General features: G+C 47.2%; 1 protein-coding gene and 1 long non-coding RNA gene across 6 annotated transcripts; one reads left to right on the top strand and one right to left on the bottom strand.

The window, feature by feature from the left end:
* The first annotated feature begins 72,867 nt into the window (after positions 1–72,867).
* LOC111846704 (semaphorin-6D-like) lies at positions 72,868–143,457 on the top strand. Of its 5 annotated transcripts, none has more exons than XM_023817164.2 (19): positions 72,868–73,130; positions 132,461–132,621; positions 132,953–133,064; positions 133,202–133,262; positions 134,098–134,160; positions 134,269–134,370; positions 134,479–134,569; positions 134,756–134,875; positions 135,326–135,414; positions 135,952–136,169; positions 136,278–136,409; positions 136,663–136,818; positions 136,929–137,102; positions 137,316–137,456; positions 137,766–137,843; positions 137,951–138,009; positions 138,302–138,358; positions 138,919–139,086; positions 140,027–143,457. In XM_023817164.2, the coding sequence occupies exons 2-19, from the start codon at positions 132,510–132,512 to the stop codon at positions 141,334–141,336; spliced, it is 3,243 nt and encodes a 1,080-aa protein (XP_023672932.1). In that variant the 5' UTR covers positions 72,868–73,130; positions 132,461–132,509; the 3' UTR covers positions 141,337–143,457. The 5 variants fall into 5 exon arrangements, with proteins under 5 accessions (XP_023672932.1, XP_023672933.1, XP_023672931.1 ...); XM_023817165.2 differs by lacking the exon at positions 72,868–73,130 and adding an exon at positions 127,022–127,040; XM_023817163.2 differs by lacking the exon at positions 72,868–73,130 and adding an exon at positions 127,894–128,147.
* On the bottom strand, positions 75,881–115,312 carry LOC140578189 (uncharacterized). The gene is made up of 3 exons (XR_011982246.1): positions 115,059–115,312; positions 76,410–76,501; positions 75,881–76,165 (listed from the first exon to the last, which is right to left on the bottom strand). It is a non-coding gene; the product is annotated as an uncharacterized lncRNA (long non-coding RNA).
* Positions 143,458–144,179: the final 722 nt, after the last annotated feature.

Genomic DNA, 144,179 nt, shown 5'->3' with positions numbered 1-144,179 from the left:
ATTACATCATTTAATCACAGGACACACATACACACATGGCATCTTAGAGACAATTTATCGACAGTAGCTGTATTTTCTTGGGGTGTGTGAGGAATAACTATTGGGAGGACACACACACACACACACATGTTGGGTAAACATATCTTTATGGGGACCGCTCATTCATTTCTATGGGGAAAATGCTAACGCTAACTATGTCAACCTTAACCCCTACCCAGCCCTAACCATAACCATAAGCAACCAAGCAAAATACAAGAGTTTTTGCCTTTTTAGTTTTTTCATTTGCAGTCACAAATTTTTATGAAATTGAGAAAAAAAATGGGTATTCATCACATTGTGGGGACATTGTGTTCCCATAAGGTAAGGTATACCCGCTCACACACACACACACACACACACACACACACATTTGAACCCTAAACCCTTGAGGTTGGGGTCATACTGCTACCTGCAGAACCACCAAGTCATTCTATTCATATTCTTTACACGCTGTGCTTAATTTCACTGAATTGTACTGTATGATTAACAGCAATGAGACAAATGTGTTCTGACGCATAGAACATAATATAAGTCCAAAATTGCACTAACTATCATGATTAGGATAACAGAAGAGAAAAAGGGTATCTATTGTTGATTAAAGTTGTAGAGATGTTCAGCAGCTGGTAACAGTTTGTGGCAGCATGAGTGTATGTATTAAAAACATCTGTCAGAGGACTGGACACAGGAGCAACAGCAAACTTACACACACTGTCCAAAGAATCATCTCCTGTTTCCCGGCAAAGATCCAGTCGTCAGCGTGAGTCATGCGGAGGAGCAGGCAGAGGGAACAGCCTCCCGTACTGCAGCTACGTCACAGAGCAGCAGTAAAAGGTGAAGCACTTTAATGCACAGGCTTACCCAGGCTGAAGCCCAGGGGCCTCCACTAAAAAGGAGCCACCACCCCTCCCCCCTCGGACGACAATGACGACATCACAGAAAGCAGTAAGGGGATCTCTGACAGCTCAAACAGCACAGGGAGCTCTGATCACTTATAAGATTTGTTCTGGTCGGTACACCTGTCTGTCTATCTATCTATATGGTGGTCAGTGGTTTGAATCCCATCCTAGCCAGATCTCCACTGGGCCCTTTAGCGAGGCCCTTAGGGCCCCGAAATGCTCCAGGGGTGAAACATAAATGGCTGACTCTGTGCTTGGACCCCCGGCTTTGCTTTCAGCTGTGCGTGTGTGTGTGTGTGTCTCTCAAAGGACAGCATGATGGGATATGTAATAAGCATTCCAATGAACCTGTACGGCAAATAAAACATCATTTCATTTCTATCTAACTGAATGTGATAACGGTCTAACAAGATGTCAGGTCTACAGACAGTGACTCAAGGTCTTGGCAGTGAGAAAGATTATAAATGCATCTTCCAGCTGCTTACCCAGTACCGGGTCCTGGGGGGAGATGGGGGAGGGACATACTGTACAGAGTCTGTTTTATATTATTAGAAACTGGCTACAGGTGAATGAAGCTGCTTGTCACAAGACTTCGCCCTGTGCTGAGACGTCAGTGTCTTACACACACGGGAAAAAGATGCACAAGACGCAGGCAGAGCCACCAGGAGGATAATCCCACGTGAACACCAGAGTGACTAAGCGTGAGCAGAATACAGTATGAACATAAATGCTGCACACTACACCTGCACAGCACAGATAACCCTAACCCGAACCCGAACCCTAACGGGTAAGAGCAGACCTCCGAAGACACAGGGGCAACCTTTCTGACTCCACACGCAGCTCGAACCTGTCAGTGAGCTGTCATGTTTCATTTATTTTTTTTGCGTAATCTGTGTCGTCCGCATTAATCCAGCGTGAGGGTCTGGCTAATTCCCTCCACAGCCAGGAAGGGTACGGCCAGGAATGTAACCCGCAGGCCCTGGTACACTTACCCTGCACAGCTGTGCATGGAATTCATTTGTGGGAAATAACCACTACTGGAAAAAACACATAAATACAACGTATCTTTTAATATTCTTAAAAGATGTTTTTCATTTATTCTGCTGAGTGTATTTTAAATGTACGACTAAGCAGCAAAGCAGCAGGGTTGCTTGCTGGAAAGCACTGCGACTGCAAGCATCTGCAGACGGCCTGCCCCTGCGGTCGGGCTCCAGGCTCTCCCCAGACCTGGCTAACAGACCAAAGATGAACAGAAGATGAAAAGATGGAGGCTGAAGGATATGATAAGGGGAGAAAGGAGAGAGGTCTGCAGTGGACTTGCTCCGCCTCGCAGGATCTCCAGACCAGAAGCTGGCTCACCAAGCCTTCTTCGAGAGTCCATTCCAGGTCCATCTGTGCCATACCAAAAAGGCGCGGCAGGGCGTTACTTGGCCTTCGGGTGACCTTTGCCTTTTTCATGCAGGCTTTGACTGTCCAGTTGCTGGTATTCCTCCCTTCTGGCCTTTGGTTAGACCTCGTGCAGCCAGTGTCATGCCAGTCACTGCCTCTGCCAGTTCCAGTGCAGACAGTGAGACGTGAACCCCTTTGGTTTGAGCCAGACATAGCTCAGTCTGCTAGCTCTCTGCCTGTCGGCCGTCCTCCTTCTGCTCTGCTGCGGATGTCAGCAGACCGGGGTGATTACCGGGACTTATTAGCTATTAAGCAGCCTGACCATGTCCACTTGACCTTTTCTGCATTCCTGACATCAGCATTTGCTGCCATCACCATTTGTCCCTGGCACATCCTCTGCACGTCCCCTGCACACCCCCTGCACATCCCCTCCACGTCCTTGCAAGCCTTCTTACTATTAACAAGCTGTCAATGGACTGAATTGAGTCGCATTAAACCGAAATGAGGGTAAATGCGCCACATGCAGCCTCTCCTGGAGACGCCTGCCACCTGCTTTACCCCATCCGTGTGTGACCCCCCCAGCCGGCCCCCCCTGGGCGATAAGGCACTGGATGGCCTCAGCCCCTAATTAAAAGGTTTATCGGGCATGTGCAGGAAAGTGATCTGTGCAGGGAGACAAGCAAGACGGAGGACGCCATTAAATCGGAGCGGCCCTATCAGAGCGGGAGCATGCAGCTGACTGTCACCTCTCACAGCCCACGGTGGGGAAATGCCATCTGCACTGCACATTATAAGACAGACATTTCAGTGAAAGAAACATTTAAACAAAACATTAAAAAAGCACAGCACTTTCTATGAATGCCATGTCTATAAGAATTTATGAACATTATGCATTCATAAAGCATTATAAACACGGCTATAAATATTTATAAGAAGGCATAACACATTATAGACATGTGTATTATGCATTATGAATGCTTTATGAAGCTCTCATCTACAATGCACTATACATACCTTCATAATGCAATACAAAGCATCCTTAATTCTTATAGCAACCATTATAATGTATTACGAAAGTATCTATAGTGCATTATAGATGAGAGCTTCATTGGAGCTTATGAAGTATTATAATCACCACTATAATGCCTTATGACTGTTAATAGAAGATGCTGTAATGCTTTATTAATTCTTATACCGATCATTATAATGGATTGTGAAGGTATCAATAATGCATTACAGAAAAAAGCTTCAATTAAAGTGTTATCGAGACACCTAACTTCATATCCTATGTATATAATGCATTATGAAGGTACAGTATCTTTGCATTATAGATGATAGCTTTATGTAAAGTGTTACCACGCTGGAGTCCTTTAGATATACTGTAGGTCAAGGAGCTGTTTTTACAGAAGATATAGTACCACTGTGGCCTGGGGTGGAGGAGGACAAAGTCAAAAGGCTGAATTAGGTGACTGTTAAGGTTCACTCACATTTCCTTCCCTGACATACACTGATGTGCTCCTACATGTGCACCGATGTGTTATTGCACGAGCACCGGTGTGTTCCTGCACGTGCATCAGCGTGCTCCTGAACATGCACTGGTATGCTTCTGCACATGCACTGGTGTGTTCCTTTTTTCCACCCACCACTGGACATGACCGGACCCTGATGCCTGACCAGTGTTCCCTGTATTTCCCTGCTGTTTATGGCGAAATGGCTGCCTTTTGTGTTTGTCCCTCCCGACTCTGCTCCCATCCCAAAATAAACCAGGCGCTTCACCCTGCAGCTGCCAAGTGACTCTATTGTACCAGCCACCTGCTGAGAGTGTAACACAGCCATAGCTGGTTAAAGCCGGCTTGGGTTCGCTTTTCCAGACAGGCCCAGTTTTAGCACCAGTCTGTGGAAATACATGGAAGCTTGTCAGCACAGGTCCGGCCGCTGCTTCCCCCCCATTCTCCCCTCCTCTATCCCTCTCTCCCTTTCTGTCCCTCTTCCTCTATCCCTCTCTCCCCCTCTCTCTCCCTTCCCCCCCCCCCCCCCCCGCCTTCTCTCTTCCCCACCATCTCCAGTGGTCTTAGAGCCAAAATCGGAGAGGCACTAAAATGGGGGACTGTGCTCTCACCCAGGTTCTCTGATGTTACGCCTCTTAGTCCTTCTCCAGGAGATGTTATGGGAAACGGAAATGGAACCATGCCGGCTGGAAACATCTGCAGGGGATTGACACTGGGCTTGTGCGAACTTCTCTCTTCTCAGGCTCAGTCACCCTGCTTGATCTTTCCCCTACAACCACACCAGGTACAAAATATAAGCCCTTTTTACCAGTAATACCTGAATATTCACAGCATCCATCCATACAGACAAACCATTATTTTTCAAATAATTAATATAATAAAAATATGTCCATCTATCTTCCAAGCACATGGTCATGAAGAAGAACAATATTGTGAGTAATATTTACAGAGTGAATTTTAGCTCTTTACTAGGAAATCTCTTACATATTCAGTGTGACAGAGGCCTCTCAATGATGATGCATGATAATTTGGTAATGCACAAAGCAACACCTGCTTTTCGTAGTAAAGTTACACTGTTCTCAACACTTCACTACCGTTGCTCTGATTGAGAGATTTTGGCATTTTTTAATATAAAGGGCGTTCTACCTGCCAATCAAATCACCGTTAATGAGTGCTTTATATAACTCCACTGTCTAATTTGTCAAATTTTCAGCTAATCAGCCACATTAGACGGAGTCATATGTAAGCCAGAGGACCCGGAAAGGGAAAACACTTCACTCATAGCAGCCTGTCCTCGCAGGAGTGAAAATCATTTCACAGCGTGACGGGGAGTCAGCAGCGGGAATTACGAAACCCTCTCAGGTGGCGTCATGAGGCTCCGTGGAAAGCTGCCAAATTAGTGCCCAAAGGAAAACGAAAAGGCATGGAGATACAATCCTTCACGGAAGGGCTCGTCCTCCTCTGAGCGATGTGCACGACCTCCGCCGATAGGAGGCCGAGGGCGGGACAGTTCCCCAAATCTGAGCTACGCCTTTAATTAGACTTCCCTTTGAGTTATGTGGCTTCTGAAGTTCATCACAGCTGACGGCAGCCTTTCGGTGAGGCTTAACAGACAAAGTTGGCCCATTCGTTTGATTGGGGCTTCAGGCTTCTCCTCCTCCTCCACAAACAGGCTACACAGTGGCACCCATTCCAAGGTTAAGGCCACCATAATATATTTGACTCTGGGTTCAAAGTAGCTGGGTGTGATAAAAGGGTGCAGGTTGTGTCATTCTGTGGACCAACACACTTTGTTACCCCCCCACCACCACCACCACCACCTTACCCATCAAGCTTTCAGCTGCACAGAGGTCATCTACATTTTACACCTCATTGAAGCCACTGGATGAAGATACCTGGACTCTAGCACATGACGTGTTTGTAATGACACCATTCTTCAAGAAAAATAATTCAGTATTTCAATTTCATAATTCATAATTGAACTATAATTTTTAGCAATTTGAACATAATCCTTTGGAGCAGGTAGCTTCCGATTGTGAGAAGCCCAGACTGGGAGGGCTCTCACCAAGGAGCAACAGTACGACAGTATGAAGGAAAAATACGCCGTCGTCCAATGGATTCATTACTGGGAGAGAGGCTGCACTGAAGTGGGCCCCGGGAGAGCAGAAGAGGGGTCGTGGACCCAAAGCTTCAATTCAAAAATTCATTTTCAGCAGACTGACTGACAAAAGAGGAAGCTCAGTTCCATTATCAACGGCAAGATCATGTGTGTGCAATCTGGGAACACCGTGAAAACAACCCAGACTTCTTGCAGCGGTTTTTGTCAAGTCTCTAGCAGGATTTTACTCAAAGCACTTATATTTCAAACAATTTTCTTATCTGTGATGTAGGAAGGGTTTATGTGAATTCCAAGCATGTCTACACATCCTGTAGTTCACCACAGGGAAATCTGAAATTAAACCCAATTTAATAAAGTGTTAGATTACTACACAGACATTCCACAATCTGTTTTCCTGAACAAACAAAAGAAATAAATAAATAATGAGAAATATTTATGAGACAATGCAGACGTGAAGTATTATTGTAATTGACTCAGGAAATCAGAAAAATCTGTGGCGGATGAGGGGGCCGGAGCTTATCTGGGGTTCGGATCTGCATCCTCCCAATTGGTGGGACCACAGCAGGTGCCTTGTGAGCAATGCTGACGTAAAGCAGAGCAAGATTACCGTAGAGCAGTTTTTCCAAACCAAGTCCTCGGAACCCGCAGACAGTCCACATTTTTGCTGCCTCCCAGCTCCCAACGCACCTGTACTGGTAAATCAGAGTTCTTGATTGGCTGGAAGCTGGGAGGGAGCAAAAATGTGAACTGTCTGGGGGCCCCCAATGACTAAGACAGAAACCACTGCTATAGAATATTTGTGGAAGTTTAGTGGTGAAAGTGGACCAGTCCTGTACATTAATGTAATGCCATGTGACCAGTAAAGTTTACATTATTAAAGAGTTTAAAGTGATCTTAGCTCTAACATCAAATGCATTTATGTTTAACCAGCCCTTAACAGCCTAATCAGTCAGAAGATGAGAATTTATTCCTTGTTATGTAAAGCTCAGGGTTCAGCACACAAACCAGACTGTTAGAGATATTCTTGCTGTCAGCAGTAAGTGTCTTTATCAGAGTGGTCTTGCTTTTCATTTCCTGCAGCCTACACGAATCTGGGTTTAAACACAAGCTTCTGGACAAAACTTGTGCAAATCACCGCTGCGGAAAATGAGACACTGGAGACAAACTCCATCTCTGATATTACCCTGCCAGTAATAACACCCCTTAAATTTCTCCTTCATAAGTAGTACACAGTAATGATGGATTGTGCATTATTGAAGGCTAATATCTTCAGCGTGATTAAAGAAGAACTTGAGCTCTCTTTAATAAAATGTAGGCATTGTGGTAATGCGGAACAACTAGAGCGTTAATTACACTCCGCCAACCACAGATTATCAGAAATAAATTGTGCGTGACTAGCGTAAAAGCTTGGATTGGAGCCCAATGTATGAACACAGTCAAGGCTTTCAAAATATATATGAGGCGTCTCAGTGAGCCGAAGACATTGCATTAAGTTGCCTTTGAACATTCAGGTCATTAATCAAAATGCAATAATGAAAAAAGGAACAAGCAACTGATCTGATGAAATCATCTCAGAACAAAAACTACACTAAATAAAGTCTCCACAGCAGTGCCACCCCAACCTGGTCCTCAGGGACCCACAGACAGTCCACGTTTTTGCCCCCTCCCAACCCCCTAGCAAAAATGTGGACTGTCTGGCAGGGAACTGGGAGAGAGCAAAAACATGGACCGTCTGGAGGTCCCTGAGGATCGGGTTAGGAAACACTGCTTCAGAGCATCATGGCAGGACCCACACCTCTTGTCTTGAGTAATGAGGCACATTGATGATGATTATGCAGAGCTACATGCTAGGGTGCAGCGGGAAAACCTGTGGCTGGCAGATAGTAAGGGACGGAGGTTGGAGCTCAGGCGGAGAAGATGAGGTGGCGGGCTACTTAACCCCAGCCTTCTGGCACGTGCACACGCCCTGTAAGCCTCACACTAAGTAGCGACGTAGCAGTAAAAACAAGTTTGTAATGAAATGTTCCTGGTACAGGTTTCCAGAGGAGCTAGCTTGTACCCGTGTGCATGTTAGTTACTCGTGAGAAAAAATCCAGACATGTTTGGTAAGATTTTTGGCAGGAAGTCAGCAGAGCCACATATTAATTTAAACAGAATACAGAGACCCATATTAGGAAGAGAATGGTATACTTTGAGCTAGAAGTTGAGGTATTTTTTCTTGCTTCCAGATTGCTGCCTGCTTGAACTCCTTGTGAAGGTGACCAGGGGTGAGCAGAAAGATCCCTAAGTGAGGACAGGAGCAGCAAATGAGCTGCATTGTGGGAGACAGTGGATTTAGCAGGTGGCTGAACTCGACTCGAAATGCAAAAACGTCCTGATGGGCAGAATCCACACTAACCCACATTGGGGGCTGGTGAGTGGCCCGGGGGAGCTAAATCTCTCTGCCTGTGATTGGAAGGTTGCCAGATCAGGCCCCAGCCTCAGCAGAATATCCACATGTCCGTGGGCCCTTGATTAAATCCCTTAACGCTCCGCCCAGCTCCAGGGGCACCACACATTGGCTGAGCAATGTGTGAAACACAGGCCTCACAGCCAGTCATGCAGCAGACAGGGAAGGCCAGTCTTACACAGGGCAGCATAGTGACGCAGAAGCAGAGACGACCTCGTGTCCTTTCAGCTTTACAAGGACTTGTATTATTTAATTAGTTACATATGCTAATGTCCTATGCAGGGGTCTCAGACTGCTAAACGCGAATGTGCAGGTGGTCAGCTATTGGTAAAACAGTAAGAACTCTTAATTAGACAAGCAAAAATTTCTACTTTATAGCTAATTACATAATTCTGTAATTATTAAGGAGAGCAGGATTACACGGTGTCCGCTGTCGTTGGGTGACACTTCCGGGGAGTTTGGCTCCACCCCCGTACCCCTCAGTGGGTTGCCTAGGTTTTTTTCTGGTTACCTACAACGATTCATAGACATACAGCTCCAGTAAAATGGCGATTCTAACTCATCAGGAAGCTCAACTATAACCAGCCAAAGCCCACGATAACTATAAATAACTAGGGAGCATTTCTCAGTGGCGAGTAAGAACAGCGAGCACGCATCATGAGGCAGAACCTACCAAAAGCTATTTCCAGGCAGGCCTTTGTAAGGGAGGCAAATTCTCTTATATCCAGGCGGACATTTTTACAGACCACTGATGGCAAAAACATACAGGCTGTGGTGGCCATGCGACCACAACGGGGAACTACACGGCAATACAGTATGTGAATTACTGTGATTCATACTTAGAGTTAAAAAGACAAGAATTGTATCATTAAACACAAAATCAGTGGCTTAAATTTTCCTGTACTGGACAAGAAGAAAATACATCATTAAAAGAATAAAACAAGTGCATTCTGAGGTAAAATTCAGACCTTACATTGGCTATGTACATGAACATGTCGCAGTTCCTGGTGGAGAGCAGAGGTCTCTCAGCGGCCTAGTGAGGAACCCTTTGGAACGTGACCATGTTCTATCATGAAGGCACTCTTGCTCAAAGTGTGGCCAAGAATGGGGGGCAGAGGTGGCATATGTGAAGGTGTGGGCAGGGGTCGCATGGTGAGGAGATAAACTGCCATCAGAATTTGTGATGCTGCTGCCTTGATACCTTAAATCAGTGCTTCCCAATCCGCTCCTCTAGGACCTGCAGACGGCCCACATTTTTGCTCCCTCCCAGCTCCCAGTAAAACATGGACTGTCTGCGGGTCCCGAGGAACCAGATTGGGAAACACTGCCTTAAATCATCGCTCAATTTTGATCAATAGAGAAAATTATTTCCAGCTCAGCCAGGTCGTCTGGAAGCCTTGAAATCTCAGGGCGTCTGACCCAGAAATTGAGCTACTGTAACCCGAAAGCAAAAAGAGAACAACTGTAATTTCAGGACCGTTTGTCTGGAGCAGCACCACAGCTTTCTGGGGTCATTTTGTTCCACTTAGACTTCTGCACTAAGATAGAAGGTGACAGGGTGCCTGAGATGATGTGTAAAGAGACCTCTGTCTTTTTTCTACATCTTAGCTCCACATACCAGTAGCTGCCTCTCCCCAGCCAGTCCCCCTTATCTACCTGACCCCGATATTATGCCGTTACACCGGGAGCCACACTTACAGCACCAGCTGTACTCCATGTTCTGAGGAACATAAACACCCTACCTACCGGCGTCACCCCCCCTTCCCCAAAGCTCTCCAGGGGCAGCTGATTGGCACATTCCTCAGAGGTAAGAGCTTGGAACCAGCCGGAAGATCACCGCAACCAGCAGTGTGAGTGATGCTCAAGGCTCAGATCTCAGTCAAGTCAGAATGTACTGTAGGAAGTTGTACTTCATCAAAAATCTAAAGAGATGGAAGAAAAGAAGGAGGGCAGAGGGAGACAGGAGGCCCGATTGTTTTTCGGGCTGAGAGTCTGTGGTTCTGAATTCCGGGTTTGCTGAACAGCATTGGTTTGGGGGTGGTAACTTTTTGGTGAGCTGAGTGGCCCAGTAAAGATGGACAGAATGCATGTTTGGATGACAGGCCCAGGGCGTCGCTGCAAGGACAACCAGCCACACTCCAATTCCCGTGTTTTGGCTCGGATTTAATGAGAGACTATAGCAAGTGGGTCAATTTTTAGCCCAGCAATCAATGTGATGGTGAGTCGTGCCACATTTCCTATGAATTGTAGGTTCTATAAAGCCCATTCTCATAGTATTACTGCCCTGAAAAATCCCACTCCTACACTCGGGGGGGGGGATGCTACCACTCACGGGTCTGTTTACATTCCATGCCTCCTACCTCATATACAAACAGACAAATACACAAATTAAACACAAAAGACTTTGTATGGCAATAAAAAAGGCAATTTGTCAGGCAAGTTTAACCACTGAAACAGTACTTTATTGTTTGTCCGAGATAAAATTGCTGGTAATATATTAACTTCTTTGAAAGATCGAGAATAATGTACTGACTAGAGATTAACTGAAAAAACTCGAACAAAGCCAGTGACGTACGTCATATAAATTCTCATTTTTTAGTGCTCAAGGTTACTGATTAAAAAGGTCTGTTCTTCAGAAAGGATGAGCAAAAGCACATTCACTAATCCATGAAATTGATCCTACTCAGAAGGATAATGAAAGCTATTGTCTAATTACACAAGAAAAGAATTTTAATCCTCCCTGTTGATTGTGGGAAACTTGGAGTTAAAATGAAGCAGGATGGGTTGATCAAGGGTATGATACACTTGGATTTGTGTGATGCTTTGCGGTACCATCACTGGGGTCTTGGGGCAGCTCAGCATGAGCCTTAACAAGAAGCAAAAACGGGGCCTGAACGCAAAGAAAGAATGGAGGCTCTTCAGCTGAAGCCCCTTCCATCACTGATGCCCATAAATATTCCACAAGATGCAGGATTAAAATCTGGTTGGGCAGATCAGCTGCCATGGGTTCTTACCTTTCATTTCCTGAAGCTAGTTCTTTCTTTCTTTTTTTTCGTTCCCAGACGTAAGGACAATAGCTGACAAAGACAAGTCACCTGGTCCAGGCTCCAAGGAGACGGCATCAGTCGCACGAGTCGTATTGGAAATGGACGACCTTGCAGCTCAGTGCTTTTCCATCCTGTGGAAAAACGGCAGGGAATTTTTCCAGGCAAGATGTCATGGTGTGTATTCATTTGCACAAAAAGAAAACAGAAAGTTACTGTATGACTCTGAAGTCAAACTGCTTCCATTACATCATTAGCGACGAGTTACATTTTAATGACTTGCACTGGACTGGTAATTTGATTGCTGTCACAAAAACAAAGAATTTGCCTGTGTTTACATCTACTCGTCTGGCACCACAAAATGTTCTTCATTAGATTATTAAATGCTGCCACTCTGAAAATAAGCAAGGGCCAAGTTCTTTGTGCTTGTCTTTCTGGCGCACGTTTCCAAAGCACCAAAAGTCTTTGAGAGAGAACAGGAACGCGGCTAAAAACGTCTTGATTTTTGGTGCCAACTGGGTTTGAAAGGGAGCGAAATCGCTGCCTGGGGTCACTGCCAGAAGATGGAAATGCGGCCAAGAGGCGCCCAAAGTACTAGCTGTATTCGTTCCAAGAGAAGCACCGACTGCTTAGGCGAGCGATGGAATGAGACGGCACCCCTCGTCCATCCAAAGTGCCCAGACGCTAGACGGAGATGCACAACTGCCATTCTGGCAACGGCCATGACTTACGGAGCTTGTGGGGGGTCTTATCCTAAGGACATCAGCGACGGTCTTCGCCCAGCAGACAGGGTCTGTTATTTTCCAGAAGACACCCTATTGTCAACTGGACCTCTATCCTACCTCATTTTTATTAGAGAGGTTGAAGAGTTTAATATTTTCTAAGTACACTAGTGAAATCGAAGTCCTTCCATCTGTCGCTCAGTTAAAGTGGAAAGGAGACAATGTTATTTTTGAGAGCACATGAGTTTCAGCGCAGGGCCTCTGTATTGCAGCACAGGGGCAGATGATTTAAAGGAAAATAAAGGCTTGTCAGTAACCTTTAATTAACATTCTGGCATAAACGCATTTTCATTTGCAAGTACTTTTGTCAATGGCAAATACAATGACACCGCTGCGGTACTTCACCTGAAATACTATTTATTTACCAGAGTTACTAGGGAATTTTTATGTATTTGTACATGAGGATGTTTTTAGCTTATTTTCAGCAGTTACACATGACAGTCTTCAGAACTGTCACTGATGCTGGGTTCAACTGTATATCTACTCTTACCTTCTGCCGTCTGTCATCCAGTGCTAATGCAGTGATAACCATAACCTTATGTCAGAGTTTTTCCTGTAGCATTGAGTGTAGAATTCCCTGTGACCCAGTGCTGGATAAAGAGCTATGGATGGATGGATGAATGGATGGATGGATGGATAGATGGATGAGTAGGTAGGTAGACAGATGGATGGATGGACAATAGCTGTGTATTGTAATTAGTACACGTGCTGCCTGATGAGCCATTTGCAGCTGGGCATACAGTGAGGCTCTCTCAGCGTCCCTGAGAAAGCTGGGCCCCTAATCCTGACTGAATGCCCATCGCCCAGGTGCAGCTCCACATTTTCCCAGAGCCTTGGCAGGGCCCGATCGGGCGGTCGCCCAAGGCGCACCCGGCACAGGCGGGATGGTGCCCCTTCACTGGTTGTGTGGGCGGGAGGAAGCCCATCCAAAGCAGTGCCACGTCGCCGGCCTCCCGGGGCCAGCGCATCCAGCCTGGGCGCCAAAAGCTGGCACCAGCCAACCGCCATTAAAGCAACATTTGAAAAGGAGAAAAGTCATTAAAGAGTCATTAGCAGCGAGAAAAAGAAAAGACTGGACTTCATCCAGCGCAACACAATACAAAATCCGTAGCACAAATCAGCACTGTTTTAATATTAGTCACAACAGACTAAGAACTGTGAATTATTTACAATATTTCCATGATTTGTCTTTTGTATCCTACTGCGCTAGGGTGTTGAAATATTAAAAATGAAAAATGAATGACTGAATTCATGAATATAAATCCACACAAAGTACTTACTTAGCGTGGAACCAGAAGCAGGCAAAGAGAGGAGCTCCATTGCCTGAAAGTTTACTTTTGATTCCTTTATTATAATACTATTAACATTTGCAATCATTCCGGTAGGAGCAAGTCAAGGCATATGTGTTTTTATTATTGCGTTAATGTGCTAATGTGCAATAAAGAAGATGTATGATTCACTTCAGAGTGGCTAATTACACCGTGGAAGCACAAAGGCTTGTGGGATACTGTTGTTTCTCATATTGTCAGAAGGCTTCGGGATGCCTGCTTCAGCGCAAAGTGAAGATCTCATCACTCCCTTTTTAATTACAAACCTCACTCACTGGAAAGCAATAAGGACACAGCGATAACTCACTCCGAAAGTACGAGCCGCTCTGCTCCTCCCTGCTCTGCGTTTCTCTCTCTTCAGACACGCACAGGAGGGTAACACCAGCAACGCAAATCAGACATTATGGTTTCTGTAAAGGGATGAAACTCTCCACTGTCATCAGAGGCATTACAAATTTATATCGACATTACCTATTTATACAGCGTACACTTATAAATCCAGGGGGCACTCTATTAGGTACACCTGCTTATTAACACATACAAACACAGCCGGCCTGCGCCTAGAAACAGCGAATGAATACACGAAGCACACAGACAGGGTCAAAAGTGCAGCTAAGCATTACGACAACTAAGACAAGCGATCTAAGCGATTTCCGGCCCTGTAAGTGGCTCTGGAGCTCCTGCCTGGCGCTATGCAGCGGTAGCTAATGAAGTGCTTACTGGGTGCATATGCTCATGTATGGAAATTAGCTCCAGTTATACGTTACAGAAGTGCTAGACAGCCATTTTATATAGATATAGAGAGATCAAGGATATAAAAATGTTTTTCACAAACTAATTGCTGGGATTTTTTTTTTTCTCTTTTTTTTTTTTGTACTTTAGCTTTGCAATTCACCAACATTTCTAAAGATGATCCATATGTATAAACTTTTTTGCCATGTGACTGGCAGTGAGGCTGAGGTGGCTTTTATGATTTTAAGCATTTCTATGCAGCGTGGCTGTTTATCAGGAAGGGCACAGACTGCTGATGTCAGCGCTGCAGAACAGGAGTGATTTTCCCACAATGCAACAGGGAGCAGCAGACTGGCCCAGTGATGTGGGCATGGAGTGATGCAGGTAAAATGGGGCCGGCAGCAAGCAAACTGTAATTTATCAGGAACAAACTGTACTTTAATAGGAACATATACACACTATAACAAAACATATTTTTCCTCATAGAAATATTTGGTAACACTTTACTTAAAGTAGTCATCATAATTCATTGTAGATACCTTCATAATGAATTATAATGCATTCATAAAGTATTATAAACATGGCTACCATTATAATGCAGTACATCCTTAATTCTTATACTCGCCATTATCATGCATTATGTAACTATCTATAGTGCATTATAGATGGCAGCTTCATAAAGCATTCATAATGCATAATACACATGGCTATAATGTGTTATGCCTTTTTATAGTTATATCTGTTTATAAAACTTTATGAATGCATTATAATGTATTATGAATGTATCTATAATGCATTATACATGACTGCTTTAAGTAAAGTATGACCAAATATTTTGAACCATCAAGAAAAAAGCATTCCTCCCCACCCCCTCAGCTTCATTTCATTGGCCGATTGCATTTCCTAAAGTATTTTTAATGCGGCACATGTGTGTAGTCAATGGAGGTGTTTTCGCTTTTCTTTCGAAACCCACATACAATTTCTCTTTGCACCTCCGCTGTTTCCTGCTCAAGCAGTGAGGTGACGGCGATGGAACTGAAGGCCCGGCCCATTCTGGAGCCGGAGCACGCGGAGAAGGGTCAACGCTGCCTCCAGGGATGGAGAGGAGGCCAAGACTCATCACTCATCTGCTGAGGGAGGCAGGAGTGGAGGCACCAGCCCGGAGATGGATCAGGGGTGGACGGCCAAAATTCATACAACACAGGAGATTATGGCTGAAAACTCCCGCATCAGTAAGAGCCCTTGACAGTAATTACTACTGAGTGTAATTGTTCATATCCTCTCTGTATACTGAGGGAACGGCTAATTGTTATGCTGTTGCTGTTGTCTTTGGACCTTCCATGGCAGTGGTTAACTGACTGAGAGCGTTTATCGATGCCATTCACTAACCAACAATAAACGCAACAATAAATATACTGTTCTATCTGCGCCAGTGTAGCGGTCAGGAAACGCAAACGAGTGTGAAACGTAAAGGTTTTTCGATCAAATTCCTGGGAGAGCGTAACCAGAATTGGCTTTACTAATATATGCAGCTGTAGTGATGAGTAAAAGGCGTGAGTAATTTTGGATAAATCTGGCAGGTAACCAAAACAACTATAATAATGATTCTGTGGTTTGCAGTGCAGTAGCGAGTGTGAGTGGACAAGAAAGCATTAGGACAAACAGGAGCAGAGCCAGGCAGCTACAGTACTGATGGCACAAAGACCCAGGCAAACACAGCAAGGATGAGGCAAACTGACAAACAGTGCCAAGGCTAAACCCCAGGCAGGGCTGCTCCGAGGCCGGCGACTCCCTGCAGCCTCTACATGCTGTAAAATATTATTGATAAAAACAAGCAATAAAAACAAGCAATATGATGCCTCTCTTCTGCTGGAGAATTCTCTTAGAGGTAAAACTTTTATATTACATCAGGAGCAAGTAGACAGACAATCTCTGGTTGTTTTTTTATTGCAAACCTGAGAGAAACAAATCTGGCCACCCACCTAGGGCTGTTCCCCTTGGGCTGTTCCCCTTGGGCTGCTCCCCTTGCTTTGGGCTGTTCGCCTTGGGCTGCTCCCCTTGTTTTGAGCTGTTCCCTGTGCCTGGGGCTGCTCTCCTTGCTTTGGGCTGTTCCCTGTGCCTGGGGCTGTCCCCCTTAGGCTGCTCCCCTTGCTTTGGGCTGTTCCCCTTGGGCTGTTCCCCTCAGGCTGTTCCCCGTGCCTGGGGCTGTTCCCCTTGGGCTGTTCCCCGTGCCTGTGGCTGTTCCCCTTGGGCTGCCACAAAGATTTGACCCCACTAACCCCTGTGGATTATTTTTACAACTCGACCATGCCCCTAATATACAGTCTAGCTGAAAAGTCAAGCTTATGCAAGAGAGGGTCACCGTGAACCTGCAGGCCAAACCGTAAATGACGAGATTACAAGACGGGAGAACATGCAAACACCGCAGGCACAGAGTCAGGGTGCCGACTGCACCTCCCACCGCTGGAGGTGTCAGGCTCCACTACCCAGCCAGCCAGCGCTTCATTCAGTTTTAATAATCAAGTTTAATAATCAGCATTAAACTGATGAGCCATGATTCGCAGGAGACGATACTGTTTCTTCCCTCGGGGTAGATTGCGGCTTCACACAAAGTGAGCTATTCATACAGCAGCCGTAACGGCAGGTGTTTCCGAGCTCCACAGCCGCCCAGGACACGTTCAAGAGGGAGCCAAGGGCAAACGGGGAGGCGGAGTCAAGCGGGGGCAAACGTACCCGGCCCTGTCAGCACCAACACCTGTCAACAGCGCCGCACAATTCTTATTTTCTTATTCTGTTTTTTCGTTGGTGCCTTTGCCTTGCGGAAGCAGGGATGCGCCCGGTATTCAGGCAGATGCAAATCCCTGCTCACATATAAACAGAGTCCTAAACGCCTCAGATCCCGGGATCCGGCAGACAGTCTGTCTGAAAGCCCCCAGCAAGGCTGATTTCCTCAGGCCCACAGTGAGAAGCTGCAGCCTGCCCACACATCTACAGCTTTCCGGAATGTCCCTCTCATTTACTCAGAGCTGTAAGCTACAGCTTTTTACCGCTAAAACTTAGCTTAATATCACCTGTTCCTCCTAACAGCATACAAATCAAAACCAAAAAGCCCCATATTGAGTCATATACTTTATATCTTCTCTAACCCTTTTAACAAACTTAGCTCAGGATCCATACTACACCTTAATGATTATTTGATGACATAAGACAAAATATTTGTAGGGAATAAGATCATAAGCGGCAGACATTGCAGTTTTTACTATCCATACATGAATAAAATGGTTAAAATCTGAGAAGGGACAGTACTTAAGGTAATTAACCGGGATTAAGCTATTAAACCTTATTAGAAGTGCAGTGATTTTAATCTTCTGGCGTTCACTTCTATATGAAAGCATAGGTCAGCAAATACGTGATGAAAAATAATTACCAGTGAACTTTCAAGACATGAGGGAGACTAATAAGGCTGCCTAGGAAGATGTAAGACAAACACAAAAACCTCCCACTATTCTGTATTATATCTCTTAATCTCTCTACCTTGATTCTTGCTTACTATTGTCAGAAGAATGACTGAGTAGGCTGTACACAATGTTATAGTAAATAATGTTGTGGTGGAATTAAATCCCTTGAATCACCAGCAGTGTTTCTGGCGCTTGCATGTGGTGTAGTACACACCCAGAGACCTATGAACACATGCCTTCTACCCCCCCACCCCCTGTTCCTCCACGCCACGATATTCCTCTCCGAGTCCCAGATTCTGAAGCCTGGCGGCTCCAGGGGGGACGGTGTGACCTTGTCGATTGAAGGGGGGGGGGGGGGGCGGCAAGCTGTTCTCAAACTGCCATGCTAGGGTGTTACAGTAATAACCATTATTGGCCCCTCGATCTGCATCTGCATTAGAGTGTTCCGGGTGGGGATGGGTTGTGAGTATTTTTGTATATTGCAATGGGCTTAAAGTGGTGGGGGTCAAGTCACATGAAACAACTAGCAGAGTTTTTGAAAATAAGAAAATATTAGATATTTGAGACAATAATTATTCAGCATTAATTGTTACCCAACAGTTACCCAAGGATGAAATTCTACTTTCAACAGCTAAGGGCGTTTGACGAGACATGTCTCTCCAGAAATCTAGGATTTATAGCCGAGCTGCTGAACATTAAATCTGACCTGTTTGCTTCACACACAGCGGGGCACCCTGTCGGCCAATCAGCCATCACCTCCAGTTCCTCACGTAAACACTACAACCAAGAACCAGGTTCCCAAGCATGTTTTCTTCCTTCCCGTTGCGAGTAAAGTAATTCATTCTGGTGTGAGCCTTTCAAATGTAATCCCTTATTCGCTACTGAATATTTATTGAACATTAATATTTAATAGGCTAAAATGCCTGGGGAAAAACACCCTTCCTGCAAGGGACGAAATGATTTTGTTCAATAACATGCCGTCATTAGTGAGTAAACTGACGGGCAAGGCTGGGGGCGGCCTGGGAAAAAGACGACAAGTCCATCCACCGCCAGTGACAGACAGATCCCAGCGGAGGGCGCCCTTCCAGAGGTAAAAGGCTGTGGGGCAGCCCCCCCCGGTCTGACATGCCACCCGGGTTCAATGATGAACTTTGATTCCGAGAAGCATTTACTGTGTGTTGCTCTCACACTGAAGAAACTGAAACTGATTAATGCCTAAATAAATGGATAGCAAGTGGCACTGAAATAAATATGGCAAAGAGACATATAAACATACAGAAAGAGTAGCATGTTTATAACCACAATTAAAAGAAAAACCTTGATCTTCCCCAGCCTTGTACCCTAAGCTGCTTGAGACAGGAACCAAGTTAACCCAGCCGTGTTCAACGGGTGAATGGAAGACAGAACAAAGATGGATGGATGGATGGAAAGAAGGAAGGAAAGAATTTTGGCTGACTCTTGGTTCCAACCTCAGATTTGATATGAGAGCTAAAGGCCTCATAATGGCCTCATAATGACCCCACAGGGCAGTCAGGCTGATGATGAGGTATCAAGATGTAGGGGACTTTATACCAAAATAGCAGTAAACAGGAACTCGCACATCTGGGTAAGGTTTAAATTATTAACTTTTATTGTACCTTCTACTGAGCGCATAACCAAAAAAAGGAGGTGAAATGAAGAAACTGGTGTGCAATACACTCTGCGCTATCCTTGCCTGGCGTGATGGCAACAGTGGTATCCAATAGCAACGGAGATGCTGGCCAGAGGGGGTTTCATTTAGAGGTGTTCCTATGGACCTCCATCATGACCAGCAATAGGACACCCAGGAATTCCACACTCACCGTGATAAAAAAAGGACTCATTAACCGGCCGCCTTTCTCGGGCGGCCGCCGCTGTCACAGTGAGGTTCTCCACACGCGGCCCCGCTGCCTTCAGAGGTAATTACACCTCCACACACCAGCCAGGTCAGGGGTTATCGCGCCGTCTGGCGCGTCCTTATCCGATGCCCGATGTTAATTGGATCCTTCCCTTCTCCCCTCCTCCCTTCTGATACGTTAAAGGGTCATCCTGGGCACCCCCGCTGACGCTGTAGGATAGTGCTCCGCAGGCGTGTGGCCCCCGCTGGCCAGTCTGACGGGCGGCGGCGAGACAGACTGCGGGGGTCACATGCCAAAATCATATTGAATGCAATCTCAGGGCACAGTCCTGTCTTCATTTCATTCTGTTTCTCCAAAGCACTTATGCTCCCCTTGGGCTGTGTCGTTATTTTAGAATATATTTTCTTTCTAAAGCGCTTGCATAAGGTTAAAGTCGCCGGGTTCCTCTCACTGACTGGGTCTCACCGGACTCCCTGTGCACTCAAACCAAGTGGACAGGATGAACTGGGGGACCACAGGTGTGGTCCAGGCTTGGTTGCCATGGTAACACTTGGCCAGAATGTACCTCCTCTCTGGCCAAAAACAAGGGACATGGATCATGAGCCAACATGTGCTGGACGTGAGCAGAAAGGCTCGCCCATCCCAGGTTTGGGGGGAAAATGGCTTCCTGCCCTCCCGGCCGGCCCAGCCTCCACCCTCCCTCTAAGGGGCTCTCACTTGTGGGCGGGGGGACTCGTTCTGCGCTCTCACATGATCTTTTGGCCACTGTTCATCAGCAGAGCGGAAGCACAAGCAGGCCTGGATGCAGGTGAACCTGGGCACATGCCCAGCTCTCATTTCCTGTCCTCTGAGCTGTGGAGAGCACCCGGGAGCAGTGAGAAGCAGTCCACGCCGGGAACAGTGAGGAGCAGCCCACACCGGGAAGAGTGAGGAGCAGCCCACGCCGGGAATAGTGAGGAACAGTCCCGCCGGGAAAAGTGAGGAGCAGCCCACGCCGGGAAAAGTGAGGAGCAGCCCACGCCGGGAACAGTGAGGAGCAGCCCACGCCGGGAAAAGTGAGGAGCAGCCCACGCCGGGAACAGTGAGGAGCAGCCCCCGCCGGGAACAGTGAGGAGCAGCCCCCGCCGGGAACAGTGAGGAGCAGCCCCCGCCGGGAACAGTGAGGAGCAGCCCACGCCGGGAAAAGTGAGGAGCAGCCCACGCCGGGAAAAGTGAGGAGCAGCCATCCCAACTCACAGCTGCCCTAGAAAAACACTGCAGCCCCCAGTTCCCCCCTTTTAATTATAACAAGAATATGCAAAAATGTGATCCTTCTGGGTGCCATCAAACTTAGTGAGAAATTAAGCCAATATGTATTATTAAGATGTAAGCAGCAAGTATTAGGCAAATTAGATATAAAGTGTGTCTATTGATTTGATAATAATTCTCTGCAATGTCCATCTCCTCGCAGGGCAGCGCGAGTTAAGCATTTCAGTCCTGATGCATTGTGGCTCATGAGAAGCAGTCAGACGCAGGGAGGCCCAATGGCTGGCAGACAGGCCTGGAGAGTGAAGCAACAGCAGCCTTGGAGATGTCCTCAAGCCAACAGAGGGTGTGTGCATCAGAGGCAGGCAGCTGGAGGAACAAGGGCAGCCAGCTTGGCTGCAGCCCCCTCTGCCGCATCCAGTTACGCAGATCCAGTGACCAGGTGCCTGCTTTCCCAAAGCCACATGGGCCAGCACTCGTCACCATGTGATCTCAGTGGTGCCATTTTCACAGAGTGACCACAGAGGAAACACAAACACACAAACAAGCAGGGACTGCTGGTCAAACCCATTTTTTGGGGGGGGGGGGGGGGGTGGGGGTTGATCCTGTGCAGCAATGTTTGCCGTGTCAGATGGCAGCACCTGGACAGGACTTCAGACCATATGCGACATCCCCAAATATACTGAACGCGTCCAGTGGACAGCTGCATTTTTCTGGGATCTCCGACAAAAACACCGTGTTCATATTTCATTCTGAGTTCTCTTTTTATTTTTAACAGAACCTGCAAAGAGACAGCAGCATCGCAAAGATGGCCACATAGTCATAGTGTCAAGGAGCACTGAACATTATTATATCACATAATGCTTGACTACTTAACATGGTGTGTTAAGGAGCAACGGACATTATTACATCACATAACACTTGGCTATTTGCCATGGCCTGTCAAGCAGCAGCAGACATCATTACATAAAATTTTGCGGATTAATGGTTTATATGCAGACAAATCGCGCTTTTTGAGGAACCCTTAATTTTGATTTGCCGCAAGACTGGAGAGCTAATGCATTAATTGCATTAAAATAACAATGATTTGTAAGTCCGTGCCAAGCTTTGCTAAAACCCAGCTCAGCAGTTCCTGGATCAGATAACCATTTACCGCGTACACAATTCAGAGTGATTTCCCTTGTATGCAAAAATGCATGGATATTTTTGTAGAAATGAGAACAATCCAGCGTGGTTTCACTTAAAATATAATCTATACCATTCACAATGCTATCTACAGTCATTCAGTGTAATTCTGTAACATATAACACAAGTTGTTTATAGTTATTTGATATTATTTCAGTCGTATAATCAAATAAAGGTGAGGAATCTGGTTTAGTTACATACTACTAATAAACTTGTGTAGAACCAATGAGATCCATCAATCTTTCACAGCCGTCCAATCACAGGGCAGACGTTCAGTTATTAAAGGGCCATATAAAGACATTAAGCCACTTACACTGTGTATTTGGGACTGTGGGATGGATGAATGTTTTCAAGCTCACAGGATAGGAGTCTAACCCACAACCCACCAGCTCTGAAATCACCAAACTACCCAAGATCCATCCATCCTTTCATCAGCAGCACCATGGTTATTATTATTAACGATAACTTAAACCATAAGGTATTGAAATAAAATAAGATAGATAAAAATAAAATTAGAAAAACTAAATGAAAACAAGAAATATATACTTTTCAAAAACTTACTGAAAAAATAAGAAACAAATACTTTGTTATTTCAAATGCTATTTAGCTAAAGTTATTATTTGTTTATCTTTCATTAGCATTAATACCACCCAGAACACATTCTGCCATTTTCAGGACATTAGTACTTAATGTGCAGTGTATTCATGAAGGATTCTCTAAAGATCAGGCACATAAAACAGCTCTACAACGTTCAGTCTATCCTGAGAAATAAAATTACTAAAACAAAAATACAGAAATATATCAAAATAAAAACGAATAAAATCTACACTAAGGACACTGAACTAAGTAAAACTAAACTGGATTTCAAATGAAAAAATGGAAATTAATATAAAAATATAAACTAAATTTAAAAAATCAACACTATAACAACACTGCAGAATACCTGAGTGGCCCTCAGCCTTTCCCAGTATCGTCCTTCCATGCCAGCACTGAATCTGGAGTGTTTTTGATTTGCTGATGCACAGAGGAATATCATTTGCACAGCGTTCCCCACTTTTTAATTACAGTGACCTTGCTCTGTTTGCATTCCAATAAAGGCCTGTTAATCCACCCCCCTCCCCACCCGACTCACACCCCAGATCCTTCAGAGGACTGGGAATACCTCATGGGATAAAGAATGGGAAGCGGGGGGGGGAAAAAAATGAAGGGAAAAAGGTGTGAATCTGGAGGCCTTCTGCTAGGCTGTGAGGCATCGCTACAGTACATGGCAGCAGCTAAGAGAGAATAACCAATAAAATCTAAATGGAATACATTGAAATGGAGTGCAAATGTAGACACAAAGCAGGAAGGGACTCTTGAAATACGCATATTTCCACTTCTCAGTTGAGCATGTTTAGTGATCACACCCTACTTTCAAGGTGAGTCAACAAAGCCATAGAGCAGTGTTTGCCAATCCAGTCCTCAGGGACCCACAGACAGTCCATGTTTTTGCTTCCCTCACCAGGAGGTGTGTCCCTGAGGGCCGGGTGGGGGACACTGTCACAGGCGACACAAGGAGCAAGCATCCAGAAACTCAAAGTGCGAGTAAAAGTGGGACGCCAGCCTCTTTAAGTGGCCATATCAAGGACAGTTGCATGTTAAGCAGATGGCTAGATCCTACGGCCATTGCAGTGAAGTTTAGCTGCTGCAGGCTTTATTATTATTGGTCAGGAGCATACTGTAAGTGACGTAATGCAACTCATGACCTATAAGCAGCACCCGCCGCAAATAATGACCATTAAACTGCATCCTCTAGACATGATGGCAAATCAGGCAAACATGAGGACAAATCCATCAACATTTGTGCTGAAGACGTGGCACATGAAGGAACACTTGGAGGAACTAATTTACAAATAGGGGCAACTGTAAATCTTCCGATAGAACAGTGGTTCTCAAAGTGTGTGCCAAATAATTGGGAGGAGTCACAAAATTAAATTGATTTTCTGAATGTGGAAAAAAAAATTAACCTGACATTTCTTTATCGGTTACATGATTAATTATTCAGCAGATGCTCAAGTTAAAATATTTTAATTGGAACATGGAGAAACTGGGTGTATCGACAAATACAGAGACCATATATTTTAACACCCATTATACTTATAAAATACACACCTAAGCTTTTGTTTTCCATTTTGTCAGTGAGTAACGTGCAAGGGAGGTGCAGTGACAGTGTGCTGTTAAATAAGTGCATGAGAAACGTTATTCGTCACTCCACAGAACACGTTTCCACTGCTCCAGAGTCCTGTGCTTTACACCACTCCATCTGACGCTTGGCATTGTGCTTGGTGATGTGAGGCTTGCATGCAGCTGCTTGGCCATGGAAGCCCATTCCATGAAGCTCCCGGCACACAGTTTTTATGCTGGAGTTCATGCCAGAGGAAGTTTGGAAATCAGCAGTTACTGAGTCAGCTGAGCGTTGGTGACTTTACACACTATGCGCCTCAGCACTCAGCGACCAGCTCTGTTAGTTTACATGATCTGCCGCTTCATGGCTGAGTTTCTGTTCCTAAATGCTTCCACTTTGCAATAATACCACTTACCCTTGATCATGGAATATCCAGCAGGGAAGGAACTTCACGAACAGACTTTTTGCAATGGTGGCATCCTATGACCACGGTTGAATTCACTGACCTCTTCCAAACGACCCATTCCTGTAAACCTGACTGCATGGCTTGATTGACTGACTGCAAGTGCTTGATTTTATACACCTGTGGCAATGGGTCTGAATAAAACACCTGAATTCAATGATTAAGAGGCGAGTCCCAATACTTTTGCCCATGTACCCAGAAGAGTTTTTAAGATTTATCCTTAGATGTTGTTAGTTTGATACAGGAATCTCACTCAGCACAGAGTCACCTATAGAGGTAAAGTCTCTGGAATAATGGCAGCTAATTAATCATTCCTTTGCAATGAGCAAATCTTTTGGAGGGAAATCCCAGGATTTCAGTTGTCAACTGGCTTGTTTACATGAGGTAGGGGGACAGGCTATAGGTCATCACAATTAATTCCAGGCCACAATAATCAGAAAAAGGGACTGATCAGAATCCTCGTCACTGGAAACCTTGTCAGAATGACCAGGGTGAAAGACAAGTGTGCTGCCCTTAGGAGGGTCTCTGCGGCTCCAGTGAGGAACCTAATTACTGCAATACAGAGCTTCACATTGCAGGTGGAAGCTACTCTGTTACCATTTTAGACTCACTCATAAATTTAATTACAACAGTAATGATAGTGAAAGAAGTAATGCAGAACCTGTATTATTGAGAGACACAATAATTACTGATGCAGAAAGCGAAGGGGGGGGTATCCTGGTTTCACAGTAAAACTAGAGTGAATTAGAGAGCATTGTGACATTGTGAAACAAAGCCATTATCACAGGAGGTGCCGACAATCACCCCTTTCGGCTCTCTTCTTGTGAATGAGGAGGCTTCTCTGTTTCATGGTGTAAATGAAGGTCTTGGGGTTCAGCAGAGAACAGCTGGTACATCAGGTTCCACTCGAGACTTCGGTGGCTATTGATGGCTTCAATTACTCCCGCAGACCCTGAGGAGCAAATGTCATTCTTCTGCACCCCAGGACTTTTGTGTGCGAGGGAGAACTGTGGGAAGGAAATAGGTTGTGCAATCACGTTCAAAGATTTTACAAACTCCTATCCACCCTTACAAACAGAGTGTACCCATCTTCACATACTCATCGTCTCCAAAGTGGATCCTGAAGCTTCAAAGGAGACAGTTGACCTGCATTTTGCATCAGCCCAGAGCGGCTGTTGGTGCTCTCAGAGCTAAAGACCTGCATTTCTTAGGTTTTCACCTTCAAAAGCAAAATATTCATCCTCTTTTCATCGCCTGCAGCATGGTGCTGTGATCTAAGTGCCTGAGACTTGGGCTCCCATAACCTTGAACGGTTAATGAGACTCAGCATCACAGATCATTTACCTCAGGAAAGATGGAACCTCAATGATATTATTTCCTACCTCACATTTGGTGATTTCATTGTTCCTAATTATTTCTCAATGATTAGTCTTGCCATTAATGTCTCTGAAATAATACATACTTTAAAAGTTGCTTAAACTAAGATCAGCAATTTGGATGGATCATGAATTTACATGCAGAGATTAAATTAGCAAAGAATTCCCATTTGCACAGGACAACACTTTTTCCTTATAGGGGTCAGCATTGTATATTATAATTTACTGCAATATATTACTTCACCTATGCCGCTTCCTAGCATATTATTATCATTGTTATTTTCTGAGAAATGAGAATAATGCTAATCTATTTGTGGAAAAAAAATCCAAGTATTTCCATTCAGCATAGATCTTGTTCCCTTGAACAGGATAAATTTAGACTATTTAGTTGCCAAGCAGATGCTTTTAGGCAGAGCCTTTAGCTTACACTCACACATGTTTACCCTTTATAAACACAGATACGCACTGAAGTAATTCTACTTAAGTGGCTTTTCTTAAATACCCTGCAAGAATTTGCCCACAACTTCAAAGTCTTACAGTAAATGCTGTCTTTCACAGTCCTCAACCCGCACAAAAAAAACAGCTAACCCAGTTACTGTACTGGTTTATTGTGTTCAAAATATTGTTTTCAGGCTTTCAGGTACAGAGACTGTAGTCCTGGAAATCTCTTTCCCAGAAAGACGAGCAGAACCACACACCCCAGTCGTAATTATTTATGAGAAAATTCCAGTGTGTGGCTAATTAATAGACAGATGAACAAGATTGCCGAGAGGAATGATTATTATGGACGTCTCCTAATTTTGAATTTTAATCAATAATTTATTTTGATTTTGGCACTTTATTCAAATCAGTCTGTAAATAATGTTGGGGAAAATAACAAGAAAACGGCATTATGCAAGGACAGAAATGGTGAGAAAGTGCTCTTTTTTCTTGAGAGAAATGTTTTATTTGCGTCATGCTTAGAAAATCAGTCCTCCTTTAGTCTTGCCTGCCGCCACTCTTCCTGGTTTCATTAGGGCCCTTTTGGAGTCAGGCATCCCAAACCAATCAGCGAATTTTCAGAGACCGTGATGGAGTTACACAGCGATGCTGGCAGGCTGTATTTGACGCTCCCCGACCGTCACACGTCTAGACTTATACGTTACGCTGAATATCCAAAAGGTAAACAGAAGGATGTTAACTCCATTGAGATGGGAGGGGCCTTTGTGGCATTTGACGAAAAGTCGTAAGCGAATATGTCTTCAAATGTTCCTACAGCGTGAGCTGAAGGAGAACGTGCAGATGGGTAACAGCATTTTGCTTCATATTAATCACTTCCCTATCACTCCTCAGTCTCGAAACACCCTGTCGACGTGGAATGCCAAAGCTTCCACAGCTGTCCATGAATTAGAGACAAAACGTTGTGCGTTTGCCTAACAGGAATCCATGCAGGAAGACGAACATTGCACTTTTCAACCTGTACAATTTGGCTGGTGCACAATAGGCACTATTACATTACCAGGTAATCCCTGCAGTGACTAGCCGATTCCTCTGAGGCCTGCGTGATCCACAGGGCTGCCTCTGAACATGAATGAGTATGACTGACTAGATCCGTGCAATAGCTCCGTTAACCTTTGACCTTTATCACTGACGAAACATTCAGCAGAGCAGGATTGAGAGAAATCAACACCATGCAACACAAGTGTTTCAGAATGGGAAAGTTTTATGCTGGAATTCCCTTTTCAAGGACAGGTAGAGAAAACATGAAAGAACATAAAAAGACATAAAAAAGAGTAAATAAATAATAAATAAATAATAAGTAAAAGTAAACAGTAATTTCAACCAGATGGGAAAGTCTCCGCATGCAATGGTGTCAAAGCAAAGACGTCCAACATGAAGGGGTGGGGGGGTAGCTTTGGATTGTGATCAAAACGAAAAGAGAACAACCTGGGAAGAAGGAACAGGTGGAACAAATCGGCACAAAAAATTTGAGTCACCTGACCTCCTCGCCTGAGACAGATGGTGGTCTCACCGGCCCAATTCTCACTTTAGAGGTATGTCTGCCCTGCCGGTGGCGAAGAGGTGCTTCTCAGGAAATCCAATTCCAGCATCCGCAGGAGACAGGACAGGCTGTGCCATACGCAGCTGCTAAGCTACCTTTGAAGCTCCAGTCTCTGAACCCGAAGAAATTGACGCCTGGCGCCCTCCCCGGAACGTTCTGGGGGAACATGCATACCAATAGCTATCAATTTGCAATGATGGAAAACTGAAAACTAGAAGTAATTCAAACATGCATTTAGGAGTGAGATCTCAGCCTGCCTATTCCAACACGTTAAGCATGCATTATGTAGGAGGGACTTGTAGTTGTAGTTCCCATAGGCGGCCACTAGGTGGAAAAGTAACAGAGGAACTGGACAGGCAGAGTAGGCCTCCACTGTGCCAGTAATCCACCCAAGCAAAGAAATGGGTTAAAGAGCAGAAAGAACATACAGGTGTCTGCTCCATAACCATGTAACATCAGGGAGACTTTAGGGCTCTTCTGCCATCCACATATGGCACAGTGAGCTCCACAGTAACCTGCCATATTCATGAATATTCAACAACACTGCCATTTACGTAAATATATCAGCCTGTCCTGTGACACGGGGGTGGTCAGCAATGCAGCCAATGGGAGCGAGGGAAGGCCAGCTATTTAGCAGAGGGGCAGAATGAAAATGGGTGTCTATCGATCGCTATGGCCCTCCCACCCCAGTGGCCTCATTAAGTTCCCATCAACTCGGAATGACTGAGCATGTCTGACATTTAACCCCCCACCTGCCCCCTCCCCCCATCGACAGGCCACTCCACCCATGCCTGAGGACCTGGGTGAGATATATCGATAAACGATTTTAGAAAATGATTTCAGAATGATTTTCAGAAGGGTTCTTCCCAGAGAAATATATACCACCTGTGTGGTAAAATCGATTTGTATTAAGGATTACTGCGCACTTTCTTACGTCGTCTCAAAACGTGTATTTGTCAGTGAATGGCGCCGTGCCCCATTGCCTAAATTATGAGTGAATAACTTCATTTACCTAATGAATAACTGCAGTGAATAATGCATGGTTCTTGGGCAGAATCCCTCGGGGAGACAGACTCTGGTGTTTGGTTTGATTTTCACACCATACTCCTCTGCGTTATATGCCTACTACGCCGAGCACCTTGTCTTTCTCGGTGAAACCCCAGCGACTCTCCCTCAGGCTGCCAAAGCGATGACCTCATCTTCCACAACATCTCGAATCTGGCGCGAGCTGCCAAAAAAACTGCCAGGGGGTTTTGTCAGCCTGCCGCCTCATCACAGCCTGCTCTTTGTCTGCTTGACCTCGCTCCTCCATGTTTTGGGAGGTGCAACTTCTGCATAAAAGGGATCTGGATTTCAGTCTGCATATTAAGTGTTTGGTGTAATCCGGAATTGGATTCATCGGGTGCCACTGAATCATCCTTCCCCTTCAGAACATAGAAATGGAGATTAAGGACATGGCTGGTCCAGCAGTCCGAGATCCACATGCCCATCCTGACCTCCCATGATCGTCCATTTGCTTTAAAAATATTTTCATATTGCATTTATTATTTATTACTTACTCAGAGTTATTTCCAGCTCAATGATTTCCCATCCTCCAGGAAGCCAAAGGATTTGATTCAGGCCATTACTGTTTTCACTTTACAAAATGCTAAGACAAATATATTTAGCAATTAATTTTCTGTTTATATTTTATATACTATTTTATTAACAGCAGTAGCAAACGCAAAGTCTTTTCTTCTGGTTAATAAGAAAATACCCACAAATGTATATTTTTTTTCCCCGTAAACCGAGAAAACTAGATCACAAGTTCCACAGAAGTGACCTTTCGCAGACGTGAGGTGATTTTATTTGGTTCTTGCCAGAAGATGAATAGCCGTAATCACCATTCTTAATATGTCACTCTACCTCTTTCACCAAAATCAGCAGGATTTTCTGAAGCAAATTCATAAGCTGCACATGAAATAAGCAGACAGGCATTTAGTAAATGTTACGGAGCACTTAGCAATGATTTAAGGCGTAACTGATTAGTATATTTTTGGTGCTACTGTAGTTACAAAGGAAAGAAATTAGACAAAAAAAAAAGTAAAAAAAAAATAATAATAAAAATTACAACATTGGGTAGCAGTGTTGCCTGCAGGGTTGTGGGTTCGAATCTGTGTGACTGGAGTTCTGCCAGTGTTACATGGGTTTCCTTTGGTACTCTGCTATCCTCCCACAGTCCATAAACATGCAGTTAGGCTACATACATATGATATTTTTCTATTTATAAAGAGTGCAGCATCGATGGGTGAGAATGTGCCCTGACGCGGGCGGGTGCCGTTTCCCGCAGCGTCGCCCTCCGCGCAGCCACCTTTTTTAGCGATGTGACTTCACGGCGCCGGCTGGCTGCTGATCGCGGCTTCCTGCCCCCCAGCCCTTGGGAGGCATGCCAGCGTGAGGCTCCATGCTACACTGGGCGTGCCCCACACCTCTCACTCAAGGTGGCGCCAGAGAAGAAGGAAGCGAGTCACAGAGCCGTAGCCCAGCGGCCCGAAGCGGCTCGTGTGCAGACAGGCAGCTGCAGGCCCCACCGAGAGCCATGATCTTGGCACCACGAGGTCACGCTTCACTGTGAAACGGCGGCCTTGGGGTGCCACTGAACACCATTAGAACAACTCAGACATTCACATGCCGCCGTACTCAGTGAGCATTATGTGGTGAACCCACCCCCCAGCCATATTCACATAACTAAAAAGCAGATTTTTATGTCAGTCTGAAAGTAACGCCTTAAAATATTAATATCGATCAAAAAGGTATTATTTTACTGGCTCTCAATGATGCTTATTTAACCAAAACAAATGGAACTTGTTTAATTTCCTTAAGTTCACAGTACAATGGTGTGATGACAATGAAATATTAAACCCTTAGAAATTTATACTGCCAGTCAAGGATCTCTTTCAGCTACTGGAAATTTCCGGAAATTACTCAATGCGGCTTATTTCAATTTGAATGCAGTCTACCAGCGGAACATTCAACACCACCTTGACATGGAAGAGATGAACCTTAAAGTTCTAGAGATTGTACAAATAAACCAGTTAAGTGCTGGAGGAAATGAGGGCTGTTTTTTTAGGGACATGCTGTGTGACTGACAGTTTACACATGCAGACAGATACTGTAAACGGAAGTTACACCCGACAGTCGAACGTAAGAGCAACAAAATGCAAGTGACACAGAGGGCGGCCATGCAGTTTGCCTGCTCCGAGAGCCTCGTTTCGATTATACAGATACACACTGCTCTGTCACAGAGGGGCTGGCAGAGACAGACCCGCCCGCCAGCCGACAGCTGGGTCCATCATGGACTCATAAGCTGAGGAGGGCGCTTTTCAGCCGGGGCCCCGAAACAGCCTTCATCACACACCAGTGGGTCAACCAACCTGCCTGCAGTCACCTGGATGTAATCAAACAAAAGACCATTATGTGCAGCCTAATGTTCCCGAACAAAACAGTGGCATGGCAGATGTTTTACAGCGCATTTTTTTTTTGCGTCTCGTCCGATTGCCGTAACATCTAATGGTTTTAAGTGTCCTCTGAAGAGCACCCCCCCCCCTCTCAAACTCCCCCTGAGGTACTCTCAGGTCAACCCGAGCTGCATCCTGCGAGCCATTTCACAAACAGCAGCGCAACCAAAATGCAACCATTTCCACTGAGGGCGTTTGATGGGAGGCAGGTGGCCGTTCCGGGAAGAAATGCCTCCGGGGAATAAATCGTTTCCCTGATTGTCTCCTCGTGCCCCTGGATGGAAGCCCAAGCTCATTATGCAGCCATACTGATCTCGTTAATGATTAAGCAAACTATGTCAGCCGACAGCTGACAGCCCGGTGACGATGCCACATCGCTTTCTCCAGTGGCTAATTAGGAAGCTTTATGCACATTTGTTTAGCAATGTGGGAACCAACAACCTACTGGTCATAGGTTCAGAAAATTAAATGATATAATCTTTTAAAAGGCATGTTACACACATTCCCTATGTAGCTGGATAATAATTCAGACGCAGTACCCAGTTAAATGGTACAAAAGCCGTTCCACTGTAGGAAATTGAATGACCAGCACAGGGGTCACAGGAATGACCTCCCCGCCCCTCCCCAACCATCCTGAAGCCCAGCCTGCCACCTGAAAATAAAGGTCACACCTGCAGTCCTGCATCTGAATCACAGGAAAGTGAGACGAAAAGAGCCGTGAGCTCAGGCCGAGCTGGAAAACACTGATGTATGGAAGGAGAAGCGTCCTCTTCCCACTCTGAAGCTCCTCTGTGTCACATGACCCCGTTTTCATCTTACTGGGAGTTAAATATCTCCTGCCTTTTCTACTGTTTATAGTTGGGATAAATGAAAGATGTTACATAACAAAAGAAAAATGTAAGCCCACAGTCTGAAAAAGTGCTATATGTTGTTTCGTCTTTCAGAGCTTGGTTAGAGATCATGCCGGTCTAGAGTGACGTGACCTGAGGCTTTTCTGCACTGCACTCATTTAACTTCCGCTTTTAACTGGATTCTCAATTAAAGTGACGTGAAGAGGAGGCGGAAGTCAAGCATCCCTACATCTGCTTTGGGGGGTGCTACTGGGTGATCTCAGACTCACTCAGGCTGGCGCGAATCCCCCAAAGACTTCACGACCGCAGGCCGGGATATACTCAAGGGCAGGCACCTCGGGTCCATCTTCACTCACTGTTTAATAAACAGACGGGTTGCCTATATTTGTTCTTAATCAAGGCGGAGTGAAGCGGAACTTCAGGAAGCTGCCTGACAGCGACGCTTCAGCGAAGTGTGTCTTCAAGTGCAGGGGAAAGGAACCAGAGTGATAATTAGACCTTCCATCACATTTTGTTGTTCCCATCCAATTTAAATTACATAAGATCCTCTTCCGTCCCCGTCTGCGGCTATATAAACAATAGACGTAATTTCTGTCAAAGTCATTTTCGTAGCTTCCTCCGCCTCCTGAATGATTATTTAAGTCACCCGGTAATTTTACTCCTTCCGCTCAGTATAAATGATGGTTAACTGGCTATAAGAGTGTGAATGTGATTCGATTATGACGAAGGATAAAGCACAGCCTGATTCATTATGATGACAAGGTGCCAGTTACCATGTGTTACACAACAACCTCACGCCCCCCGAAGCCGCGTTTGGCCATTCAGTCCCACACGATAACGTTGACGGTGTTCAGCATATGTGTTAGATCTAAGAAAAGGCGGCGGCTGTTTGTAGCAGAGATGTAAGGCGACCTCTCTCCTGGTGGCGCAGAGTGGAGGCGAGCGGAAACTGCTCGGTTGATGAAGCGCTTCACACACAAGCTATTCAATTAGCGTCCTTAGGAACTCAATTTAAAAAAGAGAGAAGATGCTGACTATTGCCACATGGAGGGAACCCCTATGGCGCCTTTCCTGCAAGACGTCACCCTGTCCCCCTCCCCTTAATAAAGGTACACTGTCATTGGACAGCCTCGCTCCCAGGCAGGAGAAAGGCCAGAGAACCAGGAGTGACATTACAACTGAACTGTGAACACCTGTGAGTGTCACAGCCCAGTGTCGCACTTCTGTATCCACAGCACTGACAAAATTGTGTTGTGCAGAACTGACATGGTACAAGCACTGCATGGCAGGTTAAAGGCACCGGTCTGCCCTGCACGTCTCCTTCCATGAATAGATGTCCACGCCGGGCTGCTGACAGCACCTTCCCTGAGGCTGCAAACCTCCTGAAGGCTTTTAGAAGGCTCCTCTGATTCCACAACATAACAAACAAACAAGTACAGCAGATGATCAAATAAAAGTGGCGGACGAACAAAACAAAGAACAAACGAAACAGCAATGGCCCAGGCAACAGGATTTACGTCCTGATTGATGAGGGGAGTCCGTGAGCCGTCAGCCGAGCTCGTTCAGGTCCAAAGGAAGCCGGAGACCTCGCCAGGCTCCCCGGCCAAATGATTCTGTTTACGGCTCTCGGAAAATGGTTTTGGAGAGTGGGGGTATGTGGGCCGACTTCCTCGGTGCGGGGAAATGGATGTCAATACAGTGGCTCAGGGGGAGAGAGGGAAAGGAAAAATCTGCTGATGTCGCAGAGGATGGATCCTCGCGGACACGCCTCAGTGCCTCCGATTATTACTGAGCGGCAAATAAAAATGATACTCCACCCATTAACGGCGGCAACATTCAATTAAAATAAGTTTTGAATCAAGTGCAGCCAGTCATGCAGATTCAGCAGTTAGGGCCCTGCGGCTCAAAGAGGCGCCGTTGGAATGGAGGCACTGAAGTGGCTGCTGAGGCACATTTCCGGTGAGCCGGAGGTACAGGAATGGGGTCGCTGTTGACCTGGCAGGGAGCCCCGGGGAGCCACAGGGAGGGCTCTGAGGCTGCCTCGGTCTGCCTGACTCCTGAACGCTTCAGGTGCTTTATTCTGCTGATCAGAGTGAAAGCAGCACTGATTGGGAGATGCCATGGGAACAGTCCCCGCCCACTGAAAGCATTATGCTAACTTAGGGAAACATAACCAGCTATTACATAAGCATAGTGCTGCTGTGCAGAGAACCACTACTAAGAACCCCCATCGAGCTGAGCTAAGCACGCCAGGTCAGCTGAACGGGCCAGACCCAGGCTGGGGGGCCCCCGTCACCTTCAGATAATCTCATGGGCGTCCTACACACGGACCATCAGGGCGCGCTCTGTGGGAATGCTGTAAGGGGGAATTCTGGCGAGAAAATAAATGGCATCACTTACAGAATAGTTTGCGTCCCTCTCTGTACCATTGCTCAGTTGATGTGCTTCTCTAAAGGTTCCTTCAGAATTGCCGCTATTGCTGCTGCTTCTTAAGGAGAAAACGGGAGATGTTTGAGAGCAGAAAGGGGAGGTTCATACCTCCAGGGGTCGCCTGAATTTGTCTGGTGCGGCTAAACCTGCCCCTCTAACAGACAGCCCCCCCCCCCCCCCATTCCTGGGGCGTGGCAGTGGCTATGCTCATTGCATTGTTGCTGAGTTCTGTTTCTGCTTTTTTTTTCCCCAGCAAAGTGCAAGACACGTGAACGCCCTCAGCGGCGCCCCCTGGGCTCTGAGTTCTGAATGACGTGTGGAGGGGGCACCGGGTCTACCTGTTAGAATTCCCTTACCTGTCAGATGTCGGCAGATAGAAGACGCCCAGTTGGAGGCCAGCTCCCTTCCCAGTGTGACACCTGCTGTCCCTCCATTAGGAGCTGGAGAAGGATGGATGTTACTCCGCCTTTGTCTGCTTAACCCCGATTTCTGTTCTGTTCAGCTTTTGTAAAATCACACCATTCAGTCATTATCTGCCTGTGTTTCCTTGACGCTCATGTCGCTCTCATCCACGGGGGACGCCCTGTGTATTTGGAGAGTGAAGAGAGAAGAGGCGTACAGAGACCAGCAGTTGTTCCAGATGTTTCTGTTCGCCCTGTTCGCTCACTCATGTTGTTGTCTAGGGGCCGTTTCCAGGGTAAAACGTGGCCAAGCGCAGAGCTGATGGTGAGTTGGAGCTGACGGCCACCCCTCTCCAGAGCTGCTTTTAACTTTAACTTTCTTCTGGTGCTTTGCAGGTCTTTTTCACACAAAGGAGTGCAAGTCCTACCATCATTTCTGCCGCATTGCATTTTAAAGCCATTCTCGCTTTTCTTAATATTTTCCTGCACTAATTCATTTTTTAATATCACTTATCACACTTACTGCCACTGATGTATTAAAGCAACGGCCCTAAAAAAGAAAAGCAGAAAACTAAAAGCCAGTATCACCACACGCCATTGTGTTCACAGACCCACGGAGCAGAGCTTCAGTGGATTCCCAGCATGCACCCCTCCAGTGTCTTCGTTGCCATGCAGAAGCGGCTGCTGGTGGGACCGCTGCCCCCGCCGACTCTCGGAGGAGGCTCGGGATTCGTCAACGCCTGTGACGGGGGCGCGACAACCCTCGGCGCTGTCAGGCGAATATGTGAGGCCGAGGCTGACAGCTCGGCGACGCAGCGTCGGCGTCTGGCACCGGGAGACGTACAGCGTCTGCCGGCCCGCGCTCCTGCCCCGCTCGCTTCCACATCATGCCTGTCGAGGAGAAGCTCCCCCACAATACTCTCCGAGCCCCCGCTCCGGCAAGGAGTAAAACCGGAGGCGACTGCAACAGTTCTGCTGTTTTCTCATATCAGAGTCTGACCTTTATCCACCGACAACATCTTAGATGCTTTGGTCTCGGATGCTGCTGGAATGTCAGGCTGCAGCGGCGATTTGCTGACCTGGACCATCAGGTGTGTCATTCCTGAAACCCATTCCCCTCAAACGAGACGCCAATCCGCTTGGATCTTAGACAAATGTGCCTGGTCTTTGCACACAGCGGCGTGTTACTGCTCCGAACACGAAGCTGCACGGACGAGAGCCTGTGCTGTGACCTCTACCAGACTGTACCTCTGCTGCTGTCAGCAATAATATTCATTAAACTGGCAAATAGCACCAGATGTCCACCAACAACTGGCCCCTCCGGCTCTTCTGTAGGATTATCTTCCAGCAATGAATTAATCCTGAGCATTGCTCCCTTGGCACTGGCTTTTGTTCCTGTTTTAACCCCCCACCCCGCTTCACCATCAGCAATTCTCAGTGTAGGATGTGGCTGGAAGACCCTGCCTGATTCAGCACACTTTCATGTCCACCAGGGTTGAAGCTGGAGGTGGGCGTGTCCCTCCTGCTTGGTCTGTAGCATCACATTAACTGAATCGTGGTCAAACAATGGAATCGGTTTGGCCACCCTTTGTTGTTAATTATGCAGACCATTATGACACTGGAATGGAGAGAAGCTGCTGGAATGGGACCTGCTAATATAAGCAAAGCCAGGCTCCTCCAGTCAAAACAAGGCTCTGCTTTTTGATGCTAGCGCCACCTGTGTTTGATGCGTAGCGGTGCGGCGACAGACATGCATCCCAGCAGGGTCACCTGTGCTTGTTTTCATCCCCTGCATCCCAGAATCGATTTTCTGGGCAGAGCGACCCCGAGGTATCGTCTGCACTATCGCACATAAATTATTCAGCGAGTCGGAGAGGTTCGACGCGTCTTATGAGGACTGTGTCCAGCCTCTCGGCTTCAAGGTTCTCCGTATCAAAGGAAACGGGACTCCAGCAAGCGAAACACATATTGCTGTGCAACACGGACAGTCCCATCCATTATTAACAACTGGGACAATACACAGATCAGACTGTGACGCTTCTGTGGAACGCGACAACAGGTGTGGACACGATAATTAGTTTCCCGCGTTGACGGAGTTCATTGCCCACCATCAAGCTCCAGTGAGTTGGAGTTACGGAGGGGCTGCTCCCTCTCCAGCAGTGCGAGACGGCCAGTCCCGCAGGCATTCGATTACCGTTGTCTGTCATATCGCTGCTATCGTCCTTGGAAGGTACGTTTTTTTTGAGGGGGCATTTTTGAGCCATTAATCATTCCATCATTGTGCCCACACCTTTAAAGCTTGTGCGCCCCCCCCTTAGTTGGAAAAATGGCACATCCGGGGTCTGGGCTCGATAGTGAATTCAGGCAGCAGACATGACCACCGCTGGCACCTGAAACACCGGGCTGTGGACCCATGTGTCAGACTTCAGCTCTCGAGTTTGACAACTGCGAACTGCTCAGCTCTTAATCCTCACACAAAGGCAAAAAATAAACAGCTCAACCAGTTTAAAGCGGCTCTCCACCAATGTCGCGTGGATCAAACAGCACCAGACCTTATAAACACTACAGCAAACTTCTGGTTTCTTTTTTACACAGAAAATCTTTCAGCCAGTGCCTGGGGTTAGCTGACAGACTGAACTGTTCGAAAACATCTCTAAAGGGAATATCACCAGATTTCTTGGGGGTGGGGGGCCTGAAAACGATTCTGCATATCGTTACCCCTGAGAACGCCAGTGTTTTCACATAGTTAAAGAGATGGACCTCCTTCAGGGAGCACCATAATAGGGAATAAATGGGATCAGAAGCGGAAACGGGGTGCAGAACTTTATTATCCAGATTCCAATTCCAGTTTTTTTATGATTCTGAATTCTGATTGGAGCTGAGTCTGTATAGGTTATAAATGTTCTTTGGTCACCCTGGCATGTCTAGCTATTATTATTCTTGATTTCCTACTAGTATCTCTCAAGAGAGCAGCGTTTCCCTCCGTTAAAGTCTGCCGAGCCCGAAGCGGGAGACTACGAGGCAGAGCGGAGCATCAGCCCTCAGACAGACCTACACATGACACCCAGCAAGCGTCGCTTTGCCATCAGACACACTGAACAGAAACAGGTCATGGCGGGACACGGCCCAGCATGGCCAGTATGAGGGGTCAACATAAAAATTTATGGTCATCTGTAGTCAGACAAGAATCCGCGGGAGGAGGAAGCTCATTCGCCGGAACACTGGGAACCGTTTACGACACACACACTATATCATCGCTTCTCAGAGCCCCTCTGTGCTTAATTGTGTGTCTGTGTGTGTATATATATATATATATAAAATACCACAGCATAGTTCAAACTAATAAGAATATTAATTTTATTGCAATGATGATGTCCTCATCTGGCAGAATCATTAGCGCTTTTACGCTGTGCATTATGAATTTGCTTTGCCAAAACGTTTGGATTTGCAAGATAAACACCTCCATACCCCTGTCAACTTCATATTATATAACACTTAAAAAACATTTTCGGATGACTGAACTTGAAGTGATAATGTATATTTTTTTGCACCTCAAGCGTTCAGCCAGCTGTCAGTGGTCTAACAGGAGAACGCGGATAGTGCTGACTTCAACAAGAGCGAAGACAGAGTTGGACACAGAAACACTTCAATTTTGCTCTAGTAGTGAACATCAAGCGTTACAATAAGTTCTAACAGCACGCGGTTTGTTGTGACGATAGAGCAGTGCTATTCCATTAATAATGAGGCTGAACAACACTGTTTCGTTCGCTGTTGTTGTTTTGCATTATTTGCTCTGTGATTGGCTGAAACAGAACAAACCTCACATATAAGGAAAAGAAGTGGCTTAATGAGGCGAGAGTTTCCACCAAGACGACAAGCAGCGTTGCATAATGAGCAGGATGCGGGGGGGGCTGCCCACAGGAATACTGCCACCCAGAACCTTCCCTTGGCAGCTTGACACATGTCGTTCTCAGAGTGACGCTGCAAAAGAGCTGTCATGTCATGCACAAGAAACGAAACATCAGACAGCGAGTCACAGTCAGCACCGTCCTTCCTGGCGCTGTTATTCCGCGGGCTTGAAAAGCTGCCTTCTTCGGGCGTGGGGGGGCCCACACCATGGTTTTCAGAATTCTCCCACGTCGTCTGTTGTGCTTTCAGCCATAATTATGTTTTATCAAACGCACAAAAAAAATCCGTTAACAAAAAGCAGATACTGGGTGGGCAGATTTGCTTTTGTGAGCTGGATCAGTGGCCCAGTCATGGGGCCTGTTTCCCCCATGAGAACCACAGCTATGACGGCCTCAGCCCCCCCCCGCCCCAATACTGGTTCATGGCCTCTCTTAGCTTCCCCACTCATGTAATTGTGGTCACCCTTCACACCAAACTAAACACCTACAGCCAAAACAGGCGCTTTATACTGTGATACAGTGAATCAAACGATCGTGCTCTTCATCTCTGCGGCCGTAGACGGTATAAAAGCCTAAAAGCAACTTCATCCTGGGCTGTGTGGGTGTGGGGGGGTAAAAGAAGAAGAAGAAAAACACGCTTTTAAATGATTTCATTCTGCTTCAGGTGTTGTTTTCAATGAACAGAGAATCAAAATCCATCCTAAAAATCACAGTCAAAAGTTCCCCAAAACACTGGTCTTTCTCTATCCATTGGTGACCCAAGGTCAATGATGTACCCAAAGTCAGTGATGGCACTGGTAGATGAAAGAGCTCACTCCCACTGGTAACTATCCAGAATGAATGGATGCGAGTAGATTAATGCATGTGCACCAAGTAAGCGACATTTGTAAGGATACAGTATGCCGGTGGTTTCTATTTGAAGTATATCATTAAAAAGTTTACCATTATCCTTTGCTAACATATTTAGAATTACAGTAATAATGTTTAAACAGGATGGACCGGTACATGACAAAAGCTGGTTAAAACCTACACTAACCCTCGAATCTGCCGAAATCTCGTACAAATTCCCCGTTGTTATGATTGAAACACTGGGCCCAGGTGAAACCTGCGCAATATATAATTACAATTATGTGTTGTAATTATATATTATAATCAATGGAAACTTTTTATATATTTAAAATAATGAAAAAAGAATGTAGTTGTAGTGACTGAGAACATGGAATTGAATATAACCAAGTGCCAGCTGGAATTCAGATGCTTCAGTGTGCAGCAGTTCTGGTTCTCTGGCATGGAGGTCCCGTAAAAAGGGTCACTGCAGTTACACTGCAGTCACTGCAGTTACACTCTGCTTTCCATGAACTGGGAAACCAAGCACAAGCTTTTCCTCCAGCAGAAACGCAGCTTCTCTGCTGGTTCTCTTGCACCTCAGGAATTAATGTCAAGCGAGCCAGCGGGGACCTGAACCAACAACGGCGTGGGATCAGGACAGGAGGCCGGGTCTTTCTGTTGTTCTTGAGTGGAGAGGCAGATGCTGCCGTTGTTTTTAACATAGATGCTGAACTCAGCATAACCCCCCCGCCACCCCCCCTCCACATCCAGTACAAAGAAAGCAGGAGAAAACACTAAGGTACAGATGTACCTGATATCAGCAGAATGTCGCCGGCTCGCTTCCCATATTTATACTGCAGTGCTTCGCTGGGCTCAGACGCGGCCGGCGGAGAACATGTTTTCAGGGAAAGCACTCATATTCCTGAAGGATGGCGGAATTCAGGCAATGGGATGGATGTCACTTTGATTTGACTGTTTCTGAAGTAGCGCTGTAGCCCTGAAGGACCTCGCAGAAGCGGCCTCAGCATGCTGCGTTCAAGCAACAGTGGCACCATTGCCAGAGGAAACAGGAACTGCAACTTTTTATTTTTTATTTTTTATAAAAAGTGGTTAGGCTAGAGCACTGCGCCTTAGACAGGCCCTAATGCGCTCCGCTCCTCGCTAATTGCAGGGTCAGACGATCAATTATTGCCGGAGCCAAAGACAGCGGATGAAGCAGACCGTGTCAGGGTCTGATCCGTCTGTCCCCTGACATCGGCCGTCCCTGTCAGCGCCACGCAGATCGATGACGGCGTGCCCTTGGAACCGGACCCCTGAGGTCAGACACCTGCTGACGTGCATGAGAGGGGGGTGGCCGGCCTACAGCGAGTGAGCCTAACGGTTAGGAGTTCAGCGCCTACACGGCTACGCTTCAAGAAGTGCCCCTCCCCCGTCTCTCACACAATGCCACCAGGAGCACCAATCATGAGTGACTTAACTCACACATCAGTGTTACATGGAAAAGTCTATACTGACATTCAAGCGGCTGTACAGGTGAGGAATTCATAAGTATAATTCTGGTTCTCTGTTTTAAACCTTTTGATTATCCATACATCCATTTTCCAGCTACGTATCCATTGTACAGTCATGGGGGGGGGGTGGGGGGGGGGTGCTGGAGTTTATCCCAGGCAGCAAAAGACTTGGGACGCCCTATAAGAAAGTCCTGTCCATCACAGGCTGTGCACATACACACTATAGGCAAGAGACACTAATTACGCTAACGCCGTGTCTTCAGACTGCAGGAACAAGCACGCAAGACACAGCAGGGACAGGCAGGCCACGTGTGTGCAGTGAGCAGGGCTGGATCTCCAGCCCCCGGCTCCGGAGGTGTGAGGTGACAGCGCCCCCCACTGGGCCACAGCCCCACGCGTCACGTAAACACCACACGCGCATCATGTATAAAGCAGCCCTTTATGAGAAGAGGCAAGACAGAGGTGCAAGAAGGGCGTAGGATTTGGGTGAAGGACTGCGGGAGGACTTAATGCACTCTGCATTCGCTGTCTGCAATGCCACATGAGGAAATCTGAAATCAGTCCAGGATTATGCTTAAATTTTTCACATGAATCACTGCGATGCTGGGAAACACATTTAAATGTCATTACGTGGAAACGACTTGCCCTGCAATGTCTTATAAGGGACATGATTATAACTCAGATGATGACTTAAAAGAAAATCATAATTTTGCATTATTTAATATCTTTACATTTTTTAAATGAATAATGATTCTTTTTATTAAAATAATGGGATGCCAGGTAGGGGGCGCCCTAGATGGGATTCCAGGCCACAGCAGGGTGCCTGACATCACCGATTGGAAAAGGGGACATGTGGACAGATGCTGAGCCTCAGTTTGCTGCTGAAAGGTTGGCGTAGGACCCTGGACCCCATGCGACGAAGGGCCAATGTGATTAGTCGTCATTGTTAATGCACAAAAACAACATGTGTCTTCTGCATTTAACCCATCGTGACCTAGCAGGGAGCAGCTAATTCAGCACCAGAAGAGCAGCACCTCGCCCAGGGCACCTCAGCGCTACTTTGCTGGTCAGGGATTCAAACCAGCAATCTTTCAACTACAAGGGCACGTCTCTCACCGCTAGACGACCTCTGCCACCATCATGCTCAGGGGGTGGCTTCCAAAGCTGGTTGGTGGGTCGTTTCATTCACACTGTACCAGGACGGACATCCTCAGTGTTACCCCACAGAAACAGGTTGAGTCTTTTAGCCCAGCTTACCCCCCCACCCCCCCACCCTGCACGGCCAGCAAGTCTGTGGCGTTACACGGGACTAACCAACAGTAACAATAGTCCCCTGAACCTCCTTCTAAAGCAGGTGATGAAGCCCTTTCAAGATGGATGATATCTGAGTCCAAACACAGACCCATCCCTCTGATGTGCAGCGCCGGCCAACAGGAAGGGAAAAAATAAACCTAAAAATCGTGTTAATTCAACAAAAGCATTGTAATTGTGGACATCTGAGCCTCACTAAAATAAAAGCGCAGCATCGCACAGCAGGCAGTGTTTGTTTTTGTACATTTAGGTGCACGCATTATTTACAAGGTCAGACGTATAAAAATACACGGTCTTCAGAAGAAGAAAAAAACAATGTAGGAACAGCTCTAACTAGATATGAGCCTGTTCCCCCCTCTCAGCTGTGCGGCCAGCAGGCAGGCTGTACAGAAAAGCACAACTCACGGACTTCCTGTCACATGACCTGCACGAAGCCTCCAAACCAAAGGCATAACCTAGCTGTGCCTTTAACAGCAGAGACTGCGATTGGCTTTCCCTCCATGTGGGGGGGAGGGGAGGGCATAGCTCAGCCATTCTGTAAGTCGGTGTTCTTCAGGGCCAGTGTGTCACCACTGAGGCGTCCCATACAGCCAACTTTACAGCGACTGGCATCTATGGTGCCGGTAACAGCGAGCGTCTATGGTGTTGCGCAGCCGGTGCTGCTCGACATGCGCGCACTCCTGCAGTTTACCCTGGATAATCAAACCGCCTCGCTTGCACGCTCGCCCACCAGCCAGGACGGCGATAAGCCCGACTGTCAGCATGCCCAAGCTGGGAGCAGAAATCGCCACGGAAAAACAGGCTGAATAGCATGAATGTCAAAGGATATGGTGCTATGCTGGAGCACGGCTCACGCTCATTAAATCCACATTCATAGAAATGTTACATAGAACCTATTTACGTTTTTCTAAAGGTGGCCCATCATCTGATGAGAGTTCCTTTAAAGAGACTTACAGTAATCTCATTACGGATTAAATGAACAGCTAGATGCCCTGTGAGTTCTGTGATGAATGCATTAATAGAGCTATTTAAAACAACCTGCTGGCTCTTCCTGGACGTTTGGGAATCTTGTGTGGATGGTATTGCACGGAAGCCGTGACACAACTTATTTTTACTGCCCCAAGTTCTTAGTTCACCTACCTTAAGCGGCTGGCATTATTTGGCCGCAAGCAAATTAGACACTAATTAGGATGGTATTTAAAATACGAAGTTGCTGACCTGACAAATATCCTTCATAGACAAAATATTTGCAGACAGATAATGCTGCCTTTACTGATACCATCTTTCTGGAGCTAAAATGTCTAGGTGCTGACTGCAAGTCATCCGTGGGGCCCCACAGACCCCACGCAGCTCTATGTAACCACAGCTAAAGGTCGACCTAGCGAGGTGAGGGAGGACACTATGATGGTTCTTCTCAGATTCCTCCAGTCACAGCGAACAAGAAGTTATGATGGAGTCTTTATGTGGTGTAAAGTGCACCCCCTGCACTAAACCCTATAGAAGGACAAGCTCCACCCCCTGCACTACACCCTATGGAAGGACAAGCTCCACCCCTTGCACTACACCCTATGGAAGGACAAGCTCCACCCCTTGCACTACACCCTATGGAAGGACAAGCTCCACCCCCTGCACTACACCCTATGGAAGGACAAGCTCCACCCCCTGCACTACACCCTATGGAAGGACAAGCTCCACCCCCTGCACTACACCCTATGGAAGGACAAGCTCCACCCCCTGCACTACACCCTATGGAAGGACAAGCTCCACCTCCTGCACTACACCCTATGGAAGGACAAGCTCCACCCCCTGCACTACACCCTATGGAAGGACAAGCTCCACCCCCTGCACTACACCCTATGGAAGGACAAGCTCCACCCCTTGCACTATACTCTGTAACAGTGCACCCCTTCGCAATCAAGCCATGGCAAAGCATTCCATTCCTTCTCAATACGTCCATTAACACTGGGGGCAATGCGGCACCCCTTCCCTCCACTGCACCCCCCCACGCGCTCTTCGGTGCTACAACAGATTTATTTTCCTTCCAATAACCATCTGCTCCTAGTCATCCCGCTTGCAGTTATCACATTTTTTCAGTTGGTCTTCAACACAAATCGGCATCAGCAATCTGCTTGCTTACCACACAGAGGGAAAAAAACATCCAATTCACTAACAAATTTTGGGAACGGAGTCAGCGACGTGTCATCGTGTCATTCCGGTCTCCCCTGGCTATATAAATAAACAAATAAATGCATTCCTCGTTATGCGTGTTTGCCCTGCACAGCCCAGCAGGGGGACTGTTCCTTTGGGACCGAAGAACTTCACTTTATTTCCTGTTTTATTGTGTTTCTATATTTGCTGCTTTAGTCACGTGTTCAGTTGCCATGCACTCAACACAGAATGAGGCAGAGTCGCTGAACAGCCATACTCCCTCCCCTGAACTAAACATACCGACCCAACACAGCTGAAGAGAAATATGATGTTAAATGTAATAATAATCTGGAAGAGGGTAGCTGGGCAGCCATTTTGGTTTTTTTGAAGCAAAATTGTGACCTAGATTCAAATTACAAAAAGCATATTGTGAAATGCATACTGTTTTGATATTTCTTGCTTTTGGTCATAGTGGCTTTTCAGCACCACATCCAGCGAAGCTCATTGGTGCCTGTGTTTGGCCAATGGTGAATGTTCATATAAAATAAAGGCAACCTTCTTCACTGCCTCGGAAAAGAATAAGAGCATGAAGAGTGTATGAAGATGATTACCTTGGAAAATGCATTTTCATATGGCAGCAGGACACCAGGAGCCTTGGGCGGAAAATGGTACACTGAGTCAAAACACGTGTTAAAAGCATCAGGCTCCGTCGGGCTCCGTCGGGCCTAGCTTCAGAGAGGACAGGCGGCCGCGCTCCCCCAGCTCCCTGACCAGAACTTTCCAGCCCACCCCCCTCATGACACTGTCATTTTACTTCACGGAGAGGCCCGGCACACCTGCAATGGAGCGTGTCGGCCTTCCTCAGGGTCCAGGCTGCCGTTATTATCGCAGCCTTCCACGGGGGAGGGGGCAGGGTAGCTGGATCAGGTTCCAGTCTTCTCCAGGTTATCAACCCCGTCAAGATCCATTTCCTGGTACGCAGCCCCCCGCCCCCCACCCTGAAGTACTGTGGAGGCTCCGTCAAGGAGCCAGTGTAGGTTAATCCACTGGGGGGTGAGGGGTTCCTCAGTAGGGGATCTGCCAAAACGAAACCCCCCGCCCCCCCATCTCTGGTGAGACCATCAGTCAACACCTGGAACCGTGCCCCTCCAAGCTGCTGTTAATCCCAACTGGACCAGTAAATATCTTGCAGTGTAAATGCGCAAAGGCTCCCAGTTTCAGTCTGATTTCATGGTGTCACCTGTGATCTGCAAGTCGAAAGGGCCAAAATCGGAGCAGAGAGGAGCCTGATCAACAGTTTTTACTCCATGCAAAGAACAACAGCAAAAAAAGTATTAATATCTGACACCTTTGCTTAAATGGGGCATATTTTATGACACCAACGCTTGAGAAACCTAAATATGAACAGGTTGTGAAATAAATGGCGGCTGAATGGATAATAAACAAACATATAAATAAACAGAGGCTTTAAAAAGAAAAAAAATATCACATCCTTGATGGGAGATTTATGCTCCAAATATGAGCAGAGGAACAAACGTCTTTGGAGACTTTGACAGAGTGTGTTCATTACACAATCTGAAGGGCACTCGTCACTCATCTGCCGACTCCCCGAGTCAGATAACAGTACAGAAGCTTGGAGTTCAACTGGGGGGCTTTTAATCTGGGGAGTTCTGTTCCTACTCCACTGTCGAGTCACGTCGCCGACCGCTAGGCCGACGGATGAAGAGGAATCGTCTTTCCTAGTGATGAACAAGATATTCCTATTGTTTATTTTTGGCTTTCTGTGACGTCGATGGGAAATCAGGTCACGACAAATGCAAATTTTCCAGGGGAAAAAAAATGCAATTAGACCTGTACAATTACTTCTGTTGTAATCATAATTTTCCCAAGTGTTCAATTATATTGAATGCCGAAGAACAGCAAGAACAAAGAAAAAACTTAAAATAACATCTAGGTCAAAATAAATCAGCAGATAGCCAAGGAGGGGTAAATCCCTTATTGACAAGGAATGTTTCAGAATTGAGGCTTATGGGATAATGGCCTTCCAAATTATGGCTTCTCAGGGATAATCATTCTCCTGGTTGGTGTGAAAGCTTGGACATTATACCAAGGAGCATGATGGGAAATGAAGTCAGAATGACATGTAACAGCACCCAGTGTTACTCATAACCAGTGTTTTTTTTGTGACCATACAGATTATTTTGAATTTCAACACTTCCAAAATGAAAATAGTTTTCTTTTGGTTTCGGTTTTACACAGAGAGCCACAGTTTATCAGTAGTTTGTAGTATGATGCATGTAAACAATTCACAATGTTTGCATTTGTAATGTAAGGGACATTTGAAATCAATTACTGATTATTGAAATATCTTAATATTTAGCGTAGCCGAAGCATAACACATCGGTCCAAAAATGACCGATTTCAATCAAATAAGTGACTTGCATAAAGTCTGTCCAGGGACTGCAGATTTAAATCTATATAGTGCAATGTACACTATGTATCTATGGAAATATTACCCTTTGGGGGTCAATGAGAGCCAAGATATATACTGGGAGGGGTGGGGCTGTTAACATATGCATGTAAACTGTAAGAAAATTGAGTCATAAAAGTAGCGTGAAACCTGCATCAGGGGATTTGAGAAACTGGGCTGAGAATATCACGCAGAAACGTTCCTGGCCGTAGAAAGCTGTCACATGCAAACAGGAAACTGAAACAAAGCTCTGCAGTCAGGAAGACGCAGGTGCTGATTATCAACATTAGAGTCGTTAATGTAACGTTATCAGGTGACCTGCTGACAGAGGCCTGTCCCGATTCTCACACATTCACAGTGACAGGTAAACATACTCGCCCCCAACCACACGCTACGCACGGATACACAGAGGTTCCTTTATAAGCTGAGAGTGTGTATGATATGTGTCCCTGTCAGACACGGAATAGCGCCTCCTAAGCCAAACCCTAAGCCTAACCCTAACCCTAAGCCTAAGCCTAACCCCCATCACTACGACACTGTGATGCCAAAAAAGGCCATGTACAGCTCCACAGCCTTTCCTTTTTTTTCCAAGAGACAATATTTTTAAGGATCTTCTGCGACTTCAGGAGCATGGAAACCCAGAAATGTGGACATGCATTACTTCACGTGGCCACTATGTTTGATGGGCTTACGTGCCGTGTAGATTTACCACTGTGATCTCCTGACGTTCCCGTAACGTGAGGGAAGTAGCGATGCCCCTCCTGCCACCGATGGGCCCCAGTGCCGTCCGTCAGAGCCCTCCAGGGGGCGCCGGAGAGCGGCAGAGAAAAGCGCTTCGCATTCACCCCTCGTCATACATGACGTCTTATTTCTGCCACCTCTCTCCCCGATTAGGTGTACCGCGGGTGAGGAGTGGCATGTGTGGTGACACCAGGCCGCACGCCGCTCGCGGTATGCACGACTGTGCCAGCAGGGGGCTGAGCAGGAACCCCGACTGAGCCTCACACGCGCGTGAGGCAGGCGGGCGGGTGCCTCGGAGACAGGTGTCCCCGGGCTAATTGGACGACACACCACTTCCTCGCTGAACTTTTACCATCCATCACAAACTCGGGAGCTGAGACTAACAAGGCAGTTTTAATGCCGCGGGATTACATCACTCATTAATTAGACGCTACCTCTGACGCAGACCCCAGCTGCCTCTCCCAAGCCGTCCCTGCCCCTGCACCCGCCGACGATCAGGTCCCATCACCCCGCTGTGCATGCAGGCGGTGTCTGACGCAGCCCACACCTGCTGTGCCAGAGCCCACACACACTGTCACGCACACACAAACATCCACACACACAAACACAGAGTGACGCACACACATACACACACACACACACATATCTTTGTGTCATATATTTGTGGGGACTCTCCATTCATTTCTATTAGAAAAACCCTAATCCCAATGATGAATATTTTAACCCCTACCCAACCCTAACCTTGACCAAAAGCTACTAAACAAAAAACAAGGCATTTTTAGTTTTTGGATTGCAGTCAGAGATTTTTATAACATTGAGAATATCTTTGTGGGGACCAAAAAATTTTTTGAATCACGTTGTGGGGAAATCTGGGTATAATGCAATGCAATAATTACAAAAACTCAGCACACGCACACACACGGTTCCATGTGCACACACACATACACATACACAGTTATACACACATACATGGTTGCATGCATGCACACACACAGTCACACAAATACAGTTTCTGCATGAAAGCGCACACACAGATTCACACACACAGTCACGAATGGGCGCGGACACACACACACAGTCATAAATGCGCACGCACACACATGGTTGCATGCATGCAAACACACATACACGGTTGCATGCATGCACACACACAGTCAAACATACACGGTTGCATGCACACACACACGGTTGCATGCATGCACACACTCACAAAGTCACACACACACGGTTTCATGCTTGCTCGCACGCAGTTGCATGCATGCACACACAGAGATACACAGTTGCATGCATGCACACACAGTCACACAGGCATAAACGGTTGCATGCATGCACACACACATACACTGTTGCATGCATGCATGTATGCACACAGTCACACACACACACATACAGTTGCATGCATCCACGCACATGCGCGCACGCACACACACAGTCACACATGCATAAATGGTTGCATGCATGCACACACACATACATTGTTGCATGCATGCATGTATGCACACACAGTCACACACACACATACACAGTTGCATGCATCCACGCACATGCGCGCACACACACACACACAGGAGTCCACAGCCAGCCAAGAGCATCTCTTTCTTGACACGAAGTACACAGCAGACAGCAGTGGGGGGAAAAAATAGAGTGGACTCAGCATCCCTCCCCCCCTCCAAACATGATATCACCAGCATCAAAGCCATATGGGCACACAGAGTGACCTGACTGGCTGCTTTTATTTCCCACTTTCTTATGTACTACATGCTGAAGTCGCGGCTTTGTCCCGCTTACTCTGGGGTTACTGACCAACAGCCTCCACACAGATCAGTATAGGTCTGTGTCTTTTCCTGCACATGCCCACTGTCCCTGTCACTGCTCGCACCTCCCCCCCCACAGCTCCTGTCAGCATGTCACACCCCAGAGCTCCACCCACATCGGTCCAGACCTTCCCCAGTTCATAGATATTATTACCCTGTTTAATGATAAAACCACATACTTAAGCCTGACTGAAAGCACTCACACAATGGATGGGGCACACTGCTCACCCCCAGCGATCAACCTAAAGAAGCAGAAGACATTTTAACTAACTCTCATGGGGCTTCTTCCTTATGAGCAAACAAAGGCAGATTAATCCCCTGCGCAATGTGGGGTACAAACCAAATAAGAGTCCTGTCACTCCGCCCATTAACTTTCATTACCCAGACCCTACTTTTGCCTGTGGGGGGGCCAAGTCAACTCCAGGTGGTGTTAATAAAATACCGTGGGGCCCCTCCGGCCAGGAGGAAAAGAGTAACAAAAGCCATACTGGGAGTTACAGAGCGGGGCCAACTCTTAACACTGGATTAGCTTAGACAATAAAAAAAAACCCTGTACATTGTTATGGCTCCCAGAATTCCACTGTCCTCTGTTACCAGTGCCTGGACAAACTCACATCGCTCGGAGGGAAAGGGGCTTTAAAATTACATTTGCAGTGGATCCCGGCAAAGACACAGGGCACTTCAGAGTTGCGCGGTCTGAATTAGGAAAAGGATTTCTAACCTTCACATAAATCCAAGAGGAGAGTTTCACTTAAATGGAATAAATGCGTTGAGCAGAGAGCAAAGCAGTAAAAGAAAGAAAGTAAATAAATCCAAGAAAGACCTTTTATACTGGACCTCCACAAAAAGAAAAACAATGAACCCTTCCTTGGTTTATTACAGCCAACTCCGACATGGATGACCGTACTGTAGAGGAGGCTGGTTCTGACCATGAAGAAACACCTGACAGTCACTGTGATCCCCACAGATCAGCACGCACCATGAACCAGCCTCAGCACCAGACATCTGGACAAGGAGGGGAGTGAGTGAGCGATGACAGCTTCCTGTCACCTTATATGTGGCTGGAATTTACAGCGAGAGATGAGGGGAAGGAAAAAGCAACAACAACAACAACAGAGGCGCCCGACTGACGGAAATTCTGAAAAACATGTACACATGCATTCTTTATTTGGGGGGCAGCTTGGGAAATACAGGGAAACTAGAAGTCATGCCAGTTTTGGGTTTGGGAGAAAAAAGAAAACGGAGGATTTGTGGAAATGAGCAGGAACGACGTTTTGGCTGGTGGTTGAGTACATGTGGGCAGATTCGCTGGGAGTGGTTGGCGCAGGGATGAGAAACTCGCTTCCTCGGAACCCTGATGACTGGGGGGCAGCACAAGCATGTGCATGCAGAACGATGACAAGCCAAGGTCAGCCTGCCAGCTGAAACGCTGCTGCGGCAGGCGTAACGGCTCCAGACCAGGCCTTTGTGTGTCAGTAACACAGCACAACAACGGGGAAAACCTTTGAATGCCACCGGCAAAGGGTAGTGAGTGGTATGAGGGATACAGAGGCAGAGCTGCGACCAAAAGATTACATGTCAGACCAGGAGACTGCCGTTGTGCATTAGGCAAAGTGTTACATTTAACGGCTTCAATAAATAATATCTAAGAGCCATAAAGGAATAAAATTCATACTAGGCTGCTGTAGAGAAAGCCACTTGGGAGGTAAATAATTATACTGACAACACTGAAGTGGCTGGTGTCCTCCTGAGCAGATGTGGTGGGTGGTGTGGTGAGACGCCCCCCCCCCCCCGAGCTGGGGACCCTTGAGGCTTGGAGCTGCTGCAGGCGCCTCCCCAGCACTCACAGGTCAGAGGTCAGCGTGCATGACGATAGTAGTGGTGTGCAAAAATGGAGGCAGTGTTAGCAGACCAGGGCTCCTTATTTAGCCTGGGGGGGCTCCTGACTGTCGACCAGGCAGAGCAGAGTGCTGCGTGATGGGTCACCCTAAGCCAGCTTTTCGTCATCCATCAGCTTTACGGCGCATAACTCCAAGCTCCCCCCCCCATACCCCCCTTGCCAAGCAGACGGGATCATCCATCAGGGGTGGATAACATCTCTCCCTTCCTAATGGAGGTGTACATCTCATACGCTCCTCTCGTACACCACAACATCATCCCCAGGAGTGGGTGAGGATTTCTTCGTCCTGTGCTGTCAAATTGTGAGTGTGGGGCTGCCTCGCAGCATGAGAGGTGCAGGCAGATCGCAACTTAAACACGGCTGCGACATAGCAAAGTTTTTCTGCCTTTTGGAGGGCGAAGCCGACCACACATATATTTCTCCATGATATAGAACATTTTCCACTTGAAAGAAACATAATGAAAAACCTAAGGCGGAGTTTTCCATTATATGTTTTAGAGGAGGTAGAGAAAAAGGGAATCGAGTAGCGAGTGGAGAAGACAGACATGCATTACATTGACTTTCCTGAAAATGTATATATTTTTGTACAAAACCGTGTGACAATTGTCAGTCAACACTGACCAGAGTCCAGTGGGAGAGGGAGACAGGACCTTGGAAAACTGCAAAAGAAAGAAAGAAAATGCGAGAAAATGTCACAACTTTGGGTTCAGCTTCTATGCACAAAGCTGTGCTCAGAGGAGAAAGTAGCTGCTCAGTTTCCCAGCGATCTTCACCCGTCCCCCCGTCCCCCACACCCCCACCTCCCACCCCCACCCCTGCTGGGCTGCGGAGTCGCTCCTCTGTGGGTGACGGAAGAAGTCTCTAACTGTCATTATAAGAACGGAAGATGGCGACGAGTTCATTAGCTGGGACCAAAGGGGCTGTTGGGGGGGGGGGGGGGTGCAGGTGGAGGCAGGGGGTGTCCGGGGGCAACACTTCCCCGAAGCCCCCTGTTGCTGCTCTCATGGCAATGGGGCGAATCGACTGCATCGTTAGTAGCATCTTAATACTTTTCTTAATTAGGCTTAATTTGGCGCCATGGGAGGCAGACCTCGGAAAGTGCGGAAGCGAGCGCCGGTCTCCAGGCACGTGGAATAGAGGACCGGGGGGGGTTACGGTCTCTCTCTGAGCCGACAGATCACAAATGGTCGGTGGCTGTGGTTAGTGCCACACTACTCCAACCCCCCAATGCAGTTCCTGTTACCTAAAGCCAAGGTCGTGCAGATATTTTGTCTGGAAAGTGGAAACTCAAATCAACAGTTTGGTGCTTCTCCCAGTCTAAGCAGGCCATGCAGACATCGTGCAAAAAAACAAGAAAACAAATTTCTCCTCAAATAAAAGGGACTCTGGGAACTGTGTAGAATGACAGTCACACTGGTGTCTCCCGTCACTGTTCCAATTCCCCACTGGCACGGAGAAAACCCACAGCAATGTGGGTGAGGCATGCAGCTGAATCCGTCCCATGTTCCTGTGGGAATGGAAACCAGGTCAGGGATCAGAGAAGATACACAAGGCAGCACATACAGGGCCTGCCCGAGCAGCTCTCCGCCTGGGGCCCGGTCCAGCTGAAGCGTTTACCGTTTGCGTGTCATGGAGGCTGGAGCACGCTAGCATGAACACGCAAGAGAGGCTCTGTTCCAGCAACAAAAACAAAAACTAACAGCACCGGTTTGGGCCTATCAGACGGCTTCTAAAAAGGCAGCTGTCATTAAAATGCCAGCACATTGCTGTGAGTGCCTCTGCTAAAGCAAGGCATGGGTCATTTCTTCAATTCAGATTAAAGGAATAACCAGTACCTACTTTAAGAGGGACTGAAAAAAGAAATCTGCACTTCAGTTTTGTAATTATAACACAAAACATCACCAACAATCAGACAAAACTACATAGTTAAGTTTTATATTCATAACTAGAGAACGCTGATTTCAGATTCACACCTGCACTGCGTCTTTAAATCTCTGTGATACTGCAGCAGAGTGGGAGTGGGGAGAAGATCATTGATCAACCTTAAAAAGATCAGCTGGCAATTTCACACGCGCTCTGTCCTGGCTAGTGGTGGGGTTACAGGGCTCAGCCAGTGTCCTTACAGGCTGAGCGAGAAAGCGGATTGACGGGGCATGAATCATGCTTATTGGCAGGCATGAGTGGCTGGGAATGAGTGGGACAGGGACTTTCTAGAACATTTTACTCCTTGATCTGTGCATCACATTCCCCCTGAAAACCCCCGATTACCTCACAGAGGCCTGTTTTAGGGAAGAGTCTGCAGACTCAATTAAAAAATAAAATGCCGTCTTGTAGTAAATCAGTAAGACAGTGCTGGAAACATGACAACACATGTTCTGCAGACACTGAAAAAGCGTCCAGCCTGTGATCCGTACGGCACAAACGCTAATTCTGCTGTGCTTTAAGCACCAATGAGTTAACATTAACTGTTAAAGAGTTCAGGTGTTCTTCAGCCTTTCCTCTAACTTCATCTTCATAAATATACTGATTTGCCATTGCATTGCCTCAAGAGTCATACTGCATATTATAATTTGTTGGGAAAAAACAGCAGTGTTACATAGAGTTCACATGGTGAAATTTACCTGCAGCACCTGATCTTCATAAAATCTATCTTAGGGGGGAAAATCTGCAGGGAATCTGTAAAAATGGAAACAGCCGTGACATGAAATTCAATCGGTCCATATTTAAGTTCTTCCTGAAGCACTTTTTTCATATTGTTTCCTTCCATTGGCATAACATTGCAACTTTACCATAAACAATCATTCATGTTCATGAAACGCTGCAATATGACATTTCCATTACACTGCAGAGATTTGATACTGGGAACGGGGGGGATAAATGAGAAATAAGGGCACAAGTTTATGAACAAATAAATGCGTACATAAAAGCAGTTGTTTGAGGCCGTAAACGTGGGTCAGCATGGATTGTACATGGTGTCTGACGTGTCCATATTCATCATACCTGACATAGAGTCAGCAGCTGGAGGTCAGGGACCGTGGGGGAGACACAGGAGCTCTGTCTCAGTGTGTCCCACAGAGCAAACCATGCATACCCCCCCTGGGGTGGAGGGAGCCATCCCGAAAGCGACAAGGCGGCCACACAGGGACCCAGACAAAGCCAGCCCCAAGCCATGGAGAGCAGCAGGTGCCTGCTGTTTTCCAAACATTGCCGACGTGTGTAGGGGTCCAGCACAGAAACACCTAGTCCAGGACTAGCAGACTCTGTCTGAGCTTCTTGTACAGTGCCCCAGAGCTCCCGATCATCACCATCGTCAACACTCGATAGCAGTAATTCGCATACTACCAATGCACTGGAATACTCTGGAGCCTGTGGTTAATTACCATAACTATTATTAGGCAATGAACAAAATTTAGTGGCTTATTATTCTACTGTATTCTGTTTAGGGCTATATTTCGGATATAAACTACATTATATTAAAAGGGCAGGGCTGATGATAACAGAATAGGTCAGAGAAAATAGAGAATATATGAGAATGACACAAACCCTGGAAAATGTGAGCAAGAGGATTTCTTACAGCAAAACCTGGGGCATACTCTCAGGGAACACTGTGATATACTCTCAATGAACACTGAGGTATACTCTCAAAGAAGACAGATATATTGTCAAAGATGACTGAAGAACACTCTCAAAAACACTGAAGCATACTTTAAAAAAGACTGAGTTATACTATCAGCAAATACTGATGTATACTCTCAAAGAAGACTGGGGTATACTCTCAAAGAAGACAGATATATTCTCAAAGATGATTGAGGTGTACTATAAAAGATAACTGAGGTACACTCAGCAAACACTGACATACAGTATACTCTCAAAGAAGACTGAAGAACACTCTTAAGAAAATACTGAAGTATACTCTAAAAGAAGACTGAGGTACACTCTGAACAAAGAGTACCGTACATTTTCCATCTGCTCTTCATGATCCACCTCACTGCCCCTCCACCTGTTCTTTCATCCAGGTAACCATTGCATCAGCACGTATCTAGACCAAACCAGGTCTCTTGCTCAGTCTGCCCTACTGTACATGACGAGGTCTGGCAGCTCCCCTGGAAATGGGGTAAACAAGGTCCATATTTAGAACAGCTCGGAGAACACCAGTCTGTGCTCAGGAAGCACAGGCGGCGTCAACGGGTCTTCCGGGGAAGATCATTTAACACCAGCTGATCACTTGGGTATGCATATAAATTACCTATACACCAATACATCCCAAAACTCTGAAACACTTTAAATAAATACTGGTAAAATTAAGGCAGTAATTACTTATCTGTGCTTGCTGTCCGCCCCTGTAAACAGACGTGAGACCATACATTGGTCTGAGGGTCATTTTTGTTATTGTTCTTAATTTTAAACCAGTGGCACAAACCAGGGTGATTTTATTGATGTGTGTCCATCTCCCCTGTCTTGAGGGAGATGTACACCAGAGAGTCTTGAGGGAGATGTACACCAGAGATTCTTGAGGGAGATGTACACCAGAGATTCTTGAGGGAGATGTACACCAGAGAGTCCTGAGGGAGATGTACACCAGAGATTCTTGAGGGAGATGTACACCAGAGAGTCCTGAGGGAGATGTACACCAGAGAGTCCTGAGGGAGATGTACACCAGAGAGTCCTGAGGGAGATGTACACCAGAGATTCTTGAGGGAGATGTACACCAGAGATTCTTGAGGGAGATGTACACCAGAGAGTCTTGAGGGAGATGTACACCAGAGAGCGATTCCTCAGGAGGAGTTTGAGGGCCGGTAACGTAGGGGTTCAATGTGCTCTTATACATTTTTTTATTTTATTTTTATCCATCCATAGAGTTGAATTTTTTCTGAAGCTATTCAAGGTACCCCCGACTTGGGAACCTCACTGGGTGATTTAACACAGTAACTACAAAGTCAGGGGGGGTTATTTTACTGCTGGAGTCCTGAAACCAGCTATTTTAACACCTCTAAAAAGTGTAAAAATATCCCATCAGTAGCTAACCATAGGGTAGGACGACACCTTGGTGAGTCCACCTCAGACGAGAAGGTGTTTGCAATGTGCCTTATGTCTAGCCATACAATAGTTTCCCTTGACAGACCCCACTGAAAGGTCACGGCCACCCAGTCCAGATCCCACCTTTGCCCATGCCAGTATGCTGCTCCAGACTTCTCCCAGTTATTCTCCATTACTCCATCAGTATACGACGCACTTGAGCTCGTGCTCTAGTGGTGCTGTTGTGCAGTGATGCTGCCTCCACCACAATGTGTCACACATGGAGCAATGGGACTTGGGGCTCCTTGCTCTCCGGCACAAAACCACTCCGTTTGATCCAGAACATGCCTGTTCACGGTGCATGTGGAACTGGGCCGCTGCTGTCGGGAACAAAAAAATCCATGAAAACCACTTCTCTGCTATTTGTGGAAATGTTATTTCCTGGACTAATTTACCAAAGCTGTTGTACTCTAATTAATGTGGCTCGATATTGACTGGTAATCTCATGCTGTGATAAATAACACTCCACTTATCTAAAACCCATTTTTACCTAATTGAATCAACACAGGATCAGAAAAAAACTTTTTTCGAAACCCCCTGTTTTTAAGTTTCACCATAAAATAGCTGAGTGGAATAAAACAGAGATATCATGAAGGACACGGCCACTTCGATCGAACCACCTGATTGGCCAGGCTACAATGCGTGTCAGTTTTCTAGACTCCTGTTTGGGTCGTGCGGTGCCCCTGCTGATCTATAGATCACTTTACTGGTACCAACGTAATTGACTTGTTTTCTAACAATTCACTGCATCTCCAGTGCTGATAGGTAGAGAGCTGCTCCCCTTACGTAGAGGTCACATTTTACTGTGTTCCCAACAAACCAGTGCTACCGGTAGGGTATTCACTTTAACACAGAAAGCTGTGATCATGAGATAGTGAGTGATAAGCTGCCTTGATTATGGGTGAGCTCCTCTGAGGCCATACGTGGAATTGAGGTGGGGGGGGGGGGCACGCTATATCAGTAATTCATCAGGAGAGGAATTCCCCTAACGCACCCGACCCCCCGTGACTAAACACAGACGTTGCATGCGGAACAATCAAATCACACCTGCGCACCTCTGCAGCAGCTTTGCAGCACAGATCCCTGATTGCCTCTTGTGATTTACTACCTATGAATCCACGCGTCACGCCAAGCTGATCACAATCTTACACTTCACGCCCGAGCCAACAGCTTGATTTGTCAAGAGACGAGCTCCGCAGCCTGCCAATAACACCAATTCCTACTGAGGAACAGAAATAATGAAGCCAGCATCAAGTTGATGTTCCTACTGTTTTCTGAGATTAACAGTAAAGATTGGGCCCTTTTAATAGGAAAAGAGACAACGAGAGACCACCTTCAGATGACCCCTACCTTCCATTCACTATAGATCGTCCTCATCATTGCTTTACGAGAAGCCGGCTGTATATGTGTGGGGGCAGGTTGTCTAATGTCTGCAACTCTGAAGAATAATGGTATGAGTTATATTTACTCTCGACACACAATTAGTGGCATTTTTTTTTTGTGGGTACCATGTGGAGGATGAATCAGCAATGTAACGGCAGGCTACAAAGAGTGGAAAGGGTCCTCTTGCAATGGAAGCAACAATGTCCACCATAGCCTAAAATACTCCTGCATATCTACAGCTGTCTGGCTACAGATCAAAGCACCGCGTGTAGGTGGTTGGTGGAGATTTGATTATCCATAATTCCTTACATGGCCAGAAGAAGAATCTAGATGCTGGTGAAGACAGAGAGATCCTGAAAAAGATCCAGATGTATACTTATGGTGGATAGTCACTTCCTGTCTCTATTGACCAGTTTTACTAAATTCATTGTGGTTCTTTAAAAATGTACCACAGTGTAGTGACAAAGGGAATGCAATAAACTGCACTGTGGTGTCCCTGTAAACAACACTGGGCCATAGTGGGTAACAAGACGTTAGACTATGGTCGCATCCAAGGTGCCGCATGAGACCCATCTATGAGGAGAGATTATTGACTGGCATATTGACTCGTATTGACTGGATGACCAACACTGACTTGCAGAGACAAGGAGGAGACATGGAGGAGCCTAAGGTCCTACGATGCTGAAGGAGCACCCCCCCCCCCCTCTACCACCACCCCTTTCACACGGTCACTCATGATCGAGGAGTCAGAATGCAGAAGCCGCGGTCTGATAGCAGACAAAGGAGAGCGATGAACTTCACGGCTTTGTGCTTTCCTTCAGTTTCTTGTGCTTTCCGGCAGATTCACCTGTGCCAGCCGCTCACCTTGTACCAGGAGCACTAAGGAAATGAGCTGTGAAATGAGGATGTATGCAGCCTTTCCCTCAAAGGTACCGGGATGCCGATTCCATAACACTTCAGCGGCTCTGGGCCGCAAGGGAGCCGTGCGATCAAACGGAAACTTCTGTTTGAGCGTCTGAGCCGGAGTTCTTTCCTGGCGCTCGTGAGGAAGAACAGAATCTGCGTCGCGTCCCGCACTCATCTCGAGATGTTATGGGGCGTCAAGGAGAACAGTCGATAGCAAAATAGGGGCACATTAAGTAAAGTTAATTCACAACATCACATGGAGTATTTTTGCTGAAGTGGGACCAACTGAAATAAGGATTAAAGTGCCAGGGGCTGCTTCCCAGAGATGCTCTCTTGTCCACTGGTTAAATAACATCATCATTGGAGTCAAAAGGAGGAACCCAGAGAGACTCCTCTAAGCATTTCATAAAGTGCTGATTGCATCTCTTTGACTTTGGGAGGGATTATAATTGATCCTTTGCTCTTGTTCATGCACACAGAACCTCAGGGGAACAGGTACGCCACTCTCCTTATGATTTATCATCAACAGCTACATCATAAAAACACAGCACTGCATAATGAAAGCATATCCTTAGCTTAACAGTATTGCTTTCCAGGCCTGGGACAGGAAGGTTTATACATCATTGACTTTTTTGTTATTGTTCTTAAGATTTGATACAGGAAAATGCAAGGAAATTCGTTTAAAAGGACAAAAAAAAAAAAACAACTTGTAGGACAAATCTTATTACTTCAGATCCATGCCTAGGAAACCAAATGAGTTTGTTCCTACCTGTCTAAAAACAACATTAAATAAACTAAAACAATTTATTCTAAAAGAAAAAAAACAGTCTTACTTTAAGGTCAAGAACCCATTAGCAAAGATAAATATATTTTAAACAAAAAAGTGCATGAGATGATTTGTACAAGAAAATGTATTTCCCGCACAAGGAGAACCTATTGAGATGTCACTGGGAAAGGCGGAGGCGTGCACAGAATGGCAATTAGGCAAATACGGCTTTTAAAGGAGACATAAAACAATTCAAACTCCCACAATACCAAGTCGGCAAAGGGGGATGAATTCCTCATGCATGTGGAATACGATGTCGAATTGATAGTATGCCTCCTTTGTCTTGTTTGGCCTTGCAATTCCACACTTAGACTCTCAAAGAAATGGGCCATATATCAAAATGCTTTACGGTTCTACACACCACCCCCAAGATCCTCCTAAAATTCACCGCAGCTCCTACCTTAGTCCCAGTTCCTGTGTCCGTCTTTGTCACATCAATTCCTGCCAATATCTGAAATCTTGTTCCAAGTAACAAAAAAACAGGGGATTAAAAATAGGAGTTGGACGAACATATAGCAAAATCTGATTAATTTATTCCTTTGTTTAATTGCATTGTTTAAATGGCCATTGTGATCCCCAGCTAACACAATGAAGCCTGGTGAACATCAGCCCCAGTTCATTCCAGGCTCCTGCATCTCTGCCTTCTATGGAGAAGCCCTGACCTTATGGCCCAATCCTGTCTTTTACTATGCTCTGCATTCAACAACACAGGCTTCAAGGTGCTGGTCAAGCCTCTCAGGGAATGTTCAGGATGGACTGGTGACCCTAACCATGCTTCACAACTTAACATCCTTATTATTATTTTGAATATATTTTCCGACAATCAGTCACTGTCTTCCATAACTGTATTCTGTTGCAGGTCATCATCAACTTACGACCATGATCGGTTCCAACAAACCGGTCGCAAGTCAATTTCATCGTAAGTCGGCCATTTATTTAGAATAAAATAAAATTTATAATAAAATTCTATCATCTTTAATGTATATTGTTTGGAGTTTTTTAACCTTTTTATCACCATTTCCTTAGTTTGTTGCTGCTTGCAGCTGGAGCGGAAACTGTCATTCACTCACGCTGTGGAGTGCTAATGCTGTCAGACACGGTACAGTCGCGGTCTCGGAAAGGTCATAAAGTCAATCAGTCGTAAATCGCACAGGTCATAAGTGGACGACGACCTGTATATGTGTACCTGATATACAATTCTGTGACAAAAAAGGTAAGCACCCAGAAGTAATGGTTAATTTGGATGCACAAATTGTACAAACTTGGTACATGTGCAGACCAGCTATGGGTATGTAAATGATTCGTTTTGCAAGGAGCTGGCACGTCTAGTCACCAGACACAGAGCACTGGCTTTAGCCGGAGTACGGGTTCACCATCCCATGCATAGGCTGCCGTTAACACCAGCGCAGAGACGGCTGTGTATGGGGTGCTGCCATAACCGGGAGGCATGTACTGACGATGAGTGACGCCGTACCATGTTCAGTGATGAATCTCAGTTCTGCATTACCATGGATGACCGTCGTGTGCATGTATGGCAGTGCCAAGGGGAGAGGACCAATCCTGCCGATGTTGTGGAGACACACCGGTGTTACTCCTGGCATCATGGTGTGGGGAGCTATAGGGTATAACTTCAGGTCATCTCTGTAAGTGATTCGGGGGACTGTGACAGCACAGCACTATGTCAGTGACATCCGTCTTACTGAGACAGCACCCTGGTACAGTCTTTCAACAAGACAACACTGTTCCACACACAGCACATGTGTCTATGGACGGCCTGCTTCATGTTGAGGTCCTCCTTTGGCCAACCAGGTCCCCCAATCGAACATGTGTGGGATCAGCTCAGATGTCAACTCAGACCCAGTGCCAATCTGCAGAATATCGAGGGCCAGTTACAACAGCTGTGGGCCGACTTGGTGCAGTAGAGGATGCAATGGCTGTACGACTCCCTTCGGCACCATATAGCTGCATGTATCCAGGCCCGGGGGAGAGGTGCGCCACACCCTACTGACCTGGGACCAGCAGTGGGCCCATAGTGCCAACTGTGTTGTCCATTTGATCTGATATTATAATCATTGCGATACAGTCACATGACCTTTCACCAAGTGTAGATTCATTTAAATTTCACCACTCTGTTTTGGTGCTACACTTTGTTTACCACTGAGTGTGTATTTTTCCCCTCTAGGGCAACTGGAAATTTCAACATCTCTTTTCCCGTAACAGCATTCGTGGCATTTCCAGTATAAATTCATTTGACTTGTCTCGACAACTCTTCACATATACAGGACATCTGAAGTACCGACAAAATCTCTCCAAAGTTAAAAACATACATGTTAAAACAGCATAAAAAGTCAGGAGTTATTACTACTGGCTTTATTTGTGCTTCTGGTGGATTAGGGTGCCAGAGGTGAAGCTGGCACACTTGGGCAAAAAACTCTTTGCACCCAGTCAAATTATGATGATTAAACTCTTGAATTTCCTGGTCATGGCACTTTTAGGAGTCGGTCCACAGCATGCACACAAAGAGCAGGCTCAGTGGAAATCAATACGATTTTTGATCCCTTTTCGATAATGTGCTTCAGATGGCTAGCACTTTCTGCTGTTACTTAAGCCTGGTTTGAGTGTGTCACTTGATCACAATCACAGGCATGTCATTCTGGTGCAACACAGTGTTCAACCTACAGGAGAGGAACACCACAATCCGTCATGTCCATAGGTCTAACAGATGATGTCTGTATAAATCAGAGTCAGATCTCCTTAGCTTGAGGAGGTCATAAAAAGGTCTTAGAGTGAGAAACTTCTGATGATTGACTGGTTAAAAGATTATTTAAAAATAAATTCCTAGCAAGGATATTTTACCAGACCTTTTCCAGATTAGTATGGCCTTAACTGGCGTTTTTAGACAAGATGATGGTGAGGAAACAGCTTGGCAGGCAAACAGTGAGTTAGTATGTAAACCACAGGTGAGGTCCAAGTACTCAGTAGAACATATCATTACAGAAGAGCTAAGAACACAGTAACCTAGAGGGATGATATTAATATGTTAGCACTGTCGCATGCATCATCTGCAAGTCCCCTACTGACTGCTTAGAATGCAGCCCAAGTGATCCTCTTGGAGCTTACCGGTATCCTGTCTGGATGGAGATCCACCTGTCTCAGGGATTTAAAATTCTACACCTCCTCAACACCCCCCCTTCGATTTGCCCACAGGCAGGAGTGAGAAGACGCCGTCTAATTTATGCTTGACCATGTCTCGAGGAACACAGCTGGAGAGATTCAAGCGCAGGGTGCCGCAAGTGGGCATAATTTGTCGCATTTTTTAATATTTCACTCTGCATAATCATAAAGATATAAGCCGTCCCTTACAAAACACTATAGTCTGTGGTAAATACAGAATCATGGAGATGGAGAGGAATTATCGTGAGTGAATGTGGTCTGAAAGCAGGTGGTACAGTACAACTCATATTAAACAAGAAAACGCCAAAGAGATACCTGTAGACTTTAAATACATTGTTTCAAAACATGCAACAATCCAAATATCCATCCATCTTCCATAACTGCTTATACAGCAGAGTAGTGCAGTGACCTGAAGCCTATCAGAAAAAGCAGAGAGTACAAGGCGGGGGACAGCCAGGGCAGGGTACCCCTCCATCACCGGGCAGAAGGCGGGGACAGACAGGGCAGGGTACCCCTCCATCACCGGGCACAAGGCGGGAGACAGCCAGGGCAGGGTACCCCTCCATCACCGGGCACAAGGCGGGGGACAGCCAGGGCAGGGTACCCCTCCATCACCGGGCACAAGGCGGGCGACAGACAGAGCAGGGTACCCCTCCATCACTGGGCACAAGGCGGGGGACAGACAGAGAAAACCCACACATCACAAGTCAAACAAGCTAACCCGAGAGGCGAAGCAGGTGGTTGGATTCAGAGCCCCAGCTCTGGAGGCACGATGCTACAGCCCTAACCCCCCTCCAGGCTCGGTGCTGCCACAATCCAAATGTCAGCTTTTTCATTTTTTCATTTACACATTTCTGATATTAAACTCAAGTTTTAAAACTACTGAATGTATCACTTATCATGCATCACAGCTAGTAATGTTTTATCCCCCCCACCCCTGCCGCCGCCCCCCACATTGATCCATGTCGCTGACTCTGGGAAACTGCTTCACCTGTTGTAAATATTGCATCTTACCACTTAATTGAAACAGCACACCGCTGCACTCCAAAGCAAGTACTGGAATTCATTTACGGGCCGCTCTTATCGAAGGCACCGAGCGCAGGATGCGGAGCGTCATAAATCACAGGAATTAAAACAACGCAGAAGACATACCAGCCAGCTCAATCTGATCAAGCAGCTTGTGGCTGAGTTCTGCAGCACTGAATCAGATTTACCCCCAGCAGACAGAGAGACCGAGTCCAGCTCAAACAGTGAATGACTGGCTAAAGTCTCTGCTCTTCTGACATGTCTATTATTCTTATTCTTATATAATTCTGAAGTTAGCTGAAATGGAATTGAAAATGCAATTGAAATTCAAATGCAATTGAAAGGTAACAGATGGTCTGTGCAATAACGAAAAAGAGATACTTTAAAATGACCCTGGGTATATTTGCTTGGCCAAAGACTATGCTGCTACAATAGTTACAGACACAGGTGACCACACCAATAACACAATGTTTTCCTTGTTATTTTGTTTATGGCTGTGGAGTAATTACATCAAACAGCTCGGGTTTAAAAAGCAAAACGCATAAATCGGAATCCCATTGCACCCAGGATTACTGAAAGGTAGCATCGTCTTGTCACTATAAAGAGAGCAAAGCAACGAGAATGACAAAGGGAGAGGCTGTGACCTCACTGGGCCATGTCTGGGGACACATAGCAGAGGAAACACTCCTGGAAGGAAATGGCCGATCGGGTTTGAACTGGTTATAATGGACCGAGCCAACCCAAGGCAGTAGAGGCAGCGAGCCGATGGACCGTCAGGCTGAAGCCTCTTCTGCAGAGATTGGCCAATGGTATCGAGTCGTGCGGCAGAACCACACCTGATCTCACCGCCGTTCTCAAGGTTTCAGGTCGTGTCAGATCTGCACGCCCGCCTGCAGGGGCACCAGCCTCATCTTCCATGGAGTAAGGCTAAGTACAGCATTAGAGGCACTAATGAACGTGTTATTACTCTAAGCCGGACCCTTTAGACGGAAATTTAAAAGGCTCCAGTGAAGGGTTTCCTGCCGCTAAATGCCCCATAGTGAGCTCAGGCACAGGGCATCGATCGCCGGCCGCACCCAGCGGAAACACCCCGCCCCCCATTCTAACAACCCGCCCTTTCTCAGTCACAGACGAATCAAAGACACTATTATCTAACTAACGGTGACTGTGTGTGTGTGTGGGGGGGGGGGGGGGATCGCCGCGGTACACAAGCGGAGCGGTGCTTTCATTATCATAATCACGGGATTATTGTAATCCCAGATTACAAGCGATCCAAGGCAGTGCGCCCTCACTCCTCTCACTGAACATCACCATTTTAAACAGGAGAACAACAGGGCACCTTCCTCCCCTCTGGGTGACCTGAGCTTCAGAGCCCGACTGCCATTTGCGTAGGTCTCCTTCCCAGAGTCGCGGAGACGGAGTTCAGAAAAAAATAAACGAAAGCAATGACTCACCCTCCATCCCCCTAATGCCGGGGCCTTGGAATACATTAAAGGGAAACAAAGGGGGAGAGACTTTTCCTCAAAACCCCTGAGCGGAGGAGGAGGAGAATGAACATTCCCCTCACTTGCATCATGGCACCGGCAGCCGCTAATTACTTGCTAATTATAACGCAGCTGGACGGCAGAGAGTGTTGTGAACGTGACATTAAACGGGGACAAAATAACAACAGCTCTGTGGATGGCCAGCATCGCAGGCCAGGAGTGTGGAAGCCGCGCAGCAGGCAGCGGATGTGTGGCGGCGTTGGGTGGGGGGGTTAGGTGGTCCGTCGTGCTGTCCCAAGTGACCAGGCAGGTATTCCCACCTAAAATTCCAGAAGATGGTGGAGGGGCCTAAAAGTCTGCCGGCTGCCGTTAGCATCGGGTGGAAGGGCTGAACACCCACTGCCTTCAGGGATGCGGGAAACAAAGGAACACTAACAAAGCTTCATCACGAGACACCCCGGGCAGTGAAAACAGAACACAGAGTTAATTAAGCGTTAACACTCGTTAAACCAGAAGTACTGGTGTAGCCAACTCGCCTGTAACGTCCACATTTGGAAACTGATCCCTGCCACATGTTCAGAGTAACTGTACGAAAAACTAATCAGCGCACTGCTGAGCCTCCAGTTCCCAAAATCATTTTCCAGGTGCTTCTCAACAGAGATCTCCAAATTGCATGCACCCCCCACACCACCAGACATTGTTGAGGTGACGTTAATGGACCGGCTCTGTGACATTGTAGCACGATGGACGAGGCTTTGGCAAAAATTACTCTAAAGTTACTATTTCAGACACAAACCCTCCAGTGTTTCCAACCCTTCGGTCAGACCCTCCCTATCCAGACCTTTCTGGCAGCGTTCTATGTGCCGTACACAGGACATGTTCTGCGGTTGAGTCACGCTGGAAGTGAAGCAGCAGGTAGAGGCAGGAATAAAGGCAGGAATAAAGCTGGCAAGCTTTTGGAGCCGAGTGAGGAAGGAGCCCACCGTGCGGAATGCCGTCCCAGACACTCCGCATGCCGCATCCCGCAGTTGGAGAAATACACCCCGATCTCAGGCAGAGGATGCGACGTACAACATGGCCCCGTGCCCCTTTATCGCACAAAAGCTCTTCCGGTGAAAAAATCACCCTGAAAGCTGTTTAATCTTTATTATCCGGGACAAAAAGGGCAGCGACAGAGCGGGTGACACACAGGGTGCATGTGACCTGTGCCCTGCCCCAGTGTTTGACACCTCATTGCAGTGACTGCCAGGCATAATGCACCCCCCCCCCATACAGGTACAGCAGGGGGACTGGCCTAAGTAAAGGGACACATAAGCAGGTTCAGAGGCAATGTGTGCCCTAGTGCAGTGGTTCCACACTCACACACAGGTTTGTAACTATATCTTTGTGGGGACTCTCCATTTATTTATATGGGGAAAACTCTAATCCCAACATGACGACCTTAAACCGCACCCAGCCCTAACCGTAACCATAAGTAACCAAACTAAATACGAGACTTTTGGCATTTTTAGGTTTTTGATTGCATTCACGGATTGCATGGAGGTCTGACCGCTTCTCACTGCGCTGCGTTACCACTCTCAGTGAGGATGGTATACATCAAAAGGGACAATCGACTCCACATCTCAGGCAATCCACAGGCTGTCATGGTAACTGCGTTTCAGGACACACGGCCTCTGCTTATAACCGTATTCTTCTGGAAAACAAAGTTTCCAAGACATGTGGAGCAGCCCATTCAACTGTGTGACGGGTCAGTCTGGACCCTCTACAGTCAACTTTACATACTTCAATTACTTTATTTATTGCCAATAAAACTCATTTAACTATTGTCTAGGTGTCAGCAATATAATGAAATTACAGTTTTACCGATAACAGTCAGGTGGAGATTTTCTAGAAGCACAAAAGGACTGGACCTCCCAAACAAAAACGTTCTGGATGTCATCTTCATAGGAACATCAGCTAGGTTGGCTGGAACCTGCCATCAACAGGAGCTATCATTAGACAGCCACCTGAGTCATCTAGAGCCATTCTGGAACATTCTGCTTTGTTATATCTTCCTTGGCCCGTTAAGTGGGAAAACCAGCCTGAAATGCTCACACTGGTTCTAGTTGTAAAGTTTGAAATCAGCCATTATTTTGGCATGTAAGCCTCAATGTCGGCTATGAGATGCAGGGCCAGATCTCAGAGCCACAATGGCTGTCCTCTAGAGATATGTAGAAGTCTATCTGAGACGCAGGCCACGAATGACCTTTGTTTGGCTTTTATATTAGAGGGAACGGTTTTTAAAAACTGGACTCAAATTAAAGGGGGCAGCCATGTACCAAAATAAAAGTCCTGCAGCAGCTTGCTCTTTGCTCTTTTCAGACTTTCAAAAGGAAATTAAAGTCACTCCACGCTCATAAAAATACTTAGAATGTGGTAGTTTATTGATGAATGAAGCAATCAGATGCATGGTGTGTGGGGTCATGTAGGAAAATGAGTATCACACTGAGCATACATGGAGTTTATTCCTCTGAAAAGGAACTTTCCGATAACTTTGGCTGTTTGAGCTTATAGCAAGGCACCGTTTAACCTCACAGAGCCGTTAAGTGTAGCAGTGTGAGCGCACTTTCCTACCTGTTATAGAGGCCTGACTTACTTAAAGCCACGGCTCATTTCAAGTTCACATAATCATCCTCTCTTCTGCACTAAGAAGATTTCCGTCTTGCTAGTTTTACAACAACATGCAAGGCACTTCATAAACTCCCACGCGGTTAACGGAGGCCTGTAGGCCGAGTGCTCGCACACTCGCGGCCCTCTAATGGCGGAACGCCGTCAAGGAAAGCGTAGAAATGAGTGACAGAGCATGCTTCGCCGTCCCACGCATTGTTTGGAATTGTAATTGCCCACTTAATCTTTCTGTGGTGTAATGAGTCCGCAGCTACATCCATAATCTATAGCTGGGGAATTGAGATTAGGTCCAAAGTGACAAATCGGCAGATTCGTATGCAAAACAAAGTGCGGGTGAGATCTGCATTAGCATCACAGGCTACCGGAGACTTTCGAGGGTCGGGCATGGAAGCCCCTGCTGGCGTTTCTCTGAAGATTCCTCTGGGTTTCTGTCAAGAGTGACTCTTTCTTCCATTAGAATGGCTCTCTCATCGACCCCCTGCGGTCGAGATACCGCTGCAATGGGGTTCATTCATCAAGGGTCAGGCGCCCATAGAAAAACGATCCCTATTTAAGGAGGAGAGATCTGATAGACAGGACAGTAGGGGACAGGGGTGACGGTGTGCCTTAGGGACAGCTTAGTGGACGGTGTCCTCACTGCTGGCATCCCCATAAGGAAGAGGGCAGGGCTTCCACATGCAGACATCTGTCATACGTCACTGAAATTACAGAAGAAGGCTTTACGTCAAAGCGTACTGAACAGCTAGCTAGATATACAGTATTCTACACCACCAAGAAACTCCTGGGGTTTTTAAGTATATAGAAAACAAAAAATTCTACTGCCATACTAACCTGATCCTGGGACTTATATTTCATGAGGGAAGATTAGGTTTTTTCCCAATTAATAAAGAACCTGGTTAATATTTAATAGACCACGCTCGCTCTGAATGCGTAACTCCAGAGAAGCGAAAGTTGGCTTCCACACAACGTGTCAGGAGCAGGGAGGCACTAACAATGCTACTTTAGGGGCAGCGATGTCTGCCCCCCCAGGGCGCCTTGGAAGAGCAAATTACACGCCTTCGGACATGAAAGGAGGAAGTCGGTTCATATGCAGATCACCCAAGGGGCACCTTGAAATGTCAGCAGGCCCACTGTGTCTCAGCCAGCCTTATTTACATGTAAGCCCGGCATCGGGGTGGGGAGGGGGGGGGGGGGGAACGACTCCATCTTATTAATGTACGCTTAGCAGTTGTATTTATAACACATATACCAGACGAATAATGGGAAAAGAGGAAAAACTCTGCACCCAGCAGAAGTGTCAGGAAACCGAACCCCCCCACCCCACCCCCCAGGGTGCGGGGTGCCTGCTGCTGTTCCAAGTGATGGGCCAACGGGGGGGACGGGACCCTAGACACCCATCTGACCTGCCTGAATTAAATATTCATGAGACGGCAGGACGGTGCTCACACGGGCACTGCCCCCCCGCCGTGGGCCCTGCCCTCGCCCGCAGGTGGCCTGTGTGGCGGGCCGTGACGACCCCCCCGTCCCCCTCTCCGTGGCAGCACTTCAAGCTTTAATTATTCTTGTTTTGTTTTCCCCCAGTAAAGGCTGGCACAACATACATTAGTCAAGCAGCTTGATACGTTCCTAGCTGTGGCCCATAATGCATATGGATTATCAGCTTGTGAAAAAATATATATCATATGCATGTCATTTGTATTAAATCGTAGCTAAATAATAATCATATCGGTCACCTACTGCGATTGCTCTTGAAAGTGATCATAACGCTGAGGCATGCTGAGCAGCCAGCAGCTACACATTACCCTAAACCAGATCGCCAGAAATTTCTGCCGTTCTTTACTGCCAGATATCAGGGTTATATATCATGAGAGGAGATGGGATTTTTTTCCCCAATTAATATTGAACCGGATTACTATTTTGGATTACGGATTACTGCTCTCTAAATATCCAAAAAGTATTCAGTTGCGAAACAAATGCATGCTATACATACAATTTATATTACATTGTATATTACATTGCAGTCAAATAACAATAACGATGACAATAACTCCCTGTAGTTGCTCTCGAAAGTGATTTCCGACTGGGAGAAGACAATTGACAAACACACCATCTAAATGACGCAGCTGATGGAAGAGCACGGTCCAATGGTAACGGAGCCAATAGTATGAATGGCAGCCACACTGAAAACCAGCTTCCTTTGTCATCTGAAACAGTGTGGAGGACTTCCATGTTCCATATTCCTGTTGGACTGGACTCATATGGAATCCCGGGCAGGCGTGGAGGTGCAGGAGCCAACTGAGCGACAAAGCTTTTTTTTCTGGATCCGTGGCTGATTGAGAGCTCTGGGTCTTTGTGGTCGGCCAAGCGCGGATAAGGCACTGTCTCCATCCCAGTAGCCCATTTGTTTTCCATTCGGTTAGACGCCGACGACATTGCACCTACATCCCCAGCACTCCTCCGAACAAGAAGCAGGGCAGGGGCACAGGAACGGAGAGCAGGCGCACCCATAAATCACGGAGGGAGCCACGCAGAAGCCTCATGCATATGCAGGCGCGCCAGGCCTTGGCGCGCACATGTGTCACAGCCTGTGAAGAATGAGAGCCGTCGGCTCCGTTTTGCCGGCCGGAGAGCTAACGATTCATCTGGGAAGGGAGAGTGGCAACAACCACACGCAGGAAGCATGTGATACCCAATAATGAGGAGGACCTGAAGGGAGACATCTCCCCCCAGCAGAGAGGAGAGGCTGTGACATGACAGAGGAGAGCTGGCTGAGGAGGAACACGGCTGCAACCAACAAGTAACAAAACCTGATGATCGCAAGGCTAGAGGACGACAGCTCAGCTCCTGGGTTTTGTCAGGCACAATCATGACAATAATGAGGGCTGTTTTTAATTCTGTATGACGACCATGTTCAACAAATGTGACATAGACCACCACTGGTCAAGAAGAACATCTTAACAGTGCCACGTCACCAAGCCCCGAACCTTCAAAGCAGAGCGCATCAAAATCACCGCTGCCCTCATCACAAGAACCACTCATTGTATCACGCTATGACATCGGGATCAGGAAATATTACCGGGCAGCAGTGAGCCAGAAGGGGGCGCCAGGAAGCACAGTGCACAAGGTGTGGGCCCCCCCGGACGGCACGCACACACAGTCACACACTCCAAAGACAATGTTGAGGGAAATCTACAAAACATGGGGAAAACATGTGAAGTTCACACACACAGAGCCGGGGGCGGAATCAGGCCCAGTTAGAAGCAGGTTTGGCTGGGGGGAGCAGCCAACAGATTTTGATGTTGCATTTTTACCAGATTCTCCCTCGTTCATGGGAAAAGCATTGCTATACCATTATATATTTAATCATTTTCATGGTGTACAGTTTCAATGACCAATCAGAATTTAAATTTAAAAAAAGGTGTGTGACATGCTGAACACTTGTAGGACCCCCTCAGCCTACCCCCAGACCAGGCCATGAAAGGGGGGTTTCTCTCCTTACCCCCTCCTTCTTTGCTCAGTACTGACATTCCAGTCAGTTTCAGCTTAAGAAAATCATAATACATTACTTTATGATTGGCTAAGGTGTCTCAGAAATGGGTGGATGGATGGATGAGACAAATATTGACAAATATTGACAAATATTGTGATACTTATATGTAGGAATAAATTATGATGTAATGATGTTGTCATGTATTACAACACACCCATGCACGACTCTGTAGTGAAATGCGCAATATAAAAAATTTAGTGGAACTGAACAGAACTGAATTGAATAAACCTTGTCGCAATTTTAAAGTGTCAGAAAAGCCGTCATGGTGATATGCTGTTTGACTTCTGAACATCATCGTTAACATTATCCATACTAACTTTAAAAACTTGAAAACTTTTTTAAACAAAGTGCTGACTGACTACGAAATTTGCTGGGCGAATAAAGCAATAAACAAAGCAGTCCGCACATTTAATTATCAAGTACGCACAGTCAATACAGGACGCGCCGAAGAGTGGAGGATGAATCACTTTATACAAAACGAAGGACAGGTCTAAATGTCAACATATCGAAAATTTAGCTGGGAACGAGTATTATTGATGCCAAAACCATCTTTTCTGAAACATAATGGAAACAGATGGCGGCCGTCTTAATTAGTAATTGTAATCAATGCGCCTATCAGCACGCTCCAGAAATTCTGATCATAATTGTAATTCATTAATGAAGTATCAGAACAGAAATGGATCAGACTGTTTTACAATGACCCATTGTCTGAATGCCTTATCTTTTATAAACACATAATATAACGTATTGCTCCGTGGAAAAACAAAGCGTCCGCCGTGTCCATTTTCATCGGTTTGGGGGAAAAAATGAGAAACAGATGACGGCATTATCTCCAGATAGCTGAAGACAGCCGCTGCGTAAAGCGCGCTTGGACCGGGATGCGCTCCGCTCCCCGGTGCGTCCAGAGACGGGCGGCACACGGATCGGCGGCTGCGAGCTTCGCGGAGCCAATCGAGGGGGGAGTACGGGCGCAAATTTGCGCAAATCCCACAGGAAACTACAACTACAAAAGAACGACAGAAGCAAACAAGCGGACTCCGTTACCCTGAATCTGAGACTTTGACAACTATTAATCATCGCATCCTCAGATCACTGGGATTCCGGGAGAGGCGCGTCCCTTTGTTTGCCGTGAAGTAAGTGCATCTTTCGCTCCACCTGTCTGTCTGCTCATGGCACACCGTGCTGCCATAAAACTTATCGCTGGCGTCTGAATGGAAATCGGTGGTTTCGTTCTCAATCAGCGTGGTCATACTCTTACTACACCCGCTGCCTGTGGTGCGATGCATCGCAGTTGTTCACAAAGCGAGGAAGCGGAGGATGAAGAAGAGTATGGGAAGGGGAGGAATAACTTGTTTTCACAGTGCGCATTATCGGTATATCAGCCGTGCTACCTTAAAATTACGTGCGTAACAACATAACAAAGCTCGTGAAACTGAAACGAGCAGCATCCACACGAACTGCGGGGCCGCCAGTTGCATACCCAGCGGAGCGCCGGGGACTGGCGATCGGCCGCGCTCTCTCTTTGTGGTGCCTCTTAAATTCCCAGTCGGAACGGCTCTTGCGGATCTGGTTTCTGCTTCTGTTGACTCAGGAGTGTGAGACCAAGCAATGTATCCAAGGACTGATTACAGTGACTTTAGGTTGCATGAATAATTTATGGGTTCCGTTGTAAGCTGTTGTACATCTGAAAAGCAGCTAAGTAACTTGCAAATTTCATGCATTATGATAATCGTGTACATTTTGGCTTAAGTAGGAGAAAGAGAAGTTAAGGATTGCCAGACTTCTGCTGTATTGACAATAGCTATACAGGGACCTTTAATACTGGTGTTGGTTCAGCATAAAGAAATTGTTGACACCTTAAACTAAAGGAAAGTTGGGGGGGGGGTTGTTTGTTTGTTTTGCCCTTAGTTTGCCTGTGACAGATGAGGGAGAGAAAAAATTATGAGTAAGCTCCTTTCCATCAGAAAAGGACACTGACTTCTGGCTGAGGAACTCTTTGTACAATGCCGTGTCTCTCTTAGCCCCATTAAATAGGGTCTCTGGTGTTTTCTGCCAAGATTTGCTGGAAGATGGGCTCTCTCTACAGTCTGCCGGGTCCCAGGCCTGCCCGCCGGAACCACCCTTTTCAATGAATTATAAATGCAAATGAGGTTCCGGCAGTTTCAGTTGCTATAAACCGGTAAAGCAGTGACTAGCGTAATGAATGCCCCCGTTTATCAGGCCGGAGAGCTCGCTTCTGAGCCCGACGGCTTTCTGGGTCTGAAGAATCGATCCGTGGCCATCGTCCTTTTGGCTCAGAAGGAAATTTTCTCCCCGGGAAATCAGATTGTTTTATTAATCCTGTTGCCTGGGCCTCTCTGGGGATGTAGCCTTTATTCCTGCTGTACTGTATTGCAGCCCTACTTTCTCATGCCTATTTTTTCCTGCACATTTTTACAGTTAATTAATGTAATGTTTTTAAAGTTGACCACAGAAATATGGCATGTAGCTTGTTTACCACAAAAGCTACCTTACAATTTCTAACTTGAGCAAAGAATTTTGCTTCGTTTTACTTTTGCTTTGTCAGTTACTCATTCATTGGGAAAAAAAAAACAAGAATCAATGTATGGTCCTTCAGAGAAATGTCGTGTTTTAACTGCCTGTCAGCTTTTGGCACTCCTGTCTTCAGTAAGAGCGGCCTCTTTAATTAATCTCTTAATAATCTTATTCCGTGAGGCAGCAGCCACAAAGGCTCGTTATAAATCCTGAACCTGGATGAGCTCTCTGCTGATCCTGCTGCTGCTTCTGCGTCGGCCCATGATCCTGCTTGGCAGCCTGTTCACGCTTCCTGTCCAGGCTACGGAAGCACCGCTGTACCGTCACTCTGTGATATGACCTCTTAAATCCTGCAGTTCTCTGACTCCCCACGCTGAAGGTTGTATTATTTATTTGTTTGATCTTAGGCGATTCGCTCAGCCTTATTGTTTACTGGGTGGTGGTGGATCTGCACACACAGCCATCATCTCTCTAAGCCCCTGCCAGTGATATTCACACCCGAAAGGTGACTACCCAAATGACCCTCTCCCTCTGAGGCCTCATACATACCCCTTCATTAATTATTTGCTTAAGCCGAGTCTTTTTGTCCTGAGTGACATCCAGGTGATTATTTTTATTGAAGCCATTCAGCTTAAGGTACAAAGAGTGCTTGAGACGGCCATTTTCTTCCCGGGACTCGAGGCAGAATTGCACAATTAATTTTCACTCAGTCTCTGTACCTCCACCCCCTCCCCCCAAAAAAACTGCATGGAAAATAACAGGGAAAGAATCAAGGGACTTGGGGGATTTCTGTGAGTGTCCCTGGCGCGGCCTTGGCTGGGTATTGTTGTGGTGGTGTGGTAGGTCACAGGCCTTTCCCTACGGGTGTCCCTCAGCGCCAGGCGTGTGTCTCCAGCTCAACAGTATGGAAAACAAGCGGAGCGCGCAGCTGTCGTGGCCGTCAGGACCTCCACTGCAAGCGCATCGGAGGTGAGCCATGGCGTAGCCTCATCTCATCTGTCCGAGAGGTCTATCGCAGCGGGGATCCCGATCGCAGCGGGGAAGGAAACACACGCAGGAAGGAGAAGCGGTACAGCACACAGGCACGCGGTCCGCAGCTCACGCTCGCACGCGGAGGGTGGATAGCGGCTACCAGTGATATGTGTGTGTGTGTGTGTGTGTGTATGGACCCAGTATACCTTACATTATGGAGAACAAATGCCCCATTTTTTGGTCCCCACTCGGGGACATTCAATTACATAAAAAATCTGCAATCAAAAAACTAAAAATGCCAAACGACTTGTATTTTGTTGCTTACTTATGGTTAGGGCTGGGTAGGGGCTAAGGTCGTCATGTTGGGCATATAGATTTCCCCATAGAAATGAACGGAGAGTCCCCACAAAGATATAATTACAAACCTGTGTGTGGGTGTGTGTGTGTCAAGGGGGCAAGCGCCAAGGCGAACGTGTGACCTCCGAGAAAGGTCAGCCAGCCTCACCCAGTATCCGTGCCCAGCCCCGACAGACACCTACATCTGCTGGGGGCCGGGGTGGCGGGAGGGACACATCTGAAGGACGGGCAAACGGTCAAGGACTCTCAGGGTATACAGATGGCACACTTCGCGATGAACATAACACACCTCACCGGCCTGAAACTGCGAGAGAGAGAAGCCAGACCCCAAGCTGGTTGCCCCAGCCATGATGCAGCGCAGGATACAACCATGGTAAACATTCAGCAGGTGAAAGTAGAAAAAAGCAGAAAACATATAAATCACACTAATCGTAAACAGATACTTAAAAATAAAAATGAGCAGAACATTTCTGCTTACGGGCAATGCTTCTTTTTTTCTCTCTTACTTCACTCAACCCCCAACCCCCCAGGGTGATATAAGTCCTTACCTCACCAATGGGACTCCGAGCCCTCTGGCTTCTGGTCAGTCATTGGATGACGAAGCTCACTGCTCTCACTGCTACCCCAGTAGCTCGGCTTCCTAGACGTAATCGATAAATGGCAGTATTGGTCGGTATGCAAAATGAGACACATAGCTGATGCAACTGGCCAGATATAGCGAAAGCTAAAATCTTTTCCAATTCATTTGTCATGGAATACTATTACATTACAGCAGAGTGGTCATTGGTTTATAGGAAAATATCTCGAAGGGGAGCATAATCGGTCATTTAATAATTTTTTTTCACTCTGTTAATATTCCATCTGTACAGTATTGATTTTCTTTCTCTCCATAATGTCTGTTTATCCAAACTGGTCACCCTGAACGCATTGAAACCATGTCGCAGAGCCAGTTTCATTTTTAGAATTGATTTTATTTGATCTCAAACAGTTTCACTTGCTTAACATTTTGATGGAAAACATTTGGGCGTCCTTCCTGTGCTGATCTGCAATGCTTGTCGTGGTGAAAGTGAGCTATCAGTGATTTCACCAGTATGACATGCATCACTGGCAAAGAAGTCTTATCTGATAATTAGACATAATCCATATGCTACTTTACAAGCATATAAATAATTCATGGGAAGAACGCTAAAGGCTAACACCTGTATCACCCGCTTAACCAATGTGTGTTTAATTGCCTGCGCAGAGCATGTCTGGCTTGTGGACTGACAGGCCATCTGAGTTTTACTAGTGTTTTATGGCCTGAGAGTCCTTTCTGGCTTTTTAAATCTAACAGTATTAAAACCACTCAGCTGTCCTGATAGCACATTTAAAAGCACATTTAAAGCAGTGAATACAAACATTATATACCTGTAAGTCATAACACTCAAGACGCAATGATAACAACTGCAGAAAGAGCAACGTGTGCATGTAAACACGGCGTCCTGGTTGATATTCAGAGAACTGGAAGCCCCTGGATGCTTGGTACACTGATCTGGAGTCAGTACTTGGCTTTGTACAGCACTGGATCACGTAAGACTGAGAAATGGGGAATTTTCCTGTTCCTGAGAAATAAAGACTCCTTTTTTTAGAACACAGAATAAGCTGAACACCGGTGCTGGATGCAAACACAGGGTCAGGGCTGGTATTTCATCGACTTTCCTCACACCCAGCTTTATACCGGGGAGGGGGGGGGGCTTGTTCTGGTGTACAAGAACCATTCGGCTGCCATACAGAGGTGGGGTCAACCCTGTGTGCTGACAGCCTCGCATGTCCATCACTGATCTGAGTGTCACACTCAACACTCTCTCCCCAAACTGCCAGGCTCACGACAGACTCACATTATTTGTCCTGCAAACAGCTAAAACAAAATGAAAAGCCAAACGGAAATCAGAACTAAGACAACAGGGCAGGTGCAGCGGACAACATCAGCAGTGACATCGTTTCTGATTCTCTTTGACATCGGCGATTTCTGACTGGTTCAGCCTCACGACCCAGATTTTTCCTTGGTCATTAAGACCCAAATATTTAAATGATTGAACCACATTTATTTAACAAAAAAAATAGTGCAGTAATAGTAAATAGAACAATGTTCAGTAACGGTGGCACAATGCCTTCATGCACTGTTGAAAAGTCCAGCAATTTTTAACCACACATTCCGTGACCCAGTGAAAATGGTCCTGAGACCCACTTTCGAGTCGCGATCCACCAGATTAGGAAATTTACAATTTACTACAGTTTACTAAACATGTATTTTTAGCCACCAAATAATCACCGCATAACTCTCCTTCTCTCAGAAAAAAAGTTTAAAATTTCATACACAACATAGCTTCATTATTCAATGTCTCATAACGATACCTTGACTGACGCAAAAAAATATTGAAGGGAGACTCCCTAGAGAAAAAAAAATCAACAAGTCCTTAGTTGTCAGTTATTTATAACATCACAAAATAGTAGGAGGGGGGCCATAGCTCAGGTCTGTTTTCATTAGGGGGTCGCTGAATTAAGAACGCCAGAAAGCTGCTGTCTAAGGTAACTGAATAAGAAAACAGTCTGCAGGCTCCACACAAGTTCATGGCAATGAAAACGAACTCAGATCAGCGATGAGGTTCCCAGCATCTCTCTGCACAGTGCCACCTCCACAGTCAGCATGGACGTGATTATTAGTGCCTTGTTGCACATAGACGCTACACCCTCGAGCCGATCCCACGCAAATGAACCTCGCTCTGAAATTGTAGGCTCCAGGATCCCAGTAGGGGCGGGGCAGGGGAGTTCGGGACGCCGCCACGCCGGAACGATTGACGTGGGATTTACATGCACGTTCCTGAGCTAATTAGTGCCGGTGATGGGCGACGCCGCCGCCATGAGATGATCTCGATGGCAGAGCGGCCGCCTCCGTGCCAGCGGGATCCGTGCGGGCGAGGAGGCAGGATATACGAAAACGAACGCACCTCCACCCCCCTCCCCACTGTCAGCGTGCGACTGTGGGGCCCTTCCCAGCCTGGCGGGACACCGAGGCAGTGCCGTGTACCCTGACAGATTAATCCTGACAGAGACCTACCCCCCCTCCTCCCCCCACACCGGGGGTTACTCGACAGCTGCCGTATTTAGTCAGAGGCTGCTGAGATTTACCTGCTAAGCACAACCTCCACGGGGCAGCCTGCACCCTAACCCCCCCGGAGGGCTTCTCAGTTGGCACACATGCCCCAGCTACCCGCGACCGATAGGGGGCTGGATCTGAGGCCAGTTTATGCTGGAGGCAAGTAGCTAACACTGACCTGTTAGATGATATTTAACCTGCTGCCCTTTACCTTGGTATTAGAGTAAAGTTTAGAGGCAGATTCAGCTGTATTTTTGGCAGATGCCTCTTACTCTGGGTCACACCCCTATTCCTGTGTGCACAGGGCACGGCTCAGGGCAGGTTACAGACTGGCCAGGGCATGGACACCAAGTCCCTACATCAGGGGCATTTCTTCCTGCTCGGGCACAGAATCGGCGCGTCTGGCACCTGACAGAGCAGAACGCAGACGTCAGCGACCGAAAGTGGAGGGTCACGTGTCCCCGTCAGACGAGGACGGCATTTTCGGGGCCCGCAGCCCGAGCGCGTGCGAGATGGACGGCTGAGCTTTCTGTCCTGTACTGGACCTGATAAGGACCAGGCCTGAGGGAAGGTGAGATACTGTCCATAAATCTCTGAGCTTAAAAGCACCATTTTCAGCACTGCAGTCTTCTGTACCCCAGGAATGACTCTTCACTGAAGAGGAACTGTCTGCCTGCGACATCTCAATACACCCCAGTGTGAACATCTACAGTGTTGGGTGATGTAGCTTAACAAAACTTCAAGTTTGCCAAACCTCACACAAAGTATTTGAACAAAATACTCAAAAACTTTGAAAAAAAAACTGGGATCTGTTACTCTTTAATGTGTTTTGGTAGAAATGAACCTTCCCCTGGCATGGATGTTGATCTGAAGACATTCCCTGATGTCACATGACAAAGACATGTTCGGTCTTAACTAAGCGTGGCCAGTGCTGTCAGGAGAAGGTCCAAAGGCACTTTATTCCATTTGCTGGCCTGGTACTGTTGACCTGGAGCTCCTTGCCATAGTACCTCCCCACCCTTTCCCTCTGTCTCTCAGACACCTACACACATAAGCACCCACATCCTGTGCATGTAACCCGTTACTGCAGGACCCCACGAGAGACACTCTCTTGTGCCTCTTTCCTGTCCCGTACTAAACTGCCACAGTGTGAAGGTTAGCAGCACCTTCCAATGCACGGCAAACCCTTTAGCATCCCAGCTTATGTTTACCTGATCCTGGGGAGGGACTCAGGCTAAGGGGTGCTAATCAAGTCTGCTATCATGCATGCCAGACTCGCACAGTGTCAGCTTAAGCGTTCCTAATTGGATGGTTCCGGAGAAAAGGGAAGATAGGTGTTTTGATACATGTGCACCTTTATCGACCTCCCCCCAATCCAGCCTGCCCAATTAACGTGACAGACTACAATCAGATAATTATGAAGAGCTGTGGTTAGTACTGGACATAGGACACTAATGATGACGCATAGCTCTTTAAATGCACAACAAAGCGGCCTATAGGCAGGGGAGGCCATGCAAACATGCCAGGGCTCTTCTCACACATTGTGGCACACTGCTGTTACTGCAGGCGTTACTGCTGGTATTACTACTGCTGTTACTGCTAGTGTTACTGCAGGCATTACTGCGGGGGCTACTGCTGCTTGCATTACTGCTAGAGTTACTGCTGCCGTTACTGCTGGTGTTACTGCAGGCATTACTGCTGGGGCTACTGCTGCTGCTACTGCTACTGCTGGCATTACTGCTAGCGTTACTGCTGCCGTTACTGCTAGTGTTACTGCAGGCATTACTGCTGGGGCTACTGCTGCTGCTACTGCTACTGCTGGCATTACTGCTGCCGTTACTGCTGGTGTTACTGCAGGCATTACTGCTGGGGCTACTGCTGCTGCTACTGCTACTGCTGGCATTACTGCTGCCGTTACTGCTAGCGTTACTGCTGGTGTTACTGCTGCCGTTACTGCTGGCACTACTACTGGCGTTACCGCTGCAATTATTGTTGCCATTACTGCTAGCGTTACCACTCCCATTATTGCTGCCGTTACTGATGGCGGTACTCCTAACTTTTCTGCTGCTTATACTACTGCACTGGAGTCCCCTCACAGGAAGTTTATGCACTGGAATGTGACATACCCCATCTGCCTTCTTTTTTTTGTACTTCATGGCTTAAAGACACTGTCCCCAAACCCACTGAGATATAACAGAGCCACCTTTTCCCCATCGGTGTGGGGGGGGCACACTGTAAAGACCTCCACCACTAGCTTCCCCACACTTCAGAACTTGAAACTCCAAGTTGAGAGCCTGAGCCAGGGCCAGTGAATTCCCCATTTTTTCCCTCCAGGTGAACAAAGACATTCTCTCAGTCAGCCAGACTCAGGGCCTGTTGAAGCACCTTCCCAAAAAAAATGAAGTCAGAGACCCAACATTCTCCGCTGAGTGTCTCGCTGTCGAAGTTGTCTGTTGTCAAGTGGTATAATCAGATGCTGTGAACATCTCAGAGCCCGATTCTCTGGAACGCGACTGGTTCAGATCTAGTCTTCTTCATAATTTACCTTTCAGCTTTCATTACGGTGGTGGACTTGATGGTGAGAAGATTAGTGGTCCTTGACTGATAAACTGATAAATGCAAGAAAAAACCAATCACTCTTAAAATAATACTTTGTATTCACAGGCTATTTGAGAATTGTGATTAATGGACTAGGGCATCACCAGATAAAATGGTAATTAAGGACTAATTATATGTTTAATAATGCCTGCTTAAAGCCATTTTCTCAGAGTAAGTGGATTCCCACTTTTTCTGCTGAAAAATAATTAAGCTCTTTGTTAATCATTTTTGTATGGTTGGTTTAGTAATAATTAAAAATATATTAATAAGAGCATTGTCTGCAGCATCTAGCAGCAGAGAGCGCTGCGGTGAGCTCCTGGTAGCCAGAAGATGTCGGGCTCTGGCTGTCAGGTGGGAATAACCGGGAAGCGTATTTGATTGGGCTTTTCAGGTTTTGTAGCTCGCTCTGTGGTTACGGGAGGCGCGAGTGCCACCAAAATAAAAGTCGCGAGTGCCACAATAAAGTCATGTGCCGTGGGTCAATGAGGCTGACACACCTCGAGGAGAACGACGCAGTTCGGGCCTCCAGGCCCAGCCAGATTTGCCACCATCTATCCCGAGTCACGCAGCTACTTTACATTGGTGCTTGTAACATGAATTGCTGTTGCTTAACTAACCATGTCCGGCTCATCGATTCCCCCGAGGTCACTGCGTATTCGCAGTGTGCGGCTGCACATAGCACTCGGTCTTGTGTGCGGTTGGCCAACCCAGTGTGGTTATAACAGTTACCCAGCATCCTGCCTAGTTCCTGCTGGAAAGGCTGGCGCCAGGGGGGGGGGGGGGAGTGGGGGCGCGTCGCGCAGGGGCTTCTGCTCTTTTTCCTCAGGGGGATGGATTGCTGATATCAGGTCAGTCCACAGAACAGCTGTCTGTTTATGTTTCCTAAGATTCGTAGCAAATACAGCGAGAGCTTTGTTATGAATATAGAGGCTCGCTGGGCAGTTTATAGCCTGCAGTTAAACTATTTGACCTGCAGGGGTGCTGTCCATCAGTTTTACATGTCCGCGCTGTAATCAAAAGGCGTGTAAACGAGATAACTTTCTATGTGTTTGATAATTACTTTTTTTTTTTGTATGAGAATCACAGTTTTATGTCCTTAGGAACTGCTGGAAAAAACAAGGTCTGTGTTCTTGTGCGTTTCCCTTTTGACTCCCATGACAGAAAAGCAGCCCCCCCCCCAGGGAGCACACCGCTTCCCGTTATAGAAGGCAGGCAAGCTGCCTCAAATCTCTTCCTGGTGGGTTAACCCATTTTCAACACCCCCCAACCCCCTCCCCCCCGCCTCACCCACATGGGTGCCCACAGCCAGCTTTGCATGTGCAAAAGCAGCATCCTGATTGTAAATCCGTGGTCCCCCAGTAGAACCCCGTTTTGTTAGACCCTCCGTCATTTGCCGCTGATCAACTAAATAATGGTTTTGTGCGAGTGGGTCCTCCCCTGTGTCGCCTTCCCATCTGCACCCTGGAGACAAACAAGATTCTCCAGCAGTATCTGCTGCTGATTCTTTTTTTGGGGTGTTTCTCACATAAGATGAGCTGCCAGGTCTGCATGGTTACAATTAGTCATGTTCTGGTCCGCAGCGTTCAATAGAATCAGGTGTTCTCATACTCGGCGAAGTACTGATATTTCAGATGCAGTGAATCAAAAATGCTGGATTTGGGAGCCTGCAAGGCACACATCACATCACACATCTGGCCTATGTGTGCTAACATGGCAGTGAGCTTAAACACGCACCGCAGTGCGGGATACAGTGGAGCAGGACAGCTGGAGGAGTGTCCACATGAGGACGACATTCCTGCCACGGAAGTGCAAAAACACACTGTCCCACACTGATGCTTACTGTTAAGTACCCTGTGAGTAATGGACCTTTTTAGGCAACATCGAGAGAGAGAGGGGGGTACGGAGCTTGCCAACAAAGAGAGCTTTATAAGACCTACAGCAAACTTTTTTAGCTAGTGCTATATAATTTTCCTGAGGACTAGCATTTCTGGTTACCTTAGTCTGCAAGACCCACCCCCTCAAAGCCGGCCGGGTTAATTGAGCTGGACAATTTGGTTACGTAATTGAAAATTGAGCACTGGAAGATCTCTCGCGTGCCCTGACATTCCCTATGTCTATTCAGCGGTGTCCCTCATACCTCCCCAACATTAGATCAGCACTAATTGAACTCTGTTCCATCATCCGAGGCCTGACTCACTTCTAACAAGCAGTGTGCGGACACCCCCCCATACCTGCAGGCCTTTCAGTCTACTACCTGCCCCGGGCGCCACACAAAGCAAAGACAAGTGTTTCAAAGCGGTTATTGTTAATTCCGTCCTTTCATCTGATATTACTCTTTCAGTACCCCCCCCCCCCTCCCCCCACCACATACACACACACAACAAAATTAGAGGCACACTTATGAATAATTAAACTGAGGAGCAGAGAGCCAATTTGGTCTGTCAGGGGATGAAAGCCACCAACTTGCAAAGGGGAGCATTCACCTATAGGAAACACAATGGCTTTAAAAGCGGACGAATCAAAACGTTTATGCAGACAGGGGAGTTAATTCGTCCTCTGTGAGTAATGATGTTCCAGCTCTGCCCGAAGCGGGGGCGTCTCAGCCATGCTCATCTGGAGTCCATGCGAGACTGACTGTTAGTCAGAGAAGCCCAGGCAGACCCAACCCCCCTCTTCCTCATGTTCTTCCATCTTTTCCTGCCTGTTTCCTTTTTTTAATATATACTGGCAGTGGATCCGTACAGATGGGCCAGTGTCCTGGGGCCTGGCGCATGGCACTCCGCGGGCCTCTCCGGCCGCCGTCCACCGTCTGTTGACACCGCCCGCGAGACCCTCCCAGAGGCCGCGGCAACGCGCTGCAAACACACAGCACACCGCGCCCCTGATTTCCGAGGTGCTCCGACAGCACTCCACCACCAGAGTTACGCCGTTTGTAAACAACTGTAAACCCCCTGATGACAAGGTCAGCCTTATCTTGCCTTCATTGGACAGTTACAATAACAATCACAAATAAACAGACAATACATAGTAGTGGAAAATAGAAGGGCGTGTCTGGACTCTGAAGAGGACGTTGGGACTCTGTCCCTAAAGGGGATGTGGCATTGGTGCTCCGAAGGGGACGTCAGGACACTCCCCTTGCCCCCGATCACCTGGCCTTATTGAATAGGTCGCAAACCCCCGGACAGCGCGTGACTCCCAAGCGCTTTCCATCCTATTTTTCACTCAGGCGTCTGCTCTTTTCCCTTTGTCTGTACCTTATAGACAAGCACGTGTTAAAGGGAAAGGCATGTTAAAGGGATATATCCCGTCCTCCGGGCTGAAGTGTTTATCAGCACGCCCACGGTGCCCTGGGACGCAGCCCTCCCCTTAGGACATTCAGGCCCCCATCAGCCAATCATATTTCCTGGATCTCTGATACCATTTCCATTTCCACAAAGAGATATTCCCAAGTCAAAAAGGAGATGAGATCTGAAAAGAATAAAGGGGATTCAGCTTGGGCATGATGCTAGAGGTCCCAACACTGAGGTGGTGACAAGTCACCGGCTGTCAATCAGACCAGGAAGCTTTGTGATTTTACGTCTGAGCTCAGCACCCAGTGCTGGCTTTGTCTTTCTGTCTGTCATAATGACACGATTCTGTCATCCTCGTCTAATGGACACACTGCAGCTTTGGTTGCTCAGGCCAGACACTCCACTGCATACCATTTTGGCCACAGATCTGACACACACACACACCTAAATGGTTTGACTTCCCAGTGGGACAGGGTATTCCACACAACTGGAAAGAATACAAACCCACGGCAATAATGCTCTAGGGCACAAGTCCCTTTAGAGATGCAGAATTTCACCCCGGAAACAGAGAGGCCTTTTTCCAAAATGTTTATCTGGGACTTAAACCGTAATCGGATACTGAAGCAGCACCAGGCCGCAGCTGGACATCAAACAGTTTATATCTGTCAGCTTTTTAACGTTCCCCTAAAACATAGCCGTACTTAGTCTCAGTTGGCAGGCACACAAAATGGATTAAGGTCCTGTCTGCATTTTTTCTTTTTTTTCTATGCTCTCCATAAAATAACTGCGTATATTTTGGATGAATGAACCTCAGGCAATAGTGATGGGGGAAGTTCATCCTTCATCACAGAGGCTTCCTCAGTTTGAAGGCTGAGAGCCACTCGGAGTTTCTCAACACATAAATAAGTTCAGCAGTGACATGAAACATGTATGACCTCCAGATACACACAGGTTTGTAATTACATTTTTGTGGGGACTCTCCATTAATTTTTATGGAGAAAACTGTAATCCCAACATGACAACCCTTAAACCCTACCCAGCCGTAACTTTAACCATCAGTAACCAAACAAAATACAAGACTTCTGGCATTTTTAGAGAATGTCTTTTGATTGGATTCACAGAAATTTGTGGGGACCTGAAAAATGGTCCCCACAATGTCAAAATAACAGGTTTTTATTACATTGTGCGGGACATTTGGTCCAAACAATATAATCTAAACATAATCCACACACACACACAGTTATAGATCTGACCAGTAAATCAAAGCAAGTATGAAACACAGTATTGAAATCATATTGCTCATGAAAAATCTATTTCAATTAAACATTCTTTGTCAGCTGGAAATGTTTATCATGTTATTCAATTGTGTTTCTATGACAATTTCCCTGAAATGCTATTCTTAGTAGTGACCTTTGAAATGTGATTTTGAACTCGATGGCCTGTGTGCTTAGAAGACCTAAGTTAGTTTTGAATGTGCAGAAAAATGATACTGCAGAGATCTTTAATACCTAAAGGGTGTTCTGTGAGGTTCACGTTTGGTGTTCCACAGAAAAATCACCGAAGGAGAAGCTGCTCTTTGTGTGTTAGCCTGTGAATAAGACCATAGACCCAGAGCAAATTATTTTTGGCTTGTTAATAGGTTCAGGGGAGTCCAACTCAACAGTTCCTGAGAGTTCTTCAGTTTCCAGGCTCTCCAACATGTTTAGCTTTATAAAAAAAGAAAGAAAGAAAGAAAAAACAAGTGCTGGCCAATCAGCTTCTGATTGAGGTAATTGCTCACAGTTTGGAAGGTTAGCAGCTGGCTTTGCTGTAATGGGCAGTAATGAGTGTGTGTGGTAAGTGATTAGCGTTAGCATAGCATGGGCACCATAGCAGATCGCGGTGGAGGGAGTGCGTCTTTTGGCTATTCCTTAATCACCAATTATCCTCCATACAGTCAGCAAACTTCAACCCTGGTCACTGGAGGATAGAAGCAGGGAAAAGTAAATAAAGCCAAGTATCTATGATCGCAGTACTGGGCTTTGGGCTGGTGCTGTCAGCAACGACGGGGGACATACGGGCTGGAACGGGGTTGCTCCAGTAGGTGATATTGAGAGTGTTACTCTTTGAGGACAGCCATATTTAAAGATACTGTATGACTGTGGTTCTTGTAGATTTTTGCAACCCAAAGCTTGTTGGTTTCATAGGTTCACATAAAAATTACTGACTGCAGGCTCCCCTGAGTCCCAGTAAATATTAGCCCTGTTCTGGAAGAATAATGAAGCCTTGTATGATTTTATGACAAAGCTTGTTCTTGCCTTTGACAGGGATAGATAAGTTCAGAGCTTAAGGAGAACCAGGCTGGTTCCTCTCACCTTATGAGTGTCTAATTTGTGCCATAAAACAGCCTCTGGTTGACAGACACGACCGAAACATTCAGAAAAGCAGGTGCTGAAAAGGGGGTTAACCTTGCTCTGATTAGTGCTAAGTTTGCCCGGCCCGCATTTCGCCCGAGTCATGGGGGTCATAGGGGTGGTCGCTCCAGCCCTGCTCTCGCTTATTAAGCCAGTGATTAAATCCCAGCCGTGGGGCCTTGGGTGCGGGTTGCTGCCTGACCTGTCACTGACTCTCCCACCTGCAGACCACCCCACCACATGACTAAAGACCCCATAGATTATTTTGACCAAGCAGTAGAAGACCAGCTGGTCCACCGAGGGGAGCCGAAGTCTGAGGTCTGGCTGCCATTAGTCTAATTATCCTTTGGATTAATTAATTTGGATTAATAAATCCAGAAAGTAAATGAGCATACAAGCTATCAGCTTGTATGTGAACTACAAATGCTATCGTAAAACTAGGCGTATACTACATACCAAAAATAGCTACTTTATAAATGTAGAAGATTCTCCCTCAAGTTCTTACCTGAATGACAGGACTAGTTCAATGAACGCCAGTGTGTTTTCATACATACTGCAGGTGTTGTGAGAGAAAAGGGGCCGGAGAGCATTCAGCCGGACGTACGTCCCTGGGCAGTGACAGAAATGCGCTGCTCCTCCCAGTGTTTCTCCTGAGAGCTCAGTCTCCACTCCACCAGCTTTGTTGTGGATATTGCGTTTCAGCTGTGCTCCTGGGATTGCATTTGATTTTTCCGAGCCTCGGCCGGACTGTCGGAGCGTGCTTCTGCGCTCTCCACTGCATAGTTTTCGGAAGCGATTAGCCTCCGAACATGTCGTCGCACACCCTGACTGAAATCCCCCCCCCCCCCAAAAAAACATTAAATAAAGACTCCCAGGAAACATTTCATCATGGACAGTCCATTACCAGTGTCTTACTCCAGCGGTAGAAATGCTAATATTTAATCAAATATGCAAAATATATGCTTGCAAAATTAAAATAAGCCCCAACATCACCTAAAATGTTTTTTCAGTGAATGGTGTAAATTTGAATGGAGGTTTGGCTGTTTAGTGGGGCTTTTGTTTAATTGCCTGCAGGAAGGTGGCCCCCCCACAGTGATAATCACACCCCCCACCCCACCCCCTTTACCCAGCCACCCTCACATTCCATTTTCTTCTGATTGGAGAGGGAAGAGGGGGCATAGGCGGCCTCTGGCCCTGGCCCCCACCCCACCGGGGGCCTGTACCAACCATTCAGACGCTGTCTTCTCTGGCTGAGCCGGCTTTGGGGGCCCAGGCTGGGCATGAACCGAATGGGGGTTAGAGAAGGCGAAATGGAAGACGGCACAAAAGGGCACCATGACCGCGCCCCGCACACCCACAGGGCGTTTGACGCCGCAGTCGGGGATCTTTGTCTTGACGCTAAGATCAATGCAGTCCCACTGAGAAAGCCATATTGTACTCCATGAAAAGCATCATGCAAAGCCAGTTAATAAAAATGTCAATAAAGCTTTTAATCCATTGTACCAATTGTTCCCTTTACTACAGCAATAAAAAAATAATAAAAACACATTTTTACCAGCAACACGAAGCAGCATCCAGTGTTGGGAGTTCAAAGCTCCCATGTTTTAAACTCCACAGAAATTCCTGCACGTGTTCGAGACAGATGATCAATGAGACACACTTTAGAAATCAAATTACCTCAGGAGTCGAGAAGGAAATTACTTTAAATGCCCTTTTAATGTACGTCAGACCTCCCTGTGCAATAGCACAAACCTAATGTGCTTCAAAGCTTTGCTGAAGCTGGCTGATATAATTCAATGTAGTTCTCAAATGGCTGGTAGATTCAGCAGAGCGCCTGGGTTCGGGGTGTAAATGGAGCCCTCGGACAGCACGCTGGATTGTTTTGGAGAGCTCAGGAACACAGTAAAAGACCAGAAAGTGGCCCTTTGTGTTAGCATTTACTGACTGGTCCTGTTCCCCAGACCTTTCCTGGACTTGCTGTGCACAGAGACTGGGCTGCCATCTTTAGCTATGCACAGAGACTGGGCTGTTATCTTTAGCTGTGCACAGAGACTGGGCTGCCATCTTTAGCTATGCACAGAGACTGGGCTGTTATCTTTAGCTGTGCACAGAGACTGTGCTGTCAGCTTTAGCTGTGCACTGAGACTGGGGTGCCATCTTTAGCTGTGCGCAGAAACTGGGCTGTGAGCTTTAGCCGTACTCAGAGACTGGGCAATCATCTTTAACTGTGAACAGAAACTGGGCTGCTATCTTTAGCCGTGGGGCCACTTGTCTGATTAGGCTGGAAATGAGGTCTCCCAATCGCTCTTCCACATATTTCATACATACCATCCAGGGGAAACACCCTTACAGAAAATGAGGTTTCTCAATAGCTCTTCAATATATACAAGCCAAAGGAAGTGATCATACAGAAAATGAAGTCTCCCAATCAGTCTTCCACATATACCATATATACCATTCAGGGAAAATGCCCATTCAGAAAGGTACAATCTCCACGGAGGACTTAAACCTGTGTAGATCACAACTTCATAATCTCTGATGAAAGCAGTAAGAGGCTTTGGGCCCGGAGGCATGGGAGATAACCGTCTCGGTATTCTGGCAGGTTGGGAGTAAGCACACGGCAGCGTTTGTTTGGCTAACTGCAGCTCATAGGCTACGCGTTACAGAGGGCAATGGGCTCCACATACAACCACAAAGACTGGCTTCCCAGTGTGCATTTAATCAGTGTCTTTCCCTTCAATTCATGTTTGTAATACCTCATAATAGGGCTGCACAATACAGACCAAACACCATATCCCGATATTTTTAGGCAGAATAGTGATACATGATTTATATCTCAGTACCTTCTAGCAGGTGGGCTAAATGTTTAGTTATCAGTCAGAGCCACATGTCATAAATACTTTATTAAAACAAAATGTGGTCAAAATACAGGGTTTCCTTCCCTGTTTGCAAACTGTTCAGTATAGATATTTTCATTATTTCAAACAAAAGTCTCAAAACAAAGACAAAAATAAATGATGCCCTTATCAATGTCGCTTGGGTCAGATAAAGCAGCTACAACATAAAAGCGTTTCACTCCACTATGTCCACCAATGGACTTTTCCTTCTCAGTTTAGCACACTGCTCTCAAAAAAAGGCAAATGTTTAGAACCCACTTAGCAAATGGCTCTAAAAACAAGCCGATAAGCAATGAAAGTACATTTAATAACTGGATAGAGCTTCCTGTTAGCTCTTAACAAAACAAATATTGCAAATTATGATATTTTTAACCTGTTGTGATGTTTACGTCCTGGAAGGAATACTATTAGTCTCTACTAGATGTCTTTAATAGAGCCCTAGTTTTATTGCATAATAAAAGTGTAAAAAAGATAAATGGTGTCATATCATCTTATATTTCATTTTGAATACATACTGATTTACCATAAATATTCCATATACTGTCCAGCAATTTATCATAAACTAAAAAAAAAACATTAAAGACAGCAGCACACTTTCAAGTAATCTGACAGAAACACAGAAACCATAGATGGCCGAGCATTTAATAGTCAAAGCTACAAAATTGGCTGAATCAACAGTTAACAGCACTTAAAAGTCGGTTATGTGTGTTGAAGATGAGGGATATAATTCTGACATTGGTTTCCTCACTGGGCAGTAAATAAGTGATTCGAGTGATGAAAGGCCTTTGTGTCGTATAAACAAACCTCATCGGAGGCCCGACGTGAGAAAGATCCCCACAGCGGCGTCAACACGCCGCTCCAGACGGCTGCAACATACGCCGTTAGCCTCAGTGTTTTTCATCCTGCATGGATGTGTAAATCCGGAAGTGCTAATCTCGGGCTGTTTAACCTCACAGGACTGCGTGATCGATACGGAGCATGCCAGCTGCCCCTGGGCCTCGGTATGCCCTGAGCTTCAGAGGTCAGGCCTGGCTTGGCACTCTAATGGAACCTGATGTATGGGATGGCGGCTCGATTCGGCTGACGCGATCCCCACGGGACGCCCCTGGAGGAGGGCTCGTCAGCCAAGTGTCAGGGCGCGACTCCTCGGGAGCACGCCTGCCCCCTTCCGCATACCCACGTGGGCTCTCGGACTTGTCCTGTGATTTGTGCCGGCCGAGAGATTTATACCTTCCCAGTTAACATCCCCAAGTACCTGCACAGCCACTCCACAATGTCCGGTAGCCAGCATTTCATGGATTCAGTCGTTCACCGTTTAATTATTTTATGGCCACTAAGAAAATCACACACCAGCATTAATGGCATGCAGGAAGCTGCTGCCTGTGACGCATTCTCGTAATGGAGTGTGTGCTATAACAAATACCGTATTAATTTTGCTGCTGCTGGGCGTTTTATTTAGTACCAGAGAAATGGGGTGGGTGAAATGGTGAGAATGGAAAAGCAGCCACATCTGATCCTACTTTCTATGTAAAGCAGCGTTTCCCAACCCAGTCCTTGTGGACTGCTAGACAGTCCATGTTTTTGCTCCCACCCAGCTCCCGGTAGGCATCTAGGAGGGAGCAAAAACGTGGACCGGCTAAAGGTTCCCAAAGACTGGATTGGGAAAGACTGATCTAAGGCACTTCAAAGGTCCCCCATACTTAAAGGAGCTTCATTTAATGCTTTGCAAATTCTGATATAGTTACTTCCCCAATTCTTATCTAAGGGGTGCTTTGGAACAACATTCAAGGAAGGGAAGAGCAGGAAGGCTTAGTGAGTGCAAGGCTCAGCACCGAGAAGGTCACTTTTGCAAATTGGGTTCAGTAATCTCCAGGCACATTGCTGACCCTCTGGGGGCCGACTTTATACAGCACATTAAAGCCAGTCACGTGCGTGGAGATTAGTCAGCGGTGAAATTTAAGTAAACTGATAAAGACAGAGGTTGTACTTGGACTCCTTTAATAAGATTGCCCCCCCCCATCTTTGTTAAGCTTAAAAATTGTTCTGGGCGGAAAAGGGATCATGATGCTCGAATCAGTTTTTACTGCATTACTGAGCAACTGTTTTTTGGTTGTGTTTTCATTCTTTTTTTGTTTTATGTAAGATGGTTGACACCATGTTCTAGGATGGCTTCTTTTAACCAACAGGAACAGACGGTACCAATCGAATCCCAGGTTTTGAAACAGGCCACTAGCAAGACACATACTCATGTTCAGCAACGTGTCCTTGTGTGAGACAGTGGCCATATCCTACCTACTCGAAACCCAGTTACAAAAAATAAAATCCGGAATAAACTGGCTCTAGGGTGCCCATAAGGTTCAGCAATAAGTAAAATTATCTTGTGGCCAGAAGCTGCCGAGTTCAAGAAGCAGTGCTTGACTTGTGTTATTTGGTAAATATTGAGCTGCATAATAAATTAGGTGTGATTTCTGTGAGCTCTGTAACATATGGAGTATAAAAGCTTTCTCTAAATACATAAATTAGTTCAACTATTAAAGACCCTACGAACTGGGCTGAGTCATATGTGACTCAGCACTTTGACAATGTTCTCTAAATTGGTAACCATCTCTCGGCCATTTCAGCAAAACAAAAGAAACACAGAGCAATTCTAAGTACCTAGTCCTTAGTGATAGTGTGCAATGAAAAATCAAGCCACCATGTCTTGTGAAAAGCCAGAACCTCATTCCAGGCAAGGCCGACAGGCTAAAGAGTCATGTTAATTAGGTACTTTGTTCTCTAAATAAGGTCATCTAAATTTCATCAACAGCTTTGGTGAACTTCCATATTCCGTATGGCAGCCTTTGTGTGTGGTTCCACTCCTCTGTAATGACGCTCATCAAAGATTTAGGCTCCATACAAGGATCGGTGGCTGTTTTTTGTTCCCCTGTAACAGTCATGGCCTGCTTGATCAGTGGTGTGTGCTGAAGAGTGCTGTCCCACTGGATGAACATGCCTGTTCACCGCTTCAGTCTTTATTCACCAGTACAGTCGGCATACTGGTCAACACAGTGGACCTTTAATTCCAGATCCAAGACCAAGTTTCCATAGGAAAATAAATCACCTGGATTTTTTTCACCATGTAAAAGTTTAATAAAAAGTGTAAATAGCCGTGTCTGCTTAACAAGGAAGCAGTGACTCTTATAAAATTCATTGTCATCCCAGCAATTTCAGCTTCACAAAATACATAAAGTTTACACAAGCCAATCAAGCAGGAGCGTATTGCTAACATTTCATATAATTGTGGTAATGTGGCAGAAAGCAATTTCCTTGTTTCCAATCAACCACCCCAGATGTACATTTGATTAGTTTGATTGAAAAACAAGTTAGATTATCACAATGTAAATATCTTTTTTTTAATCACGTGGTTGCTCTAAATAATGACTTTTTAAAGTACTCATGGGAAATCCGCTACACTCTCTCTCTCTCTCTCTCTCTCTCTCTCACACACACACACATTCAGGGTTTCATCCAGCCCAGATTCAGGTATCAGCCATGTTAAGCAGCAGCTGGTAGCAGCACCGGAGGGTCCAGTGCAAAGATTATGGGCCACTACCCTTAAAAGCTCTCAGACCTCATCACAGCTGTTGATTGACAATATCTGTAGAGGCCAGGACTGGCCTCTCAGTCTGTGTCTGTGTTACAAGTATAGTTCAGTGTCAACAGGAAGTCCAACTGAGCAACCTTACACTGTTCAATGGCATGGCACATAGACTGAAACAGCTTTCAGGAGTGTATCACAGGGTCCAGTTACCTCCTCTGTGTGTGTGTGTGTGTGTGTGTATGTGTGTCCATGCAGGCCGGCAAAGATCAAATTCACTGCTTCACTGCTCTGGCCTATTAGCTGCAGTTGCAATGAGAATGAGCTGTCATGAATTCAGCATGCTTTTCTGTAGGATTTCATTAACTGGGTGGCTAAATAAATCATTAAAACAAGCTTTTGCCCAGACTGGAAATGATGTCTTGTTGCTCAAATAAATACCCCGGCCGCCAGAATATGCTTAGCGCTGATTGCAAGACAGGAGGAGTGCCTGAGAGGACAGACGGCTAATTTGGAAATCCTCTCGACTCCAAAACAGCTTCACACTTCTATTTCATTAAATAAAAAAACCAAGAGGAGACTTATGGCAGATGTGCACATTGAATAAGGGTAAATTAATGTTTGTGAGTCTGCATACAGGCCTATCAGGTATGACATCATAATTGCGCTGACATCACAGCGGCAGACCTCCAGGCGGACTGAATTGCATTATGGATCTCCTGTCGTCAGTGACGATTCCATCAGCAGCCTCGAGCTCGGACCACAGAAGGTATCTGTGTTGAACTGTCAGAATTCCTGCTGATCCCATCGACTGAGTTTCAAATACCTCCATACGTCTCGCAACTAACCGCGACGTGTGACAGATGCAGGTCGGAGGTAGCGTCAGACTACAAGCACCTACACCCTCAGAGTGCTTCTAAAGTGGTGTCTCCTTCTGAGCCCCGTGTCACACGGCGGTGATGTGGTTCTAGCTGTAACCATGTAGTACGGTGTTCCCCAATCCGGTCCTCGGGGACTCACAGACTGTCCACATTTTCGTTCCTTCCCAACTCCCAGAGCAAACATGTGGACAGCCTGGGAGGACGCAAAGATTGGGACTTTCTGGCAGGGAGCTGGGAGGGAGCAAAACTGTGGACTGTCTGTGGGTTCCTGAAGAAGGGGCTGGGAAACATTGGCATACAAAATAACCGATTTCCCTAATCTCCATCCGCGTCAGGGCTCTCATCATCTAACACTCTCTCTCCTCATAATGAAAACGGCGTGCTGGCTTGCAGAGCCTTGACGTTAGCCACTGCCAGCCAGAAAGAAATGACACTTTTTATATTAGGCTGCCAGAGCTTTCAGAACTGTTTCTGAACAAATTAAAATTTCCTCACAGCCACGTCAAAGAAGGCTGACGCGTGTGTAACAGGTCACAGAATAGCCCACAGCGACCCTGAGGAGCAGCACGCAGCACTATTACACACACAGAGGAATATTTGTTTGGCTGATTGTCTTTAAACCATGAACGTCCCGCCGGCTGGTGAGCTAAAGAATCTGCACATCACTGAAAGTGAAGAGCGGCGGCATAAAGGACGAACGGAAAGCGCCCCTCACTCCCCGCCTTCCCTTGGGCCACTCGCTTTATTACACCTCTCATTTTCACCGCCATAAATAATTTATTATCAATCATTTGTTTTATGTTATAAACTTCTAAAGATCGCCTATCGCCTCCGTGAGTTAAACGCTAATTAGATTTTACGTGGCCTTTTCCCCGGCACGGGCAGAATCTACGCTTGGCTGGATTCAGACTGAAAGTAAATAAACCAAGTGGCCATTACGAATGTTGTTTACTCAGACTTTTTTCTGTTTTCTTTTTTTTTTTTTTTGACCCAGCGGTTCTGGCGGTAAGCGAAACCCCCGCTGGGATTTCCCCAGTGGAATTTGGGTGGCCGGGATTAGCGTGGCGGTCACAGCGCAGCCAGCTCCACACGTGGGCGAATGACAGCAAGGGGGAAGTTACTGGTTCTGGCTGGGGTATTGCTGTATTACCTTTCGGGGCTATTGGGTTTCCTCTTACAGTCCGAAGCCACACATTTCGGTTTAACTGGTAGCTCAAAATCTGCATCAGTGTGTCCTTTGATATGAAAACTGGATCTTAGCTAGCTTACCTTATATTGCCCATATGCTTAATTATCCATTTATTAGTACATCTGCAAAGACTGCCTTCTCTAAGCCTACTTGCATTGCTAATCTAACAGATTATCACTTTATATGGCTAGAGATTTATGCAAATTATGTTCTTTCTCAGCCATACTTGTCCCAGGGTTTGATCCAGCAGCTTAATGCTGAACGTTTGAGATTCCAAACCAACCCTCCCCAGTACTGTGGCAACCTTAGGGGAGCAGAAGCACAAGTCAGCATTGCCCTTTTCTCCTTGGCTTGCAAACCACACCAGGTCAATATCACGGCTGTTAAGTGAATTACAACATCTTGTAGACACAGTGTTTTATCGAATGGCACAGTAACAGAACGGGTGATGAATCAGGGCTGAGGGAGACTGCGGGCACTCAGGAGGAGCGCGGCGCACCTTGGCATGATGTCAAATGGGCAAATTATCTAAACAGAGAGGCGGCAGCGATCTGCTGGTGTACTGATGCAGACCTGCCCTGTGTGCTCCACGCGGCGACTTTCCACCGCGGCACAGATTTCCGAAGCACGCTAATCATTTCTTATTCAGAATCCCTCTTGCCGCAAACAGACACAAATAAATAATGAAACTAATTAGCCACAGATTCTAATTTCTTTTTAAAGTGCAGTTTTTAAATTAAAAGGTCTATATATATATATAATCAGCTAGATCTGGGAGAGGAATAAATTGATAAGCATGGAAAATTTCAATTATTTTCATGCATATCTAACGAAAAGAACAGAAAGTTTAAAATCAAAACAGGATTTAGAGAGGAGTACCGTGCCATACCGGTTAAAATAAGATACCCTTTCCACAAGTAACTGAGAAAAACAACTGTTCTTGCTTGAATTTAAATGGTACAGATAATTAACTGTAAAGATTAATCAAACACACAGTTTGGGTGACAGAATCATAGGTTGGGATAACTCTGTGACTCCCTCCAGAGGGAAGTAAATAGTGCAGTAAGTGTCCCCACAGCTTTGAGGTAATTCTGATTCCCGACGGCTAACGCTAACGACGAGGGAGACCAAGACGATCCTTCAGCAGAGAGCAGCTAGAGGAGCTGGGTTCGCAATCTGCCAGCATGTGTAATCAGCAGTAGTGCTGACCATGATGCCACCCCCTCCCCCGGCCCCCACACCCGTCACCCAAAGCCATTCCTGCCAGACAGCCAGGAGAAAAATACTACAGACACACATCAGGCCTGCATACAGCCTTTTGTGTGGGCGGGTTCAGCCGGAAACTTCCTTTTTACCCTACGCTTATTGGTGTCGCCGGAATACTACAGCCGCAGGCCGTACCATGTACGGCGAGCGAGCTGCAGCCGGGGGGGGGGGGTTGGTGCGTTCGCTCATGCCCCTCATGAGTACGAATCACTCAATGCACATCAGACTGCTCTCGTCGAGTTCATCCAAAGGTTGGGAGTGTCGCTCATCGGATGCCATTGTGGTTCCCGGGAAGCCGCTGTAGATCTGCGATGACACAGCACGTCCGCGGCCCCGCCGCCGCAAAGCCCATCAAAGTGACACGGCATCGCGCCCGCTTCATTACATTACAGGGTGCTGTGGCCACCGTTTCAGCTGCTCTCAGTCACTCTCTGATGGCAGCAAGCGCAGCTCCAGCAGGAATAGATGAACGGCACAGCGTACAATAACCAGGTTTTAGCATTTTCAAATGATCTCAGCGTAGCTGCAAATCACCTCCATCACATTATATTGATTGGAAGTTTATTTCTCTCTTTCTCAGCAAAGGCAGCATACCGACGCAGGAAAGCGGGAGGAATCGATCAAACGGGCAAACAGAAGCAGACTGACAGAACCCATGATTGGATTCTATTATATTTGTCATTTAGCTGAACACTGTCACATCTAACAGTTAAATAAACCTCTAACAGCCTCACCTGCTCTTGACATTGTTTTTTCCAGATATTCACATTAAAGGTGTGTCATCTGTTATCTGGGTAATGTTAATAGTTCGAGACGCAGCAGTAATGCATCGGTTTATCGTTCAGGTGTGACTCCGACATGCCTCATCCCATTGCAGGTAGGCAGTCACGAGGGACAGATAATGGGCATCAGTCCATGGCAGCCATTAGTGAGGGTGTCATGTGACCGTATCCATCCCATAAGGCCCAAGCATGGGGTGTTCCCCAATTTGCCCTAAGGCCCCTATAAATCAAGTCTATGCGTTGTCAAGTACACGTGTAATTCAATTTCCCATTTTGTCCAAGCGAGCCCTCCCTCATGTAATCCCAACACAACGTGGCATGTGACGGGAGCAGCAGACCATGGAGGAAAGCTGATGGATGTGGTCCCTCTGCATGGGGGGGGGGGTTGGGGGGGGGGGGGAACCATGTCCAAGGGAAACAGGTCAGGGTCCTGTGGACGTGGTCTGCCGAGATCCCAGTGAGAAACGAAGCAGCTGAGACCGTGGGCAGCTTAGCATTACTTCCTTAAACAGGATGCCCCTTGGCTGCCCCCTGGCTGCCCCCTCCCCTGTCTCCACCTCTCCACGCTGCTACTAGCACAGGCTTCTCTTGTTAATGACCTGACAGTGTTCTCCTCCTGCAGACTGTGAGAAACAGGCGGGTGGTATTTCCAGCTCTCGCCGTGTCACCCGGCAGGCTGCGTGCATCCGTCTGAACTTTGACCCTAAGGTGCAACCCGCCTGTTTGCCTGCTTAAATGCTGGACATGTTTTTAGTTAATGAGTTTGAGGAGGAGAAGGCAATGGATGTGGCCATTACAAGTGGAAGAGTCAGATGCTGGGTTTCATGTTGATTAGTTCAACCTTAACCTTACTCCCATAAAAGGTCTAAAGTAATTTCTTGTGCTTCATTTGTCTGCTACCCTGTAGGCATTAGCTATTTTTCATATGTCCTTTTCCAAGCTTTTCATCCATCACTACAGCTTCTTAACTTTCATGTTTTTTTGTGTGGTGTTGACTGCTTCTCCAGTCACCATGACGATGCATGCTTCCGTTCACTGTCCCAACCAGAGGGATTCTCCCAATAAGGTGACATCTTTAAGCCTGGCACGGTTCTCTCTACATCTTGTTAGCTTTGAATTCCTGCAGCATTCCCACGCTTTCTCCATTAATCTGCCATCTTTGGTGTCCTTCCGAATCAGACCTGACGGTAACTGAAGTTGATCAGGCAAACCTGCTTTTTATTGTTCTTCCACGTGTGCTGGACATTCGTGTTTCTCTTGGAAAGCCGAGCTCCTGAGCACCGGCAGGCCTGTCTGTGTCGTATACTGGAATCAGTAAAATTAGGATTCATCCCGAGAGGCTCCACCCCTTTAGTGCACCTGCTTCGACACCTGACCTCTCTGAGCCAGGGGTCACCCACTCAGAAGGCAGGGAGAAGGTCAGCTGGGAGGAAACGCTAAAGTAAGGTGTGTCCCACTTCCTTTATCCAAGTGATCATATTAAATGGAATACACAGATGTACTGGGAACCTGCAGCAGCATTTCTGGCTTAGCTATTAGCCTGAAAAGCTAATGCTATACCTCTGTGAATAGCACCAGACCTTCACCTGCTCTAACTAGCCCCTATCACTGGCCAAATAATTTGACTATTATGAATAAATAAACCTTGATTGATCGCATATAAATCATCAGTATTCAGTCTGCAGATTCATTAAGTGCGGCTTTTATTAATGAACTCCAAATTGGGCAACTAATACCAGAAAAACCCGTCCGCATACAGAGCACTTTCTCAGAACACAGTGCAACCAGAGACACCAGTGCCTAAGGCTCTCGGGTACGTCCTTACAGGCAACAGAGGCGCGATTCCACTGGGCGCGGCTTTCGTTTCTCTCTCTGTTTTGTGGTTCACTTCTTTTTATTGCAAACGGTTGTGGCATGCTGTACAATTATACAAACATCACAGATTTACAATGTAACTCTTTATCAACCCTTTGACAGTCCCTCTCATCCACAAGTATAAGACTTAATGCAGGCAGTAAAGGTAGATTTCAGGCATGAGTCAGACCTTGATATTGTTTGTGTTCACCATTCGGACTCCTGCTGTATTTATGAAGCAAACGAGACACTTAAGGCAGGAACCAGATGATTCTACTTTTGTGTTATCCCTCTAGCAAACCGCTGGAGGTCAGGGGGTAGAATTTAATTAAACCACTGGTAAATACGGGTGAACTGAGCATCTTGGACTGACAAGAACTAGTGTGGTGGTGTCATGTTCTATTAATGGTATTCTTCTTCCTCCTTTTCCAAGTCCCTTTCTTCTCGGCACTCTTATCTACATGGAAAAAGCAGTTTCCTTGGGGCAGGGGGGTCGGTAATGTCAAGAATATGTCACTGTGCAGTGACGTGTTTCGGATGGGAGCCCTGTTTTGTGAGCTCCAACAGATCCATCTGTCTGGTTTTTGCTAATCACTCAGCGCCTGAGATGAGAAGAGGCAGGAAAGGACTCCAGGTGTGACTTGACGGCCTTCGTCACTAACAAAGGTCTGAGACACAGTTTATCGTAGCGGTTTTGGGAACCAGCCAGGTGGACGATTACGCGCGGAAGCTGCAAGGCGTCGGATGGAGACAGCATGTCCCTTTACAGACTGGCTGATGGGCTCGCAGCCCTCACACAGCAATCAGCAGGCCAATACCGAGCTCTCCAAGGTGACAGCTACACCAGTCCCAGGGATGTGGGCAGGTTTACATGCCCTGTCAATCAATCACTACCCTCTTCCCATTGGCTTAAATCATTTTGCGATTGACAACATACTGACTGCCTCATTCCTCCCAAGAAAACCTACGTTAAACACTATGTAGGGTAGTTCATCCTAGTTCATTCTGCTGTATCACAGAGAGTGATTCTGGCACAGAACCACCCGCTCCTGTGAAGCTGCAGTAACACCTTTGCTTTTTACTGAGCTTTAGGAAGTCGGGCTTGGCAGGATGTTACAGCTTGCATATGGCAACGTTTCATGCCAATGTCAGAATGTAAACACGAGCCTCCTCTTGTCTGTCTCCTCTTATGTGAATGGCATTTGGAGCATCTTCACTGTGCCTCCATATCAGTACGATAATTCTCTGAATGTACTAATAATACCCTTCCATCCCCCGCATTTGATATGCAGAGAAAGTTAACAAAGATGCAGTTTAACCTGAAAATGGTTTATAAACACACGCAGGCCGAACCTTTCAAATAAAATAAGGCATCCAGAATCACGTCCCAGGTCATTATAATGAAATACATCATTATAACAGTTCCAGTATGAAACTTGCTGGTGCCCATATACACATCGCTTCTGGTTGCTCATTAACCCAAACGAGGCTGCCAGACTGTTTTCTTTTTGGCCGCATTCCACGACGGTTGCCATAAATATGTCTGACTGTCCCATGAGCTAACAGGAATGTTAGCGGACGCTAACAGGAATGTTAGCGGACGCTAACAGTAAGAGAATGGGGAATGACCAGAGTGGTGTACAGGAGTTATCGCGGCTGTCACAGCTAAGCAATTTCTTTAGTTCAGTTTACCCCATTAATGAACCCCAAATGCTGGCTTCAGTCTTTGCTAACAGCAGTCTAAATGTTCATTAAGGAAAAATGGCTGGAGGCTTTGCGCGTCACAATGTAGCTTATCCAAGACTGGTCTCCGCTCCACCTTGTTTTGCAGATACTGTATACATCTTCCAACTGTTTTTCCACTATAGAGTCTCATGGAGCCTGGAGTCTATCCCAGTGCATAGGGCACAAGGCAGGGCGACACCGTGACGAGATGCCAGTGCATAACACGTACACACACATTCCCTCTCACCTGCTGTGGCAAACCTGGAAATGCCAATTCACCTAATTGCATATCTTTAGACTGCGGCAGGAAATAAATACAGTACAGGAAAAACATGCAAGCTTTCTGACACGGAGCAGAGGTGGGATCCAGAGCCCCAGCACTGGTGCCGTGGGGTGATCATTGCTACCCACTGAGCCATTATGCTGAGCTGTAGGTAACACAGGGAAAAGGACTGAAATAAGATAAATGGTTAAGGCTTGGGCGGGATGCATACACCACAGAGATCACCAAAAGCATTGTGCTGAAGAGGATGCCATTACTTAGAATAGCCACGGGAACTGCTGTAACCAAGGTCAAGAACAGTCAGGTTGCCAGAGCCAACAGCCACATGACACTAGGGTCATACAGCTTGGTTGCTAAAGGAGCATAGCTAGACGTGGGGAGTTTCTCAAGATGCATATTCAACCATACTTGTGTTCTCACATACCCGTTTGATGTCATCTTCCATTGCCGAAGGTCAGTTCCAATACAAAAGAACTAAAGTACAGAGGATGGTGAAAATCCCCGGATGTCATTCTTGCCCCGCCCCAAATATCAAGGATATATCGGTTGCATCATTGCCAAATTAGAAAAATCCCATGATTCATTGCAACCCAATGTCTTTCTTGAGAGGCAAGTTAACAAGACCGCTCTTGCCAAGATCACAAGTACGATCTGGTATTGAGAAACAGCCAGGAACAAGGTTAACCTCAAACTGTGACTTTTTTTTTTAGAAACGAGTCCAATTACAATTAGTGACACTGATAAATGAACAAAGCATAAAAATCACAGAATCTGCAGGCAGTTAAAAGAGCGTACTATTTACACGCGGCAAAGATAACTCAACTATTACGTAACCCAAACATAATGCGCAGTCGCATTTCAGGGGACTGTTATGTGAGATGCGTGGAGAGCAGCGCGTTGGCAGTATGACACTGGGTGCGGCGGCGATCAGCAGGGGGCAGTGATGATGCGTGGGGTGGTTCTGCCAACAAATCGGTAAGGGGTCTGCAAGCTCGCTGGTCATCTGTGCTGGTTCTTCACACAACAGAAAATCAGCAGATGCTGCGACGGATTCCCCCACTTGATCGGGAAAAAGGCATCGCAGGGCTCTAACACGGTGATCTGGCTTGACTGAGACCTTTAAATGGACTCTAACCTGCTACAATGGTGCCGCTAAAATGTCATAAAAAGAAATTTATTTAAAAAAAAAAAAACATTTTTCCATGTAGGATCCTCGTTTCACTCGGGAACACAGAGCTCATGTATGACCACCAGCAAAACCTCGTGTCTGGTGGGCAGCACACAGCAGAGCACTACACACTCTGGAGCAGAAAAGGACTTAGGTCTGCTGAGTCACCACCACGCCCATCATGCCACACGGCCGTAATCGTCACACCCAAGTAAGCGCCCACCTTATTGAGGGAAACCTCATTATCTTCCCCGTTTCCTGGCCCCTTTCCTGGCCCGCGTTGCCCTCGGACGCCTCCTCGGTCCAACCCCGCGGGCTGATCTGCGCCATAGAAGGCAGCCATGACATCTACCGGGTCGCGAGGGAGGGGAGGGGCACGGCGCTGCTCAGCAAAGCTCATTTCCCGGCATCGGTGGCCTTAGAGCTATAATTACGCCGAGCGTGATGCAGCCTGCTCCGCAGTTTCCGAGGAAGAGGAAGATCGGGCACAGTTTCTGAAATGCTTCAGGGATCCATCCGTATCGTGACGAAAGTGTACCCATGTGGAGGCCATCTCCTCCCCCAGGCACGCGTATGTTTGCATGCTCTTACGGACACACCTCTCTGTACGCCTGTACCTCTGCTTGAAATGAGAGCAGCACGATGAGTGTGTCATAGCCCAACTATAGGGGATGGATGTCGCCTCGGGGGCAGAAACAGATAGAATTCCTGAGTGTTAAAAGAGAAAAGGCCTCACAGTGTAAATATTTTGCCAGGCACTGACTCCCCTGATCAATAATTCTCTCACATGAACTAGAGCTTTGTTGACTCTTCGTACCATCGCCACAGAAAACAGAGGGGTCACGACAGAGGCTGTATTTAGATGACCTGCAAGGATTTGAACATGTTCTGGTCTGAGAAGTGAGAGTCAAAGGGCTGAGAGCCCACATGCGTGTGGTTTTGCGGCGCCAGCTTGGGCCAAAATCCGAGGCTTAACAAGCTGCAGTTCAAACAGATTTGAACCCGCAGTGATCAGACTTGCCCTCAGAGCCGCGGTATGGAAATGCGGATCTCAGTACTGTGCTGGAGAATAATGGCTGGTCTAAATCTGCGTAGACAAGGAGAACATTATGTGAGATGTTGGGCGAACAGATTCATGTATCAGCTGCGTTTGCCAAGTTCTAATAAGCTAGATAAAGCTCAGTGGCGCCCCCATTGGGTGACTACTGGAGCATAGTCTGAGGGAGGTGCTTGGGTGACACCCCCCCCCCCCCAGAAAACATCTGAATGTTATCCTGACTTTGTTGGCCCCAAAACCGGGGGGCAGCCCATGAGCAGATGGCAGAGAGAGTTACACCAGCAGAAGAGTCCTGGAAGCTGTCGCGTCTAGACAACCGACGTGACGTGAGGCGGGCGTGTTCCTCCTCAGACCAGGCCCTGCTACAAGGCCGTGAAGATCACGCGGTTCCCCTGTCCGTATCCAGGCAGTGCGGTCCCACTGGAGCCTGGCCGCTGTGACATTACATGGGCAATCGGCTCCTTATTCAGGCGGCGGAGAGCGCGGCTGAATTATGGCTGGCGGGGGCCCCAGGACACATGGGAGGCACGGCACAAGACTTGTTTTCTTGAAGGATGCAGCCCGTAAATTAAAACGCAGCGTGCCAACGAGGGCGGCCGCCCCCGCCTGGCAAGCGGCACAAAGGGTACGGAGGGCGTGAGCGGGCCGCCGCTGTGCCGCTGATTCCCTCGCACTTGCGCAAAATCACGATGGCTCATTAGCCGCGAGAGGTCAACCACCGATGTCAGAAGGAAAAACAGGTGTAAACAAACACGGAGACGGACACACTTCGCTGATTACTTCACGGCGTGAATTTCCAAGCGTGTTCCTCACAGTAAATGGAACAAACAGGTCGCTGTGGGTTAAGCTCTCGACACAGTGCAGGGTCGACAGGTTCTAGTGAATAAAAAGGACATCCCGCAGGTTCTCAGGTGAACCACACTGGGATTTACACTAGAAAGACGAGGTGAGTGGAAATACAAGCCTTTAAGAGCTGAACATGAGCAAATCTGCAGTTTCGGCCAGAAGCTTCCTGGGTAAAAGTCATATGACAGTGTGAGAGAATGAGTCAATTCCTGGAAGCCCCCCCCCCATCCTCCTTAACCACACCTTCCTGGGAGCACTGTCCTCAGAGTCTCCCCTGCATCCCTCTCCACACGCTGGAGGTCAGCAGGTCGGGCCGTGGTCGTAATCTGTCTCTAAGCAGACTTAAGTGATCAGTGCGTCGCTGTCCCACCTGAAGCTGCATGATTAACGGCAGCAGGGATCTCCCGAGTTCAGCCTCTGGCTGCGTCCGGCTTTGTCCTCCTTCCACCCAGGGCATCACAGTTCCTCAGAAGAATTCCTTTGTGCTGTTTGAATGGAAGCACTGGGGACTGTCCCTCATTCAGATGGCCCACAATGAGGTCTGTCCTTGGGCAAATTCAAGAAAGCGTGATATATGTGAGCCCCCTGAAAATGCCCAAACGTGGTACGCTTAGACTGAACCGGGCCCTTCATCATTAAGCTCATTTAACACTCAGATAAAGGAAGCTCCTTCTGCGGCATTGATCTGTTTCATTCCCGTCTTTATTTAACTCACTACGCTTTATATAACTAGCGAGTGGGTCTGGGAAGGCAAGCTCATCCACAAGGTGAAAAGTCTCACGTGGGTCTGCCTTCTCACGTTCGTGTTATGGAGGAGGGAGTATGAAGCTTGGGGCCGCAATTCCCCGTGGGAGATGAGAGCCGCTGGCCTCTCGCGAAGCTCTTTTTGGCTGCAGCTCTTGGCAAACAAACCATTTGTCTGCATTACAAGGGTGCTCCAGCACTCTGTCGCTGACCTACGACCGAGCCCCAGCGCTGAGGGCCTCATTTGGGGAGGGCCGAGAGGCCCCCACCCATTTCCTGTTTCTATTTCTAGACCAATGGGAGGTCAGAGAAGGAGAGGCCTCATACGGGCCCCGCGGAAGGCAAAGCAGGAACGGCAAGCAGAGGAGGTGTGTGGAAGAACAGCGGGACAGACTCCGGCGGATATGCAGGGGAACTGGGACAGTTTTACGCTTCGCTTTGCTTTGCAAGGAGCTGGGTTTTCCTGAGAATCCACACTGCACACCGTCCGCTGACTGCTCAGACAGGTAGGCACGCCAGAAGGCCGAGGAAGGTAGAAAAAAAGGACGTACAAGGCCCAGGAGGAACCTGCTGCTGTACCATGGTGCTTAACAACAACTGCTCCATTGTGCTGCTGTTAATGGTCTTTATATCGACTTGCTTTCTATAAAAGTGTCAGCTGTGGAAGGTGACTAAAGACAAACTGTTTGGGGATAAGAGCACCAATCATTTGGTATAACAAACATTTAATGTGAAATATTTGTTAGAATATAAATAACTCTTTTCCATTAAAAAGCAGTTCTCTCTGGATGACCTTGAGAGAGCTACAGAAATGTCAGGGCAGGACAGAAATGTCTCTCCCCCACCGTCTTTAAAGGCTCCCCCGGCCCCGAGCCGCCAGAGGAACCTTTGATCCCCGAAGTGGGCGGCGCTCCTCCTCCGGGGCAAGAAGGCGCCTCGTCGCGACCGGCTCTTTCTGGAAAGTTCTCGACTTTCACTCTAATCGGACCCCTCGGGGGGTGAGGGAGGGAGCTGTCGTCCCCATGGGCTCTGTGCCCCTCCGATGTAGCAGTTTCCTGCTAATAATTACTGGGGACAGGCGATAAAGCGAGCTGTCATCGTCCCATTTCCCTGTCATGGGCAGAGAGGAGCCCCTCCTTACACCTGGCTGGAAGATAAGCAGAGCATGCTGCTGATGGCACCTCCTGGCTCTCTTTCCCGTGATGACTGTTCCGGCCCAGGATCCCGGCAGCTTCCTCCATCTCGCGGTAACACACTGTAATGAGGGCCTTAGCTGTGCCTGTGAGACAGGACTCATTACTCTGCTACCTCTATGCCACAGTCCATCCCCTGCTGTCCCGCGGTTTTTGGAGCGGGACAGTTCTACCATCACATCCTGATCCCCGGACTTACGTTCCTTGGGGACGATCCCTGTCCCTGTGTGGAATCACTTTGTCTTTGCGTGTGACAGCAACAAAACACTATATGCTACGATGGCTACGTGGCAGAGTGCTACTGGTGATGGCCTCTGCATCGTGGGGGGGGGGGGTGGGGGGGGGGGTCCTTGTGCTTGTATTTTCTCTCGTATAATAGAACACATGGCTTTCAGGCAGATACAGTGGATGTCTCTCTCTAGCCATATCAATGCCCACAATGCAGCTCAGTATTTAACGCCTATAAGAATATCCATGGCGTTCAAAGCACGAGCTCCGCCCCCCCCCCCCCCCCCCAGCCCCCCAAGGTACTTTATATAATGAGATCAGACTTGCATTCTAACAGACTGCATAAAACAGCACTCACAACCCAAGCATGACATGCTTGATAAAACTGCCACAGATACCCCACACTACATTATTAACGATTAGCAAAAGAGAGCATAGATTATGATGCAGTAATAGAAGAGCAGAATCTCAAAGTGGGATCCAAAACACCGACAGGGGGGGAAAGATGATTATCAGAGTATGTGTGTAAAAAATTTAAAATGAAATTCCATTTCATTTAAAAAAAAAAAATTCCATTGTAACCACAGAAATCTACTGAGGGGAGCTGAGGGGACCCCACCTCCCGATTGGCAAAATCTACTGAGGGGAGATGAGGGGATCCCACCTCCTGATTGGCGAAATCTACTGAGGGGAGATGAGGGGATCCCACCTCCCGATTGGCAAAATCTACTGAGGGGAGATGAGGGGATCCCACCTCCCGATTGGCAAAATCTACTGAGTGGAGATGAGGGGATCCCACCTCCTGATTGGCGAAATCTACTGAGGGGAGATGAGGGGATCCCACCTCCTGATTGGCGAAATCTACTGAGGGGAGATGAGGGGATCCCACCTCCCGATTGGCGAAATCTACTGAGGGGAGATGAGGGGATCCCACCTCCCGATTGGCAAAATCTACTGAGGGGAGATGAGGGGATCCCACCTCCCGATTGGCAAAATCTACTGAGGGGAGATGAGGGGATCCCACCTCCCGATTGGCAAAATCTACTGAGGGGAGATGAGGGGATCCCACCTCCCGATTGGCAAAATCTACTGAGGGGAGATGAGGGGATCCCACCTCCCGATTGGCAAAATCTACTGAGGGGAGATGAGGGGATCCCACCTCCCGATTGGCAAAATCTACTGAGGGGAGATGAGGGGATCCCACCTCCCGATTGGCAAAATCTACTGAGGGGAGATGAGGGGATCCCACCTCCCGATTGGCAAAATCTACTGAGGGGAGATGAGGGGATCCCACCTCCCGATTGGCGAAATCTACTGAGGGGAGATGAGGGGATCCCACCTCCTGATTGGCAAAATCTACTGAGGGGAGATGAGGGGATCCCACCTCCCGATTGGCGAAATCTACTGAGGGGAGATGAGGGGATCCCACCTCCTGATTGGCAAAATCTACTGAGGGGAGATGAGGGGATCCCACCTCCCGATTGGCAAAATCTACTGAGGGGAGATGAGGGGATCCCACCTCCTGATTGGCAAAATCTACTAAGGCAAAATGGGGGTCACAAGTCCCTGGCACTTATTTTATTGGTTATTTTGGGGGTCCTAGGCTGAAAAGTTTATGAACCCATGCATTAGAGAGAGAGTATAACAGACGGCTCACCCTATCAACGTCCACAATGCGCATGAATTCAACCCCCCTGGCTGCACCGGGAAGGTCTATGGCTGTGAGTCACTGCTCGTTCAGGTTATGGTGACCAAGACAGCAACCAGGACGGCCTTGTGTGGAGAGCTTAACCCACAGAAGTGGGCCTGTTCGTAAGTGTGTGGGTTTGACATGACATTACACAACAAACGCTCATCGCTGGCAGCACGTTCTGTAGCCATAAAGAGGGCTTGGGCTTGTTACCGAAAAACTTTGTTAAACTTTTGGGACGCCATGCTGTTGTAACCTTGAAAACCCGAATTGCTTTGGTAAACACCATTTCAATTACATTTGCTATATTTGGAAAATCATTGCCTCGCATGAACTCAGCAAATAAATAATGTCATAGACCTCCCCCATGTATGACGGCAACATTCTTGTCACCCAGAATGTATTTCTTTATCACTGCCTCAGAGCTTGTGTTGAGTGGGAACCACTTTAATTACATTAAGTGCAGAGGTTATAGTAAATATCGGAATAAGGCCTAGACTCCTAGGTCCCAGTTGATGCTAACTCTATTCCATAGACTGAGTGATGTTTCTGTGATCGATACGGCCTCTCTCTCATGAGGGGACTTTATTTATGGCCTGTTCCTTCAGTGAGCCGGCAAAGACACACCGTCCTTAATGAGCATTTTCCAGAAGCAGGCCGGCATTTTCGCGTGTTAGAGATGGCTGACAGGTCTCTGTCATTAGGTGCTACCAAACACCCAGTCTTCCTCAGCGGTTTACTGTGTTTCACCCACTAGGGTCTTTTTAATGTTTCCAATATGGAATATAAACTGAAATCTTACAGTCAGCATTAATGACAAATGACCATTTTCGCTGTTTCTCGAACTAAAGTCCAAGGCAAAATCAGAGGTACTGGCTCCCTGTATGCATTTCAGAACCAAAGGGAGATGGCAGACCTTAATTATGTACCTGTTGCACTGTGTCACTCCCCCAAGCCTTTCAGCTACACACTCCCATCAGCTTCACAAGTTCTACCTGGCCAGTGCCACATTGGAAGGCGTCTCGTTAACATCTGGCCATGTTTCGTTCAGAAAGTGCCTCGTTAAACCCTCCGCCAGCCCAGCCCCCAGTCTCCGGTTCCTGCACCATCTCCACAAATGCTCTGCTGCTCACTAATTCAGCCCACCGGTGTCTGCCTAAGGTTGGGACTATTGGCCTGATTATTACCGTCAAACTTGAGTTGTTATTTCCTGTTATTTTACCGACAATTAATAAAGTCTTGGAGCCACCACTATCAATGAATGCTATTAAAATTTTGGATAATAAATGCAAGAATGTCTAGGTTACAAATATTTGTGCATAAATGTAAAGGGCCGGCGTATGCTAATCAAGCACCCCTGGCAAAACCTAGGAAACACCGCCCACTCCGGACCAATAAAAAAACGAGGGTTTCAGGGTTTAGCGTCCACGCTAAGCATTTTCATCATGGCCCGGTGTGCCGTTGTCAGCTGCAACAACAGCGATGTTTGCGACAAAGGTAAAGGATCCTTTAGGATTCTCAGAACTGGAAGTGAATAAGTAAGTAAATAAACAAATAAATAATAGGACAAATCAATACATAAAAAATATATCTAGCATTACCATGACTGACAATGCACCAAGATGGCGTACAAGGCCATCCTTGCAACCCCCCCATTACAGGCCAAGTGGTGGGCGCCCCTAGCAAACACCAACGCTGTCATTCCTCTGGCTAAGTTTAAGATGTAACATTTTTTACTGTTTTTTTTTCTTTTCAAATAATAAAAAAAAAAAAGCTTAGAAGAGCAAGACAAAAAATCTGAATGTCTCACACGGAATCCACCTCCAGGGATCGTTATGATCTCTCCACTAAGGACTTTGCGGCACCACAATTAAACCCAAACAGCACCTTGGGCAGTAAAACTAATTAACAGCCATATTAAAGTGCGGAAATTACGACCCCAAGTAAAGACTGCGAGCTGGACGTAACTATGGTCGTGTTTATTTTCCTATGTTCCTTTATGCATTTGGAGCAGAGGGAATAAAATGTAACGAAAGGAAGAACAGACAATGAGGACAACTGAAGTGATGAGAAGGAATGTGAATGTGGCTGAAACAGGAATAAAGTCACACAGGAATAAAGTCACACAGGAATAAAGTCAATTAATGGCAGCCCCTTCAAGTCTGCGCTTCACAGAGTGCAGTCAAAGCTTACCTGTTGCCTAGGTAATGAATGACAATCATATCAATATCTATTGTACTATTGTTGTATATAAACATGCATACATAAAATATCTAAATATCTAAATATTTGTGCGCGACACCAGAAGGTCGCTGGTTTGAATCTCGGGAGGATTACTGTGTCCGACACGAGCATCAAGCAGCACGAGGGGGGGAGAAGTGTCAAATGACCGGATTTTAAAACTGCTCTAAACACATAAAGCTTTCAATCCATCCATCTTCCAACCCGGTACACAGCACAGCGTAGCAGTTATGTAATTTATCTAGTTGAGATGACCCTTCTGTTCCACTACAGATGAAGGGAGGGAGGGCAGATACAGGGGAATTGGGACGGCCCCGTTCTTTTTCTGATGTGAGGCCCGCTTGAGTCAGGGATGGTAACAAAATGCCAAAAGGGAGAGTGACCACTGGACAAGCAGATAGAGTGACGAGTGCAGGGTCACATTCTGGGTCAGAAGGGCACAGCCCATTATCAGTCTGCTGCCTCTTTGTGCGCGACACCAGAAGGTCGCTGGTTTGAATCTCGGGAGGATTACTGTGTCCGACACGAGCATCAAGCAGCACGAGGGGGGGAGAAGTGTCAAATGACCGGATTTTAAAACTGCTCTAAACACATGCAACTGCAGCATGTCTCTTCAGGAATTAAAACCATAAACAAGTAGAGTAGAGACCCCCCCCCCCCTCTTCCCCAGAGTCTGCTCAGGGAACCAATCCACTCTCACGGCCAGAGGCAGTGCCCCCCTCCCCAGGTAACGGCAGTCGGGCAGACATCGGTCAGTGCCACCTGGCGTCAGTGTGGCTCTTTCTCATTGGACCCCTGCTGCTTTGCTTCACTGGCCGGGAGCAGCACTGTAATAACAGTGCAGGACACCCCCTCACTGCTAATCACGGCTGTGGCCATCAATCAGGCCCAAATAAGTGGGCACACAGCAGGCCTGCGCTGAGAGTGCCCCCACACCGAGCCCACTGACTATCCGGCTGCACTTTCCAACTCGGTCAGGGGAGGGGGCCGGACCGTTTAAAGGAATAGGTGCATCTATGTACATGGCAGTCTGACAGCAAGCAGGGATAAATAAGTGCCTGCCTCTGCAGATAGACAGTATTAACCTATTTGTTGTGAATTCGTACAGCTTTTCTCATATATATGGTGGTTATATATCTATGGCGGTTTATTACCTATGGAGGTTGAATGTCTATATTGATTAAATATCCATGGTGGTTTAATATCTATGGTGGTTTAGCACTGCTGCCTGACACCTCCAGTGTTCCCACCTGCAGCTGTGTGTGTGTGTGTGTGTGTGTGTGTGTGTGTGTGTGTGTGTGTGTGTGTGTGTGTGTGTGTGAGCGGGTTTACCCAACCCCATAACGTGATAAATATCCGTTTTTTTTCCCTTATGGGGACCGGTTTCCTGGTCCCCATAAGGGAAAACTCTATTTTATAAAAATCGGTGACTGCTATGAAAAAACTAAAAATGCAAAACCTCTTGTATTTTGTTAGGTTACTTACGGTTATGGTTAGGGCAGGGTAGCGGTTAAGGTTGTCATAGCTAGCGTTAGCATTTTTCCCATTGAAATGAATGAGCAGTCCCCATAATATGTTTACCCTACATGTGCGCGTGTGTGTGTGTGTGTGTGTGTGTGTGTGTGTGTGTGTGTGTGTGTGCGCTCCCCCTGTGTCGTGGGGGATTCCTCCCTGCCCCCAGGCTCAGTGTGACTCTGTACTGGATAAGCCGTATCGAAAATGGATGGTTAAAAATAACCATGCTGAAATGTGTCGTATGAGCCCTAACCCTTAAAACGCTGGGATCTCGGTCCCAAGCCGAACGCGTCAGCCAGGTAGGAACACAGCTGAGGTCGCTGCTAAATATAATCACATTAGTAGAGAGAACGAGCCCAGTGGTGAAGCGGCGCCGTCTGGGTGGATTCTGATGGAGCACCGGGCTGGCCCTCTTATCAGGAAGCCTGGCCGCGTCTGTCTGCGCGTCTCAGCCAGCAGCCCTGGAGCTGGCCGGCCATGTCCTGCCGGGGGACAGCGCTAATCTAACGGAGGACACCAGGGCCCGCCGTTAGCGGCAACAAGAAAAAGCCGCCGATTTCCATACATCTATCCCAGAGCCGCTCACCCAGGACAGGTCTGAGGTGAGCCTGGAGCAATTCCCGAGAAGCTCAGAGGACACCCCAGCCTGTCCGTGAAAAATGAAACACTCACTGTTTAATTCTGAACATTACAATGGATAATAGTTCATTTTGACTAAAGTGGCTACTTTGTTCTGGGGCTATAAATTCAATAGCCTGCTATTCTCTTTAGTCCGTCTCCTCAGCAGCCCTGTTTCAACAAATCCACCTGGAGTACGGCCTCGCTCTGGCGGCCTGCAGAAAGGGCTGTGTGCACTTTCCTTCATAATAAGAGGTTTCTCCATGAAACACATTTATGAATGACTCTAGCCGTATATAAATAAAGCTACAGGCAGCAGCAGTGTAAACACGCTCCCCATCAGTAGTGAGGCAGCTTTCATCCATTCATGTGGGTCAAGGTCATGGGGTGGCCTTCAGTCTATGCCAGGCAGCACAAGGCACCAGGCTGGGGAACCTTGGAGGAGATGCCAGTCCCTCACAGAGTACCCACTCAATCCTACCCTATGGGCAATTTATCGGAGCCATGCATGTCTATCGGCTGGGGCTGGAACTCACAGGAAGAACATGCAAACTCCACACACACACACAAACACACACAGAAGAGGTGGGATTCAAACGATAACCAACTCTGACTAGCTGACACTCAGCCAAGTTCTTTGTTTTGTGGAAAACATGCAGAAACTCCGCTGCAGATGCAGGAAGCGGCTCTAAGGTTTTTACCCGCTGGGTCTCTGCTTTCGTGCACCATGAAGATATTTTGGAAAATCATCTCAGACGTTGTTATCGTCACCCCTGCTGAAAAAATGGGGGTATTATTCCTGGCCGCCACCCACCCCTAACACACACACGCATGCATGGTGCACAGATCAGTTATCTGCATGCATATCTGTGAGCCTGTTTCCAATTTTATGCCCCCCCCCCCCCCCCCCCCAAAAAAAAAAAAATTTTTCTAATATAGTCTCTAAAAGGCCGTCTAACGCCTCCTCGCTCCAGCCGAGGCAGAGCACTGGAGAGAGATACCGGAAGGGGGGCTTCCAATAGGGCTGGGCAATATGACTTCAAATGAATATCACGATTAATGAACGATTATTTTGTTTTTAGTTTTTTGTTTTTTTTTTGCCCTCATATTTAATTGACAAGGTTTGTGCTGTTATACTATTAAAAACTATTAAAGCTGGGAATGTTTTTTCTAATGAAAGACTATATCTATTTCATTTTAAAATAACTGAAGGAAACACAGATGAACCATTTATGGTTATTCATTAAATATTTCGAACTGAAATCAAAGCACAAAACACCTGAAATGAAAACATCTTATGAAAAAGGTCACATTATAGTTTTAAAGTAAAAAGCAAGTTCCCTAAAAATAGAAAATAAATAGTTTGCGTTTCTTGCAAAATCTATATTTATAGTGATCATGTCTTTCTGGTGAAACTGATCACTATAAGCTTCTTCGTAATGTCGTAGGCAGACTACCATCTAATTTACATTTGCATATTTATTACACTAATATATGTAATAAAAAGGACGCCGCTATTTACTGAATTTTATTAACTCTTTCAAAATACAGTATAGCTGTTTGAAAAACGCTTTTCAAATTACAGTACTGCACAAAGTAAATTACTGAACTGTGTATAATTAAAATGCGCTATAATACAGTGCAGTACATAAAATATAGCTTGCTGTGGTTTCACTGCTGAATCTCGTGGCTCGTTTTTGCCAGTTTATCATAAATTTTCTATATTCGAAATTGAGAAAAAAATTAATTTCTTTTGCTCGTCATGTTTTCTGTGCATGTAGCATTATCCTCAGGTAGAATTATTTTATTTTTTTCCATATGTTACATACAAAAAGACACAAAATGAACACTATCAGCGGATTACTTGATTACTATAAGCGAATTGTTTAAACAGTTTTTGTACAGGAATGATTCTGTCCCAAGCTTTTTGATCCATATAAGCGGTTGAGCACTATAACCCTGATCACTATAAGCGGCTTCCAGTATTTTAAATATTGCTAGTGTTGAAACCGATTGGTGGTATTACCTTTGAGAGTTGAAACTGTTCTTCTGCAGTGTTTACATCTGACCTCTTTTTGTTTGGCGTCGTCTTCACTAAAGCCAAAATGTGTCCAAACGACGGACATGGCGTTTTTCTTTGGCACAAGCTGCTGGAGTTGCTCAGTGGGCTCGGTGTTTGAGTTCTCCTCCATGCTGCTTCCATGTCGCAGACTGGATGGGGCGGAGTCATGTGACAGCAGGCGTGGTAGTATGTTTTTAAGGGGACAGCACATGAACACACTGGGGAAAGTATGAACAGATTTTTTTTAAGTATTAACAGAAGTATAAAAAAAAAAGCCGAAATAACCAACATGGGCAACATTACATCGATTAGAGGTTCTATATATCTGTTTTGATTAATTTTCGATTAATTGCCCAGCCCTAGCTTCCGCTTATCATTCGTTATCGTTTGTGTGTTTCTTTCAGTATGTTACGTGGAGTTTCAAACCTCACCCTTGGTCCCACTCCCCACTAAGAGCTCCCTCCTTCCCAGAGCAGTGGAGCTGGACGCTGCTGCATTTCTGCCTCGTCCTTCCATTGACACACCCCAGAACCCCAGCTGAAAGCAGGGTCGTCTTAAAAGCATCTGTCATTTGCTCATCAGCTCTCTGCTTCTTGTGGACGCTCATGCAGTGGGTTGGGGGGGAAGGGGGGCTGCTGGGAGGCAGGCTAGGCTAGGCTACCACTGCAGGTAGTGCCCCCAGCATGTGCGTGGAGTGATAGGTGATCTCCCCACCACAGGATGGCGCACAGAAGCATCTCCTGAGCACATAAGCAGAGGACAGGTCTGCCCACGCAGCCATGGTCACACGGCGAGGCCCTCCTCCACGAGTGTGACTCCCCAGGTTCCCTCCCAGCCCTGTCCCATTCCTGAGGGGCCCGGCTTTATCTGGCGGGGGGGCGGGGGGTTTCAGTGGCAGTAAGCTCTCTATATAAACCACTCTCCTGAGGAGCACAGAGACACGAACAGTGATGGGAATCAGCAGGTCATCAAAGGTCATCTGCAGACAGCAGCGAAGTGCTCCAGTTTACAGCCAGACCCAGAAGTCTCCCTCTCTCACCCCACTTCGCAAAGGTTTGCCAAAAAACATCCACCCACAATTATAAAAATCTACCTTTTCACCGCATACTAAATCAGACACCCAGAGTTACGCATATGTGCGCATTCATGCATGTCAAAGGATTCTGGCTATGAATTTAATGTTTAGACTTCTTTTTTTTACCATTTAAAGAAATGCTTTTCACTGTGGCTTCATTTGGGGGAAAAAAAAGTCTCCCCTAGATCAACTCCACGTCTGCAGAATGAATAGAGACCAGGCCGCACGATGCGATGCGCCGTCAGTGAAGCAGCCATGGCAGGCTTGTTTTCATTTCGCACTGCTGAATCAACGTCACAAAAGATACCATCACGGGGTAAATACAGCTCAGGCCGGGGGGGGGTCCCAGAGTCCACGCCAACTTGCCAAGAGAGCAATTGATCCCATGTGAGTTTCCTGGCTCTGCTCTGACTCAAATCTTTTATCGCATACTCAATCCCACCAGCCCCCTCCCCCCCACCCCGTGCTCCCCCCTCCCCCGGAGAGATTCTTCACCGCTCCATTAATCACGTTCCGCGCGAGTGTTTTTAAAAAACCGCACAGGGATGCTTTCGGCTTACAGCTGGATGGGGGGAAAAAAAATAAAAACAAAAACAAAAGGAAAAGAAGGTGGCTTGCATGAGAAGGATCCATTTGCAGCCCCCTAGAATGGCTCGGGCTCTGAGAGCCAATTATGCGCAGTTCCCATAGGGCCAGCGTGACCGCGGGGACCGCGGGCGGCAGGCAGCCCAGAGGCCGGCCTCAGCACCCTCCTTCATGCTACAAACAGACCCGCCATCTTACCAACGTCCCACTCCAGTCAGAGACTGAGGAACCACTCAGCGGATTGCGTTCCATGACACTTATACGTGTATGTATGTGTTGGGAAAGCTTGTGGGGGGGGGGGCGTCATGCAGGCTGGGCCTGCGGTCCTGTAAAGCGATGCATCCCCCCCATCCTATATATATATATTTTTTTACAATGTTAATGAAAGTCAGTTTGTTTGGGGTTAAGCGGCTCTGAGAGACAGCAGGCGGCGTCCATCTCCAGGCCGTAAAATCCCACAAGGATTCCGGCCCGGGGGGGCCCTGATAAAGAGCTCAGGGGGATACAGTGGCTTGTCAGCTCCTATTAAAGTGGGAGGGGGCTCACAGCCAAGCGCTGGCCCTGCCTGCTGGGGGGGACTCTGCCTGTATCACCCCACAGGGCCGCCGGCCAGTCGGCCGGCCCAGCAAACACGAACACGGGGAACATGAGACTGTTTTGCTTGGACTGTTTCTCACGTGATACTGAGAAATTAAGAGGCTGAGATTATCCTAAAAACCGCCCAAGGCTTTTCAACATTCCTGTTCCAAGAGTAAAAAAAAAAAACAGTAAAGAAGAGTGCGTTTCGAGGCCCACTCTTAAAACGGGAAGGTTTGCGTGTTTGCTGAGACTCTCATGCGTCTGCAGCAGCTAAGTGAAGCACGGCTACACATCCGCTGTCCCTATCCAGGTTACTGCGATGAGCGATTTGGGGGGACATTGAGTAAAGTGGGGGGGGGGGGTTGCAGGGTAAGCCCACCTCTATCGAGCTGGATAATCACAGGAGGTCGACGGGGGACGCACGCACGGTGACGGGGGACTGCCCTAGAACAAAGGATTAACTGTGTCCCATCAAGCCCAGATCGTGGGCTGGCCCTCGCCAGCCCACTGATCAGTCGCACCTGGCCAGGTCACACCTTACCCCCTCCCCAGGTCATGCCTGGCTACACCTCAACATCCCCTCCTCACTCCCATCATCCATCTTGCACTACCACCAATTCCCTTTAAATGACTTTAAAGGGTCTCCTTTTTCTGACTCACTTTTAATTAAAGGTTCCCAGAGAGCATGTAGCCTTGCTTAAGAACAGAACTCTCCTCAGTTTGGGGGTAATTACCTCCCACATCAAATCCAACTCCAAACTTCAGACTGTAGTCTCTGCCTGGCCACACCCACTGAACTCTGTGAGGGAGGTGTGAGGTGTGTGTGTGTGTGTGTGTGTGTGTGTGTGGGGGGGGGGTCATCCTCACAGTCCACGTGATTCACACACAGACATCGACTCATCCTGCTTGCTCACCCGCACTTTCCGGGAATCGCTGGGTCTCACTGCTGGCCCCCCAAGTGAGTAACATCCCTGGACTCTTCCTGCTCATGTGACACATAGCCGCTGAGCTCAGATGTCAAGGTGCGGACCTTCAACCCACGTGAGAGGAGAGTCTCGGGTAGATAGGACAGGACATGCGATGTGCGTTTGTATGACCTGGGCTGTAAGCGTATGCTCAGTGTGCCTCGAGATATCTATAGGAAAACGCTATGAGTGGAGAGCTAACTGTAAGTGATACGTCAGGAGTGTGGAGCTTAATCCCCCGAAAAAGGATTTACGCCCCAGCGGTGGGCTGCATAAAGTTAGCAGTGACGGAGTTCAAATACTTAGCAGCTACGTTTATTAGGCAAAGTGGATTATCCGAGAGGAGCATCACGTCCGCCCGGCCCAGGCCCCCTGCAGCAACAAAACAGTGACTCAGGCACACAAGTGGGTCCTCCAGGGCATGGCTCCCCCCCTCGGGACTCCCTACAGGCCTACACCAAGGAGTCTGTGCAGTTCACATGGGCCATTTTCCTGGCGTCATGCGTGATACGGGAGCACAAACGGTGTCCCTTCTGCTGTCGTCAAGTGACAGGAGGCTGAAGGAGCCTGACAAGAGACACAAAGGGGGCGTGGGGCGGCTGTTCATGTAACCGTGGCCAGACGCATTCGGGCAGCACTGCACTTTTTAACACTCCTCCAAGGACAATTAGCAGGCCGCTCAATTTCCGCTCTAAAAAAAGGCAGCTGGGGAATTGAACCTCACCCCCTTTTAGAGGGTGGACTCAGGAGGTCGGGCAAAGTCATCAGAAGGTTTGGGTGCCTTATCGGTGGGGGGGGACACAAACCCTGCTGATACCACCGCCCCCCCCCCCCCCCGGCGTGAATGACTCCACTTAGTCTGTGGAAAGGGCATAACCACAGAATGGGAGATAAAGTTACCACCCGGAGGCATCTGGCACGAAAGGAGAGCCCATTCACTCTCCAACTTAATATTCATAGCGGTCTTTTTTTTTTAAGGGTACATTAAACAGAGAATAAAATAACAATATAAGCTGCTGCATAAAAATGCTAAGTGATGATGTTTCCTTATTTGGCTTGCGAGTCTGATGTATGTGGAGATGAGGGAAAACAAGCAGGATATAGATAAACGTGATGAAATATCCATTCTCATGAGCACGCACACACACACACAGACACACATACACACACGCACAGATACACACAGACACGCGCGCACACAGATACACACAGACACACGCACACACAAAGATACACACACACAGACAGATACACACAGATACACACACAGACAGATACGCACAGATACACACAGATACACACACAGACAGATACACACAGATACACGCACACACAGATACACACAGACACACACACAGACAGATACACAAAGATACACACACACAGATACATACAGACACATGCACACACAATGATACACACACAGACACAAATACACACAGACACACGCACACATAGATACATACAGACACATGCACACACAATGATACACACACAGACACAAATACACACAGACACACAGACACAAATACACACAGACACACGCACACATAGATACATACAGACACATGCACACACAATGATACACACACAGACACAAATACACACAGACACAAATACACACAGACACACGCACACATAGATACACACAGACACACGCACAAACACAGATGCATACAGACACACACAGATACACACAGATACATAGTCACCTGCACACAGATACACGCACAGACATGCATACAAACAGAAATACACGCATACAAACAGACACACACGCATACACACACAGACACACACACCGACACACACATGCACACACTCAAACAGATACACACAGACAGACACACACACACACTTACACACATGTGTGCACGCACACACGCTGAGCCTTCTTCCTCCAGCACTCCTCGCCTGCATACGACAGGCCTTCAAGGGTAAACCATGTTGGTGTGTGGACTTCCTGGATCCCTGTATCATTACAAAATCAATACTGCATTGTTTTGCATGGGAATGCGTCACCTCACAGCAGCATCTGCCTGGAAGATTCTGGTCGATACACACACACAGACACATACACAGACATGCACACACAAACACACACACAGACACACAAACACAGACATGCACATGCACGCACAGACACACACAAACACGGACATGCACACGCACGCACACAGACACACACACGTTGAGGTGAATGAGTTAGAGCTGTTTTCCCATGTCGCTCCTTTAAGCCGAGCGGTTAAAATGGCCTCTGCCTCTCCACCCTAACGAGGAGTCCTGATGGGAGACTGAAAGGTGTAGAGAAAAGAATTTATGACCATCGAACATCCAGACCGACTTGCTGTCCGGGTGAAAGGAATACTGATGTGAGGACTAGCGTCATCAATATTTAGCCATCCTAGGTGCTTAATGTCAGACCTCTGAGAGCGTTTGTATCCAAGAAGTGCCGCTTCTGATAGTCCCCCCTTTGGCTGTAGCCCCCCCTTGAAATGGTGCAGTGAGTGTAGGTGATTCTCACTGGAGGAAACACATACCTCCTGTTCCAGAGGTGATCCTCGCTCCACAACATCTGTCACAGCATTAAACAGAGTGCAGCCTAAAAAAAAAACGGCGGCTTTGGGCAGGAATGACGTCCCTGTGCCATGCGCTCGCTCCTGGTGGATTCAGCAGCACCAGCCTCTCACACAACATCCCATATGTCAAGGCAAACTCCATGAGTGGGTGAAGTGGGCTTCCTGGCGCCCTGTAGAGGTTTGGAGACGTTACTCCCCCACAGCACTGCAGTGACTTATAAAACGGGGACGGCCTGTGATACGGGGCCCGACATCAAAGAACGTCCTGCTGAATGTAATTACACGCCCGTCCTACCTGCCCCACAGAGAAGTAAAAACAGCTTATCTGTCAGTAATCTTTCCCCAGACATAGTGATTATTATTTTCTTGCCAAGTCGACATTTTTTTTTTTTTTGCAAAACACCTTATGCGTGCCACCCATTTTACACACTTGGCTGGATCAATGAAGGTCAGCTAAGGTTAGCACCTTAATAGGGGTTTCTGAAAGGCATGTCAAAGTGCTGTCTGCTGCCTAATATGATGTGAATAGATCACTGGGACCATTGCGGCATCAGTTGTAAAGGCTCTGGCCACGCCCCCACCCCCCACTGATGGCTGGGGGCCACGCCCCCATCCTCCCCCTGATGGCAGAACTCTGGGTTTGGATGTTAAGCTGTGATGACGCCACACAGCAACGTACCATTAACTGCGTGTTGTATAATCTCTTCCTGTTCACAACAGCGATGAGCGGTTGCGTGTGGCCCCCTGTAGATCCTAGCCGGGCAGCGGGGGTAGAGGAAGCACATCAGTTACACACCGATCTGCATGAGGTTAAAGAGAGGCGGCCTGCTCCAGCTTTACTCCACCCCAACCCAGGGCACCAGGTGCGGCCGCTCACCCCCGCAACATGCGTGCGATCAAACGGGACAGCGGCCTGTTCCAACTTGCAGGTGACCGGCCCCGTGCCTCGTGGGGATACATCAGCCTATCAGTGTGCCTGAAAGGAAAGCCTGTATGCTGAAAAAATACAAAAACATTACAAAATCCAGCACCTGTCCATGTGCAGCTATCAGATTCTCAGCTGCGTAAATGGATTGAAAAGTCACTTTGGGAAGAAAAAAGAAACTGCAAACCAAATAAGGACATATAGGGTGGGGTGGAAGCCGAATGGAATAGATTAAGTAGATTAATTTTTTGTAGAATATCTGGGCCCTTGTAGGGTTTCCTTAATTGCCTTCGTATGCCTTTCTCCTGTACTGCTTTTTACTGTTTTATATGGATAACATTCCGCACACATTTCTCCGCACTTTGGGTAAGAGTCAGCATGAGGTACATTTGCATGTGCAAAGAGCTCCACACCAACCTGAAACCAGGGTTAAAGAACACCCACCCTTTACAATTCAATTCCAGGCTATGCTAATGCTAATGGGGGGGGGGCTTTATTATGCAAGTCATCCTGTTAATGCCTTTCTGGTCATTTGCTCTTCTGCAGATACCTATTTGCACGTGAGCATTTGCCCCAAGAACCGTTGACATTCCTTTGGACCGTGAATGTAAATGTCAGTCACGATGCAGGGCTCCGGTAAGCCTGCCACTTCCTGTCCACATGTCAGCGCCTGAGAGGGGCCTCGCTGTCCCAGTAGATGGTGCGTACAGGGAGAGATCGTGGTCTGCAGGAGAAGTACAGGGTCTGCGACGTCTGAATCGAAGCTAGTTTCCCAAGTTCTAAACTGTATTTATAACTGAGGAGTAAAAGACAGAGACACACACCTATTCCATAAAGTTAACCGCCACACAAAACGAAGATGCCCATTTTGTCATTTTCTCTTAATATGACTGTTCGTGAGTTTTTATGGGAAGCAAAAGGCTTTAAATTTACAAACCTGGAGTTTCAGAAGATCATAAAACAAAAAAAGGTGGTTTTGAAAGTTAGTTGATAAAAGGCTTTTCTTGTAAGACACTCGGCGTGTCAAAGGCAGCCAGCGGTTTATCCGGGGGGGGCTTTCCCCCCACCGTATGGAGCCCCTGACCGCTGGCTAGAGCTGCTTTTCACGCCCGGTCAGTTACAGGGCAATTTGGCTGCCCTGAGAGGGCCGTTCCAAATTGGGGACCCGCGGGGCAGTCTGAGAATGTGCCAGCTGCCCACAGCCAAGCCCCTCCCCCCCCCCCCCAAGCCTGTCACCACTTCTCCCACCAGCACCTGTCCAACTAGGGAGGGGTAGGGCTGATACTGAACCACAAATAGATATCTAAATTTACAGTGGAAGTGGGCACTGCTGGCTGCAAACAGGGTTACTCTGTCTGGTAATGGTGGGGGTGAGAACCTGAACCCCCCGCCCCCCCCCCCCCCTTCACACACACGCATGGAAGCGAGGGCCAGACTCCATATTCCAGGGGAATGTGCTGCTAAAACAGAAGTGAAACATGCTGTGTGGATAATCGTCACAAACCTTAATCAGGCGTAGGGTCAGCAGGTGGACGTTCAAGGAAGAAAGGTGGAGGCTGTTTGATGACAAGTCTGAGGCGACAGACATTTTCTGACCTCTGAGTCTCACCGTTTTCCTCAATGTGGTGTACAAACGCATAGGGAAATCACAGATCGCACATTAAAGATTAGGGCAAAAGTCTGATAGGCTAAATACTTAACAGTCCCAGATGTAACAGCTGACATGGAACACAGTGCGAAGCATTAAGAGCAGAGGGCTGTGTGACTTACAGCAGGATGATCTATCAGGCCGGAGTCACATGCATTTCTGCACTGGCTCGTCTGTTTCTGAGCTGTAATGCAACCAGTGGAACGAAAAACAGATATGGATTACAGAGAGACTGGTGAATAAGAAATGACCCGAAAATGTCAGGCACATTTCTCAAGTAATGTCTCCATTTTCTCTGTATTTTGTGTTTTTTTTTTATTACCCAGGGGTTTGGCAAAGAGCTGAATGTACCTAAAGTTAGCAAACATAAATGAGATTACAACAAAATGTCACTTATTGTCTATTTGGCACGCCACACTGACGGCAGCCGGACGTCAAAGCCGAATAATCCCAGGGAGTTTAAAAGCATTTTCCACCACACCTGCGTAAAGCGAGTGTTCTGCCTGCCACTGAGCTGATAGCAGATTGCTGTGTTTTGAAGACAACACACAGCACTGTAATTAGCGACAGGTAATATTGGATTTTTTTTTTTTTTTAAGATATGCAGTCGTATGGCTGTGCACTCTGGCTGCACCTTTCTTTGTCGTCCAAATGAACCAGTAAATCCATTTTCTCACCACTGGAAATGTCTTCGTTTGGCATTTGGAGCAACTTAATATTAGTTATGTTGTAGGTTCCTTCCGCATCATCAGGGAGAAGCCATTGGTGAGACTGAGTCAGATTTACACCAACACAGGAAACAGAAAAGCCCCCACCCCCCAACCGCCTTTCTCCTCCCCATAAGTAACCTGGGGATTATTCCCTTCATGATTGCTTCTGTAAAAACAGCACTTCAGTGTGGGTCAGAAAGGCACCCGGCGCCGCTGCAAAGGCAGGATGGAGCGCCTTATCGATCCGGCGGCGCTCCTTATCCCGCTTGAATAATTACTTGCAGGGGCAGAACATCTGCCGCGCCGTCAGCCTCCGCGACACACCAAATTTCCACGGCACGCCACAAAAAAGGAGCGCAGCGGATGCGAGACATGTTAGATGGGATCGTTCTCCTGTCTCTGTAGAGGCCTGAGATAACAGCTTTGGCTGGACCACAGTGAAGATGGATGCCGCGGTCGTTGTTTGTTATGCTCGACCTCTGAGCTGCGCTCAATTACGGGAGAACAAGTGATGTCATCCTGAGGACAAGCAGCCAAAAACGGCCACTGTGCCTCTTCCAGTAATACCACATGGCGTCATGCCAAATCAGTGCGGTTCCGGGTCGTAACTGTTATGATTTCAAAGTTCTTGCCAGACAGACATCTTTGTCTGGCTACATATATAGTTCAGTATTTAGCCTTTTTATATAGCCAAGAGGTCCTAAAGTGTCCTTCTCAAAGGACTGATTGTTTTTATCCACTGGGATTTAAAGTGACCTTTCTTGTAGCCATAAATTAACAGTTACATTAAGCTGTCATCCCATTTAAACAAATAAATTGATAAATGATTGTTTCAGCCAACCTGGGTGGATACTAACTTGTATGAACCTGATCCACTAACAAAGGGTGAATAGGATTGAATTCCTGAGACAGACGCAGTGATCCAGGTGACACACACACACACACCCTGTACACACGCACCCTACATGGCAAGATGTTAGTGTTCCATTTGTTTCCATGCCAACCCTGATTCTACAGTGGGACAGAAAATCAATGGTGCTTCACCACTGGACATTGCTAGTTGACGCTGCTGGACTTTTTGTTTGTGGGAAAGACAGGGTTTTGTTTCTTAATTTGGCGCGATAGGAACTGGCTCTCGATGTGTCATTCGTATTACTTTCTAACCCTGCAGCCATTTTCTGAGCCACTTACCCTGCACTGTGCGACGGCTCAGAGTTTTACATAATGTTTTCAATGAGGAATCCTCCTCTCCTTTCACTCGAGTCCTGTGGGAAGAAAGGCCGGAAGCTGACACACGCTGAGGTTTTCGCGAGAGTGCGTCAGCGCTCATGTCAGTCGGGGTGGCCGGCCTCCGAGCAGCACACCAACAGTACAGCCATTTCTATCATGCATGTCACATGTTATGTTTAATCACATGACCTGTCACACTTGTACACATCTTACACGTCGACGTTTAATGAAGAACAATCCATCTTAATTATTTTCTGTTCTTGGTATATTGAGCTTATACTTCGCTATAGTTTGCTCCTACTAGATTTTCTTGGAGTTATTGAATCAAGTAGCTTCCCTGGATTTAGGTTCTAACAGTGCACTGTATAGTTCCTTTCCAGTGGTATCTTCCACTTGTTACTGGTCACTCACTGGAAGCTCATCTTAGCAGCACCTGTAACCAGGTTGGCTCCATGATAGCTGTGTGTTTCTGATGCATTACCTGGCCCATTCATATTTGCTAAATGAGTGTAAATGTGATAGGAAAGACAAAACAACTTTTTACTCGTAAATCAGGTTTCTTACCCACTTGGCTAGTAACGGTCGTGTCACATCCAGGGGCTATGGGCCCCTGCGGTTGGACGGGGAATGTGGTGTGTGTCCCCCCCCAGATGTCCTCCATTCAGAGTGGCTGGCGGGCATGGTGCTATTGACACAAAGTGCTGAAGTAGAGTTTGGAAGCTGGGCAGTTACTGCCAGATCATCGCATCTGAATGCTCACAGATGCTAACGGGGGTCTGTCTCTCAGGTGCAATCGTAGAGGAGTGGGGGGTGGCTGTTCTTACATCTGTTAAGCCACTTCCACATTTACCCCAAAGTGCTGGTTAGCGCAAGCCAGAGAGACCAGAACAAGCTCTCCTGCGCGAGTGGGACAGGGAGAGATCTTCCGCACACATGACGGAAATAGACGAATCACACAAATAGAACAGTTGCAGCGGAAGCTGGTCTTTCCCAAGCGAAGCCGCTGACCTGAGCCGCCATGCTGCGCTGCCTGGCCCAGACCTCCACTACACCAAGCTATTTCGCGCGATTATAATTCATACATGCGTGCACGTGTGCCTTCCTGTAACCCTCACTGCCCGCCTGCTCTCCCTCCATTACCAAACCTCCCTGTCGGCTGGCGTTTCTGCCCTTCTTTGAGACTGTGCTCTCGCCATTCATGAACGACAGGCGTTTGCTACGTGGCCCTCCTGAGGGAGGATGTCGCAAAGTGTCAATCACACCATCTGCATAAATATAATAGCAATGCATTCATTGGCCCTTGTGGACCATCGCCCGCAACCCAGATTTTCCGGAATAATCTTGGTGACAGCCTAGTCGGAATAGAATTTCTTATGGACGGGCTTTTCCATTTCTCACCCCAGTTTCATACACTGGCCAGGCCACCTACACCACTGCCCCACAAACTAGGCTAATGGGCTATATCCTGACAGCTGCCATTGGAGCAAGGCGTTCGCCCAAAACGAAGCGAGGCACATTCTTCTACACGAGAACACGGTTCACAGTTATCATTGCTATTATTACTGCATATAAGAATTAGAATGCTACAAACGTGTCAAAGTAGCGTAGTATTTCTTGCATTCACCGTGAGAATATTTCGCAGATGTCATGGTAAGCACATTATATTACACACCCTTGCCTATAAGTTAGATATTACGTATTTATAGCGGGGAAAACAGAAAGCACAAACTAATTTAAATGTGTAATATACAGACGTAAATTGCGTTTCAATTCATTTATACTGTTTGAACGCTTCTCCGTATTAAGAGATCTATCGATTTCTACATCTAAAGAAAACAAGATCAAAGAAAATGAAAAGCGTAAATAGTGTTGTAAAAAAATCGTGGAAATTGTTAAGCATACATTATAACCACATTAGTAAACGCTACGGTTGTCTGCTGAAACCATCTCTTGTAATTCACCAGCGCAGATCTTTAAAAGTATTTATAACTGTTATTTTTACTTTGTTTAAACAATACAGCCGGGAAAATAACTGAGCATAAACAACTTTCCAAAAATCCACGCGCCTTCGTTTGTAAATCTACTAAAATACACTTGCGCTCTTAGAACAGTGGTTATTAAAGTAGATTATTAGATCAGATTATTAAACTGAACTCTGCACGAACTCTTACATTTAAACCTATATAAGCCTACATCATACATCAAACTAAAAACTACCTTTCAGGAACCTTTACATAGGACTGAGCTTCTTCTGGGGTAAAACGAAAGGAACAGATTGCTCAGAATTTATATAGTCGCAACCGTAATAATTGGGGGAAAGTGCAGTGACTATTGTGACTGCTCCCTATCACCCCCTTTTCTGAAAAGAAAAAAAAATCTGTTGTAAGGTTTTACTGCGTCTTTTAGGTGGGGGATGGGTTTAAAATGGGGGGGGGGGGGATTCAACGTGGTCCGGGCGCCTCACTGATCGAGTAAAAAAGAAGCAGCCGAGCAGGAAGAAGAGCCAATATCCAGGGTAAAAGCAGATGAGAGGGGGCTGGGGGAGGGAGCCGAGCCCGTGCACGTCGCGGCTTATTGGTAGGCTGGTCCCTTAATGGACCGAGTCAGAATGGATCGGATTACACCGCTCGCCGTGGATCAGTTTGTTTTCATCCCGGGCTAGTCCTCACAGCCAGAAGTTGGGGCGACTTCGCATTACGGATTTATCTTATCTTTTCGAAGCGGTACATGCCGAAGAGAGATACCTAATCAGATGAGGTGAGTGGCGCATTTGGACGGGTATTGGCGAGAAATCCGCTGCAGGAGCCTAGACTGGACCTGAAGCCAGAAAGGTCCGCGAAGTGTGCGAGAAAGTGTTACTAGCGGAGGCGAACCTACGGGAGAAAGCGGGCTCTCACAGCCCAGTACATGCATTAGAGAAACGGCATAAGCTATACGCTACATATATACTGTGCCATTTTCATACCGAAGTGTGCAAAATGTTACCCTCCTTTTAAGCTGCAGTGGGATCTCCGTGCCAGAGCTCACTTCGTATTTTGTTAAATGGTTTTGTGAACTTAATGGCTGGGGGATGGTGAGATGAGGGGGAAGGGGGCTGCCGCGGTGCTATTCGATCGGTCCCGGGCTTTGAAGATTAGAAAGCTTTAAACCCATCCTAAGACGAAGTGGACTGACGAGAGTTTGCAGCAAAAAGGTAGTTTTTAGAGAAGCCGGAATTAATTTGGTGGGTCCGTAACTTGGACTGGAAAAGAAGCGAATGCATCCTGTGGGAGCCGGGAGGAGAAATAGGAAATCTTTTCATATGCTGCCCCGGATTGTCAAAATAAACTCGCCGTACTTCCAAGAAGACCCGATATATTTTAGGATTGTATGGAAATCTCCAGGTAAACTGCTAGAGCTTTTGTTTGCCCTGTTTGAATCCGAGGAAAACATACGAAGTTCACTCGTACCAAGAGGGTGTGTGTTGATATTTATGCTGCTTTTCCACAATAGTGGTCAAATATCTTAACAGTGATTTCCCAGTAACTGGTAATAAAATCGATTGTTTTAACGTAGTATTAAGTATACTGCGGACGATGTGTACAGTAAGTAGTTAATCTAATATGCGTTAGCAGTTTGGAGATTGTGTAATCAGACCGCCGTGAGTTGTTTTATTCTGGGCATGGTACAGTTTTCTGTTCAATACGTTTCGGATCATTTACATTTGGACGCTTTCCTAAATCAGTGGGATCCATTCGAGTGTAGTGCTCAGGGTGCAAATCAATTTTGGCACGGTTATAAGCACACACTATACACACACAAGCAGATCACTGTGTTTATTCATGCGCGGCTATAGAGGGCTGCAGATGCATGCTATTAAAATCGTGTCTTCGTACATTGTACGCTGTCACAGAAACAAAGTCACAGTGTGTCAAAGGGATCGCTGTAAAGTTTCCACTCCCGGCGCATCGGATCGTTTGAAATCCCTGCAGGTGATTACATTGTAATTCTCCCGTTAGTAGCGGTGTGTTGGGAAACAGACCCCTTCCTCTGAGCCGCTTTCGGTGCTGAGCCCCTCGATCCAGCGCTCACAGCCTCCCCTGTGGATAAAAGGCAGCCATATTCAGAGTAGCTGCCAAATCTTTAAAACTATAACATTTGTTTTGGCCGTGTAGTGAATGAGCTATACGTTTTCTTTGGTTTGTGGAAGCGCGGTCGACTTCAGATTTAAATAGTCGTCATTGGCAAAACCTGTTTTAAAGTCTAGTATTAAGGAGAGTTATGATGAACTTTAACTCTATGGATGTTTGTGTACTTTTACAGCTTGTTGCTCTTCACAGAGACCCATGGTACCACACTGGCAGTGTCAAGTCTTAAATCCTAAAGTGGGGGATACGTACGAGTTCTCTCGTTTATTAACTGCCCCCCCCCCCCCCACGGCGAACTGTGGGGGAATATGTTTACCAAATGAAAAACGTCCTCTGAATGAGGCTGTTTCCCCGTGTTGTTTCAACATAGCGTACATTTTAACTAACCTCAGATTAAGTGTGTTCAGTACATAATATAGTGAGTTTTGTTTGTTTAATGACTCTTTTTGCCACATCTATTGTTAAATGGCCCTGATTATCATATCAAAGGCCACCCAAATGAACTTCTCTTGTTCGGATCCCAAACACTGTGAAAAAACATCAATCATCCAGTCTCTGGCCACAACAGGCTACCGGGCCCAGAATAATTGGGGGACCTTGTGAAAATCGTCAGGCTGTTAACAGCAGACTTGGCAAGGGGCCGGGGGCCTCCCCTCCACACACACAGAGTCCCCCACCGCAGGAGCTGACATCCAGGCCGGGACGCCTCTCTCATTCTGACTCGGACATCTCGGGTACAGTTGCATCACCGTATAAACGCAGATTTGGAGGCAGCTGCATTACACCGCGGCTACTTGTTGAACTTTAGACCTTTAAAATGGTCGGATGTTTTGTGAAACCACTTAAATATTTTGCTCACTCAGTAAATAACGGGTCTGGCTTTTGAGGCGGAAGTCTTGAATGTTTTTTTTAAAAATTAACCACTGTTCTTCATGGGTCTGGCACGCCACACCGGCACTGTAAGGGCAGTAAGGTGCAACTCTGATCTCGCCGTCATGCAGATGCCCTGTTCATGTGGCAAGACATGGGGGGCGATGACACTGTAGCGAGCTTACCACTTTGGACAGTGTACACCCGGTCACCCACCCTGCTCTCGAGACCCCTCCGTATCGCCCCGTCCGCTCTTAAATGGAGCGGCTGCATTAGCTCACCTCACACATTTTTTTTGACCTGCAGGGACCCCCTCCCTGGCGTCACTTGGTCTGTTTGCCATTGTGCCTCTTAATTCTAGCAAACATCTTCAAGGCCCAGCTCAGCTCAGGCTAATGTAAACTTGTTTTTCTTTTGTTTTGACATACGAGGCGTTGTTTAAGGCCAAGCTGAAGCCGTCACAGAGGAAACGGGAATGGCGTGTCTGTGGGCGGCCAGTGAGACGCGCAGTGGTCACGCCCTTCAGCAGACGGGGGTGGGAAGGGCAGCGCATTGCGTGACTGGGGCTGCCTCCGTCTTGCAGAAGCCGCAGCACCTGGGGGCAAGAAGTGGGGGCCCTCCCCCTTTGGAAAGCTGAGCTTTCGCCGGCCTGAATAGTCATTGTGTATGTGAAATCTTCACCTTTCACTTCTGCCTTTATTGGGTTATTCAAAACCCAGTGTTTGCCCCGTCTGCTTCAGTGTTTCGTGACTAACGCGTAAAGGACGCTCGTTAGACAAATGGTCCATTTTGATTCCCAGGGGCCTTTGAAATAATAATAATGCTCTTTAGATCCTTCTGTCAAACAAAATGTCTTAAGAACCCAAAGAAGAGTCCAGCTTAAGTAGACTAAAAGCTGGTAATGACTGAAGTTTAACTGCTGTCATTTACCCAGTGACTTTCATCTAGCATGACGTGTGGCACGCAGGGCTGCGTGAACTTTCGATTCTTGTTGGTTCAGTGTTTCATGGTTTCATGCTTGTCTTAACAGTGGTTAAATGTTTAAGCTGAGACTTAATTAGGGTTTGCAGACGGCCACCAAAACCAAGTCATCCTTACCACCCCCACTCCCCAGCTCACTCAGTGAATAATTGGTTAGCTTTTACACTGGTGACTTATTAAGCTTCCTGTTTTACATGCTCACCCACTGATACAGTTCAAGCTTCTTGCTGAACTGAATGATTCCCTCAGAGGGAACAGAGGGAAGGTTCCGCTTGGGGATGTCACCGAGTGCTAGAAGCTAATGGCTGCCCATACAGCTTTTTATTAATGCGTGGGGGGTGGACATTATCCCCTTGCCTGTTCGACTGATTGCTGTGTCACCAGCCTTGCATCCCCAAGCCCGCCAAGCACAACCTCAGCTGGCCAGATTTAGGTGTGGAGTGAGGGGGGGCTGTGAGGTGTAGAAAGAATTTGAATTAGCACGTCGTTTACACCTGAAACACCAGGTGAAACACTGCACTACGGCAATAAAGACCTGAGAGAGAATTAAAAATGCACACACCCTGATGCCCCTGGGGACTAGCTGGGGGAGGGGGGGGGGTTCACTGACTGGAGCCAGGGCAGGTGGGGGGTCCCGATTGGGAGCTGGGGCCATTTCACACATCTTCAAAGTGCTTTATTGCCATTGAGGAGAATGACAATCACAAACGAATGTGCTGGAACCTGAAGATCTGCATTTAAATAAAGTGCACCGTGCGTTTGGCCCTTGGCACGTACCCAGCGTGCCTGGGACTCCAGGGATAAAAAGGCAGGAGCTGGGAGCCCCGGTCAGCCCCACCCATCCCCCTTTCATCCCTCTCAGGGATTCGTCAGATGTGTCAATTGACAGCTGCCAATTTAGCGACTCAGAAAGCTCAGCATAAAATTAGCATGTGGAGTCACAGGGAGCGGGCATGCTAATCCTAGCCGTCGGCCACGGGGGATTATCGCGTTAGCCGAGCCGAGGCACTTCCATTCCTGAGATGGTGGAAACAAAAATAAGTCCTTTTTTAGTTTACAAAAAAACCCAACATTCCCATTTTTCTGTCCCAGGTAACGTCTGCTCCGTCTGTGGAATAGAAAGTGGGCTTTCCGCGTCGCCATGGGCCCCAGCGTCCGGCTCCTCCTCGCCGCACTGCTGCTGACGGCCCCGCGGGCCGGAGTGGCCGGCTTCCCCGAGGACAGCGCGCCTGTCGACTCGGTGGACTACCACTGTAAGTGCTGCCCGCCGACGCCGACGCCGGGGCAGTCCCGTGTGCACAGCACACTGTGGGTTTGTTTCTGGGGGCACAGCAAAAGGGCGCATTGTGTAACAGCTTCATTTACATGAGTTTGGAAGAACGTGGGTGTAAGTTTGAATATCGGGCATGCCGGGCAAGCACAACCCTCTCCTCTGATGTACTGTGAGAGAATCGTGCCGAGGGGGTTAGTGTGAGGATTCTGGCTCCCAATGTGCCACGGGTTTTGATATTTATGGCTGTATTGGGGGGCATCAATGGCCAATATTGACAGCAGATAACTTGGTGACTCGTTTCCCCCTCCCAGACTCAAAGCAGTACCCCGTGTTCAGGGGTCGCCCCTCCGGCAACGATTCTCAGCACAGGCTGGATTTTCAGCTGATGACAAAGATCCAGGACACGCTGTTCATCGCCGGCAGGTAGGAGGGGCGTCACGTGTGCCAAATACTGCCAGCTACCGTGTGATTTCATGCCCCGGCAGTATCGATCCAACGGCCCGACTTCACAGCGTTGCTTTAAATTCCCTGCACTAAAAACAGCCTTGCCGTCTCCACAGGGACCAGGTCTACCTGGTGAGTTTGCGGGAGAGCTACAGGAACGAGATCATCCCATACCGGGTGAGTGCGAGCTTTGTAATGTCGTGTTTCTGTGCTGTGAAGATTTATTTTTTTATTTTTTATTTTTTAAATGGCTGGGAATATCTGTGGAGCCTATATAGTTGAGGAAACGCGATCGTCTCATGATCCATTCTCTGCGGCAACATCAATCCCCATCGGCTTCCTCATCACAGTCATCCTCCTGTGAATTTCACCTCCTTCACGTCTTGCTCCTGCTCTCAGTGTGTTCTTAATCCATTCTCTATGCTACTCTGCCTTTAATCACACACAAACGGCCATCTTAACTCCTCATCTCCTCTCTTTCACGCTGACCTTTGCCGATTCCATTTTCGTTCACTGTGCCATCTGCAAGTGTATCGTCTGCCCACTGTCCTTTGGGATAGGGGCAGAGGGTCAAGTGTCCAGTGCCCCTCGTTTAGTTTGACAGTGGCCGACGCCATGCCCTGTCCTCATCCCTCGGCACATCCTGTCCTCCGCTCCCCTCTGCCAGCTTGTTGCTCTCTGGCAGATCGTGTACCCGTCCGTCTTCCCTTCTCTTTCCCCCCTGAGCTTTGCCATTTAAATCTGTCTGACCTTCTTTCCCCTCAGTTTCAATCGTTGTGCATTTGAAATTTAAATTTCAGTTGTGCTCTGTCTGTAGGCTGTGAAACATCTGCTGCCTAATTGTAAAATTATATTTATTTATCGTGTGGATGAAGAATTATGCCAGCAAACTTCCATACGCTTTGAACAGAAGTGTGAAAATAAGTGTTTGTCAATTTACTAATGAGCCGCCTTCTGGAATCGTGTGGAAAATACCATGATGAGTGATATTGCTTACTTTCTTCCACTGCAGAAGTTAACGTGGAGGTCGGGACAGGTCGACCGGGAAAACTGCGCCATGAAGGGGAAACACAGGGTAAGCGTGGGAACCACTGGCGTCCCGGCCATGTCGCCACGGTGCTCGCGGCGGCTTCATGCTCTCCGCTAACACTCCCCCCTCCATCCCACCCTTCCCCTCCCACAGGACGAATGCCACAATTTCATCAAAGTGCTGGTCCCTCGGAACGATGACCTGGTGTTCATCTGCGGCACCAACGGCTTTAACCCCATGTGTCGGTACTATAGGGTGAGTCCCCACGGTCGCTGTAAGAGCACACGGTTCTGGTTTTACCGGCACGGTAGATGCCCGACGCCACGTCAGACCCCAGCTCATCTGCATGTCTCTGTGTCTCAGCTGGATAACCTGGAGTTTGACGGTGAGGAAATCAGTGGCCTGGCAAGGTGCCCCTTCGACTCCAAGCAGACCAATGTTGCCCTCTTCGCGGGTAAGCGTGCCCTACCCCCCACCCCGCTGACCGCCTCCACGGCAACCCCTCCAGGGAGCCAGTAGTGGGATCTGTGGCGATCCAATGCTCAGAAATGTGCCACGATGAAGCGTTACCATTGCTGCATTAAAAAGGAAAAGAATCAGACAATCCAGGGTTTAACTAGAATGTCACCTGTGCTTTCAGAGGGGAAACTGTACTCTGCTACAGTAGCAGACTTCCTGGCAAGCGATGCGGTGATCTATCGCAGCATGGGGGACGGATCTGCCCTCAGGACCATCAAGTACGACTCCAAGTGGCTGAAAGGTAAAAAAAAAAAAAAAGACAGTGAAGTCCATAGTTGATCTTTTCCCAGTCATCTGGCAGCAATCCTTCCTTGCCTTTTTTTTTTTTTTTTTTTATATGTTGTTTACGGTTTACATGTTTTTCTTGTTACGGAGCAAAATACGGGAATGTTTCTCTGGGCACTGATGGATGAACCAGGGAGTCGCTCCTGTCACATGTGAAGTAGCATCGTTAGCTTAAAGGTCGTTCCAATTCCAGCAAGTAACGATGACAAATGGCACTGGCTTTAATAGCCCAGTCAAAGCTTAAGCCACACGCGGCGATGTGCGAGCCGGCTCTGCACAAAGCTAAACCTGCATTTTCATTGCGCTTATGGGACCGTTGCCTTCCCTGCGCTGTAAGCTGAGACAGCTGGTTAGCCGGTGCACGGCCGACACTCCGTAACGACCACGGCGCCCAACTCTCTTTCAGAGCCACACTTCCTGCACGCCGTGGAGTATGGAGAGCACGTTTACTTCTTCTTCAGGGAGATCGCGGCGGAGCACAGCAACCTCGGAAAGGTACGATCCTGAATAATGGATGGGCTCCCGTTTGACTCGCCACATTTTATTGGAACCATAAACCAAAAATGCCCACCATCTGTCCAGAAGTCCGATTGCTCCCCATTTCCATGGCACATACCCCTCCACGCCGGCCTTCCTGTAAGCCTCTTGAATCTCACAAGTGCATCATGGGAATTTCACACTGGATTTAAGCACTTCCTTATCACTGCTAAATATTTCAGCAGCACTAATGCTATCTTCGCTGTGATGTGGGTTTGCCCTGATGAATTATTAAGGGCGTTCCACGCAGTTAACTGAAGCACAAAACTAACCACCCTAAATTGTCTCCTCCTGTTTGTGTGGATGAAGAATTATGCCCCCCCCCCCCCCCCCGGAAAGCTGAGGGCTGTAGCTTGCAAGACACCTACTGGTTCAGTTCAAACCAGGCAAGCAGGGAGTTCTGGCTGCTCCCTGCATGCAATGCATAATTCAGAGGTGTTAGGTGAGCATTCCCCTCATGACTCTGAAGCCTGGCTGTCTCATATGCATCTGCAGGCCGTGTATTCCCGAGTGGCACGCATCTGCAAAAACGACCTGGGTGGCTCTCAGAGAGTGCTGGAGAAGCACTGGACCTCGTTCGTCAAGGCACGCCTGAACTGCTCCGTCCCGGGGGAGTCTTTCTTCTACTTCGACGTCATGCAGTCAGTGACGGACATCATCGACATAAACGGGACACCGTCCGTTGTGGGGGTGTTCACCACGCAGCTGAACAGGTGCGGATGGGGGGCCTCCCAGCTGACTGTACGTGCAAAGCCTCTTGCACTCCAAACACCACCACCGGTGTTTGTGTATAATGGTTTTGTCCCCCCCCCCCCCGGCAGTATCCCTGGCTCAGCCGTTTGCGCATTTTCAATGGAGGACATCGAGAAGGCCTTCAGGGGCAGATTCAAAGAACAGAAAACCCCGGACTCAGTCTGGACGGCCGTCCCAGAGGAAAAGCTGCCAAGACCCAGGTCAGAAGTAGCTCTGCGATACTGTATCTCGTCGGCACTTTGAGGCTGGGTAACACAGCCCATGACAGTGCAGACACATTGCATGTTTAACCTTACCTCTGGGGTGTGCTGTGCATGTGCAGGTGTACAGTTACAGGTATGTGGGGCACTACAGCCAAGTCCTGTCATCGGTCCTAATAAGCAGCCGTTCCCGGCTGCTTTGAAAGCCGACTCCTTCTGGATTTGGGGAATAATGCACCCTTGTTCCCTCCAGGCCCGGCTGCTGCGCGGGGCAAGGCCTGGCTGAAGCCTACAAAACCTCCATTGACTTCCCAGATGAGACGCTGCTTTTCATCAAATCCCACCCACTGATGGACTCCGCCGTCCCATCCCTCGGCGAGGAGCCCTGGTTCACAAAGACTCGTGTCAGGTCAGAGCGGGGAGAACTCATCTCCCTCACACGCCGGTTGAAGGAGGGGATGGAACCCGTTGGGTGATTGGGGGGACTTGGCTTAATGGAGGCTCTACTCATGATCGCAGGTACAGGCTGAGTGCCATAGCTGTAGACACAGCTGCCGGCCCCCACCAGAACTATACAGTCGTCTTCATTGGCTCCGAAGCCGGCGTGGTCCTCAAGGTCTTGGCCAAGACGTCCCAGAACTCACTAAATGAGAGTGTGGTGCTGGAGGAGATAGATGTCTTCAACCCAGCAAAGTAAGATTCATACACAGATAGTTCAACCTCTCCACCTTTACCAGTTAGTTATCTCCCCTCACTTTTGTGAAAACTCAGAACATTCATGACTTTTTAATTAGAATGATATGGGGGGCATCAAAAGCTTAAAGATACTTCATGACAGATTGGGAAGCCAGCTGGAAATGTTAGAGGAGATGGAGGCTGATCCTGCTCTCTTTCCACCTCCGGCAGGTGCGCCTCCAGCAAGGAGGACGACCGCAGGGTCCTGTCGTTGCACCTGGACAGGGCGAGTCACGGCCTCTACGTGGCCTTCTCCAGCTGTGTGATCCGGCTCCCCCTCAGCCGCTGCGAACGCCATAGAAGCTGCCACAAGTGAGTGTGCCCTTCTCCGCGAGTCACTGCTGCGATATCGGAGAAAGTCTGACTGTCCGCTGTCATAATGTCTCTATCCAACGCAGCACCCACAGGCCATAGTTCACCTATTCCCTGTATAATTTAACTTTAGGACAGTACTGTAACCACTAGATTCAGCTAATGTAGCTACATCAGCTATTTGCTAATAGAAGCCAGGGGATATTCATCAGCCCTGACTACACTGCACTCAAACCACCATGAGTCATGAATCTTTGCAGATGTACTGAGACATCTGATGACCATGACAATGACTTATGGGAATTTCAGGGCTTGCATCACTTCCCGAGACCCTTACTGTGGATGGACGGCTCACGGCTCCTGCGAGAAGATCCAGCCAGGCCAACTGTGAGTTACTGATCCACCCCTGAACAGAGCAGACACCACCACATCCTACAGACCTTCTAATGCTTCTCTGTAAATGCCCACTACTCCCCCCCCCCCCCCCCCCGTAGGTCTGGATACGAGCAAGATGTGGACTACGGCAATGAAGCAGGGCTGGCAGATTGTCACGGTATGAGCCTAGAGCTGAATCACGTTCGTCACCACCATTTCTGGGCCAGTAGTGACCTCCACCGTGTTCTTCTGCACACACACCTTCAACGTCCAACTAACACCACCCCCATAGCACCTGAACATTCCTCTGGATTATAGCCACAGCCAATGACTTTCCCCTCACAGAACATCATGTAAAGCCTTTCTCCCTGGTGACGAGTTAATGGTTCAGTCGGGACTTTGGTCTGACGGTTTCTTTATTTGGGGTTTTTTTTCCCTACTGATTTTTCTTGTTCCTTTAATTCCTTTAGAGTTTTTGCCTACAACATCTACGCCAGATTACAAATCATTTGGCGACCCAACATCTGGTTAGTTTTTCCTTTTTCCCCACCCACGTTCAGTTTTGTTTCTTTCCCTGAGTTCAGTGCATCTCAAACCCTGTCACCCCACCACCTCTGTCAGCCACTTGTCAGCCACTGGTCTAATAAGCTTGCCTTTGTTCAGGCTCCTGAACGTTACCTGCCACCTAGCCATGCTTTAGATCATGAGTCTCTTGCTGGCTGACCATCCATCTCTTCACCAGCATGTTCTGCATGATTACTGAACTTTCTTTCCCCCTGAGTCTCTCCATACAGCTTGGCCCACCTCATCAGTCTATGTAAAAGTCTCCTCTAATGCATTTCTCGTAGTAGCAATTAACCTTCTTCCTGATTTGCTAAATCTCAGCATTTTATTAGTTTGAATATGATCCCCTTAAATCAGGACAGCAATGAAAAACAAGCCATTTAACTGCTTTTTATAACATGAAAAATTGAAAAAGACTAACCAAACCAAGTGACTGGCCACCTACTAACCGGCCCTTTTCCGTATGCTTGGCCCATGATGTGCGCGTGTGCCATTTTTGTTAACGGTTTGTTTGTTACCACAGACATGGAGTTGCCATCACCTTCAGTCACCACCCTGCCATCTGGCCTCATGTCATCACCTCAAATCACTGCCACTCAGAAACCTGAACTGTTTGGTTCAAGGAAGTCTGTGCTCCAAGATGACCCAGCCACCTCACATTCTTATGAGTCCTTACCAGTTGTCCCAGAGGGTAAGGCCTTTGTAAGGATGTGCCCCCAAGGCTGAACGCAAGACTGGCCGCTAACAGCCAGTGTCTGAAAGCAGACTGTAATCCAAGGCCAGGCGCCATCGGGCCTTCCGAAGAAGAACGCCCAAGTGCTAACTTGCACGCTAGTCATAAAATATCTGCCTGGAAATCACCTGAAAGATGTTATTCTCCCAAGAAACATCTTCCGTTAGCGGGACTTAATTACAATTATAGCCTTCCAGGAATTCTAGCTATATGATATGGCAGTGATTTCATTTTCATATATTTTTTTAGCCATATGTTCTGTGATGTTTGTGTTAAGCATTTTTTAATTAAGATGTCAGTGTTTTCATTTATGTGGTATGATTTAATCACCGAGCCTTCCTTTCTCTGTCTGTTTTCACTGCCGGTGGAAACCTGCCATCGTAGCATTCTGGATCTTTCAAAACCCTTCACCTAATATCTTACCTTTAGTTAGTTTAGAAGGTTAGAGGACTAACTCCTTTAAAATGTCTGTGGTCATTAACAAACCTTCAGTACTAACCGATTCTTATAAAAGCTACACACTAACCTCATTTGGTTTTTCTTCTGCATTGTTAACTGCATGTAACCTCTCAACTGAATTATTTCAAATAACCCTGCATTGAATTAGCTGTGCAACCCAATCTTACAATGTTTCTCCGAAACAAAAGTATGTAATCGTTTCTGATGTGTGAATACTTTCAGTAACCCTCAACTATTTTAACTGTGGGTTTCCATAGACGTTTGTCTCGCACTAACACAAATGTTCACATTACTACCCAGCCTATGGTACATGTCTGGAATGCTGTCATCTGAAATCCCATCCATTTGATGTCATTTGTACCTAGAAATCAAACGGTCGTGTAGAACCGAGCAAGTTGCCCTGCTTTCAGGATAATAACATTGATCTTCCATGTTCCAGGTGTGTGGGAGGTTCAGTCTGGAGAGTCCAATCACATGGTGCACATGAATGTGCTGATCACCTGTGTTCTTGCTGCCTTTTTGCTGGGAGCACTGATCGCGGGAATGGTGGTCTACTGCTACCGGAACGCCTTCCTACAGAAGCCCAGGAAGATTCATAAGGATGCAGAGTCAGCCCAGTCCTGCACAGACTCTGGGGAGAGCTTTGCAAAGCTAAACGGCTTGTTCGACAGCCCAGTGAAGGAATACCAGCCAAGTGTGGAGTCTCCAAAACTCTACACAAATTTGCTGAGGAATGGGAAGGAGCTTGTCCCCAATGGTGACACGAAGACAATTTTGAGCGGCCAGTGTCACCCACCAGAGCTGGCTGCCCTTCCTACACCAGAATCAACACCCATCCTTCCACAGAGGAATCTCCAGCCAATCCGGAATCAGTGGGAAAAGGCTCATGGCAAGTCCTGCTCTTCCCGCAGGGAGTCACAGCCAAAGGGCCCCCATTATTTCTCCTCAAGCCCACCTTCCCAGTCAGTACCATCGCATGCCCCGATTCCCAGTGCTGTGGTTCTGCCCAATGCCACACATGAATACCGGGCTTCTTTCACCAATGCTGAAACACCCCGGTCTGAAATCAAAGTCCATAATGGAGATCCACACACAAGTGGCAAGCACTGCAAAAGAGACTTGCGGCACTCTGTGGATGCCAGGAACACCCTGAATGACCTCCTTAAACATCTGAACGAGAATGCTGGCAGTGTCAGCCCCCAAGCCATCCTTGTCGAAGGGCCAAAATCCCGTCACCACATGATGCTGGACCCCATGAGCGTAAACGAGACCCCACCAAAAGTCCCCAGCAGAGAAGCTTCATTGTACTCACCTTCTTCATCCCTGCCTAGGAACAGTCCAACAAAACGGATGGATGTACCCACGACTCCGACAACACCCACAGGTCAAATGAACACTTTAGAAAGACAGAGGGGTTTGCACAGGACCCCCTCACAGAGGCACTCAATGTCAGCGCCTCCAAAAAGCATTAACTCTCCTAGTGGGGTTGGTTTATCACGCCAGCCCAGTATGAACCGGGGGGGCTACATGCCTCCTACTCCTCCTTCAAGACTTGACTCCCATGGAGCACCTCTGGGGGGACACAACCAGCCTTCTGTATCCCGACAGAGTAGCTACAACGGGCATGACTCCCTACCCCGAATGGGAGTCAAGAGGACACCTTCTTTCAAACCAGATGTTCCCCCAAAACCCAATGGGTTCCCCCAACAGACTGCACAAATCCGGATAGTGAACAAGTACAACTACTAACAAGCGTGTACGGTTGGGTTTTGGTCTGGGGAGCAAACCGCGAGGCCTAATGAAGACCTCGGTCTGGTCAGGAGGCCTGGCTGACTGCACTCAGAGGGAATTCAGCACAAGGGAATATCGGAAATCGCTTAAGGAAGATTCCTTGGGATGTATGATGGTGATGGTGGACAGAGCCATTTACGCCAGGGAAACTGCTTTGGGACGATCTGACTACCATTCCAGCTCCGGTAATGGGGAGGGGGGGGGGAGGAAGGAACTTGAAGAACGGGTCCTGTCATTTTCTACCACTGTCTTCCCATTAAATGTGAACAAAATGTATTTTCTGGGTGTAGAGACTTGGAGGAGCCCGAGGACAAACCCATCCTGAATTTCAAAACAAAATACACCTGTGGTGGGTGGTAAAACGTGCAGTGGGGGGAACTGGAGAGCCTGTGGGCCAGCTGTATCGACCAGGGGTGCGGATAACAGTATCTATCGTGGTACACAACCAGAACAATGTGGCACAGCTATTTGAGCACTACTTCCCAATGAATATGGGTATCAGATTCTCAGTGAACATCCAGCATTCTGCGGGAATGAGTTTCAACTCACTGGAAGATCATTAATCATGCTCGCTGCTATGGATTTAATCCCAAATACAGTCTGTGTCCCCTGGACTCCAAAGTACCTCTGACTGGTAGCAAAATCCCCTCCATCATGATTCAGTTGTGCAGATGCACATTTTCAGTAGAGCAACAAGGGAATGTAGAGGGTGGTCAGGCGTCACAGCGTGCCTGGGGCGCAAGGGAACAGTCACGCTATGCGAGGTCCAGACAGAGCTGAACTGTGATTTCCGGTGAATTCTACAACCCAACCCCCAATGCTGAGGAACATCTGTGCGCAGCTCAGTATGCCAAAATGGAGAAAAAAAAAGCTTTCACCCTTTTATTGTTTGAGAACTCTTTTTCATAAATACTGCAAAAGGTGGTTTGAGTTTCAAGAAACCGTTTTGAGAACTGAACCCTTTGAACGATGATTGTGCAATCTCCTAAGAGTTCTAACCGTGCCCTGAGAAGTCATGCCGGTAATGACAGAACTGTATATGACAGAACCCTGTTTTTTTTTTAAGCCGTTTCCCTGAATCTGTGCATTGTGTGCCTTATTCAACACGTGTTGGTCCGTGGTTAAAACGTCAGCTCCTCAAAGGCTTCCTGTGTCTTGGGTTAGTTTTTGGAATTCAGGGGCAGTGAGCTCTCATAGTGGAGAGCTGGCGTGGAAAATGGTGGCAGCTAGAAACAAGAGTTTGGTCAGGCACAAAACCCCCAAGGTAAATCCCAGTCCCAAAAGATCCCCGCAGATTTCCAGCAGTGTTTCAGCAGGATGTAACTGACATATTATGCAATGTGTGCCCTTAACAGCCAAATCACAGACAGCAGATTTTGCTCCATGTTCCCTGTACTCTGTTATTGATACGGGATTGTAATGGATCCCCACAGAGATATTGCAGTGTGTCAGGGGCTACTTGCAATACTTGCATTTTCTAGCCAAAAACTGAACAACAGACATTAGAAATCATCTAATGAGTGTACTTAACTTCCTGTGTGTGCCTACACGCGTGTATGTTTCCAGATGGCCCTTGGGAAATCCTCACACAAGATTGGCTACAATGGAGTTATCTTTTTAAATTGAGGCCATGTATTATATTTCCAGGATACAGACACCACTAATTTGCTTGCCTGTTTAAGCCCAAAGTTATTTTGTGAACAAGCATTGTGTGTATTTAAAGAATCACCTGTTCAACAAGACTGGATGTTGCTACCTGCTAATAACTTTCTCTAGCACAAAAGGAAAATATGTAATCTATTTTCAGGGCTCTGTATGAGTCCAGCTACCCTGTAGATTGCAGTATGAACCCAGGCTTATTGCAATTGGACCTCCGAGTCTTTACATTTCAGTCAATGCTTTGTGTGAGAACAAACCAGACTGACTTAATCTTTAATACTGTGCACATTAGTGGCCGAAATAGTATGTCCTAACGTGTAGATATTGTAAAACTTGTACTGTGAATGTGTAAATAGTTTTTGTTTTTTATATTTTAAAAACAGCATGTATAGTCCAAATAAACCATTACTACCCAGAGGATCTATTTGTGTCAAAATGCCTCAGTAAGATGCCTTGGCTTTGCTGCGCTTTAACACAGACACACAGAGCTCACAGAGCTAGACCTGTGCCTGTGGGACATGGACTGAGCAGGCAAGAGGCAAGCTGGAACTCCGGCTTCTCTCCATGACCCCCTTTTTTGGCACGATTTAAGGGGCAACTCTGCTTTTGGCCCCGTTTAATAGATCATTTGCAGCTGGATTCCTCAGCATCGAGTCAGACGTAAATCCTTCCCATAAATCTGTAAATAAATCTGGTTTTGCTTAGTTAGTAGTCCAGGCAATGCGATGCACAGGCCTGGGTTTTGTGGGGCGGCAGGTGGAGGGCAGAGGCTGGCACAGGCCAGCACAGTCGCTCAATCTACAGCCCTGGCTCTGAACATAACAGGCCGACAGCAGAGAGGTGTGTTTACATAGACAGCCTCCAATGCACATCATGTTGCCAGTTTATTTCAGCCCCACAGACCTCAAACAGTAAAGAGAGTAATTTTTTAAACACGTTAAGTATGGATATAAATGTAACAAATACATACAATGCCAGTTGATTGGCAAAAACAAAGTACTTCACTAGTAAGCTGCATGGGGCGTTCAGTAGGGTGTTGGCAACTGATTGCAAAATAATGATAAAACTGGAAAGTTATTAGTGTTGGGACTGTCGGAGCTTTAACCAAGAGCACTACTTTGAAGGAAAAAGATACCTTAAAA

Source organism: Paramormyrops kingsleyae, chromosome 13 (genome assembly GCF_048594095.1).
Source record: "Paramormyrops kingsleyae isolate MSU_618 chromosome 13, PKINGS_0.4, whole genome shotgun sequence".
NCBI classification, from domain to species: Eukaryota; Metazoa; Chordata; class Actinopteri; order Osteoglossiformes; family Mormyridae; genus Paramormyrops; species Paramormyrops kingsleyae.
Note: the sequence above shows the minus strand (reverse complement) of the source record. Positions and strands in the feature narration are given on the sequence as shown.

What these genes read in the sequence shown, in the direction of transcription:
- LOC111846704 (XM_023817164.2), top strand. Translation starts at nt 132,510, where the DNA reads ATGGGCCCCAGCGTCCGGCTCCTCCTCGCCGCACTGCTGCTGACGGCC. An exon ending in CCATGAAGGGGAAACACAGG is followed by an intron (nt 134,161 to 134,268) that starts GTAAGCGTGGGA and finishes CCCCTCCCACAG; the next exon opens with GACGAATGCCACAATTTCAT. An exon ending in CGACTCCAAGTGGCTGAAAG is followed by an intron (nt 134,876 to 135,325) that starts GTAAAAAAAAAA and finishes ACTCTCTTTCAG; the next exon opens with AGCCACACTTCCTGCACGCC.